This window comes from Acanthaster planci, linkage group LG02 (assembly GCF_054643075.1).
Source record: "Acanthaster planci isolate LZ-2023a linkage group LG02, COTS_SCS, whole genome shotgun sequence".
NCBI lineage: Eukaryota > Metazoa > Echinodermata > Asteroidea > Valvatida > Acanthasteridae > Acanthaster > Acanthaster planci.
Genome location: NC_141778.1, coordinates 16317496 through 16461674, shown reverse-complemented (window position 1 = coordinate 16461674; position 144179 = coordinate 16317496). Strand labels below are relative to the sequence as shown.

The following is a 144179-nucleotide window of genomic DNA, read 5'->3' as shown; positions in this document are numbered from 1 at the left end:
CACCGGCACCGGATTAGACGCGCGACGGCAATTTATTACGATCGTGGAATCTTTAATTAATTCGGACCCCGATCTCGAACAGTCGATCGACCAATTTTAAGATTCGCTACAATACGCGAAAACGCCGTTGAATTTCGTAGTTGCCCCGGGTTTGTACCTGGTGCCCTCGGACATGGACTTACGCATCGGCACGTTTGAGGGCTATAACAATAATTTACAAGTCGCGACTGAGGATATGAAGACTGGATACGTACCGAGTTTAAATAGCGAAGTGAGCGGAGCGAGCGGAGCAACGAGCGGAGCGAGTTTAAAAGTTGATTTTAATGAAGAAGCGATCAAACCAGAACCGGAAGTGTTACCGAGGTCAACTGTAAAGCCAATTGTAAAGCCAGTTTTTAGTAAGCCTTTAGACGCTCACAACGAAGAAAAACTATCATTAACCATCGGAGCCGTTGCCGTGGGTGTCGTCGGTTTTACGTTATATAAAATTTTAACTTAAACGGTTTGAATTAAGGTAAAAAAAATTCACCTCAAATTTGGGGTGAATTTTTATCTTATTTTTTATTCCCTTTTTACCCTTTTTGCACGTACGTCAAAATCAAAACACCCAAGCCTACGAACAAGGTCCACACGTGCTCTGCCACCCATCCGACCGCTTTACTCGCCACGTTAAAAATCCAACTCAAAATGCTACCTATGACCCCGGGCAAAGCGCCCAAAGCTTTCAACCCGAGTTTCTTCAACACGTTAGCCAGGTTCCACAGTTGACGTTTGATCCAATCGGTAATTCCTGGTTTGGAAGGAGGAGCTGGCGTTGGTGTCGGTTCAGGCGTTAAACTAGGAGTTCCAACAGCTCTGACGCTAGCCACGATACTACTAACGATGGTACCTACCGCTAAACTAAAAGCCGTTAAAATACTTACGATCGTGACGCCTTGTTCTCTAAATATCGTTCGAATCTTATCACCCAGGGTGTCATCCGAATGTAAAGCGTAATTAATTAAATCTTTAACTCGCGATATTTGGCTTTTTAGTTGACCGTTTAATAGGTCTCTTTGAGCTTGTAGTCCTTCGAGTTGATCTTGCAAGTCACGTAAACGATCCGAATCTTGAGAAGTCTCGAGACTACTCATTTCTTCTTGAATTTCTTTAATTTTAGCTTCGTTTAATCGTATTTGTCCTCTAATCGTTTGCAATTGTTTGTCTAATCCTAAGAGCTCTCTATAGTTTAATCCTTCTGTTCGAACGTTTGTATCTTGGGTGAGCTCTTCTAGGATGTCACTGACTTGGTCTGATATTTGGGTAGCTCTTCCATTTGAATGCTCTCGGGTTGAATGGCGTTTAATTTTGATTGTGCTTGTTTAGTCTTTTTCTGGTAATCCCAAAAACCGAGTTCTTTGCGAATAAATTTTGATCCGCTAAATCCAGCTTTTTTAGCAAGCTTTGCTATGGTATCTAGCTCTACAAATTTTCTTGGGTTACGTTCGTCTGTAAGTAATATTTTATTGGGTCCTAATACATTTTTATAATATAGACCTTCTTTGGGGTTTATTGGATCTGTCTGGCTTTTTGTAATATATTCAAAATTTTCGTAAGCGGGCTTTGGTATATCTGATCGACCTTTACCTTTGTAAAAATTGTAGAAATCGTTTACTTTGGGATTACCGATAAACATCGTTCGACCCTCTTCTAAAATTTTGCTCGTCGTTGCACCTTCAATAAAGGACGTTTCTTGTCGATCTGGAAATAAGTTATCGTTTACAAAATCTTGGTCACGCTCGCTTTGATCGCTTATTTCTTGATCTTGATTTTCTAAGAGAGGTATTTCCTCGGAATCGAATCCTCCTTCTGCCATTTCTTTTATAATTTACGTTTTGTATTTTTTAAGCCATGGGCAGGCTCGCGGGCAGAATATCCTGCGCCACCAGCCAACCCTGGGTAAACAGGGCACCGCTAGACAGCGCGGTCAATTTCAACGCATCCTCGGCAGACAACTTATTTAGGTCCGGCGGTTTGATTTTAAATAGCTTGTTCGACAGCATAGCATATCCAATAGAAATTCCCGAAACGACGGCACCGTGGTAAACCGTCTTTGCGATTCCGTTTACGTCGATTGATTTAGCGTTACTCATATTTAATATAAGGAATCTTAAATTCATTCCATATCCAAAATTGGTTCTTGGTTAGGAATTATCTCTCGCTCCGCTTCTCGTTTTGGTTGAATAACTTGTCGAGAAGTAGAACACTTATTTTTCCAAATTAAATAGAGAAGAACCCCAGTGATACCCAATCCACAAAATATCAAGCTTCTGTTTTCAAAGGCCGTTTGGGTAAAGCTAGATTTTTCGGTGTTTTCTTCACCCGCTAATTTCATCTTGGCGAGCTGTTGCTTCATCTTCTTGTTATGCTCGGCCAATTTTTTACCTTGTTCTACACTTTGGATTTTTGGCTTTAGTTACCGTCTGAATTTGGTTGTTGTTCGATTCGTTTGTTTGGTTCGATTCGTTTGTTTTGTTCACTTCGTTCGTTGACATCTTCTTTTATAATAAGAGAACTTTTGTTAAATTCTAGATGTTTTGTTGTAATCAACATAGCTGTAAGTGGGGATAGGTAAACACCGTACTTGTAACAGATCTCTGTGAGTAAGTGCCCCATCGTTTGATTTATAATCGGGTCGTCGTTTAAATCTTTAGTCAGTGCTTCTTCGGACGTTAAGTTGACGTTGAATCCGAGTAGATCGATCGGAGTAGCTATTCCTAGCAAGCGAGAATACAGGCTCAAAATCGCGTGGCCAAGAGTTTTAACGATCTCTTTCCCAAATTTAACTTCGTACAAATTAAAAAGCTTTTCTTGATCTTTGGGTGAAAGAGCTTCAATCTCTTTGATCGAGTATTCTTTGCCGAGATATTTTTTAGATTCACCTGACGCGGCTATCGAACAGAGTCTATCTTTTACGTTGAAGTTGATTCTGTTTTTGATTCGGTAATAATACTTTTGATGTCGTCCATTTAAATATATACGTTTGAAATTTGTTGACCGTTTGTTTAAAGCACATTACTCGATCGTATAGTAAGTTAAATCCATTGCTATAACTAACTGGATAAGTAGTTGAACGTATTCTAGCAGGGCTATCATTTAATTAAAACTAAAATAAAAAAAACTTATAACCAGGCTGATGTAGCCCGATTATAACAAAAGGTAACTAGTTAATAATAGTGATGTGAATATTCAATCTCGAGTTTATTAGACTTCCGCGCTAGGTTACACTTTAAGCAGCAAAGTACGCAATTTGATTTGATGTGACCAACTTTGTTATTTAATCGTTCAATAGTACAAATATCGTTTTTATGTTCTAAAAATTGCATCTGAGCTTCGCAATCTGGGTAAAAGCAGCGCGGATAATCCTCAATTAACCGCGGCAAAAGTCTGTGTCAATGAAACGATCGGGATCATATCGATCTTACTTCTTATCTGATTTTCTAGCGCCGTAAATCCATCTTCTAATCGTGACCTTGATTGGATCGCTACAAATTTTGCAATAACATTTTTCTTTTTCGTGCTCGCAAATCGATGCCCCGTTACACTCTTTACAACGAGATTTTTGTCTCCCGTGTTCGCAAATCGATGTTCCACCACACTCTTTACAACAAGATTTTTGTCTCCCGTGTTCACAAATCGATGCTCCGTTACACTCTTTACAGGTGTTCTTTCTTCTCCCGTGTGGACACTTGTTTTGTTCTTGATGGGCTCGTACTTTCTCAATGCAGCCGTACAGGTCAAATTGACTTTACCCGTTCTCTGTATAGAAAAGTTTGTCAAGTCCAGGGGCCGACGACACTTCGCGCAGTTTTTTTTACTTTCAATCATACTTTACTTTACTTTTATTAATAGATTTTAAAAATTTTTCTAATTTTTAATGAACGTGATACGATACCGGTGGCTCCGTATTTAACGTCAACTTACTAAACCGAGCGTCGCGGAGGTGTCTTTTAATTTCCTCTCGTTTTTCGTCCGGGACTACGTCGTTTTCGTCGAGACATTGATCAAAGGACGGTCGATCTTGACAGTGGAATATCGCGGTCCAAGCGGTGTTCTCTCGGAAGTCTTTTAAAACCGAGTTGTACTTTTGGGTAAGTAGCCAACACGAATGAAGATAATGTCGACCGCTAAAAGCCATTTTAGACAACGTGCAAGTATTGGTACTTTTAGATTTCTTTCGATATTTAATAAACTGATCGGCCGCGCAGTCGTCGATAATAAACAACGTATTTATCACATCAAATATTTTTTGATAAAGTTCGATTGCCTCGTTTAACTCTAGCCTTTCCCGATCTAAATCACACAGGTAAACGTTCTCGTCGCTGTATATCCACAGTCGGTCCATTTACGTTTTATTCTTAAAAAGTGTCGGACATATAATTACGATGGCTTCAAACGCAAATCGGTATTCAGTCTCTAAAAGATTTAAAATCCAGTTAGTTTTACCCGACCCAGTTTTACCCACGATAAAGCGCAGTGAGGAATTTTAAACATCTCGTTCATTTAATTTTAATAAACTAAACTCTTGAAGTTTCCGTCTTCCACCGTGAGTTGAGAATCCATCACCAGGAACACGTACATCGTCAGAGGTCCCGCAGTTTCGGCCGTTCGTTCCATCTGTATAGAAATGTCCCCTCCTCCGCCGAGAGCTCTACCCGATCCGTGGGCAGAATTGTCGTCAGAACTGCGAAAGTCGAGCCAGAGACCGTATTTGTCTTTTAAATAGTCGGCCATATCTACTCCCAACAAAGATATGTCTGAGACGACCCCTCTAGCCAATTCATTATCTGAATCACCAAAGTACTTTGTAACTTCATTCCAATGTTGATATTCAAACAGACCTTGCGAATACAATTGGTTCAGTTTCCCTTCGACTGTCACGACCGTCTTTGTGATATGCGGATTATAAAATTTTTGCGGGTTCTTGATCGTCGGGTCTCTAAACAGGATCAAAATTCCTTTTAGACTTTTAATACTCTGGTCGATGCTAATGTTCCATAGCGTGTCACTCTTGTTTACGACCTGTTTTTTCCACGAATGAATCCGGTCAAATAGGTAATACATCCTTTTTTTTGTTTTTCAGTGTTTGCGCCAAGTCTCGATTGGTAGCAACTTCGTATTCCAAGGTGAGATCTGAAATTTGATATTCTGCGGCGGTATCTGACGAGTTGACCACTTTGTCGTGTCCGTTAAAAGTTAGTTGATACGTCAGAGGTTCTTTAAACCACGAAGGATAAAACGGAGCGTGATCCGTCAACATCGACGTGTCCAGTGGAATCGCATAACGATTTTAAAAGCGTCGGCGATTGCCTTGTCCTTACCGTTGTTTGCAGCGGCATTAGCATCGTCAGCCCCTAGACGTATCTTGGCGACGTTTTCCCTTTCCAAACCAAAGTACGCCATATTTTTAGTCTGCGACGGGGGTAGCCAACTGTCCTTGAAATTGTGAAATACGTCCGCATCTCGGTAACTTACGATCTTGTTTCCCTGTAAACTCACGTTTATTTCCGAAACCAGGTTTCTCGCCACGTTGTTATGAACTGTCCGGTTGTCGTCCAAGGCGCCGTCTAGATCCAGTTTAAAAGCCAACTTTGCCGTAGGGCTGGAAATTTTACGTTTAACGTGTGACCCGCGGCTATAGTGCTCAGGTTGTGCGTAATGGTGACTTCGCGCCTTTCGCCTTTGATCGCGCGAGGAACTTTAAGTCTGCGGCTCGGGTTTAGCTTTTTGGTGTACATTACTTTTATATAATACTATTCTTATTTACGGTTCTTATTTTATTTTATTTCAAAAATTAAATAAAAAGTGACAAACGTAAAACCCGCTACAAAAAACAGGTTTTTCGTATTTTTCACTTTGGGAATTATCTAACATATGAACAATTTCAGCATGCATGTCGTCGATCTTTAGCTGAGTTTCTACCTGTTCGGCTTGAATTTCGATTAATTTGTTATTAATCCCCGACAATTGATCTTTACTTTCGGTATCCATATTTAATTTAACCTTATTTTAAAAATGGCTAGTGCTTTAATGATGGTTGGAGGAGCGATAGTAAACGCCTTGGCATTCACGGGCTCAAATTTTTTATTCAGCAGTTTATCAAAAAATAATGTTGATGAAGAACGAAAGCAACACGACCTCGCGTTAGAACAACTGGCGCAAGCAAAGGAATCCTGGGAACAAAAATGTGTACACATGCTAGACTTTTTAAACGAACGAATGTGACAAGAACGCGCGAGTCAGCAGACATTTGTAAACGCGGACGAAGCCTTACGAGCTTATTCGGAATTGACAAGTAAGAGTATTACCCCGTTACCGCCAGAGCCTAAGTTGTCCGATTTTTACGAGCCTTCCGAAGATCAAAAGATTCGCGAGTTTGTTTGGATTATAACCGGGACGGCCTTGGTGGGGTTGTTAGCTTATCGATTTGCGTAACGTATTTTAAAATGGAGAGAGAATTTAAAAAACTATTTTACAGCCCACAGGGTTACTGGCGAGGAGAAAGCGCGGTCGATCATCTACACGAACAGACCGGTGCGGACAAATCGGCCGTCAGGAACTGGCTAAAAAAGCAAGCCATTTGGCAAATATATTTACCCGCACCAAATTACGTACCCAGACCTACAATGTTGCAATCAGAATCGGTCAAACCTAATTACGCGCATCAAATGGACGTACTTTATTTACCCTGGGACCGAGTTAAAAGAAAAACGTTTAAGTACGCTTTGACCGTAGTAGACGTCGGTTCCCGGTATAAAGAAGCAGAACCGTTGACCAGTAAAACCGCCGAACATGTAACCGAAGCGACCAAGAAAATTTACGAGCGATCACCTCTGACCTGGCCCAAATTCGTAATGGTAGACTCGGGGTCTGAATTCAAAGGCGACTTCAAACGGTTAATGACAAAAAATAAAGTACAAATTCAAGTGGGTGAACCTGGGGTACACAGATCTCAAGGAATCGTGGAAAGGTTTAACCGCACTTTAGCCGAGCGTTTATTCGGCCACCAATACGCTCAATGATAAACGTGGGCGAGTGAAACGTGGAATGGGTAGAACGTTTGCCCCAGGTCGTGAAATCGTTAAACGAGGAAAAAACGCGTTTAATAGATGCCGTTCCTGCAGAAGCTATAAAATTAGCGAGCGTAGCGAGCCAAATACCGAGTGCACCTGTAAGAACTACTCAAAGAGAACTTCCTCCAGACGTGGCCGTTAGGTATCTCTATTACCCGGGCGAGCAAGAGGGCGGCACCGTCAGAAGGGCAACAGATCCGATCTGGCCCGTGGACGTCTATCAAATTGAAAAGCGCAACAGTCAATTTAAACGAGTGAAAGGCAAGAGGGTCAAAACGGGTCCCACTTTGTACTATTTATTAAACGGGCCAAATAGGAGTTTCGTCAAAGAGGAACTTCAGGTAGTACCCGAGGATACCGAATTACCGAATTAGGTAATACTCGCTCGGTAATAACTACCTGTTGATTAGGTAATTCCCGTAAGCTAACGTATCGATTCCGTTCGGCAATATGTAGCGCTTTGTGTCCAACGGTGACAGACTAAGTTTATTTTGTGAAATGGTGAACAATGTTTATCCGATCTAAATAATTGTTGTTTATTGAAATAAGAAACCCTGTCAAATAGGCAGCTTTTATACATTTCGTGGGTTAACTGTTTCTCGGTTACTACTTTGGAGACCCCTTTCGCCTTCTTTAAATTGTGATCGGTAGTTAAGATCGAATACATTTTGATGCACACGGCTTCTAAAATTGTTTTGCCACCAAATTCGTCTTTCATTTTACCGATGACTTTTTTATTTTTGGCGCTGTAAAGCGGATGATCGGGCGGGTAATTACTAAAGTGAAATAAATTGCGCTTTTCGTTTAGGTAACCAGTTAAATCGTTGGAGCTTCGCTCGATCTGAACTAATAGAGAATCAGTGTCCGTGTAAAGTAAATTTACTTTTTCACCAAAATTGGCTTTCAGTTCGTTGTAATAAAAATCTTACATTAACGTATTGGAGATATCGAGAATACTTACACCGCAATAGATTGGCTTATTTAATTTTGTTTTGGTTCGGTACATCTCCACAAACGAAAGCTCGCAATCCTCAAATGGTACCGTCGATTTGTAATTTGGTTTATAAGTTAATTTTCTGTACTTATCAGAATCCTGTACGTCCCTCAGTAAATGACCGTCAATTCGATATCTGACATTTTCCATCGTCTTGCCAAATACCGAGTTGTTCATCAATTTGAAAAAGTCTTTCTCAAAATCATTTTTTGCTTTCTTGCGCAATTTCGTGTTTTTGTCAATATAGCTTTTCATCCACGGCTTTTGACGAAATTTTAATACTCGGTGAACTTCTTTGATCCACAACCCGAGTTTGAGATATTTTTGCAATGTACGATAGTGAACCACGTATTTTTCTTTGATGTTGAGAGTAGACACGAGTTTGTCTACCGAGACGGTACTCACTTCGCCATTACCAATTAAATCCTGTTGGTAACTCGAAAACCATTCGTTCGGTACCGACATATTTTCGGGTGCAAGTGGAAAGTCATTATGTTTGTCATGGTGACGTTCCGGGTAATCTAAAGTGATTTCAAACACGTAACCATAGTCGTCAGTTAGTCGCAACTCTTGGATGTAATAGTACGTAAATTTTTCTAAGTCTGTTTCCCAGGTAAATTCCCCTACAGGCAGATATTTGCTCATCGCCCAGCCGTATAAATTATTTGCGTCTAAGTACATGATCTGTGACTCTGGCTTATTCGGGTTGTAGTCGGGTAGTTTTGGATTATTGGCCTTTGCATATCGTTTGGCTCCCACAGAAGAAATCCCGCCTCTTTTGGCCCTTTCAAAAAATATGTGTTGATCGATGTCTGTCAGTAGTTCCAATTGTATACCCGAATGCTTTAACAATGCATCCCACGACAGACCCGGTGACGTATAATAGTTGGCTGGGTCAAGGCCGTAGTGTTGTTTACATACCTTCCGGAAGTTTTCAAAAACAGCCGCTAGCAATAACACGTCCGTTTCCACGTATAGGTCGTGATAGTCACCTAGGTTTTGGCAATTAAATTTTTCCCATACTGTCTCTGCACGAGCGTATTCTTGCTCGGTTATTCCCCCCTGCTTCAGAGAGCTATAAAAAGCGTCTACTGGCGGGAGCCGTCTCTCTTGGAACCGATCAAAGGAGTCTATATACTCATAGGGGTAAATTCCCTTTTCCAAGAGTAAATTTGTGTTTTCTGGGAACCTTTCGCAAAGTAAGTTAAAATCATTGGGTGAACAGTTTTTAACCAACAGATATAAGGAGGCCGCCATGAAATGAAAGGAGTCTAAAAATCTGAGTTGGCCAAAAGAAAACGAAATGTAATTTTCGGTATTTTTAGCGATCAACTTAATTGATTTCCCGTAAAATTCGTGAGCGCCTTGCATAATCAAGTGCGCATCGTATTTCTCGAGATTATGTAAAATCACCGGAATGGGTGTTTGATCGACCACTATTCTTAACTTGAGATTACAACTAGCGTGCGCTGGGCCTCGGTACTTCCCCGTCACGTGACAATGATCTCTAACCTTTCTAAAATTGTTAATGGGCTTTTTACAATCCAAACATACCCATTCTTTGAACTCTTTATCTTTACCTTCAACTTTAACTATATGACAAAACTTGATTTTTTCTTCTTTTGTCTCTGGTGGTTTTGGAATATCACATTGACAGTGAGATTCACCCGCTCGGTGATGCTCGCTACGCTCGTCGCTCCCTCTGGTCGCTTTCGCTCGATCTATCAACTTTTCGCAGATCCAACATCTATGACAATTTTCGTAGATTTTTTGTAACTCGGGTGACCAAATCAACGGGTGTTTGTTTTTAAACGTTTCGTTTATTTTTTCTTCTTCCCGAGAAAGTGACTCTACAAAATCAACAGCCGCGTCTTGACCTCTGAATGTTTTTCGGCTAGTGCAAACTCCATCGCATCTGACGACCGCGTAGGAGTATCCACAAGGCTTTTGAATCTTTGTTTTGAGAGTATTTGATTTAGCTGGCGATAGTTTTTCCAAAACCGACTCAAAATCGGCGTAAATGACAAAAGGCGCGTCTTGTTTATTTTTGTAATTTTTAAACTTGAGTATATTTTCACCTTCGGCCGGCATTTTAACTTTACATGCGGGGAACGTTTAAGCCTTGACAATCTTCTTTGTGCCCGGTTAACTTTTCTTCCGTTTGTAAATGCGACATGCAATTGAAACACCAGTGTTTTTGGCCGTTGTGACGATCGATATCACTCGTTAACCGAGAAAAGTTTTTAATCCAACAGTAGTGACTCTTTTCACCTTTGTTAAAGTAAAGTAAATTGATCGGTTCCTCCGAGCGCTTGCTTTTGTGGAGGATGTAAAGACCGTCTTTTTTGGCGTAACCAAACACATTGATCGCCAAGCTATTTTGCGATTCGATACGTGAGATTTGTGAAATTGGCGTTGGAAAGCTTACGTTTGTAAAATTTAAACCATCCGATGCTGACCGGTAAGTCGAAGGCCGCTCCTTATTTATTTTATATTTTAGATTTGTTTCTAGCTGACTTTTGACGCCGTCTGAATATAATTTTAAAGCTGCCCGCAACGCCCATCGGATACATTCTTGATCTTTATTTTGGACGTTTATGATTGTTTTTTTGTCTAACAGTTCCTTAGGCAACAGAATGTAAGAAGAACCCACTGGATTATATTTAACCACGTTGATATGAAAAGCGACGACTTTGTCAAAGATCCAACCCGAGCCTTTTTGTGTATGAGCTTCAACATCTTCAATTTGTGCTTCGCGTTGTTTGGCGACTGCGTTTTTAACGTCGGCCTTGTTTGCGACGGCATCGTTGTCGCTAAAAAAGGGGAAAATGCCAAATTCAGTTTTTTCAGGTTTTTCCAATCTAAACTGAACTTTTAGAGCCGTTTGCAATTTGTACAAACCAATTTCTGACAGTTCTTCTAAAGCTTTTTTCTCGATGAAAGTTTTGTAAAAATCAAAAAAGCGGATGAGGTCATATTTTAAAAAAAACGAGGAATCAACTCCCAATTGCGAAAGTTACCTTGAAAACGATTGATGCTTCTGATATCTACTTCTGCAATTTCCTCGGGCTGAGTGTAAGCTTTAATCGCATCGATAAAGTCCTGTTTGACATATCTGTCTTTGTTTGCAAAAGGAATATTATATTTTTGTACCGTTTTCAACAGCTGCCGATATGACTGACGCGGGAGATACCTAAATTGTTTTTGATCCTCTTTGATAGCGTTTATTAGTTCTAATCGTGTATGATGTTTACCTTTTGGCGCAAGTAGCGGAACGTTATACTGTTTGACAAAATCTTCTAAAAACGGCTTCTTATATCGAATAAAATATTTTAACAGAGGTCTTTGTTCTTGGTTGCTCATGTCTCTATTTTTATATAGGTCTCTAAAATTTTTCCATTTTTATTCAACATGTTTTCTCTAATACTGCTATTTTTATATAAAGAGCATTTATTTAAGGTGGTTGTAAACGCTGGCGGTTCAATACACCGTAAGTTATTCTACTAAATCACCAAAATAATTCCCAGCAAGTAGATCGGATGTAGGCCAAAGGTCACCCAACACACCAGCAAAGGGGAGCCGCGTAAAATAGATTTATCCCCTAGAATGTCTCTATTTTTTAAAAATGTCCTTTTTGTCGATGTGGTACCCAGGGGTTTTTTGGGGCAAAACCCGGGATTTCGAGTCATTTATGGTTTTTCCCATTTTTTCTCGTCAAAACTATTTCTGCGATTTTTTTAATCGATGTAGTACCCAGGAGTTTTAGGCAAAAACGGGGCAAAAAGGGGTGTGTGCTCCAGAACTCTCCAATCCCTACTACTCACGTGAAGAATAAACGTTGATCTTAATAGAAGATGAGAGACATGTATCAAGCTTAGTTCCATTAAATGAATCCAACGTTTGTGTGAATGTTACAATTATCAAATGGACAACGTTAACTTTCTGTTTGTCTCCTTCAATTAAATTAATGTTTCAATTTGTCAAAATGCTGCACTATCACAAACATGACAGAACAGACTAATGGAAATAGCCTACTGCAGCAGCCTGATCGATATTAATGAATTATAGTCAAACAAGCATAGCTTCACAAGGTGAGCGGGGAAACAGCGAAAACTAATGAAACCGAAGTGTTGAACGATTGACCCCACCTCTGAGGTGTATACCACATGAATAATTCATACAGTAAATGATTTATTTACCTCCAGTGTATTGCGCAGGATATGAATTCTTGCCAAATATGAGCCCCTGCAACTTGTAATGGTTTCGCCAATGATCAGTGATTTACGACCCCTCCCTAAAAATGTGCCCCCCCCGAGAAAAAATGCTGCACATGGGTCGGAGTATATTCTCTGGATCTCACTTTGAAAAGTACATCCATTACAAATTAAATTTTAATTAAATAGCGAAGACAAGAAACACATCTGATACAGCTCAGTACACATTTTACTATGAGCCACAAAATAACAGCAGAGAATACCTCAAATTCCATAGATTAAAATGTAAAAATAAAACATATAATAATATAAGAATATAATAATATATCGTATAAGAATATATATAGAATATTAAGCTGTCAACATGGTAAAACACCACTACATTGAGAAAAGTCAACGGGCATGCACAATAACAGTTGCGAACCACTTTCACACCATGAGCAAAACAGATATTTAACGAGTAGGATAAGATCAAGAAACCGATAAGAATTAAGGTGCAAAACTCTTAAGTATACCGGTAGGCTCATGTAGAGGCAAGAGAGGCAAAATTTCAGAGCGACTTCAAATTAGTTTCCAGTTCAACAACTATTTCACGAGTTTTATAAAGTTAAACGATGGAAAAATGTGTTTGATTATATCGAACATTGGAGAAAAACGCCTTAATTTGGAAAGAACGTCACGTTTATATTTTGCGATCTAGAGACGCTATCTTGGGCAACATTCGGATTTCCAAAATAAGTCTTGCGACAATAATTTCCAAGATAACTACAAGTACATGGACATAAATAAAAATGTATTTTCCGGTAACTCACGGACGTAAGCATAAAATTACTTTAATGCTGGGAGGTTTATACTAAACATGATACATTGGATGATGACAAGATTTTTCAATGGATAACTTACAGCATCAACAAACTGGAAGTTCTGTTATTTCGTGCTTACCAGGTAAATTTAAGCAATTGTTGATTGCCTCCCTTTATTCCAACATTTGCAACAAATGCTTAACATTAACATTTAAAATGCCAATTGAAGACGTCTTACGCAATCACCTAGTTTTTCCAAATAGCACAGAATTTCCCGTTATTATTCAGTTTTAGTTTATTTTGTTTTTTAATATGTGTAGCTTAAGTCCTGGTGGAGCGTCGGTTCAGTTAAAAACGGTTTGGACGGTTCAGCCAACTTACATTTGGTGGATCAGAAAACCGGAGAACGATGAAGGATGGTAAGAACTACCGTGCATACTTATTCCAGCTACGGAAGTCTCAATCTTAACTGTATCCCCAATAACCAACTGAATTACCGCAGAATTACTTGGTTGGTGGTGATGATTGTCGTGTTCGTCATGGATCTGAAATATGTTGTCACTATTCCGTTTCAGGAACGCGTCAACACGTGGGTTTGTGTTGCTCTCCGTCATAAGTGTCACGCTGAAGAAATAGAGACCGGGAACTGAGCAGGTAAACACGCCCGACTGCGAATCGTACCCACCTCCAATGTTAGTTTCTACATAAGGAAACACAACAACATCCCCGCTATCCCGTGACACGTCACTTGTCAGGAAAGCAGTGAAAGCAACGACAGACTGCAGTGCTTGAGTCACTGTGGACGTTTCCCCAGGCTCCCCCTTTTCGCCCTTCTGCCCCATCTCACCTGCAACACCTGGAGACCCAACAACTCCCTTCAAACCAACTCCGGTCTCGCCCCGATCTCCTTTCGCACCAGGATCACCCTTTTCTCCCTTTGGCCCACGAAGGCCGATGCCCGGTTCACCCGTCGGGCCGGTTGGCCCCTGGACTCCGTTGCTCCCAGGAAGTCCAGGGACCCCAGGGACCCCTGCGACCCCTGCTGGACCCTGGTAGCATGCACCACAACAAGAGCCCGGAGTAGAAGATGTTGTGGAGCTCTCGCTACTTGGCTGAGTGTTGCAAGCAGCTATCCAGCCGCATAACAGAAACAGCGAGAGAGTTGCGGCAAGTATCATTTTTCCCTGTGGGATAAATCAAACAAAATATAATTCGTACCACAAACAACCCCCGACATTGCAATCAAATCAAAGCAAACAAAAACTCAACATTCCAAAAAACCACAAAAACGCACAATAAATTACAGCTACAAACAAAATTCAATTGGGAGCATCTGTTTCGTACGTTCATATAACTTTGGACTTCCATCAAATTCCGTCTTTATGTTTCCTCAAAATAGACTTGCTGTTAGTTGTTTTCACGCATGCTACATCAGAGCAATGCGCAACTGGCTTATGCACAGAGCCTCGAGTTACATACTGAACCAGATCAGTAATAATCGCAAACAGAAACTCATGCGATGGCACAGCAGTAGATCAGGGCAAGGTTGGTTCATTTTGCGTGAAAACAAAAGCAAACACAAGTTTTGGTGGACGGCGTACTTGGGTCATTTTATAAATTCGGGATCCAAAACACTGACATTTTTCTGACCCTGTTACACCTGACCTGTGTAATTTGACGTGGAAATATCACTGAAATTGATTTAAAACTATTTTTGTTTGTTTGACACATAATTTGCATTAATTCATCACTCGTGGAAATTACAGAATATGGGCGTTTCACAGCAGTTAGCCAGCAACAGTTTGTAACACGTTGGCCAATAACAATACACGAAATCTGTCAACCCAATGCGCGTTTGGAAAGGGTCGACGGATTTCGCGCATTCTGTTGGCCAACGCGTTGCAAACTCTTGGTGGCGCACTCTTTTGAATCGCCCGTTTTGTTCTGAAATTACAAATCATATGTCAGAATAGACAGGGACACGAAAAAATTAGATCCTTATTTTTACAATGACCCATTTTCAGAACTTGAGCATATAACTCAAACGAAATTTGCAGTAAATGTTTCGTGATGTTAAATTTGCTTGGCTTTATACGGGTAATTCAGGCTGGTTCCCTGTGGCGTTAAAGCAACCGTGGAGATGACATCACGTCACCAAATTGAAATTCAATAAATTGAAATGCTTTCAGCTCCTGTTGAGCAAATCACTGTCGTGAGCTTTAGTACCTTACAGGAACCGGTCGTACATCGCAGCAATTGATCTCCATTATAAAGATCAATGATTACAGCTAACAGTGCGCGCCTGGAAGAGTTTGCGACGCGTTGGCCAATGACAACACGCGAAATCTGTCCATCCACTGCGTGTTCGGAAAGATTTCGCGCACTGTAGAATCAACCGTATTAGAGCCGCATACACGTATAGACCACCGGGTCCCCCTGACCGGGTCCTATTCAAAACCAGAGGGGTTTTTCGTGATCTGCGCGGCTGCCCGACTAAAACCAAAACTGTGGGCAAATTCACCCTCGGTACAGGGAATTTAAGCACAGTTGAAGAATTCTAGCCATGAAATTCTACGAAACCATTTTTCGATCGTAAAAATCCTCTTCCAAGTTTAATCTGGCCCATAGAGATAACAGTGCGCAGTTGCAACATTTGCAAAGAAGAGATACCAGTACCGAAGAGCAAAAAGGTGAATGTATTTGGAAGCACATGTAAACAAAAACAAATACAGGTAATTTAAGTGTTGCGCATAATGCGCACTGAACGCGCTCCCATTCGCCCATTGTTTGACCATACTTTTGAAAATCACGGTTATACGCGCGAGACTGGCGGTTTATGCATTTGATTAGAGCAGACATATTAACGCAGAGCATACCTCTGAACTCACCTTTGGCGCGTGATCAAAACGTAGATTTCAGGCCTGACGTTGTCGGTAATATTCGGTGCTCGATACCTCAATTTTGTTCGCAGAGTGTGTTCGTCGAGACTGTCGCTGTACTGCGTTTGATTGCTTCTTGTGTGAGACACACAGGACACCGCTCTACTGAAAGACTGACGTTTGAATAAAGAATGTTTATCCTCTGTATATTTCGACCAAACGGATGGACACTGCGAAACGTCTGGGCAGAGAGTGGATCCCTCCAGGTCACGTCAGAGAATCGGGTTGGGCACAATAACAGGCACATCAAGGGGGCCGAACAAATATTGTCTGATTGATGGATGTTGTAAACACTGAAAGTTTGTCACAACAGTTCTGTATCCCCTGCCGAGATGCGATAAACAAATCCTGAAGTGTTTATGTGTCTTTCTCTACAGGGCCCATATTTACAATCAACACGAAAAAATACCTCTTTGGCTGTGCTAACTTCTTTCGTTTTGCCTGCGTGATAGTTGCCTTGCTTCACGTGGGCCGCGCCGCACTGACTACCAGCACTCTCTTGATTTAGGTGTTCTGGCTCGGCCGTATTTCAAACCACTTACAGATCCAGGGGTCGGATTAAGAAGGGGTCAGCCCCCACACCCCGCTCTGAGACAAACAATAAGCCAAAAAACCTAAAAGGAAAAAAGGGGGAAATGGGGAAAATCACAAAAATTACTAAAAGTGCACCAATATCATTGCAAACAATGCTACGGCATGTATAATGTTTAATCATTTCTGCTTATCCACTAGAATGAGACATTGACCCTACCATTTTCTTTGTGCTGAATACAATTTAATTTTTGGAAAGTCCGAAACAAGTTTCTACAAACGCACATTAGGCCTTTTTCTCCCCATCAACAGAGTAACTAGATAATCCTTGTTTTCTTAATTCTAAGTCCAACGGGAACCCGCCACGAGATAAAAAAGTTACCAATGTAGCAGCTTGATAGGGCATGACAGACTCAGTCCACATTGTATTAGAAGCATTAATTCGTTGAAACAACTCCTTTATCATATGCCCTACAAGAGTGACAAATGGAGTCAGAATGTGTCAAGTAATAGTAAAAGTATAGTAATATAGCAGTCCTTGTAATCATCATGACAATTACCATGGACGGAGCTAATTAGGCGGTGGATCACTTTGCCATACGGGCGAATATAATGGAGACAATATAGCGTAGCCCGGGCTCTTCTGAGAGGGGAGCAAGGTGGCAATCATAGGAATTCCAATTGGGGAGTCGCCCCACGTGTCCCCCGGCTTTGAGGCAAGGCTCTTCTCAGAGGGAGGCAAAAGGGGGAAAGAGTTCCAACAAGTAGGCATATTTTCCTCTCATTTCTCTCATCAAAATAATCATTTTCCATGTTCTTTTTATACATAAAGCTATGCATGCCTTGTTTGCATGTATAGGGCCTGCAAGAAAACATGCGTCAAGACCTTCGTTTTTTCCTTACTGAATGTAGCCTATCCTGGAAGGGTAAATTAAAAGTGAAAAAAACCTCATCTTTATCAATCATGTATATAAATTAGGTTTTAGCAAAGGCAATAACTAATTTGGTCATCCGAGATATTTTGTCGCCGAGAAATCTGTTTTTTTCGCTCATTTTTCTTATTGGATTATTCAGTCGAGAGAACGAGTCTATTTTGTCAAGTGAGTGAATATGAATTAAAGTTAGTGGGACGTGGATCCATTTTTAATGTTTGTTTCTCATTTTATCTTCCCAGAAGAGAGCTAGACTTGGGTTGACACTGGGTTGCCCAAGTGCAATGAATAACGGTAATCAGTGGTGGGATGGGATATGTGCCAATGATTAACATGGAAAGGGGACAGACATAAACCCAAGGGTGTGGGAGGGGTGTGGATGGGGAAAGGCCTGGGTGTTCAACTTGTGACGGTAGTTGCAGGGCGTACAAATAACAAAGAACGTCGCAGTACATGTTGGAATGAAATTAGGTGTACGGCAGCCACAGGAAGGTCTTTTCGGAGGACATCAAGACTATTTGTCTTCTCTTAAAAAAATTATTTGTTCATTATCGTGATTACAGATTTGTTTTTGAGAGACAAGGTGGACGGTGAATGGTTTATGGAGTCATGGGGTGTTCGGAAGAGGGGACAGACCACCGGAGGGTATAGGGAACATTTACTGTTGGCTAGTGATACTGTCAAAACAAGTAAATAAGCAACGGGCACATTAAATTAAGCAATTTTAATTATTATGTAAGGATATCGATGTTAAATAGTGACAAACCGAGGAACCTCATAATGCATGAAGTAAAAATTCATTTCCTCGTTACTGTTTTAAGCAATTTATTTAAATGAACTGGGAATGACTATTAGAAGAATGCCAAACATCAGGACTCACCCTTTCAATAATATATCTTGCGTAGCACGTCTTGGCCACCGTAGATTTCAAAAACCGCTGGAGTTTTTTAACTCGTACTTTTAAACTTGATTCATAAGATTTTGTTTGTGGTTCAATTTATTTTCCTCCGGTCTACGATAGCTGAGGCGGAAAATCTGTGTATGCAAGCGGAGGTGGAGTCTCTATTATCACGGTATCGAGAAATGGTTTCTACGATGGCCTTTAAAGCACTTTAGTTTGAATAAATGAGGATAAACAGAATGATTTAGTTTTCAAAGAAAACAAAATAACCTTATTTTGTGCTGAAGTTCCATTTTACCCGTAATTTACTCCATTTTTAATTTTTTCCAGTCTTCTCCTATGCCCTTCATTGAAATATTGAGATGGGAACTTTACTGCGGTACGTCACCTTTATGTTCGTTTATCTGGCATGGGATAACTTCAGTTTTTCACCAGAACTTTTTACCCCAATGTTAATTGCAGACAGTTTTCGAAATCAATTTCATTTTCTTGGCGGACTCGTTCGTTTATCGATGTCTGAAACAATCGTTACAAGTGTCTGCTTTCTGAGTTCTAATTCCCCCGTGAGTTCTAAGCATATCATTGGACCCGAACTATTTAATTCAAAATTAATGTTAAAAATTCTAAATGTCCACTGAAAAAATAAGCTGTGTTAAAAGGGCAAAAAAAGAGGAGACAATAATGCCGACGTACAATTGCCCCGGAGGGTAAAAGTACGATTGGTACAAGTCTATTGTAACGGAGATTGGGGGCGCGCTTTGCACACGCAAAACTTTTTCAGCGCAGATCTTCGAAGACCTTCCAGGTATGGACTCCGAAAAAATGGGCACTTTCGCAGTTAAAATGTGCCTTTAGATACATTTGACCGTTTCAAAACTGACATATGGGAACTTGGTAACGGATATCCAGGGGCGGGGTGGCGTTAGATATCAGTTGTTTTATTTTAGACGATAAGTAATGACAGACACGGTGAAGGAAAATTTACAAATTTCGGAAACTAGATCAGTAGATGACAATTTCCCATCTGTATTTACATGTACTTTAGGCCTAAGCCTAAAATGAGGGAGGACACAGAAGGAGTTACAACTCTGGCACATCAAAGTGCTCGATGATCATCGCCGCCCGGTCAGACGAACAATAGTAAAACATTCCAAAACTTCCGAATTACTGCCTGCAGCTTATAGCCAGACAGATAGGGCCAGTATCGTACTACATGATGTAGTACATGTACATGTAGGGCCTATTGATTTCTTTGCAATTACATGTACATGTAGGCCTAGGCCCCCTAACTAAAACTTATTGCAGTGACCAGGAAATAGAAAGAATAAATATCTAACAGCAGATTTACTTCTGCCGCCATGAATAATTATTTGAAATGATGTTGATGCACTTTTCCATTATCCATGCAATGTTTGTAATTTCGTTGTGTCCCTCCACAACATCAGTTTTCAAAGTCCTTGTAGGCCTACAAATTTGACTAAGACTGGCCAACGACATGTTGACCACCACAGGACAGTGAAGTCCCAGCATGGATTCAAACTCACACACCAGTGGTTCCAAACCTTCCACCTTGACCACTCGGCCACAAGCGTTCAGCGATCCAGGTAATTTTAAAATATATAAAGCGTCGTGATGATCAGCTACATCATCGCACTTGGGCAGTTTAGTGCCGTAACGATAGAAAATGAGAAATGCGTTATGACTGCCGTAACGATAGCCACTTTGTATTATAAGCAAATTGACTATTTATTACCATTTAAGTCCAGAAGAAAGCATTCGATAAGGGCAACAGCTGCACATGAACACTTCGGGTACACAGCCTAAAAAAAGCAACTGCGCAAGCATTAAATTTGATGTTGTCAGATCATGCCAAGCACCATCGATGGCATAAATATTCAACTTCCTATACTGCAGTACACAACGTCTTAAGGATACAGATTACCAGCGACAAATTGCGGTGATGATCATGGGGTACAAAGCGGGCTTATGGTCGTGAAACAGGTGGTGCGTAGCGAGCCTTCGCTGCACTCTGGCTATGGACATACATGCCACAAAGTGGTAATTGGCCAGGTGTTATAGCCCGGGCAGTTCAAACTCCAGTGTCCTTCCTCCATGATATTATCAAAACCTATGGAAATATGCAGAATTTTTCTCTCTGTTTAGATAAAACTTATCCTCTGGCCATAATTAATTGATTACCTGGCTGAATATTGCCGATTGGAATCTCACTGACAATGCAAAATTCAAAATTTCTGATAGTCCGATAATAGTGTGTTTTAAAAAAAAGGTAACCAGGGCGGGCTAGGCCCTAACCAAGATAAGACCTATAAGGCTATATTGTCTTTATTTCTTGGAAATACATGTATTGGGCCCATTGTTTTAGGGTAGTCTGCTATTACTCCACAGTTTATTTCAGCTTGGCAGATGAGTTTCATCAAGGCAATGATTTGCTTAGTCCCTGTAACATTACTCACATGTAAGTTTCCTACATGTACATGTAAGTGCTCCATCTGTCCATGTACATGTACCTGTACAGTTGGTCTGCAATAAAGAAATCAGATGTGATCACTCGTTCACAATCTGAAACAAGATATGTACGCATGTACACTGTAGTGTACATGTACATGTACAACCCTTACAATGTGCGTACAATTATAGCAATAGTACATGTATAACCAGCTCATTGGCGCAGCTAGGATTTTACTAGGGGGGGGGGAGCACAAAGGGGGCACCAGCAGCTTATGGGGAAGGGGGAACCAGCTCTCAGTGGTATGGTTTTTTGGGAGCAAGTTTTTGTTAGCTTTGTTCAATATCCATTCATAGGTTTTTTCAGTGGGTGGGAACCAGGAATTTGTGGGGCACATGCCCCACCACAAATTCCCAGTGTCCCACAAATCATCCGTGGCAGATTCCCTAGACAGACAAATGACGAGCAAACAGTTTCAGACAGACTGAGATGTAACTCGGTCCAGACAGCTTGCTAGAAATCAGAATTAGTTTTCTTGTTTATTCAAACCCCAAATCATCCTCCGGTAGTAATCAAACACTTTGTTAGATGAGGTGGATTCAGTTTGCATACGATTCCCCACGAGTTATTGCTGCTGCACTTAAAACATAATTGGACTGTCACTATTGTCAGCTAGTCCAACATCTAACTATGACCATCACTATTTGTTCTATAGTACATACATGTACTCCTACATGTAGCTCTACGGTACACATATAGTGTACATGTACATTGTACATCAGACGTCACTTGATCAGTACAGTAATCTAGCTTTAGTTATTCACACCGGAATGGCCTTTGTGTCTCTTGCTCTGCTTACTACTTTCCTAAACCCTCGAGTACTCCTTTTTCTCTCCTGTTACCGTCTCTTTTTCGTGTTCTTGCTTCTTCCTGGTTCCAGATTGCTTCTTTCAAGAAGGCCTGTCCTGGAGGCGAGCGGAACTTCTTGAGTGCTGTAACAGCTCGCCTTTTATAGGTTTTCGGCAGGGCTGAATGTACCTCTAGTACGCGTATTCTAGGCTAAAGGTGCGCATACAACTGTAGCGTGTATGCAAATGAAGTACATGTAACCCTACCGATGACGAAATTACTGTATGTATACATAAGTTAACCCCTTCTCGGTGGGAATTTTTCTCCGAAAGCCGACTCCAAGAATTCCTGCCTTGCTTGGCCACGAAGGCCACCTGCCAAACCACAAATTCTCGGTTTGTGGCCCAGCCTGCTCTGCACGCTTTGAATTACATGTACACAGTAAAAAGGCTGATTGTTCGGTGGCATGCGGCTCTACTCACACTTCCACATTCCCGTTGCCTCTTTTCAAAGTGGGGACTATTGTGAAGCTGGTGATTATGATGCAAATTCTGTCTTTTCATTTCTGGGCTACACACGAAGACCAATTACCATATACACAAGAGCCAGGGTGGGCCTTCTTTCACCGTGTTTGCTCGAGCATAGGCCGAGAATAATAGCTGAAAAGCGGGCTTAGGATCTCAATTTTTACGGCGTGTCTTAATGCATCCCGGCGTGAAGGGGTTAAGTACCAGTACATTATTCACTTGTGTGTAGAATGTCAAAACACACAACTACATGTAGCATGACTAATGGCACATATTCAATAACACTGTGTTCATGTAACATTATGTCATGTACATGTATACGTACTACATGTACATGTACACGTATGTGTAAGAGCCTGCAAGAAACTACAATTTCTGCAGTATAGCATTAACAATAAAATTGAAGGCTTCTGAGCATTATAACGAACATACATTTTGTAAAACTATTTTGTCGGCATTCTTGGCAATTTTATGCAGGGAGAAATATCTGACTTGTCCAATGTAAAACTGCCCAAATACAGTACAAAAGATCCACCTTCCATGCTCTCATTTAAGGAAATGATTACTATTCACTGGGAAGAATGAGACAAAGTTTACTTTTGTCACACTTTCGTGGATAGGAAATGAAGTGATTACATACATGTAATGAGTAAAGTGGCCATTGTGATATGTTCTATTCGTTTTCCTTCTACATGTTATTAAAACAATTTTTGAACTGAGCTAGTTCAGTTACCAAAAGTGAATCGATTTCCGTATTTCAGATGCTGACTGCTGAGCAATGGCCACGAGTACATTTACTAAGAACAAGGTCTTTCAGATCCTGGTCTTCACGCACTCAGTCATATTCATGGTGTTCATCATATGTAAGTGACAACATTTAAGAATGCAACAAGCTACAGGTCACTTTGTAATGGATGGCGATAAGTGCTCATTACCCGCAAACCTGTATTTTGGAGCTTTTTTGTGCTTAGAAGCACAAATCAATGCATGAGCATGATTGTGTATCAATGTATGAGCATGATTATGTATCAATGTATGAGCATGATTGTGTATCGATGTATAAGCATGATTGTGTATCAGTGTATGAGCATGATTGTGCATCAATGTATGAGCATGATTGTGTATCAATGTATGAGCATGATTGTGTATCGATGTATGAGCATGATTGTGTATCAATGTATGAGCATGATTGTGTATCAATGTATGAGCATGATTGTGTATCAATGTATGAGCATGATTGTGTATCAATGTATGAGCATGATTGTGTATCAATGTATGAGCATGATTGTGTATCAATGTATGAGCATGATTGTGTATCAATGTATGAGCATGATTGTGTAACGATGTATGAGCATGATTGTGTATCAATACACAATCATGCTCCCGCATCGATTTTTGCTCAAAAATCGCTGGATTTATTTTATACATTGTACATCTTTTTGCTGTTTTAAATGTTCATTTCTGTGGTGCTTTAGCATCAGATTGTGGTGTGAGTTCATGTGCATGTATATTGCAAAAGCCAGTGTACAATACTTTCTCAAAAATATTTTCCAAAGTTGGGGCTCAAAATTTGAACATGAAAACATCTAAACTGAACAGTGACTTCCCTGTTTATGTCACAATAGCAGCGCCCTCACTTGCTAGGAAAAGCTGGGACAATTTTGAACGTTTAAAAAGTGTAGTTTGAAGGAATTTTACGAAAGGATTTAAGAATTGTTTCCTCACATTGAAGAAAGTATAAAGATGCGCAAAAAGTGAGTCTAAGAAAGTGTGTTGCTCTGTAGAGCAAGCTTTTTAAACCCTGAGTCCTGAGGTTTACTTCAGAAGAGGTACATTGTAGATTCTAAATGGTATGTCTCATATCAAGCTTGAAACTGTTTAATGAACTCACCTGAATGGCGAATGTGCATGCACACCGTATTGTGTCTGTTTTGGTTTTTTTGGCAGATTTCATTCAGAACTATGATGCTATCCGTACACCTTTGAAGATTCTTTACGATTGCAGCAGTGCAGTAAACAGATTAAGTAGACCCCAGAATGCTCATTGCGATTCCAACAGGCTGGGACCCTTATCCAACTGTAGCCTAGCGGACGTCAAGATGAGGCCAGGTGTCGTCATGCTGACAACAACAAACTTTGGCTTCAAAGACATGACGCTCAATATGCTGGAGAGCATCAAAAGAACAGGTGTCTGTGTGAACACCACCATCATTGCAGAGGACCAGAAATGCTATCGATATCTGAGCCAGAGAGCAGAGGGTGACCCTGCAGTGCACGTGGTGTTGACAAACTCAGGAGAAACGACAAGCAAGGAGATACCTCGCCGCCAACGCAAGCAGTACTACGCATTGTTCAATAAACGGCAAGAATACTTTCTAGGCTTACTGGAACAGGGCTACGAGGTTCTTTTCACCGACTCGGACACATTTTGGTTCAGTGATCCATTTCCGTACTTTAAAGGAGACTTTGACATGTCCATGATCGACCCGAGATCCCCTTACCCAACTCGAACCAACAGGTCCCACTACTGTGCTGGCTTTGCTTACTTCAAGCCAACTAACGTGACAGTGCGATTCGTGAAGGCGTGGATTAAAACTATGAGAGACAATGACAAGATAGGGCGGCTGTTGGCAGATCAGGATGTGATGAACATGCTTCTACGGGGTGATAGACCCATGCACGTTAATGTGCAGCCGCTGGACACCAACATTTTCACATGGGGGCCCAAGTTCTACGAGCTCCTGGCTAAGAAGGCAAATTACTCGACTGTCGTAATGCATGCTGCAAGCATCCGTGGCTACGCAGCGAAGGTCACAAAATTCAAAAGTTCGAATATGTGGCTAGTCAAGACGGAATCCTCAGACTTTTTTCAACTGTATTTGAATGGGCTTACCTTACTGATTACTGTTTTTATATCATCTCTTGGCATTGGATGCTGTTGTTGCTACTGCTGTTTTTATCGCTGCTTCATGTATAATGAAGATGGACCAACAGCAAAAGAGGGTCATGGCAAGCCTTGATTGACAGTGTTCTTATCAATTAGGTACCTTTTAAAATCACAAGCAAGGTTGAGATTTTAAAGTGTGCCTGATACATGTAGGAAGACCCTGATGTTACACTCACACCCACATGAACCAATGAATACTGTCCATCCACTCACCCTACCCCCCAGCCTATGACTTGGGGTATAGAACTCAATTGGACAAAATACTATGCAAGTGGTAATCCGAGGTTGAAGGGTTTAAACTATAAAATGTTACTCCTGGTCCAGAGGGACATGAATTGTTCACAGAGTGCAATGAGGTCATGTACATATAGTTCTTATTCTGACATCGTACATGTATGTACTGTACACGTACATGTACATGCACAGTAGGTGGGTTTTGTAGATTTTGGTGAGGTTATTGGCTATTGAAATACTACAAATTGGGGAACTTTGGTAAGGTTTACTTCATTGTTGATATTACATGGACAGTTGTACTTGTTACTTGCCGGGGCCAAACTCACAACCTAGAATCAACAAAGTTCTGATTTCTTTTTGCATGTTAATTAATGCAGGGGGGTTTCAGTGCTTTGATATAGTGACATTTGCCAATGTTTTGGCAGGTTATCGAAATTTAGCGAAATTATTGATGAGAGTACTGAGCGCAGTTTTTACACTGGAAAATTGGGCATGTCCGGTAAACTGATTTCGCCCGCTGAATCACATGACCTATAGTGGGTATCAAACATTAACAAACATGGTATCCTCCCATAGCAAAGTGTGTTGTAAGTGGTGTTTACCAAAAATAAAGCCGATTTTCGGTATAGAACTCATCACATCAGCAGTTTGAGTACAGAACCGACTGTTTGCTTTATTTGGGGGAAATGAGACTTATGACACACTTTACTTTGAGAGGACGTCATTTTTTGCCAATGTTTGATGCCCACTGCAGGTCACTTGACCTAGCGGGCGTGTTTGGTCCAAGAAATTGGCATGGCCTATACAGTGTCAAAAGGCCATACCTAATTAGCTTTGTGATAGAGTGATGCAGATTAAGAAGCCACTCATGATGGAGCTACAATGTATCAGTTTACTGTACACATGATTGTACTAGTCAGTGAAGAAATGTTTAAACAGAACTAAAAGATTTGAGAATCAGAGCCTGTGTGAGTGTCAAGTTCTGTGTCAGTGACCCCCTTAAATTAATTCTGCACTCTGCCTATGAGGGCCCAAAGAAAGCCAACATGCTGAGGAAGCAGGAAAAAAGGATATTTCTCCCTCAAAAAGCTGTGGGGATATGATGGGTTGAGAGACACACACGAGTGCCTCCTTCCTCAAGACCTCAAGATGTCCCTCAACTCAACTCCAACTGTTCCATTTAGAATCCTGTGAAGTCTGATCCCTTTACCTGGACTCTGGGTTTTATACTGCACTACATACTTGTTGGAATTTGAAAGATTCAGGCAGCTTTCTTGCAAATTAAAGTACATGCACGTATAGGGAGTATAATAGCAGTGTGACCAGATTTCAGCTTCCTGCCACTGAATCCAATCTGATCCAGTCCAATCCCATCCAATTCAGCAGTGCTGTCAAACCCATCCGATCCTTATTTTGTGATCCTGAATCCAAGCCAGTGTAGCCCAAGCCAATGCAGTCCAGTCTAATCCAGTTGTAGCCAGTCTAACACTTGCATATATACAATGTACCCGGTACAATCAGCTGATGAGTAGGGGGCTTCAACATATAATTATACTTGTGTACATACTGGACGGTGGAAAGCACCTGTACAGCTCAAATTTACATGCTGTACATGTGGAAATGTACCTTAATTACACACCATAAAAGGCTTGTGTAAAGATGCGACAGCTAGTGTCACAGCCAGGTTCTTTTTGGCACAGTTGATCCATGTGGTAAGTCAAATATAAATATTTTTTTAAAAAAAGGCAGGACATGCCAATACATTACCTATCAGCATAATGTTCCATGACACTGCAGGTTGCAGCGAGTTGGAATAGACCCACAGTTTCATGTACTTGTACTAGTACATGTACTATAAATGAATGTGTAAAATTTACTCCTAGATTTCACATATTCCTCCAGGTAAACTTATTCAAGTAAAGAGGACCATTTGGTGGTAAATTTATTGGAGAGAAACTTCTCAAAAGAAGAAAGAAAAGAAACAAAAAATCAGTCGGGTCTGAAAATCTGACTGGGAGTGTAGCCCCCCCCCATGGTCATCAGTACCGTTGAATTTTTAATGCCTGATGAGCCCATCCCAGTGCAGCCGTAATACAATTTCGTTGACCTCCAAACCAAGGGTCATTGTTCAAATTAAATTGGTAATGCATTTTTAGCTTTGAAAGACATTTTATTTGCTGGAGTTCAAACGATTAAGTGTATCTGCTTTCTGTCCCTGCACAGTCAGAGATAGATTGCTCATGTTTTAACTTTTTTGTTGTCCCAAGAGCCATAGCAAGACAGAAAAGGTGGGTTCTGGTTGATTTCTTTTTTTTTTCCTGTCCCTGCCTGTGGGAGAGTCAAGTTTTTTTGAGTAGTTTTATATGCAGCTGATTAAAGGCTGTAACCATACATTCATTTACATGTTTGCGTTTGCCTATCGACTAGTTTTGCATGCACAGATAGATATCTCTTGTCCCTGCCCAGAACTTTGACTTGTGGAATGTGACTTTCGTATTCTCTAATTTAGAGGGTAGCACAACTTTGATTGCATCACGGACCATTTACCCAGGGATGTGCAACCGCGAGCGGCCCCAGTGCAAACACATGTGCGACCTTTGTTCTATACATGTTACGGATTGTTATTACCCCCGCAGGTGCACTCGACTTTCTCGAAAAAACTCGCGACCACATGACACGTGTTGCAGCATGTAAAGTGCAGCCATGGTTATGCTGAGACGACATGCCAACGCATCAATAAATTTTGTGGTACACTTTTCTCAGAATGTATAGGATGAAATATCTTGAGCAACATTTTTAGAAAGGGTGTACCCTGACTTAAAATATTACAAGAAAACAAAGTGGTAGACAGGAATATATGTTTTATTATTAGAGATAATCCAATTTAATTTCTTCTTTGATACTGTGCCAGCCGTGACACGCATTGAACCAGCTCTGAGCTTAAGTTGCACATCCCTGGGTAAATGGTCCGTGATTGCATAGACCAAGCTAATTAGTAAATTTGGATTAAACCCTGTATTTTCTTTCTTTTCATCTTTTGACCTGTGAATGCCCTTTCCCAATGGCAATCCAGGAAAAACACCACAAGCTTGGGCTACAAAACGACTGCTCTGAATCTGGTTGAAGAGAAAAGGTAGGCCTACATGTACACGTACGTTGGTTTGAGATGGACATCCTTCATCAGCTTAGCTTGTCACTCCTAGACAGTCTGTTTAAATTTCACTGTATTTTAACTGATCACTCGTTAAAAAAAAATTACCGGTATCTTCTCAGAGATTTTTTGCTTCATTGTTAGAATGTTTACTGGAGCTGATTTCGCACAATATGGATTCACTAAATGTATCGGTTAAAATGTGTCTTCCCCCCAAAATTGAACACGTTACCTGTCAGACATTTTTTCGGGGGTGGGGTTTGATTGAAGCCAATTGCCACACCTCAGTTGGAGCTGCAATGCCTTGTTACTAATTAGTTAAGTAAATGAGACAGAGCCTCATAAGTCTCTAGCCAATCAGTGGCAACTGGTTTGGCCAGTGAGCGATTTTGGGCTAGACAGTACAGGCTCAAGTATGTACAACATGAATTGTATGTCATTTGAGAGCTTCGATATGTGAGGTCAGCCCTATCAAGGCAGCCATAAGCCAACTGTTTGAACTGAAGCCATTTATTCTTGAATGAATTTGTGTTTTTAAATACCAAACTAACTGGCTTGATTCAGTCACACAATAAGCCTCTCAATCCTTCTGTAGTGAAATGGATATTGCCGATCCAGAGCAGTTGAAAACTGTTAGTTTTTTGGTGGCATTCTTTTAGCCGCCTCAGCAGCAGGGATACCAGTGGAGAGAGACCCAGAGCATCATGATCATGATGATGTTTATCATCAGGGGCAGGATGATAATCAGCCTGGCCACCCTCTGGAATTTCCTCACCTGGCACCTGGGGGCCTCCGCCCACTTCTGGGGCGAGTAGTGGCTGAGAATCCACATGCTGATTGGCGAGAATACGTTCCTGCTTGGTGTTGTGTAAGCCGCATATTTTTTTTGTTTTGGAGGGGGTACAGATATTCAGTTAGTCAACATTGGCAGATGAATATTGTCAAAAGCCTAGAATATGCAGTGCAGAGTTACAACAAATTGCAATCCAAAGTCTGTCTTGACCAAAAGTACTCCAGTACAGTCATCAGAGTAGTGTTGTCAGTACAATACAATATAACATGTATAAGATCCCTAAGTGTGGTTGGAAAAGCATTCGAATGATTTTTGAACAAATGGGGAGGGGCACATTCTCCCCACCCACCTCCCATCTCCTGTGAATACTGGATAACATACTGAATTTACTGTGCCTCTAACAAGACAATGTAGCAATGTCAATTTCCTAACTGCCATGACTGATAGAGGAGACTTCATTCAAGGTTAAAAAGCATTTAACAAAGAAGTTGATATTGGCTGTTCAGAGGTGTAGAAATTATCTGTAGATATGTACTACCAGCCGGTGCATTATCCAGCCTAGCCCTGTCCACTCTAAATCCTCAAGACTGAACATGCTGAGTAGAGAAATCTGTTTGTTCATCTGCACAGGTACCCAGCTGATTACCTTTTTATGGTAAATATTTTGTTTGTTTATGTGGACGCTACTGGCAAGCCAGCCTTTATCGTCAAGTACAAAATTCAACAAGATCAGAATGTCCTGGTAAGTGAATATATATTTCTTCCTTTTTTTTCAAAGGTTACTTGGCCAAATGATCCTACACACCATATTTTGGTTTCATGCTTCACTGTGACCCCTTAATTAGCGCTGGCGCTATCCCATCCCACCCATCAAACCGACCCAAAAGTGTTGGATTTTAGTGGATTTTGAAGGATTGAGGATAGTGCATAGCAAGTGTTGATAAAGCCCTTTGAAAGATAAATTTACAATTGTATCCGTAGGTATCCTCTGCAGTGTAAAGGGTTATTCAGGGAATTTCTCTTTTAGCCCCCCCCAAAAAAAAAATACAAAGGGAACTGCGGTCAACTGACAGATGTTTCAGGCAAGTTTATTAAACACGGACATCAATCAGGTGCTTCACATTGTACAGGCGAGGTTGAATTCAAGATGGAATTTAAACCCAGTGTTTCATGACAGCCTTTGTTAACTAATTCCAGTTACCAAGTTTATTTGAATTTCCTTACGTTGACAGACCAACATCAAACTTTGAAATTGTACATGTGGATGACATGTAGATCTGAAACGAGTTAAATAGTGATCGATGAAGGGCAGAGGCAAGTTACTCCGATATTTTCTCAGTATCTTTCAGCTTAAGCACTTGAAATGAAAATGTACAATAAGGCCCAGTAACTGCCAACTTACCTCGACCCCCTGTAATGTATGGTGCATAACTGGAACTACATGTACGTGTATTTACACACCAGAACATACACACATTGTATGCGCATTGAATTGATAATGTGCTCGTAAATAACGTCATGCCATGTGACCATAATAAATTACTCTCTACAATATGGCAGCTCCCAGTGTCACAGTGACCATACATGAAAATATCCTCAGAAAGTAACCCTGCAAATATATCTCCCCCCCCCCCCGCTTTTTTTATTCTTAAATTTTTTTGCATCCAGACTTGCTGGATGATTCCTGGCTATTTCTGAACATTTCTTTTCTCTCCATTCAACACAAAACCATTTTCCCCCTTTCATCTCACTGATGCAGATTGTGCTAAAGTGTATTCAAAGTCAATGAATGCTTAAGGTTGCTAAATTGAATTAGTTAATTACATGTATAACCTACATGTACAGTACGTCTGTCTAATCCATAGCTTACTTAATAATCAATTATCACATAATTAATAAGAAAAGTACACAGTTTTGACAAATGTGACCCATCATTCCAAAACCATGCTGAACTCGACTGAAGGCTTCTTTCACTCAGAAAATAAGACCAGTTATACACATGAACAATGCCAATTCCACAACTTCACTACCCGTAACAACATCAAATCTTTAGGCGGACAGAATGTGCACCATGGATCACTTTTAAGTATAATAGTAAGGAAAAGGAATTGTCAAACATCATGGTGGATCAAAAATAAAGGGAATGTCCATGATTTGTGTACACAGATTTAATATTGTTGAAAAAACAGTTGTATCAAGTTGTATCAATTTAACCATTTCTCAAATTCTCTGATATTTACAACTCACAAAACCATGTAAGGTGTTAAAATTCCATATCTCTGCTTCATCCACATGTATGTCTTTGTCTCAAGTTTCACCTAGCCAATTTTAGACAAGTTAACTGTTCAAACCAACTGAATATATGCTGTACTCCAGCAAAGGAGATGTTTCTACAGCAGAATTGGGGCTGCATTGAGCTGGAGGCTTCCATGATGAGCTAGCTTGGGGGAAGACTCATGAAGCTAGAGTCTTATTCCAAAGCTGCAAATGAAATCATAGATTAGGAAGACATCTGACCTTCATCAGGCTATGCACTGCTAAATGCGCAAACTTGCAAATGTTCCGATCGTCCATCATTCAAACCCTCATTCAATTAAAATGTTTTCTACATTGTTATTATTTTTCTTGCTACCTACATGCATGTAAACTTAATATTTTGGTCACTAATTCCCTGAGAACATGTATGTTCAATGTTTTGGGTCTAAAGTCACAACAAGACTTTTTAGATCCCCAATATAAAGATATCCACATGTACTTGTGTATAGGTATCTTTTCTTCTTCTTTTGAGAAAATAAGAAAAAAGTGCAGCTAGGCCATTTATTTGGCAGAAATTTGGGTCTTTCCATTTCATCATATCTTGAGACCTCAAGACATTTGTTTTAAAAGCAGTCTGTCAGTTATTAGTCAGGTGAATACATTATCTTCAGTTTTATAAGTTGGGCTTTTTTATCTGGCTTGCAACTGAACTACATGGACATGGACATATACCGGGACTAAATTGTGACTTTACCTTAACTGCATCTTATCGGTGATTGTGAACCTACATGTACACTTTATCAACATAAGCATTCAGTGATAAAAAAATAATAAACTAATTGCACTCATATTCTGATCATCTTTTTCCATCTGAATGAAATGTATTGCATTCCAGGAACTAGTGTATCATACATAGTGCACAATCTTTTTCAGAGTTTACAAAGATGGTGACACACCTCTTCACAAATGTTAACGGTATCTGTCTTAACAATAACGAATTAAATCACGCTCAGACATGTATGTGCACATTGCATTGAAATGATATGTGAGTTTTTGCGTATATTTACAATTATTTTGTCCACAGTCATGTAACGTGACAACTTCGTATAAATAATGATTTACATGCAGTCATATACATGTACATGTACTTTATTGGCATGCAGTATACGTTCATTATTTCAAAGGTTTACAATTTAAAAATGTAGTCTATGATATTTTCCTATGCGATGCTTTCTTCACTGATCTTCAGATATTTCAGATCATCAGACTTTTAACAGTCAAGCAAGACATGTGGGTGTCAGGTTAGAGTGTTCCTCAGCGTCCTGGTTATCAGAGATATTGAAACCATAACCCTACATTAAGTTAAAAATAACAATAATAACCCTATAGATAAAACTAATAAAATCAAGAATCTTGAAGTGCAATATCATTGTGCAAATGCAACATTAAAAAGGTAACTTTACATTTGAAAACGACAAAGCTCTACTCACACCGTATGTGCCATGGCAAGGCATTCCATAATTTAGGAGCAGCCATTGCAGATGCCGTGTCACCAAGTGTGCGTAACATTTTACCCTGAGGACAACTTTACAAAGGGCCGTTGCTTGCTGACCCGAGATGATATCTAGACTCCTTCTTAATGATGACAAGATTCATTAAGTACGTGTATCTAAGAGCAAGACCGTGGATGGCTTTATATGTTGATTAACAGGATGATTTTGAAGTTAAACCTGTACAAAACAGGTAACCAGTGAAGGTAATACCAGCATTGGTGAATAGCAAATGTGAATGCGCATGCACCAGCAGTGGTCCATCTGCACAGCCCTTTTCCCTGAGCTCAGATCTTGTTATTTCTTTTTTTGAGGGCCGCCCTTTTCTGTTTGGCTGCTCTGTGGTACATGTACATGTACAATCCAAGGGGATTGCCTCATTATTCCTGCATACAGTGAACGTGATATAGTCTAGTTTTTGTATAGCCATCCATTGTCTGGAAGAACCAATACAAATCATATTATTATATTTAATAGAGATATACATGTAACATTGTAACATGTACTGTACCTAGAAAAGCCTTTTGTCATGTTTGTGAGCAAAAACATGTAGAGAATACAACGAACATAAACCAAACAGAATTTGCAGTGCACCTGATACAAAAGACATACTTGTACATGTGCATGTAGTTTGGGTGTACTCACCATTATTACTCACTATTTAATACTGTGGTTAGCTTTGCAGAACTTGTCAGAAGAAAGTTGGTAAGCTTTACATGTACATGTATGTGTCTCTCCTTCTGGACCACACTGTATAAATGTACAGTGTATGTCCATGCATTTTCAATGGGAAAGTGCACTACAGTATGATCACAAGAACTGAATGAGTTTGCCAATTTGGTCAAGTGTCCAAGACAGCTAGCTTTTAGGCATCATGCCTTTTTGACTTGTATGCATTCATGAGTAGATTGTCAAGCAACTTCTGTTCCTTGAGTTGAACTTCCAGCCTTATTAGTATGGATGGTCTTAGAAGGACCCCCAGATACCATGGGAACTGTTGATGCCTGTACACCTGTGCGATTCTCCAACACATTGATGCGGCGGACACTCCAGTAACGGCAGCACAACATCTCAAGCAGTTTCTTTCGAAAGCGCTCGTACGCAAAAGCATAGATGAACGGATTGATGCACAAATTCAAGACAACAAAGACAGAGGTCACTTCATACACGGGGTCATTGATGAAGTTGGGTTGAAGGCTGAGATTGTACAGCAAGTAGTAGACTTCATTAGGCAGCCAGCAGACGACAAAGAACACAGCAACAACGATGAGAGTGATCGTCACGTTGCGGTTTGCCTTGGAGAACATTTCGCGGGCGGCTGCATTGTTCTCCCCCTGCCGCACACGGGAACGCTGCTGGAGGGACCAGATGATGCGAGAGTAGGTGAACACCATGATGGTGAGGGGTATGACCATCTCCTGCAGGAAAATGAGGACACCCCCTGCTGCCTGGGCCTCCAAGCTTGGCCAGGCGATGCCGCAGTCTAGCGTTTCACTGTCGTAGAAGCTCAGGACCACAACGTGGGCTGCGGGGAGCCACCCGGCCAGCCAGGGCACCAACAAGAGGAGCTTCAGGCGGCAGGGTGAGAACATGTTCCGGTGCCGCACTGGATGGCAGGTGGCCAGGTACCGCTCTGCGGAGATGGCTGCCAGGTTGTAGGTTGATGTGACAAACATGCTGTACTGGACCCACTCTGACCACCAGATGCGGCAGTAAAGCCTCGTCAGAAAGCCAGCTGGAACAGGTGGCGTGATGAGGGCAAAACGTCGGGTAAGGAAGATGATCGAGCCGAAGGAGTCAATGGTCGATTGGTGAATAATAAGTTTGTTGGTGGTTGAATTAAAGACTTTCCTGTTGCGTAGCATGACCAAGCACACCACAGCGTTGCCAACCATACCCAGAGAACTGAGCACAACAAAGAAGAACAATGCAAAGCTGAAATTGCCTCTCTCTGGAAGTGTCATGGTTGGAGTCATCACTTGCTCAGAGTTGGCAGGAACTGTTACCATGACTTCACCATTTAAATATGCAGCTGTGGATGCCTCCATTATTATAAGATTAAATACATGTATTTCACAGTCCCCTAAATTGGCTCACTGGCCAAAGTGTTTCACAGTTGCCTGAATTGGCTACAAAAATTGTTCTAGATGGAGCTTACATGTAAATTTGGTGATTTCAGTTATAGTTTGCAGTTTCTTCATATTCTGGTTAAAAATCATTCTACGGGTGTGCATGCTTTGAAGCTACCAGCATGATACTGCTGGAGCATATATGGTACACAGTCTTTTATATGGTACAAGGGTTTATTGCTTCTTTGGGTATTCTAAGTGGTATATATGCCCTATCACTTCTGGAGACTTACAGTGACGTTTCCTCTTGCAGAACTTCCTTTGAGGTCATGCGCATTGCCACAAGGGAGTAATAATCCCACCTCCTTGGCCAAGGCATTCTCTTTCAGAGCCATCAAGGCAGGATCTTCCAGGTTGTTTGTGTTGGGTATCTGGTACATGTACCATGTATTTTAGTTCCAATGGCCTTTCTGGTCTGACACATGGGAATTTTTGCAGTTCCCAAAACACCATTAATGGAAGAAGCCATGCTTCCCCATCCCTTATCTTTTTTAATCTGTCTTTTTAAAGAGGGCGAGGCATCCTGTCTTGTGTTTCTTACAAGATAATGGGTGCAAAGCTTGAAGATCAATATCTGTTTATGGATTTCTCAATCTTTTCAGAAGAGCAATAAGACATGGGCTAAGGGGCTTTCATTCAAAATACTTTTCCCTGGGCATTTTCTTAACCCTGATATGCGGCTACCTTTAAAAGTAAGTGAAAGCGTGATCTTTTGTTCGTGATAAGATTCTCTGATGCTGTATATTCATACCAGAAGCCTCAAGGGAGCATCTTAATTGGTTTATTTGCAAAATCTTAACCTTTACTTTTTTTTAGTTTACTTTTTTTTTTCCTTTAAACAGTTACGAAACAATTTTCTGTTTATATTTTCTTTATTCTAATTTTTATTTTCAACTTCAAATTTAGAAAATTATGTGTAAATTTACTTTAAATACGTAAAAGACAACCCTTTGGCTACATTTCAGTTGAAGCCTGCATGGCAGTGCATGCTGATTTGAAAAGATCTTAGACAAATACACATGTACATGGATAGGGGCAGGGACGTTCAAGTATTTCCTCAGTTAGCCTTTGTACTTTCAGTGTCAATTCACTCAAATAACAGGGGATACTCTTGTTGAGGGATCACCTTTTACATCTCTATAAGTACAGTACATGTAACAAAAATTTTGAACCACCAGGGCATATACTGGCATTATACAGGGTTATACTGCCATTACTTGTATAACTTGGGGCGTTAGGTATGCTGTGTGATATCATTTCTGATATTGAATGAGATATACATGTAGCAGCTTTGAAAGAAGCCTAAGACCTAAAATGTAAATAAGTTGTATTATATGGCACACTACATACTCAAAAAACCAACAAAATTTAAGTCCAGAATATTTTGCTTGTTTACGACTCTCTCATTAACTGCTTCATTTCAGGTGGGCTGGGAGCGATTGAAGAAGACTTCTGTTCAGTACTGCTCAACATCACCATGGTCAAATTTGCATTTCTGATGTGCGTGTACCCTCTGGGTTTATGATGTGACATCAGTGTGGACCCCGCCTTGCCCTCCTTCCACCGTGTCTTTGTAGAGTTTGTCGTCTTCCTCATCTTTGAGGAGATGAGTTTCTCAACTTCTTTCACAGGTGCAGTTGTAATGTGTTGATTTTTCAGTACATGTGTTAAATTTTTTCATCTGTTGGTATTGCAATTTTTATTTCACTTTTGCAAGAAATGACAGATGCACATTATTTTCAGTCTAGGAATATTTTGCACAACTGCACCATTCTCATTTTCCGAAACATTGAATATTCTTCCCCACATAGTTCCTATTCATCTTACTAGACTTGTGTGAAAATGTAATGGTTATTTTTTTAAAATGTTTTCCCTTAATAGGCATTGCTTACTTAGCTCCAACTTCTAGAAAGATTAACAGCTGTTCAAAACTATGAAAATTATCTGAATTAAAAACCAACCACCTGAACATTGTTTAAGGTTTTACTCAAGAAAGTGCTAGTCCATCAGTACGTGGCTTTGATTTCAAATTTAATTTAAATTTAATGAACAAGCTTTTGAAAATTGGCTGAATTTACAGTTAAAATAAATAACCCTGGCCCATTTAGCCTTATTTTTCATTTTATAGTTTTTGGCCGGGAACTGGTGCCGACATTCATAAAATGCAAAAACTTCTTAAGTCTTAATGATACTGCACCTCTGACAATGTACTTAATCCTATCATCAGTCCATTTGAGAGCCCACAAAACATATAGTTTTTAACATACATGTAAGATAAGCGTATCAGCTACTTTTAAACACTTCCCAAATCTCATGGGAAATTTTGAGTCCTATTTTATGGACCCTAAACCTCATAATTGACAATCAACATCATCATGTACAGTGTAGGCACGTGCAATTCAACTATCGAGACCACTTTCAGTCAGAATTGCACCATAACTGTTTATAGATACGGCGAGATGGGTGTTTTACAAACCATAAGATACAACTTAATGAAATTGTTAGAAAAATATGGAAACTTCACCAGATTATGTATGAATGGGAATTCAGCTTAGCTCAGCCAAAATTGTCAATACCAGGCCCCTATCTGGTTTTAAATGTACAAATCGAAAATGAATGTGTGATACTTTTTCCCCCCAGCCCGAATAGTGCTTGTTGATACCTGTAGTACGTGTATGTCATTGCCCAGGTTACTTGCCACCTCCGCCTCTAGCACTTCAGCAAGCAACACCATGAGTGGACTGCACCCGTCGGTATCCTGGCCCTCTATGCCCACCCAGTGGGGCACGTCCTTGCCAACCTCAGCCAGCCCACCCTCATCGGACCGCTGCTCATGTCCTCCCACATCGCCGTGGTCTGGGTGACCATGGCCCTGACCTCAGCAGTCATCTCCCACTGCCGGCTACCCCCTGCCGCACGACTTCCACCACTTGAAGTGAGTTGGCTAGGATTCAAGACATTTATATGCTGTGTGTAATAGAATAGAATGGTGGGAATGATTTGCCTGGTGTTATTGTATGTTGATGGTAGGGTGTGTTATAAAATCTAGGGATCTAGGGAGGAGTCTGGCTCAGCGGGTATAAGGTGTGTGACTCAGGACCAGAGGGCCATGAGTTTGAATTCAGCTGCTCACCATAGGCTGTGACTATGTGAACAAGCCAATTCACTTCTTGCCTGGGCTCTCCCTCTTAGGCAGAATATAGAGTACCCAAATGAATGTGTGGGTTTACGCGCTGCATGGTTCTCACACTAATGCCTTTCACGCACATGCGCAATTATGTGCGTGAAAGGCATTAGTGTGAGAACCATGCAGCGCGTAAACCCACACATGTGTACTTCATTTTGTTTGCACTGCACTTAATTAATGGTTCAAAATGACGTCACGCTTCGGTACTCTATGTGTGTTAATAGATACCTACATTGAAGAGCAGCCACCTGCCACGGCCTGCACGTGACATTCCATTACGGAGGAAAAGAAATATTCTCATTCACTTCGCATACTATGTCATACCAAGGCGACTGGAGATAAGGAGCCAATTGGCTGCATAACTTAGTTGTAGTAATTGGAAAGATCATTATAGCTCCTGTGATGTTACTGTATGGACAGGGTCAATAGACCATGCAATGATTGCATGTTTTTGCAAAAGGAAATCAAACTCTCAGAAACAGCAATTATCTGAACGCACATCTCTAACCTTTGTGTATAGAGCTTAGTTGAACTGAGCCAATTTGCCACCTGTACATGTATTCGTTTTTCTCAACTACGCATGTATCTATAGCTGTGTCAACTTTCCAACACTATTAGACGTACATACATGTACAGCTCCATTGGTTTTACATTGTATTGTTGGATACCAAACAGTTGTTGTAATAGTGCTGAATTAAAAGTGATTCATTAAAACCTTTTCTCATTTCGTGTGCCCAGCTAAAGAGTTGACTTTTGTTGCTTTCCGAAAACAGGAAAACAAGAGACAAGCTTTTGTCATACATGAGTGTTCATTTACAATTACATGTAATAGGAAAGTAAACAACATTTTGCTTGAAACTGAGCTAATGTGTTCTTTGAATCAAATAACTGAAATGGTAGGAAAAACTCTGGATTGAAAAATTATTGATCTTCCAGGTTCTGGTCACTTTGTGAGAACACCGACAATATCTTTGTATGTACTTACTCTGATCCATAGAATTATTAATCAGAGAAATTGTACTTCATGTTTATTTCATAGTTTATGCAGAAGAAATGCAAAATGTTTGCAGGATTGTTGTTTTAATGTAAAAAGCAAACCTTGTGGGTACGTTCATATTATTAAAAGATCAGAGGAGGAACGAGGAGCATCATGTTTGCTAACATTCAAAATGGCAGCGTTCATGAATGTCATTCGAAAGGAAAAATTGTATGCCTTTAGGAGGGAATCTCAAAAAACCTGATGCAGGCAGTTGTACCGATTTGAGAGTGGCAGAGCAATTTTCTTCAAGGTTTTTGCTTTCAAAATTACTGCTATCGTGCAGTAACTGCCATGCTGAGGTCTCTAGATACAGCACCCGCACATGTTGCACTGTGTGCATCTATACATGTGTACATGCAAAAACTATTTGGAAGTGCAGTCAGCATAAAGTATTTGCTACTCTTTATACTAGTAGACGCTGAATAGTAAAAGAAACATTTATTCATACAAATTCATGCATTTGCTTATTCTTAATGGTTTTACTTCTCAGTAAAATGCTTTTGCTATTCGTTTGAACTTCGTAGCATTTGCTAGGTTTTATTCATATGACCCACTCGTGTTTTTAGCAGTGAAATATTGTATTAAGATTTGCAATGAAATAAATATATATAAACTACTACAATACATGCAGCTGCCTTGCAATGAAAGAATAGTTTGTATTTTCAAATGCAAATGATTGTTCATTTTGTAGAAACTTATGTGCCAGCATTTTCTTCAAAGGGGAGATGTGATACATTTAAATCAGAAGTTTCTTGTTTCTAACTGATTTCTTTTTACTGTACGCGTTACATCTAACTAATTCTGACTTTTTAAAAGTCAGAATAAGTATGTTAGGTTTGCAGAAATCCAGTCGAAAAAAGTGCAATGAAAAATATTTAAAAGTATGAAGGGCAGATGGATTGTTTAAATGTGTCGATTAAAAATGTGCGTTAAAATATGTTTATTTTTGGAGTGCCTTGTTTTATTTTCTTGGAATTTTTTGCAAAATCAGGGGTTTTTTTTCAATTGTGTCTTGTATTTTGATAAAGTACGCCACAAGAAGCCAATGAAGCTATTGGGGAATTTAGTTTTAAAAATACAATAAACCTGTTTTGTCACTTTGTTTTAATCTGCAGTAGGAGGGTAAATTGTATGATCGTCAAACTACGCCAGATATTTCATATGTGCGAAATAATGAGGGTTGGTAATCTTTACACTGAAAAAGTGTATCAATATGAATTCATATGGAGATAACTGAACCTCATAACTTTATCGTGATTGCACTGAATGCAATTGAGTTTGGCCGCACTGGCAAGCATTCTGATTGGCTGGCGTAGATCCGTCTCAAGCTGCGTCCCCAAAACCAATCCCCGATTGTGGGCATGAAGCGTTTAAATTACATTGGATTACTGTAATTTTTAGCTCTCTTCCATCTTGTTTGATGTTTTGTGGCACTATTGGACTAAATTACTGCGCTTACAGCTTCAATGTCAGTTAGTTAAAAAAAAAAAAAAAAACAGTTGAAGCCCGAGACGGAGCCGAAGTTGAGTATTAGAAAACGGCCCGCCCTGGAGGTGTAAGAAAGTTGAACAAGTCAGTAGGGGAGACGTTGTGATTGGCCGAAAGTCAAACACACCTATGGAAGGGCAGTGAGTTGAGTAAATCGAGTGAATGCAGAAATTGCAGACGCAAAATCACCGCAGTACAAGTTATGAAGTCAGTCGCCACTCGCTACAAAAACACAGTGGCGTGTACATGTAATATCCAGAGGAAGGCAAGTTGCCCAGCCTTGGAGACAAGTTGCCGATTTGATAAATGGTGTAGAAAAGGTACCATCGCCTGACATTGGAAGCGGAGCTGATTTTGATTCATTCTTTTACCGGTGGGAAAAAATGGACGGTCACTTTTGAAAAAAAATACCATGTTGCCCCTACCTGGCGCGGTTCCCATGGTTACACCACTTTTAATTATGACTGGCCGTGGAAAATTGACAAAGCATTCTTGTTGTGTCCTTGAGGTCCCGGGGTGAACATGACGTTAATTATCCGTTTTTCTGCGTACAAATGAAAATTTTTAAGTAGATTTTATAGTTAAGTTTACGAGAAACAACAGAAAACGGGGCTTTGTGCTTTTAAATTTGAAAGTGGAAAGAGACACGAAAGGTTTTTCTCGTTTTTCTATTTGAAAACAAAGAAGAAAAATAAGTTCGTTTTGCGTTTTTTTTACAAACGAACACGACCGTCGGTTTTTTTTGAGTTTTAAATTTTAAAACGAATAAATTCTGATCTATATTTTGAAGAACAAAAAATTCTACGTTTCATTTGATAAAAATAAGAAGAAACGTCTGAACTTATGGCTTGTCAGATAACAAAGTAAAGAAAGAAGTAGCCAGAAATTTGTAACATTCTTAAAAGAACGTTCCGTCTCAATTGGGTGGTGTCGATAATATCTACAAAACTGAGCGTGTATAAATTGCTTCTCTTTGCCTATTGCCCTACATGCACCAGAAGTCTCAAAATCCTTTGTTTTTTGGCTTTGTTTACTTTATAGTTTTTCGGTTCTTCCGTTCTTTTTAAAACGAAAAAAAGATATTTGAATGACTTGTTTTCCATTTTTTGTTTTCAAAATTAGTGAAAAACAAAATAATCGGAACAAAACGTACAAGGACCGTCAAATCTTTATAAATACTCAGTTTTAAATTTAAAAAACAAGATACACTAAAGTTTAATGACTGACTAGAATTTCTTAGACAAAGTTTTGAGCATAGTATGAAGGTTAAGTTGACTTTCACGGTCTTCGCTTATGCAACATGGGATGCCTTATTGCTTACATTTTGGGACACTGTAATTGGTATTCACTGAGCCGGCCCTCCGTTATACGTATAATTACGGTTACCAGCTATGGGTCACACGCACTGATCACATGTCGTTTGACGTAATGTCAACAAAACAGTTACAGGCTAGTAATTTGTATTCGGGGAAAGGGACTGAAACTGTCTGACCGCTTCTTATGGAGAAGCGTTTTATGGTGTAAACCGACGTTTATTGCTGATATTATCCCACGTTTTGAAAGGTGAGTACTTAGTGAATGTAAATTCAGCACAAGGAAGCTTGAACAAGGGTGCTTTTCACAAATTTATTAGAGGATAGGCCTATGTGGATTTTGCGAGGACATCATTACAGTATCTCATAGGCCTACATGTGTGCACATCCTACATGTATACATGTACGTACATGTGATGTACAGAAGGTGCATGCAGTTTACAAATGTAGCCAGCTTACAACTACGGGCAGGACAGGTAGACCTACATGTAGGTTACCGGACATGATGTGCCGGTATGTAATTGCTGTTGCGGTGCACTGACTAGGACACGGAACTTGATTGTTAAACTAAGGCAAATAAGGGGTGAGTAAGGCCATGAGAATGAAAGTTCTAGATTTTCGTCCAGAAGGTCATGCAAAGTCGCATCTGCAAATACCCAGAGCAGTGCGTATGTACATCGTGACTACATGCATATGTATGTGTCAAAAAATTTAATCGTTGGGTAGCTTGCACCGTGGGTACATGTACATGTAGGTATGCGGAGATACATGTACATGTAGGTATGTACATTTTTTAACCCTTTTATTGCTGTTTTATGATTTGGGATTTAAATTTTTTTGATGGGGGGTTAGGCCTAGTATTTTTGTGAAAATTGATGACTTTTTTTATAGGCCTAAATAACGAATTTTTTTCGGTGGGATGTTTTGGAGCATGCAGGCAGTGGACCCAAATCTAAAACTTTCATTCTCATGGCCTAATAAGTTCAGGTCATGCATGTAATCAAGTCCAAACCATCACAAAATAGATGAGGACCTTTCTAGCTGTGGGGTTCATCATCTGCCACTCTCATGAATGCCCAGAAAAGTCTGTAAACGGATTTGAAACTTTTTTCATTTAAACATGTAAACGTCCCACCCTCAGGTATCACTGTGTTGCATGATTAAACCATTAAACCAAAACATGTACTGCAGTTATGAAATAAGGTGGAATTAACGTAAAGCTTAAGTAATACATATGTCCTGAGGGGAAAGAAGGTTTTAGTCTACATGTACATATGACACCTGTGTTTCTGGAAATAATTCCCAGACCCGGATACATGGACATGTATTATGTTGTTTCTTCCACGAAAAACTGTCATCAATATACAAGCCTAAAATTTCACACAATCAGTTTTTAAATCCATACTGTCAATAACTACATGTACATGTATTTCAGGTTAATAGTTTGCGACATTGTTTTTTACTAAACAACAGTTGAAGTTGTATAACTGCATGTACATGTACACATACATGTACCTGTGAACTCTTTGATGGTGAATTGGTGAAGAAAAGTTTGCACATGGATCATACATGTACATGTGCAGTGTCGTCATTATTGCTGATTAACACTGTTTGACATTCTGTATATTCCAGGTTGATTCTTGGCACTGGTTCAGAAAGATCACACAATAGATTTCTAAGCTGGCATTTTTTGGCACCGATTCAACATGTTCAGCATGCTCCTTCAATTGCCATCTTCCCTGAGTCATTCACCTTGGGCATGTAGGGGGTATTAAGTTTTTGCGAAATCTTGGCATGAGCCCAAGAATGTTACAAAATGTGTTTGTTAAATGAAATACGGGTATGTACACTGTACATGTACGTGTATGTTACATGTATGTACAGTGAACATGTACATGCAAGTACGTACCGGTGCTTAACATGCTTAATATATGTTATTCATTAATCATAATGCATACTGTACATGTAGAAATTAATGCATGTTGCACTAGTAGAGATGTACATGTACATGTTCAATACATACATTGTACATACACGTACACATAATCGACCTATAAATTGGCATTCACTTCAGGTACATGTATGTTTGGCACAGCCACATGACTACCCTGCACTTGTAGACATTGTAGATGCAGTCCCCTGCCTCTTTTGCTTGTCTTTGATGGTACACTTCCTGTTTTTTAATATCAGCGTTGTTCCCTATCATAGGCTTACATGTATACATGTACATGTACCTACAGTGCACTAAGATCAGCTATAATGTACACGTACAGTACACTGCATGGATACATACTGTGTACATTGTACATGTGACATGGTGACATCCATATACAGATACACATGCACATGTACGTACTGTACATGTATACCTGTACTGTGTACAGTACATGTAAGAACCGGTACAGTTTGCATGGCACTTGCTAATGACGTCAGACTGGATGATTGATGCTTCCCCAGTAATGGAGGAATGGCAAAACTATGAAGTTTGCATTTTCTTGTGCAGCTTGGAAAGCATTGTAAATACCCTTGCCTAAAAGAAATCCATGGGACAGCACACATGTTACTGCTGAGATTGTCGTCACAACAACCAGATCAGAAAGATTTGGATGTCATCGTTGCGTTGTGCATTATCACCATGCCCGTCACAGTGGGACACTTCCTATTGCTCCTCCAGAATTTTTGTTTATACCAAACAATGTTACGGAGAATGCAGACCCACATACGTGTACGTGTACATGTATTCACTGCGGTAACATACCAGAGAGGTCAGATGTGCAATTTGATGACGTTTTAGAACACTGACCGTACATTGGCGTATGGTATATGTACATGTGATGGAACTTCAGCAAGTTGGAAGATCAACTCTTGTCATCAAAGCCACTTCATCTGTTTCATTGTACCACGGCCTCTTAAATGCTACATGTAAATTTCAAAGTGGATTTGTGACATGAAGAGAGAATATTTGTGCTGTATGGTCCTAGAAATTGCATGTGAAAAACACCAGAGCCAAAAGTACATGTACATACTCATACATGGAGGCTGCACTGCCCACTTTTTATAATCAAAATCATCCTGCTGTAGATATTGTACGGTACAAGTTACAAATTCATCTTTGATGTATGTTTACTTTTAAATGATGCATTCATACATGTACGTGTATGTACACATGTACAGTATCACGTTGATAGTAATTCCAAGCAGGTGTCCACAAATGTGCATGATCGTAAGAAAAAAACTTGTAAAGTACATGTACATGTACATTGTACAGGTACTAGTACATGTACATGTATATGTGGCAGGTTCCTCAAAATATGGACCATCAGATAGTGTTCAGCTTTGGGGGGTCATTTTTCCTGAAGTGAACAGCAGTGAATTAATTCCCAGTGTCTGATGTAATGAAGGAAGTCATGGCTGATATTTGAAACAATGATGACCGTGTCCATCTTTCAACTTAATTGGAATTAATTAACGAAAGTCTCAAACGTCAGCATTTTTGACGGACGTGAACAACCTGTTGAAATCCTAGCCAATAAAATTTACCGAGGAGTGATAATCCCCATGTTTATTTTACTCAGATTTATACGTGATGAAAGGTGATAATAATGTACATATTAGAACCATAATCACGAAATCAAAAAATACCTCTCACAATTAATTGGATCTCGAAGTCAACAGTCACGAACGTCATTCAATTCTGTCGTTAGTGTCATAAAAACAGCAAGTAAAATCCATATCGATGTACAACACAAGCTTTAAAAAAAGCACAAAAAAGCACCGCCAAACCATCATCCTTGTATGACTGAACCGATCACATTTTCTTCAAGTACGTTTCTGAAAACAGCAGTCCAAAATACTGATCTTGATACATGTCAACAAGAGTCAGACTTGTTTGAACAGCATGTTGAAAAAATAGAAATTCTCAACTTGATGCCTTTTATTCTCTTGAACGTGTTGAATGTCTTGGCAGATGGAGTGTGCCACTGTGAGGGAAGAAAGCTGCTGTGCTGGGCCAAGCAGGGCACCGGCTAAAATTGATACAAAGCCACAGGAAGCAAAGGTACGTGTACATGTACGTAGAGATTACTCAGTTCACCGACTGAATGAATCATTTCAGAACAGGTCATGCTCTTGCTGCAGTTTAAAGCAAGCATGCATGCATAATATCAAAATTGTGTAAACTTTTTAAATCAACGCAGCTTTTTAAAAACACGTTTTTATTATGAAACTTTCATTCAGTTACTGAAAGGCTCAATGTAGACTTTTTCCACTTTATGTTGAAGAGCTTCATGTATAGAGTATTTAAAGATTTTCAACATCTGTTAATTGGAAGAACATGAGATAAATACAAGTAAAGTGAGGGATTTCAAAACTGAAAATCAGGAACTTCCCTTGGGCCCACATACCGTAAATGTACGTTCGTTGATTATGTTGATCAACATCATCGCACTTTCAACACATTCAATTATGTGTCACTCTTTTTTCCTGATAACCTTTCACTTTGGTCATACTACTGTACTGCAAAAAGAGAAAAATTCCAATCGATAGCTTTCTTGACAACACTGTTATGTGGTGTGTACACCTCTCTTGTGTGCACCACAACCTGAGAGGAATAGACATTTATAAATAACATCAAAGTTTGTGACCGTTTCCTGCGGTACTGTACATGTACATGTACTGTATGGGCTCGGTCGATTGTGCCCTACATGTCCATGTACATGTGCCTTAATACCTAAGTACATACATGTGCAAGCCTGTACCATGTCACATTGTATAATGAACAAGTACAATGTACCGGCTAATATGAAATCACTGACAAACTGATCACAATCCTTTATCCAGACTCCCCAAGCTGAACTGATGAGCCAATGGGCAGACACCATCAAGAAGGTGATCTTCATTGTGGGAGGGGCTGTCATCGTCTTTGCAGCCGCCTGCAATTCCCTGACCTGGCATCTGCAGTCGTTCTGGGGTGCTTCGGGTGACTTCTGGAACCGACAGTGGATGAAGGTGTACCACCTGTTTGGAGGAAACTTGTTCATGCTTGAAGTAGTAGGTGAGAAACCATTGGCGTGTCTCTTGCAGCGTGGCTTGTGTGCAACACTTTCCCCCTTTGTCGACGTATACTATTTTGCTGTCTTGATTATAAAGTATTATGCATCAGTCTCCCAATTATTCGGTTATATTTTCTGTTCAGTTAATCGATAATCGTTAGTATTTTCATTCAGATGAAATCAGTAAACAATGACAAAATGGCTCATTAGAGAATCCATGTAACCAAAACAAAAAGGTACATGTAGGGTGGTTGATGTCGCCAGAGATAACCCATAGAGTTGAATCCATTGGCTCCCAAACCTGATGTACCTGTAATTACCTGTGCATATGTACATGTACATGTACACTGTACATGTATGTAGCTACATACATGCATGTGCATGTACACATGTACATGTAGTCACAAGTGGATTACTTAAGATATTCACCTTTTCTTTTCTTTTGCATTAGATGTGCGGTAGATCAAATTTGGAATCTTTTTTTTTTTTTTCAAACAATTATACAGATTTGTAAAGCTGGCACTTGTCATATCTTGTTTGTGTAGAAGTATTTTCATACTACAAACTACATGTATACCTGCATGTACTGGTACCCTAGAAGTTGATAGTAGTTTAAAGTTGTGTCTAATGCTGTTTGAGTCCAGAAACGGCCATTTTTGAATACTTTTATTATATTGATGGCAGGCACTCAGATGGTCACCTTTGTGTTCTACTGGCTCTTCAACGCATTCTTCCTCTTTGTTGATATTACTGGCAAACCAGCTTTCATTCTCAAGTACAAGATACAGGATGATCAGAACACACCGGTAAGTTTGCCCTGACCATCTGAGTTTCCGCAGCTCAAAACTGATAGGACGCAGCATGTGAAGTACATGTAAAACGTTTGCGGTAGCACCATGAGAGGGTGTGTGTCTCTCTTGTGAGTATGTGTTATCTCGTTTGTGAGTGGGTGTGGTTGTGGCATGGAAAGAACCACACTCGGCATGCAACCTGCCAAATATCCCAAATCTGAACGGGTTTAAGACTTCATTAACATTTGTTTGAATAGTGCGTTCTTTGAAAAAAAGAGTACACTTTTAAAAAAAAGCACTTTTTACTTTATCTATGTAACCATTTATTTTTTAAGCCATCCAAAATTTGGCTTTGGCATTGCGCATGCATACATGTACAAGTTTTGTCAGTAGAAGATTCCTGTACATGTAGGTAAATGCATACATACATGTATATGTGCACTGTTTGATTGGTCTTTTTTTTCTGTGGAATCCACTGTGTCATGGTCTCTGGGAAAAAGCTGAATTTTCTTTTTGCATGTTGTGGAAAGTAAAGCTTTAGGTACGTGTACATGTACAGGTGGGAGTCGGTCATGTACGTGTGCATGTATACATACTGTATTTTTTAAGATGTATTTTTTTGCGTTGGGGAGATGTTAATTATATAACGGGTTTGCCCTTTACCCAACGTATATTAATAAGCACTGTATGCTCAGTGCTTGTCCGAGAGCTTGCGAAGCAAGCTCGGTGGTCGAGTGGTTAAGACATCTGCACTAGTAAGCAGGAGGTCGTGGGTTCGAGTCCCACCCGAGTAAGCTTGTGAGGTTTTTTTCGCAAGCTTTCGGACAAGCACTGAGCATACAGTGCTTATTAATATACGTTGGGTAAAGGGCAAACCCGTTATATAGTTTACATACTGTATGTTGCGTTGTGGGGGTTTTTTGTTGGCAGTTTACAAATCAGTGCATATTAACAGTGACAGCTCTTGGATAGTACCATCGCAGTTGTACTGTACATGTGCATTGTATGTTTAAAAGAGTCTATATTTTGCAGTGTAGTCTGCTGTAGGTGCTGTGTCGGGGGTTCCATTGGCAAAGAGATTTGATGGCCTGGTTGGGCACCTCAGGCAGCACTTGATTCACCTGTTGTTGGATTATGTATGTCCCCAGGTGCCCTGGCCCAAGCTGAGGAAGGCCCTACAGACGGTCCTCTTCAACCAGTTCTTTGTCAACATCCCCTTTGCCGTATTTCTGTACGTCATGATGCAGTTGCGTGGTTGTAACATCAGCGCTGATCTGCCCACCTTCAAGTGGGTCCTGGTTGAGCTAGGGGTTTTCCTCATCTTTGAGGAGATTGGATTCTACTACTTTCACAGGTGGGAATTTTCTTGACAATTGATCTGCAAACAGTATCACGCAAACACTCTTTCTTTCAATAGCTGCTGAATGGTTGGAGAAAAGTGTACAATGTACTTGGGCTCTTTGCTCTCAAGGTTGTGCGTATGGTGAATATTGTGTCCCGTATGGTCTCCGTTGTTGAAATATTTGAAAGTCAGGACTTCATCCATCAGGGATTGAAGTTGTTGTAGTCATGGGGTCCTTACAAGTGGATCAAAGGTCAACAATAAGCCAGTCTTTGTAAAGTCACAAGGTACCGGGTACACTGACTTGCATTTGGTTGTACTGACACCATTCATTCTGTTTGACCAGACTTGTTTGTGTCCTTTTGATCATTTCTGGACTTCATCACACTGTAGATATGGAGGTTTTGATTTTGTAGTGAGCTGGCCATTGACCAAGTCACTGATTGTATTTCTCTTCACTCTGAGTTGAATTCAAATGGGTCTGTTTTCTGAACAGAGAGTGAAAGTAAACATACAGGCTGTAGAAGTTTGGAGTGTATTGTTCATTTTCAACCAGTTACAAACAGCGTATGGGTTGACAAGGTATTTAGCGTTCATGTACATGTAACCTGTGAGATGGTGTACCCGTTGCAGCAGTTTCTACATCGAATTTAGGTCACACCTAGCACCTGCAGCACCTCCTTGCAGTGAGATGTACATGCAGAACTTTAAATGTGGATTATTGTCTTGCTTCCAGACTTCTGCATCACCCCCGCATGTACAAGCACTTTCACAAGAAGCACCATGAGTGGACCGCCCCCATCGGTGTGACTGCCATCTACGCACACCCGTTGGAGCACGTGCTGGCCAATATGTTGCCCCCCGTCATCGGTCCCCTCCTGATGGGCTCCCACGTAGCTGTGCTGTGGGTCTGGTTCCTGATTGTGGAGGCCTCAGCTATTGTGGCCCACTGTGGCTACCATCTGCCTCTGTTACCCTCACCAGAGGCCCACGATTTTCATCACCTCAAGTGAGATCTTGGTTTGAATTAAGTCCAAAAAAGTAAAACTAAAAGTTTTCTAGCTACGAAAGGGACCTTGTCATTTCTCAGAAGTCCCAATTTCCCCGAGCGGAGAATCTTGCCCGGTAAATTCATATCTAGACAGAAAATAGCCGAGCGACCTTTTGGGTTGTAACCTACAGTACATGTGTGTTTTTGCGTCGCAGATTTATCTCCGTGTTAGCAGATACAGTACAGGTCAGAATTCTAGCTGACACGCAAGCATTTATAGCGTGTCGGCGTGTATCGAGTCAAACAGACACGAGAGGTGTTAACCGCAAACACGAAACACGCTGACCCCTGCATAACAGAGAATGCCAACACCGCAATCCGATCTGCCGAGTATAAACATGCACATGTTACACGCAAACCCCAGAACAGCCAGGCCTTTGTTGACCCTTGGTTGACTGGAGCAGTCATTTTCTTAGTTTCACACAACAGAAAGTATTCAGTTTGACTGCAGCTCAAGTTATCTTCAAATTCCACGGAAATGTTGTCAGTAGTTTACCTTGTATGTAGGAGGCATCACAAAATCATTTTCAAAGATAAAGCGTATTGTTTGGCCATATAGGATCGATGAAAGTGCCATGCAGGCAACACTTTTTGGTTTATGTCTGAATTGCTCCCAAAACTTCTGAATCAGGCACAGAAAATATTCAAGTGTGAAATCAATTTTTCAATCGAGACAATTATAACTAGCATTTTTTATGCCAAAACATTTCTTAAATTAGAGAAAACTATTTTGTAAGAAATCCACCAAATATGAACAGGGTTTGACCTTGCTGCACTGGTCCGCTAGCCAAATTTAAGTCAAGATGGCCCGGCTCCACGGCAGCGATCCTAGCATACACATACACTGTAGATACATATACATGTAGTAGTTACTGTACTCAAGCTCAGTGTGTTCAAAATCGCGTGAATATAAATTCAATGTGAGGTGGGGATTTTTTCTATCAGTTTTCGACCTTTGAGCTAGAAAATGGAGCACGAAGCATGGTGCGAAGCGAATTTGTCCGTGTAACACTAGAAGACCTGTTACGTGTCTATTGTCTACATCACAAAATTCCCTCGCTTTTGCTCTTCCAAAAGAACTAGGCGTCATGTACAGTTAATGTGCATGCACATGTGAGTGCGTGTGTGTCCAGCTGGCCTCCCGTACTGCGCAGTCACTTACAGCGTTGTGCTTGGATCATTCAATACTTTTTGTAGCAAGTGTTAAAGGTAACTTAACCACTACCAGCCGGGGACTCCGGAATCAGAGCCGTATGGTTTATATGTGTGGCCGGGGTCTCCGAACTCGGACAAAGGAAACAGGGCCCTGTAACAAAAGACCGTACTCCGAACAAAAGGCTGCTGGGCATGACCGGCATTTTTCACTCTCAAAAGTGGTGATAATCCAGCGTTATTTTGAAACCGTATACCAGGGTTTGGGGTATTTAGAGCAAGCGGATTACCACCGGGGACAAAAGCTCTCCACCACCGCAGCGATGAGCCACACAGCACCGCTGCATGCTAATCTGGCCCCTATTGAAAAGAGGTCAGCAGTGCACTGAGCCAGGTTCGTGAAAAAAAAAAAACTGTATAACACCGCACAATCTGGGCTCTGTTTACAAGGCTGCAGGCCTTGCTGAAATATTCGGGTGTCAATGAAGGTCACCTGTCAACTTAGAGTAGTGCCTGAAGATTACTCCGTGCGGCTATAAACGACTGTTAAATGGAATGATGAATTGTTGAAGGATTTTGAATGATTTTTTGAACGGAAAAAATGATAGTCATGCCGGCCCAGCATCCTCAACGTTGAAAAATGCCCCGGTCCGAAGTGGTTAATGGCAACATTTTAAGCGTAGCATTCAATTTTAAAGCATACTGGGTAAAAAAAAGCCTAGCGGCCAATCTAATAGTGTTCGGTAAAGCGTAGCGGTGCCACTATGCTTAACGCTTTGGGGGAAACTTTGCATTTGCAGCACCGCGTCAGGGACGCATCTCTTTTGTGCCGTAAAGGGTTGTGATTGGACAGTCACCATGTGAGTAGCGCGCCTCTGTTGAAGTTGAGCGGGCGACGGCACCAAGGCTAAAGCCGCAGCACACCCAAAGCGTCCTCCATCGAGAGTGGTTGCTACATCACTACCACAAAGAATCCGCGATTCTTTTGTCGGTAATGAAGAATGTATTTGAGATAAGCGGAGTTTCGAGTTAGCCAACTTCGAGTTATTGAGAGTTCCTTTGATCTGACCGGATGCTGAAGTGTTTCAAAATGTAAAGGCACTTTCGCAGCATCGTTTGAAATTAAAAATCAATCTAGATTGCGTCAATTAAACTTTGTGAAATCTCCAACAAGTAGTTCCGTTTTTCCGTTTAAACGTTAAGAAAAATCTCTAAATGGATATATATATTTTTCGGTTAAACGTTTAAACATCCGACCCTTAAGAAATACTTCACTGTAAAATCAGCTTGTTATAATAGTCGTTGCTGAGGAATGAATTTCTTTTGTGGTTACCGTTTACTTGTGAAAAAGTTTCTTGCACAATCAGGAATTGCTTAAAAGCGATACAGCATTAGAACCAGCAAGAAAAAGCATTGCGTTGCTCCAGTCGATCCCATGAGTTTAAAATTCAAAGCTTACATTTTATAGGGAAAGGTTTGTAGTACATGTACATGTAGCTAAAACACACGGTGGACTACAGGCCAGTTTCACTGAAATTTTACATTTTTCAGATATAATCCGACTGAACTACTACCGCAATCCAGAACTAAAAGAAAACGGCTGTGATACATATATTGATACTTCAAGACGGTCATCAGTTCTTGCCGGCCTGGTGCTACATGTACGTGATTTCACAGTACATGTACATGTACATTACATGCATACATGAAGCTGGAGCAACGGCCCTGCGTGTGCAGTGGTTCACTATACGTTTTCGGTCACCTTTATGGTCTGCGGTCACAAGCCCTGCCGAGTTAATGAGGTCCAGGGTCAGGCTTATCGTGTATTGGACCAGCAATGCAGGGTAAAAATCGCAAACGTGCCTTGAACAGCGTGTCAGGTTCATTGATCGTGTTAGCGTGTCGGCTAAAATTCTGACCTGTACTGTATCAGCAGGGTAAGTCTAAAAAAATGTAAACAACACACAGCATTTTGGCTGTTAATTTTTTTTTCTAAGCAAACAATTTCTTTGCTTAGCAAATTTCTCCACAAAATTAACCCTGAGATTAATTTCATTGTACCAAGAAAAATAAGAACATGTTAGTCAGTTTTATGTGTCATTTTATTGTAGAATCGTTGTTTCTTTCTTGTGCTGTAATTTATGGTTTTGCAGAACAACAGGAACTTTTCCCAGATACATGTACTGCAAAATCCACTTTGGTTTTTTTTTGGGGGGGGATGAACCTGCCTACAAAGTGGCCCTCTTGAAACCTTTGAATACATGTACATGTAACTGACTCGATCGCCTCATGCAGAATCAAAGCTTCCTGGTGGAGGGTTTGGCAGCCCTAAATCACACCCAAACAGCATATATACTGTACATGTATACTGTACACCCCCAACATTGAAAGGTTTCAATAGAACTGACGATGACTCTTCCAAGTTTTAGTGTGAAAGAATATTTAGTTGGTTTGTGAGGGTCTAGATGTACATGTACCATCAATACTTGTAATTGTCAAGGAGGGGTTAACCCTAACACCCTTGTGTGTATGTACAATAATATTGAAATCAGAGGATTTGGAACTGTTAGGGTTAATGGAATGACACACATGTACATGTATTATGTACTTAGTACCAGTATGTGTAGTGAGTACTATTATGAAGTACAGGTAAGTACATGAAATCATTAAAAGTACATGTATTTGTGAAGTACCTGCGGCGGTGAGTACTTACATGTATGTCATGTATGTGAACTTATGAAGTACTTGTGAGTATTCATAAAGTACATGTACCATTTGTACCAGTGAGTACTCCGTCATGTACCCGGCAGAAGGGCGTAAGCGCTTAGGCCCTTTTGCCAGTGAGCGTGATTACTGTAAAAAAATTTTCCCTGCAAAAGGACGAAAGTATGCAGCTATTGTATTTTAATGAAATAACATTTCTTGGCAAAAAGTAAAAAAAAAGCCCAAGTCATTTAATAAGTTGTTCAAAGGTTGCTTTTTGTACAGCCCAGGTTGATTTTGTAGTATATAATATCCGTTTTTACTAAATAAAGAGTGTGTGTTTCCTGCACCCTTTTGCCGGGAACATTTTTTCTGCTGTGATCATGCTTCCTGGCAAAAGGGTGTAAGTGCATTTACACCCTTCTGCTGGGCACCCGACAAATGTACCAATACCTGTGAAGTGCTTGTGAAGTGCCACGTGTCTGTGTTTGTGAAGTGTGCATATTTTTGCCTTCAACACTTGATGCGAGGGTTCTATTACTCCCATTTACTGATTTCATTTGCCAGGTTCACCAACTGTTACGGCACTTTGGGCATCCTGGATCGTCTGCATGGAACTGACAACCTGTTCCGTGAGAGCAAGAACTACCCGCGCCACATCCTGTTGCTTGGACTGGTCCCACTGTCTCAGACCTTCCCAGATGATCCCAAGCAGAAACGCAAGGACTTGGAGGGCAAGAAGGCAGACTAACTCGGGTAGTATGGAGTTAAAATTTGTCTCATGAGGGCACTAGACATTGTTAAAATACCTGGCTATCTGCCTCAATCTTGGGGCGAGTTCAAGCCACGACTAGTTATTTGACCAAAGCTTCCCCAAAACGCTGTATGGTTTGGGCCATCTAGTCCACATATGGAACCGGGCCGTAGGGCATGGTCGCACTACTGGTTATCAGCAGCCAATTTCATTTAATAGTAATGAGGGAACCATTCACCACTGACCATCGTGAATGCCTCAATAATTGAAAGAATTTGACCAGCAGTCAAACTTTAGCGTGTGTTCATGTCTTTCCAGGAAATATGTTCTGGCACATCTCATATTTGTTATTTTGAATTTGTCTTTGTTTCCAGGAAGTGCTCCTATAGCAAATGTGATTTGCTTATTAAAATGTCCATTTTGCATCACTCGAAGGAAAATGGCAGATATTTGTATTTCAAACATGAAGAATCAATGTTTGAAATTGCAGATTTGTCGTAAGACTGAAGCTGTCATTTGAACCTTTTATTTGTTGATAAAAAAGTAAATGAAAGATTACAAACAAATGAAAATTGCTGTGTTTGTCACTCCATAATGCCCGGAACTACATGTAATACCTAAATTTGAAACACCAAGGTCATAGCCCTACTAGCCTTTTTATGCAAGTTTAACAAAGAATGTGACTGTAACAGAGATTCAAACCATGTTTCAACGTCTAGCGCCCTCATGAAGTTTTCCAAACAAAATACATAGCGCCCTCATGAAATATACCCCCCCCCAAAAAAAGAAAGAAAATTTATGGCATTTTTGGTTTGCGGTTGTCAAGTGCGAATTGCACAGTTGTGATCTTGTTTTCGTAGAGAGTTGCAGAACAATGCAAATTCTAATGAGTAAGTAGGTGTAAAATGTTCCCTTCTGTGACCGGAGGAGAAAAGTACGTACAGGAGGTACATATACGTACATGTATGTACATGTATGTACATGCACGTTACCTTCTTCACCTTGATCAGGTGGGTGGTTTGGGGTTTTTTTTTCACATTTCCCAGCTGGATTGTTTGGTTGTACCGGTAGGGGGAAACCTTCATAAGTTGCATCTTTTAAACAGGACAAAGAAGGAGTTCTTGCAGTAGTTTTTAGGGCCAAGCTGATAAATGTAAATGTGTACGCATTATTTTATTCAACTGGGATAGATGGAAAACAGTTGTATCAATTAATACAATATGTGTGCTTGCTAAACTGTATAAATTTCTCACTTATAACCTCTGTGTTTATTGTAATACTCTACCATATGGCTCAACTAAATATTTGCCTGTACCTCCGCTTGTCTGTTTTAATTTGTTTGAAAAATTCTTATCTTGTAACTTCTACATCTGGCCCATTTTCATGGGCATTCTGCCAAATGTCAGGTGCGCTCCAGACTATTTTTGCATTGAAAGTAGTTCTTGACCCTGTGCAAGAAATAAGACACTGAAATTATTGCTCCAAGCATCTCCACTAACTTCCCAAAGCAACTGCATACATGGTGTCACATGTAGAGTTTGTTTTTGTTCATGCTGTTTTCTAAAGATTGTTTTGGCTGTTGTTTTGGACTCTCTTTTATTAACCTTATTTTAAATTTGTTGAGCCTTTCTGTATAAGCTTTGGGCATGCCGTTTTATGTGGCACATTGCATTGGTGTTTCGCACAACTTGGAATGTTTTTCAGGTGCGTGCCATCTAAGCATGTATTAAAATGGCAACGTCTTACATCATTCAGATTTTTTAGCACTTGAAGTGGAGTTTGATACAATGCCCCTGTACATAAGATTGTTAAATCATATGTAACGTAAAATCTTCTAAAATCATTCTGCCATACTATTTCTTTCATGCTGAGACAGGCACATTGGATATTTGTCCTTTCATTAATCTTGATAGAGCAGGAATGATTTTCTGTCCGTTGAAGATTCGGAGGTGTGTCAGTTGTAAGGTTGGCATTTTATTTATAAAAACGTGTATGAGCACAACAATGCAAATGGATGCACCAGCAGGTTTGCTGTGTATAGCTTTAATACCGTGTGATGTGATAGTGGCTGTTTAGAAGCATGAAATACTGGATTTAAGCAGAAAATAGCAATAGCATGAAATAAATCGATATTTGACTTTATTATTGGTGAGGTATTTAACCATGATTTGCATTTCACAAAGATTTTGTTGTAAAAGAAGGAACATTGCTAAAGCATCAATTTTTTCCACCTTGATGCTGAACCAGGGACTACCGGTACATGTTTCTGGAACGCATGTACATCATTTACTTTCAAAGTTTACTTGTATGGTGTATAACGAGGTGAAAAATAAATTAATCTTGATATTTAAGGTTATTATGGGTTACACTGGTCATCGTTAGCTTGACCAGTTGAGGTTCGCAAATGCGGCCCTAAAATACCAAGCTTTTACCAACTTTGACAGTGTCTGTATAGAGGTATTAATTTCTGCAGCTGAAAATATTTATTGCGGCAGTCAAATGTTCATGGCAAACTGGAAACAAATATATGTAGTTGGCATATTAATTTGATGCATGACGTACATGATCACTTACATGTACATGATTTATTGTACCGTCATTTCAGTGTTGTAGTAACTGGTCTGTATGAAATAAATGTACATGTGCACACATGTACAAAAGTAACTAGAATTTCTCCACCTATGTACATGTAGAATCTGGTATATCGAGGTCCTTTACTGTTACTTTTCAGAGATAAGAGGATATCTGACAATATCTGATGTGCACAATAAAGTCAGCCTGTAGATAGAGATCTGTGAGATTGGTGAATATGTATTTTGTAGTGAAAATGCAGTTGGATTTATACATGTAGACGGAATACCTAATGACGGAGGTCTCCTAGGTTGGAGTCCCGGATAATTTAGAGATATCCAGGAAGAGGGAAACTTGTGGTTAGTAGGATCGAGTTACATGGTGGTCATCATGCCAAGAAGATGAAATAAAATTGAAGAATTTTACTTTGATTTTTAAAAAAAAAAAAGAGCAAAAGTCACTCTGCCAGATCTGAAGCCTCAAAAATAAGCGTGAGTGTGATACACTTTCTACGTAAAAATGTTTGAAGTATGAGCACCAATCAAATGTCAGCTAAACACATACAAACGTATGCATGCTCTTCTGTTCCAACCATGGGAAATTGAAACATACATGTGTCAAAACAAAAAGAGGCCCATTGATAGATTCAGCAATGAACAAACCAAAAAAATACATGAGATAAATTTAGGGATTCATGAACTAGAAAAAAATTTTTGTTTTATGTTTATTCATTCAAATACCGCAGTCGCGGTCACATCTAAACCCAGGATGACGTTTTCCTCATGAAGATAGAGGCCCATTAGCATAAATCCTCAAAGGCACTTTCAGTATGGTAAATAGTGTCTGAAGAAAAGATTAACAGCGCCAAAACGTTTATCGCAAGAATTTTTTCAATAAATTTTTGTCAATGAATTTTTTTTAAGGTTAAGAACCTGAAAATTCCATCCTCAGCAAATCTGTTCTCCAAGGGCAGGACTTCCTGAAGCATGGTCTATAATGCACTGCCATGAAAAAAGATGTCAATGCAGAAGTATTGCCCATGAACACACATACATGTAGCACATCAAGCAAGGGGTCAGACTCAATATTATAAGGGCGATGCCTGGTGGAGGGGGACCCCCAAAATGGGGGGGGGAGATAATGAAAAAGAGGCCATGTTGATTTCATTTCTCTTGCCAAAGTGTCTAAAAAGCCTTGAAACGTAGCCTTATCCCTCAGACAAGCCACACAAGTATAAGGATAGATAGAAAATTTCCCAATATTTTGGCTGCCAGTAAATATTGCCCCCCCCAAAAAAAATTTGGTATTTGACCTAGGTAAGGGTTCACATTTTGTCTGGACGAATATTTCACTTTGTTCAAGACCTTCACTTTCGGCACAACGAATTGGAGTCTGGATTTTCTCTGACATATCCAAGAGGTGTATAAGAATCCAAATGGGAGTACTATGAGTCATACACACTTCTATCATGTCTATGACACAGCTGGTTGATGTCAGTAACACAGTGCAATAAGATTTACTGTAATGCTCTGTGCACAGAACATGTACACAACAAATATGTCAAAATTTCATTATAAACAAATCGGTCATTCACCCCTTTGCATTAACTTGGCGTATGGTACATGCCACTAGAAGTGCGTAACTCTTATAACAAGCACTCTCTTTTTGGTCTCTAAGTACATGTATATATACATGTACTTGCACTTGAAGACCAGAAATGAACCCTTGACTTGCACCGAGGAAACAAGGACTTTGACTTTACATGTAAATAAAGCCCGGAACACTTGAACATCCACGTATGCCATGCAATCAATGCCACCCTAGATAACGCAGGACTATCAAGAAGAAAAAGAAGGCAAACTACACTGGAGAAAAACACTGGAATTGGCGTTTCTGTGTCATCTTTACATTTAGGGCCACAAGATGAACACATGGTAATCTCAAAGGCAGATCCGTAGTCTTGGTTCTGAGACCTTCATGCTCAGTTTTTGTCCCTTTACACCCCTCAATAAAAGTGTTGTTTTGACCTGAATGTTTCTCTGAACATTACTTTTGAAGCTATTTGGATGAACATGAAATAAAATGGAGTGGGGCGTTGAGATATTGTGTGCTTTTATAGTGATGTTCTAGGTTTACGATGTGAGGTTCCAAGCTAGTAATGTGAGGTTCTATAAGCTGATGATGTGACATTCCAGGCTTATGACACAAGGTTATAGGCTTAAGATATGAGTTTCTATAGAGCAAAGCTTCACATGTGAGGTACCGTACTAGCTTGTATAGCGAGAGGCTCCAGGCTGATGATGTGAGGTTCTAGGCACACGATATGAGGTCCCAAGGTTGGGACGTCAGGTTCTATCGCACGTCGGCATCAGCCAGGGTCGGTGCCACACACAGCCCCTTGCCTTCCACTTTAAAGGGTGAACCCTTGTAGCAGGCAACCTTATTGGCATCTGTCTTGAGGTGGGGCTTGATCTGCTCAAAGATCTTCTTCTTGGGATTCATCTGTGGGGGGAAGTCATCACCCACTAGAAAGAAAGAGCAAAGAGACAAAGTAATTGTACAGTACAATAAGCTCTCATCCGACCTCTCTTATATATACACACTTGAAAACCCTTTTATACAAAAATACATGTACATTGTGATTCAAAGCTGTATTTCTACCGGTATGTTTATCAAGCAATCTTTTTGAGCCTGTTGTTGAATATGTTCTGCTCAGAACCACGCAATTGAAACATGAGATTTCAATTTCAACTTATTGCCCACACTAAAAAGCATAGAAATTCAACTTCCACTGGCAGTTCTGAAAAGGGCTATGAAACCATTCAAATACAGATTGGCGTTACTGTTAACCTTTTGTATTTCATGTCTACCGTGCAAAGCTATACAAGTCTTATCTATTAAACTCTTCCTTCTCCTCAACGGAAAACTACAAAAAATTTCTTACTCGGTGAAAAACCTGGAACTAGTCATCTATGAGAAACATAAATGTACATGTATGTTCCATGACAATGACAATGACATGGCAAAAGCCTGTACGTGCTTCATAAAATGTAGTCAAGGTTATTCATATACCACAGAGGTTAAAACACTGTTAAGTAATCTCCCAAAAAGAAAACATTAAAACTAAAATAACAAACAAGAAAGAATCTCCCCCTATACGTCCATTGACAATTGTTCATATTATCAATCTACGAGAGACTAGAGGTTTCATAACAATATCTGCCTCTTCAATTTTCAGGGTTGTGTTGGGGAAAAAATGAGACTGTACATGTACATACTGTACATGTAGTTCTGACCTGTGCATGTATGTGCATCCCTCTTAAATTTATTAACCACTACCAGCCGGGGACTCCGAAATCGGAGCCGTATGGTTTATATGTGTGGCCGGGTCTCCGAACTCGGACAAAGGAAACAGGGCCCTGTAACAAAAGATCGTACTTCGAACAAAAGACCAGGCTGCTGGGCATGACCGGCATTTTTCACTCTCAAAAGTGGTGATAATCCAGCGTTATTTTGAAACAGTATACCAGGGTTTGGGGTATTTAGAGCAAGCGGATTACCACCGGGGACAAAAGCTCTCCACCACCGCAGGGATGAGCCACACAGCACCGCTGCATGCTAATCTGGCCCCTATTGAAAAGAGGTCAGCAGTGCACTGAGCCAGGTTCGTGAACAAAAGACAGTTGTATAACACAGCACAATCTGGGCTCTGTTTACAAGGCTGCAGGCCTGGCTGAAATATTCGGGAGTCCATGAAGGTCACCTGTCAACTTAGAGTAGTGCCTGAAGATTACTCTGTGTGGCTATAAACGACCGTTAAATGGAATGATGAATTGTTGAAGGATTTTGAAAACGGAAAAAATGATAGTCATGCCGGCCCAGCATCCTCAACGTTGAAAAATGCCCCGGTCCGAAGTGGTTAATGCCAGATGGTTTGGTCTGCTTTTTGACCACTCAGCTTCAGAATAGGTTCTAATGAGTTGGTTTGCAGAAAACCTCTAGTTGCAAATTAGCAAACGGAAGTCCGATTCATCTTGTGAATTATGCATGTACCAGGAGGTAACAAAAGTTCCTGTGAGCAAATATTTTCTAACCCCACGTAAAAGGTCAAAACAAAGTAAGGCCACAGTTGAATTCTGCCTATTGATTTCTCTCAATTTCAATGGCCAGTTATTACTTGGAAATGCATGCATGGACATTCAAGCCAAGTTTCATGAAGCTGGTCACAGGTGGTTATGTCATTACTGGCTCACTCTATCTCAGAGGATGAATGATGACACCTGCGATGATTGGAAATTTACAAAAATATCTGGCAGTGCCAATCTTCTGCTTGTGCAAAAGACCATGCAACCACCAAATCTGCAGCTCTTTTCCATATGTTTGTGAATGAAGGAGTTGGCACAATTCAGTTCCAAACCACAGGTGCAAACAGTGCATGAATTGGACATCAGATTGCATGACGTGGCTGTGGTACAAAACCCCTGTGACTCCCACTAAATTTTCTCTTTGATTACCACCTGTGCTCCCTCAACAAATATCACCTGTGTTTCGGGCATTTCAAAGCATAATCTGTTTATTCCAAGGGCAAGATTTTGAATTATCAATGCACACAGGCATTAAACTACAGAATGCAGGAGTCCTCTATATGGGGATGGTAATTGGCTTTGCACTGAAGATGCACGTACCATGACAATAATTTCACATCGCCATAATTACCATTAATGCCACTGCCAATTATGACTCCATATGTCACTAAAAATACTGTCAACCATAATTTACCAGCCGGTAATCTTGGAAATGTGAAAGGCTTTTTTTTTCTGTATGATTTACCCGATAAAATTGTACTTTCCCGTTCAGAGAGCTTGTGCTCGAATGTACAATGGTCTGAAGTACTAATCTTTTCTTGCACTTCACAACTTTTTTTATTCCATTCCTGCAAGGCTGTAATGGATTCTACGAAGGTTAGCAGAAACAAAGCTGCCATTACCAAATAAAAACGGAAGAGACGAAAGTACGCTATGACGCATTTTGGTACCTTTGATGCAGCCCTATCATAGTACATGTATCGGCTCTGACGGACCAGGCCAAAATGAGACAGACAGGACGTACAACTTTGAACCTGGTACACGTCACACAGACGAGGACTTCATATTTTCAAAAGATATCAGTCACACACGCTCATGTTCATGCATGCACGTTCCCAAGTTTAAAAAAAAACCTTAAAAGCACGCTGTCCTTGTTCCTGCATGGAGCAGAATACTTACATGCATACCCATCGCAGCTGACCCTATCGCCTGGGACCACCCCCTCTGGTGGGAGGAGAATCTCTACTTTGTCGTCCGTAGCGGCACACATGACCATGGCCTGGCTCAGCACCCCCCGCATCTTGGCCGGCTTGAGATTACAGCACATTATTACCAGACGATCTTGCATCTGAAGGAGACAGAGGACAGTGAAGCAAAAATCACCCAAATTGAACGTGCAAACAAATGCCGACTACAGCTCGACTCAAACCAGTGAAGGCCAGACTAACATGGGTAGAGAGGGGATTCTGATAAGGCCAGTGCTTTCTGTCATACCCACAACGCATATATACATGTACATGTATTCATGAGTTGGCTATCTTGAATTGAAAATGAGGTTAACTTTTCATTTTTGGAACCGGACAGGAAATATTACAGCAACGAAATAAAAGTTTGTTACAAATAAATGCCAGTTTTACAATTCAAATTGTGATAAATTATGCATGTATTAGTTAAAATCCATGATTAAAAAAACAAACTAAAAGTGAAGTTTGAAACCCAAAATACATGTACCATAGTCAGACATCACACCATACAATGTATGTTGAACATGACAGCTTCAGGAAACATGATACAAAATGGCTTCCCTATGAGGAAGGTCTAGCTGAAAGGAACTTCCAGTAATGTGAAATTTAAAAACTGCTGCAAACTGCTTAGTTGATGAGGCTTGGTGACCTAAAAGGTTACAGAACAAGTTACAAAGTTTGTCTTTTAACAGAAATTTACAGCAATTGTGAAATTAAGTAGCACCTTCATGGTCCAAAGGTGACTAAGGGATGGCTGGACCAGACTGAAACGGTTGGCCCAAGCCCGGCTTGCCACAGCTGGCCCAACTCTAGCCAGCCTTGGGCCCACTGCAGCCAGGACTGGGCCGGGTCATAGTTATTGCTCACCCTGGCCAGATTTTGGCCATGTGGTATGTCAGTGGTGGCCCAGAGCTGGCAGTTGGTTGGCCCAAACCTGGTTTGTATCAGTTCAGCTTGGCTAGATATGCTACTTTTTGTTGATTTCACATTTGTTACTTATGAGTGCCGATGATATCTATGACGAGGCAAGGAATTTTATCAATGTTTGGCCCTCTAACATTTCTTGCAGAACTCTGTGTCCACCCAATTCAAACACTATTTCAGTTGCCATTGAGTGCCTTTACATGTAAGTAACTTTGGTTTGTAAGGACACTAATCCCAAATAGTGAAAGGAAGACAATTTGAGACCTGAAATAATGTTTACTCGGTGAAATGACAACATAAATGTGGTACAGTTTTAGGTGGAGATTTCTATATTTTATGGTTATATACCGGTACATGTAGCTCCATTTTGTAAAAGGATGAGGTGATTCCATCCCCTTCCATCTCTTTCTTACCGTCAACTATGCCTGGATTGGCCCAACCCTGCTGGGACTAGCTTTTATGGTATATGAAACGGTGCTAGCAGTGGGCCATCAATGGTCCAGGGCTGACACAGCTGAGCCAACCCTTACAAATCATCCAACCCTGGGATAGGCCTGGACCAACAGTGTGGTGTTTGCTGTACACAGTAATATCAAATTACAAACAAGTACCATATGCATTTGTGATCACAGACACAGATGTTGAAGCTTTCACCCGCTTAAATACATGTACATGCATGTACTGGTACCAAAACGTACTGTACATGTACGTACATGTAGTCTGAGTTGGCGGCAGATATTAAAGTAAACGTATACAAGACCCAAACGGTTAATTAGTAAAAAATGGAGATGGCAGATAATGAAAATAAAATACATGTATTTCAGAAACGAAGGATATTGGCCCCATCAGCTCCTGCATGGGACAACACTTTAGCACTGCCACACTTTCAGCTGAGTCTGGAAGCCATAGTGAACATGGTGGAAGAAGAAAATCTTGAAAAAAAAAATGTGAAACAAGCTGACAAGGGTAAGTTATGGTGTAGTTTGAAGCATTTGGTGTGTATTTCATTCTTGAAGAGAAACCTTTTACATAGGGGTCTTCAATCATTCAAGAAAAAACCTCTTGCTTCCCTGAGGACTGTTTATCATAGAAGTAAGGTAGAATGTGAAACAAGCTGAAAATGGACAAAATTAGACTGGGTATCCTGACGCCATGCCAAATACTCCGCGACCACTCCTGGGGGCTAATTTGAACCCTAATATAGTGTTACCGGTATATGTACCGGTACAAACAGTGAATGCAGTTGCTTCATTAGGACAGATACATATGTTGCAGAGTACAATTTTCAGACTGGCAGCATCTCTTTGGTGACAGTCGTGGATACTTTGATTGAAGGCTACATTTGGAGGTATTTATCGTACATGTACATGTATGTGTAATGTTACGTACACTACTATACCTGTCTGTACTGTATAAAGACAAACTCAGTAGTGCCTACATGTATTTGCCCAACATCACTAGTAAATTTTGAAGAGCTCCTTTAATACCAAAAGATACTTGTACACTGTGTATCAAGCAAGCTACAGTACATGTACATGTAGTCTAGCTGAGACTGATGCATTTGTGCCATGCACTGTACCAGTACATGTACGTGCACCGTACTTATTACAAACACCACCAGGAATTTGAATGTACAACGTACATTATACATGTACATCATGTGCGTGCGTGTAAATGTGGGAGCTACATGTGGGGGTGTTCTGCAGAACCAACTCGGAGACAACCATCATCACTGAAAATGGGCTCAGAAACTTTTGGCCAGTTTGTGGAATTTTCAGAAATTATTTTGTACGGTAACATGACTGTAGTACATGGCTACCGCCTTGCAAAGACCTCTCAAAAAAGTATCTTTTGGTCTGAGACTATTAACACATGGTGAAAGTACGGCCAGGTCATCATGTGTTTAGTGTACAGTACACATGGCAAATGAAATGAGCCTGTAACATTGAAAGTGCATGCAAACAACTTTTGTACGCAGGCAAAAAAAGGCATGAACAGCCAATTAACGCTCCACATCTGACTCAATTTCACCCTTTTGCATGAACTTGTACAATATGGCAGCCACTGGGGAAAAGGCAAGAGGGTGATGTAAGAACGGTGGTTTATAGTACTGAACAATGATATAGTTGACTCTAAGAAATGCAGGTCGATCTTGGGACTTATTTATCTCATAATCCGGATCCTGATCGCCTTCAGCCATGTTAGCCCAAACTACAGTTCTTCCCACTCATGTGAGCTATTTATCGATCATACATATACCATTTATATAGCCAATTCATACACATGTGTTCTTGTTCACATGGTAATGAATTTCTGCTTTCCAAACAGCTAAAAAATGTTCTTTATGAACTTGGAATGTGCATGTATTACAAATACATGTAAACTGAAATCTCATATCACCCAAGCCCACATTAAATACTCATTTCTACCGGTGCATAGCACAAACTTTTGCTGGGACTGGTGAAATATGCTCAACTGGACCAGAATCGCATCCTATCTGCGCTCATGTACAATACATCTAAGAGTTGACTGTATATATACATGTACCGCTACATGTATAGCAACAATTTGGAAACTGACTTTGACACTCAATGTACATGGACATGTACCGATACTCAGCAACCAACTTGAACTGCTGCGAGGCCAGAAACATCACTACAGTGTCTATGTACATGTACCGGTATGCTATGTGCCCACATATACCGGTTTGTGTTAGAGTAACAAAATGTGAAGATAACACCAACATGTACACTAGAATGCAAGGCAAGCGTAGGTGTACATGTACATGTACACGTATACTGCAAACTTATGAGCTCTGTACAGCAAAGGAACGAGTACCAGTGAGACATCTACATGTAAATTGCTAACATGCACACTGTACCTGTAACAATTAAGGTAATTACGGCATTCACCACAAGCAGCACTAAACACAATATACAAGTAAATGGTATCATTGTGAGTAAACTAATTTCCATTGCACATCACATACCGGTAGTTATCTATTACATGTAGCTCATCATTATATCTCCTTTTTTTAGCAGCCTTCAAACTGCCAGTTTCTTCCTAACTTAAACAAGCACCAGCCACAATTCAAGAAAAAAAAAGTTCCCCATAACTATCTAAGAGATTTATTGACACATTGTACAGAAGTGGGAAAATTGCATTAAACATCATCAATCATTTGTAATTGAAATACTTACCCAAAACGGAGAAGAAAAACCTGTTCATTCATGGTACTGTATGGTGAAATATTACTGTCATTATCAATCTGCCCATAGGGTACATCATACGGGGACATGAGCGGTACATACATGTACATGTACCGGTATACCTTTGTGCTCAAAATAATTCATACCCTTTGGAAAATAACATGTTTTTCTAAATTTTTCATTTGTAAAAGCCATTACATGCATATTGGTACTTCCAATATATCTTTCGTCTGTTTGTTGCAATACACAAACCGACATGTATGTTGGCTAAACTTCATTTGCATAATAATAGATATGGCCCAGGTTTCTGTTTAGCTCCGGGTCAAAATTACTCATACCGCAGGTTCACATACATTAGTCCGAAGTCTCTTCTTAATAGTCAATAGCATGATGACTGATGTCTTGATGACTGCCTGAAGACGGTTCCTATAAGTGATCACAAGCTTTCTCTGTGTCTCATGTGGGATGTTGGCCCACTCTTCCTTGGCGAAACTTTAAACCTCCAGCTGGGTCAGGTTGGATGGTCTCCTGGCCATCAATCTGGTCTTCAGCTCCCTCCACAGATTCTCTGTTGGATTTAGGTCAGGACTTTGACTTATCTAAGTTATTTAAGTTATGAATAATTTTGAGCACAACTGTACATGTACATTGTACATGTGGACGGAATGCACATAATGTACAATTCACAAGCACTACAGTGGTAAGGACCTACATGTACCGGTACATGTAATTTCCCTCTGACCTACATGTACGTGCAGATGAGGGATGATGGATGTAATGCCTGGCGGAAATTGACAAAAGCAGGTTATGGTAACAACAAAATAAATTACAGGCCACTATTAAACTCACAGCAGCAAACCTGTGGAAATTAATGATCTTATTAGATTCAGTATAAAAAAGAGGCGGCAAAAGATGAAAACTCAAATTCTCACCAGTACACTTTAATAAATCTCACATCTTTAAACATTTTTTTGAACATGTAAATCCATTAATCAGGGAGTTTCAAAAGCTCACTGTGGACAAAAAAAGACACTCCAGCACCAACAGGTTTTTTTGGACATTTTATCCAAAACGTTAACAAACTTCCCCATGAGTGGATGCCTTGTACATGAGTCAGGGTTTAACCCCTTCTCGGCAGGAATTTCTTTCCAAAAGTCGACTCCAAGAATTCCATGCTCGCTTGGCCACGAAGGCCACCTGCCAAACTGCAAATTCTCGGTTTATGGCCCAGCGTGCTCTGCACGCTTTGAATTACACGGTGAAAAGACTGACTGTTCGGTGGCAAGCGGCTCTACTCAAGCTTCCACATTCCAGTTGCCTCTTTTCAAAGTGGGGACTGCTGTGAAGCTGGTGATTATGATGCAAATTCAGTCTTTTCACTTCTGGGCTACACACAATGACCAATTACCATATACACAAGAGCCAGGGTCTGCCTTCTTTCACCGTGTTTGCTCGAGCATGGACCGAGAATAATAGCTGAAAAGCGGGCTGAGGATCTCAATTTTTAAGGCGTGTCTTAACGCGTCCCAGTGTGAAGGGGTTAAAACATCGGTCTGGAAGCACTGAAATCAGATCAGCACAAGACCGGCAGTCTAATGCTTTTTCTAACATATTTATCTGCGACTTATTCCAAAATTTTCATAGAAAGAAATTGAGCAAGCTTGTATTTTCTTTCAGATAAACAAAGGTACCGGTATGTACATGTATATGTATAGACAAGCATGGACATTTACACAGGTGGAATTACAATTTTGCAATTCCAAGAAAGAATCAAAACCAATTCCTAAAATGCTTGATCACCCACAACACTTAATTACATGTCAATACATACATGTAGCAAACAAGCACAAGGTCTCATCATGCATGATGGATCAACAACTACCGTACATGTATTAAGCACTGTTGCATGAGTGACATGCGGAAGGAAGGGAGTGGCACAAGAGGTGTGGGGGGGGGGAAGGGCTAGCTTGCCTAACCTCCTCCATGGGGACATGCTTGACAAGTCCTGAAACCACGGTCCTAGAACTCCCCTCCCCGATGTCTATCTGCTCCAAGTACAGCGTGTCAGCATCAGGATGTTTCTTGACGTCCACGATGCGGCCAATGCGCAGATCCACCTGGGTGATGCTGGGCTCTTCAGTGGGCATACTTGGACCACCCACTTTCTTCTCTTTCTGATCGGCTGGAAAGCAGACAGAAATTACACGATGACAAAAATCTGTCACGTATTGGAGCAACTTCCATCTCTTCTTTCCTCCCCTCCCAGGAATCAAAGATTTTTGTTTTTTAATCCCTCTTTAAAACTCAACTGTCTACTTGATCCTTACATTCTTTCTCTTGGGTTTCTTCAGGCTTGCTTGGTTTTAATTAATAATTTTATGAATAATAACAACATGTGGCATTATGGCTTTATATTTCAGTAATGACTACAATAATAATGATAAAAATCATGATGATGATAAGGAATAATAACAAACCATTAACAGTGGAAGGGGTCCATTTTGAGTCGTCTTCAGGCAAGATGGTGGCTTTTCATCCTCCTTCCTCCTTTTTGAATCGTTTTTTATTCCCCTTTTTCAATATTTTCATTTTTTTTTCCAGGAGAAGGAAGCCCTTTCCATGGAAGAGGCTTCATGAAATACTCAACATTACCTTTCTTCTCAATCTTGGCTTTCTTTGGGGCTGGCTTGGCCTTCTCTGCGGCCTCAGTTGTATCTGGGGCTACTGGGTCAGGCTTCTGAACACTGACCTCTGACCCCTGTTGATTACCTGCTTGGCTTGTAAGGGGCCTCGGATACGGGATCTGGATAACTACAAAGGCCAATGAAATCACAAAATAAAGTCTCCAATACATCTAGTTGCTCACGTTTTAATCTCAAATGCCAGTTTTAGTAATCAAAAATAGTGTAACGGAACAGTCAAGGTGTGCGCAGCTCGCCATAGCCTGGTACAGATTGGTGCACAGGCCTGCGCATTGATCTCCCCTCGTGCTCTTTCCCTCGCGCTTGCTCTTGCATTGCGCTATCCAACTTGTGCGCTTGGACAAGTGCTGTTCTGTGGGTGTTCTGTTGTGTCGTTGACGCCAGAAAGTTCCCACTCAGAGATTCGTGAGACAGCTTGGTCGGTCGATCTCTGTTGGGAGGAGCCCGGAATCAGATTCCGGTGAGTAGAAATTGGACTGGACAACTGTAAATTATAGTGGGAAAATGGATTGCGACTGGTTGGGAAGTTAGTTTACGCTTCACAGTGTTTTCTTCCTGTAAAGTGGCTGGAGTAAATTAAGGATATAAACTTGAGTGTACTTTAATTATCATTGTGACTGGCCTATTGTAAATTTGTTCTATGCAGGAGTCATGTTAAGTACATGTAATAATAACAGACCGACGCTTCCCCAACCAGGCTTTTATAAGGTTATGTCAAAACTCTCTGAAGTTTGCAAATACACGTAGGATGTCAAGGTACATGTATAGAGCACCCCAGAGTGTGATGTCATTTTGAACCACACAGTGTAGTGCAAATGAATGAAGTACCGTACCGGTACATGTATGTGCATATTTTGTTCATGTACTGGTTCTTGCACCAACGCCATGTGCTTGACGTACATGTATTCACTTTTACTCTACTAAAGACGTTAAGAAGGTACGGTACATGTACATGTAAGTCCTTTGTATCTGTACACATGGTTGTCATCCACCCTAAATCACTGTTGGAAGAAGAGGCTGGATAAAAAATATAACCGACATTGGTCCTTGCTCTCCATGGTAGTATGGTAGCAGACTGACATCATGTGCAGCATGCATCCATAAACCTACATGTACATGTGCTCTTTGTCAAGTTTTATTTCTTAAACCCTTTGGTGTTTTACAGCCTTCGCTTGCTGCAGATGTGAAATTACAGATGTGAATTTTCTTTGTCATATTTGTTCACTGACTGATGACAACAGAAAATGCAAAAAGTAAATTGAATCTACCGGTACATGTACATATATGAAAATGGCATAAATTTTTTTTCTACATGTACCTGTACAGTGTATTTCGGTGACAGACTGGCACATACATATAAGCTCAGCGAAATGAAAGCTGCGCGGGCAGGATGTTGAGATGAAGGCTGAAATTTTTCGATTTTGGAAAACGGCACATTTTTAAGAAAAGCCTTTTGTTCCAGAATTACATTATACATACAAGAAGATTTATCAAAAATAGCGGATCACTGCACTGGCAATTTTGCAGTTTTACCTGCAAGTGCAGTTTTTAAGCATTTTCTGGTCATGCAGCTAAACGCATGTAATTTTTGTAATCTGTAGCCAATCAGTGCAGCTTCCGGTAAACAACGTGAACATTTAAAATGACCAAATAATTTGATCGTCATACCGACATTTTCATGGAATTGTCCAGTATTTCATAAATCTCACTCAAACACTTCATTCAGCCTTTTTCTAGAGATCAAACCTCAAGCACTCCTGCAAAAAAGTGCCCCAGTAAAATGAAACCTTAGAAGATACAAATTTACATGCAGATGAAACACTTGTAGACTCAAGCTCAAACAACAACAAATGGACTGATGAAAGTGGATGTCTGCCAGAATCAACTGGGAACACAAAGTTGCCATTTCCACGCCCTTAGTATGCTTGTATTACATGTACCAGTACATTTATGACTGCTCTGATTGGAGCATGCACTCAGCACAGATAATCCAGAGCAAACATGTCAGCTGTCTCAATGTCCCAAGATACTGTACATCTACATGTACATGTATGTACCAAGGCTAAATGTACCAGTACATGCACAGTGGTTCCCCTTTGCTGTATCTTTTGCCCTACTTCTACCATTCCTCGTGGGATAAAAAAAAACGGAACGGCATTATGACACAATCTTCCCAAAATACCCAAGGTAAACCATACCCTACTGGTACCAATGCCCTGCAAACACTTGGAAACTTTGCTGAGAGTGAGTCTATACACTTACCGCCATGGCTGGTCTCCAAGGCAACCAGTCTTTTTAGCGCTCTTTCGACCTCAGCTTGCAGCTGTGCGTTTTCAGCTTGCAGACGACTAACTTCCCTACCACCATTGTTGGACACTAACATGGAAAAAATTAAAAACCAACTTTAAAATAAAGCTCCATTAAACTTCAGCTCAACAAGATACTTTTCAATACAATCATTTTTCAGTCATGAATCTCTGAAAACCCAGTCCATTGTGATAATTAATACATGTACCTTTACTGTACTTAATCTCTCCAGTGCCATCAAGTCCCAACAACATTGTACAATGACCAGGCTTTTCCTTCCATGAACTTGCTAATAAATCTAATCCCACCGACCTAACTACACAGAGAAACTCCCAGCATACTTGTAGAGTACTTAGAAGGATCTGGTAGGAAATGCATTAGGGTGGATTTATGTCAAAGCCGGAGATTCAGTGCTCCTTCTTACATTAAAGGACCGCATTCCTTACCTCTGAACAGCAACCAAAACAGCTGTTTTTATTCAAGGGGGCAGTGGATCTCTGAAGTATGTGGGGGTGATTGCCTAAAGAAAGAACGGTGATGTCTCAGCTTTTCAGCATCAAACAAAATCTTCTGACAGAACACAGCTGTTGCAAGTAAGGGACCAGGGGAGGTTCTATGTGAAATGTTAATTTGTGTTGCTTTCCTTGTTTTCAAAATTACATATATAAATTGAAACTCAATTGGGTAGCTCCTTTTCACGAGAGTTTAAGTCAGGGTTTGAAACCTTTTGTTACTGTTTACTGTATTGCCTTTATACGTACCGGTATTACATAGGTCTCACCTACCGTACATGTACATCGATTTAGATGTTTATTTCCTTATTTGATGATTAAAGTGGGAAGGTCCAGGGCTGGTCTTGAAAGGGCAAGGTAATTTGTCATTCATGTCATTTGCAAAGGCCACTTGTATTAGAAAATCAACTTGTCTACACACAGTGCATGGGGACATTTTAATGGCCATTGAGGCAAAGACCAGGGGCATCAAGGCAATTAATCTGATGCCTCTGTGAAGTTCCAGCCCTGAATTAGGTCTAGCTGCACAAGAAGGATTACATGTACATGTGTATGTCCATGTTATTTACTTCATGTTCAAACTGAAATGCATTTTCTTCTAAAGTGTCCTTTTAATTAAATGTAAGCCGTGAAAGAATCTTTTTGAGATATGCCAAATGGATATCTGTTTCAATGATCTGACTATGATCAGGTTACTTAATGTCATACACACGGATAAAAGTTAAAGATAAGCCAATTATAATGTAACATTAGGAAACCACCTGTCGTACCATCAATACTGCATTAGTGTCGTAGCCTTCCCTAGGGTTATGGGGTTTGTTCCTGTTGTGGAATACACTTACACAGCAACATATATCCCAATATAAGCCTGAGCGAACTCCTCTGTGTTGTCCCATGACTTATATTAGACATGACAATTACTTGTGGTCTCACATGTACCCTGTACATGTACAAATTTTTTTACACGTAAATGAGCAGACAACAGAAACTTCCTGACACCTTTCTTCCTACAGTGACATGATCAAGATTCATCTATCCTCTTACGGCATTTACAGGGTACGAAGAAGGGTCAATGGCTTTCAAAAACTTTTGTCAATGAAACATGTCACACCTACAGATGCATGAGGCACTGTAGTACACTTGCCCTCCTGTTTCATGCATGTACATTGAACATGCTCATTCAATGCACACATGTACACTGTCATGCACAAGTGGAAGCACTGGTCGGTCTGATAATCCAATGAATGCTCTTACAGCAAACTGTACATGTGCTTCATGAGTCTTATTACTGTAGAGTTGCCTTTACCAGGCCCTATAAAGGTAGAGAGGACGTGGTTTGCGAGCATGACCACAATGTTTAAGACAGAGAAGCTTATTAAATGGCTAAGTACAGATACGCTGTACCCAAAGCCCTAACATTCCTCGTCACCTCCCCTTCCTCGCCTCCATCAATCGTCCCCCTATATGTACATGTACCAGAATGTCGCTTTCACTCAACATGATCTAATCAGTTCTCTGTGTACGGACATTACTAGGGCACAGCAATGACAACATTCTATGCAAGTAATGTTATCCTTGTTATATCTGTAGCAAAGAACTAGATTCATAAGCTGAATGTTCCATTTCCCATACATGCACCTGATGATGTACAGCACGTGTAAATTACCAACTTGTTAAAAAATCAGCTGTCATTATTTTAACGAGAATGTACAAATATAGGCGCATGTAAGCCTGCTTTGAAGTAAAAACTTGCTTGGAACAACTACAGGTGAATAACAAAAAATGACATGGTAACATAGTCAACATCAAGTGACATCAAAATGTAAGGGTAGTTACCCCCGCAACGTGAGTTGCTCCAAGTTAATAGTTTTTATCTGGTTGCCAAGATTTAATTTCTTCAATTTATACTGTCTTTGTTGATCCTCTCTCCAATCAGGTATGATGTGGCTAAAGTTATGCACTGATAGAGCAGAAGTAGTTACATGGTAGATAACAGAACTATAGATGCATACTTACAGAGCCATTTCAAATGGTTTCTCATTTCTATGAATCTTAAACCTCACAAACGAGATTGTAAGCAATAAATGCAACATTAGGAAGTCAGTGGCAAACAACTTTTGAGGAATGACAAAGTCAATTCTGATAAAACCACTGATGCGCTGAATTTACATGTATAATAACATAAATGTACATGTAACGTGTCACAATGCCAGGACGACTCAATATACTGTACATCTAATTGACAGTGGCTTATAGTCTTGAGTTGATATATGGGGATATGAGCTCTTTATAGAGTATTGTTTGTACAATGTACATGTAATTTATGGAATTGCAAAATACACTGTAAACATTTGACAACTAATACCAATAATGGAACTCATACCTTCTGAACCCAAGACTTCACAATTTGTCTGAACTATCATTCAATCTGCCTGTTCACATAGCAACAGTTGCATATTATGGAGGCAATTATGGTTTGACGTATTCTAAACAAAAGATATGGCTTCCTTTTATCTACAAATTATATGCAGATCCAGTAATCAGTTGTTAAAATGTACATGCTGGAAGTAATATGAAGAAAGTTGATCTGCTTAATCAAGGAACTTTCACTAATAAATAGTTTTCATAACAGATTAAAAAGTATCTTGAGATTCTCTTAAGATTCAGTTAGCACCAAACCAGACTGAACAAGATTCCTGTAAGCATCAAATTATTTCAAGTGGGTACCTCAAGATTGAACTTTGTACCGGTATCTTTTAAATCTGTTATAAGAAGTAGAGCTTTCCACGTGACTTCAACGATCCTGACGAATGTCGTGTGTTTACAGTGTTAGTACTGGTACCCACTTCCAAAGTAATTTAAATTCCCTCTTAAGAACAACTTATAACTAAAGTAGAAATGTTATTACATGTACATGTATTATTCAAATTCTGGAGTGCCAATATCACTTATTAAAAATCAGAGAGTGGCTTTTCTTCATTTGATTTTACATTTAACTGCTTTTGAAATTGTGATGTGAAGCCAACTCAGTCTAGTCTGCAGTCAACATTCTCATGTTATCCATTGTGTGCTATGCCGGTATATGGAGATCCCTCAGTCACAAACTATGAAAATTGTGAATCACATTCATTATTTAAGATGACACATACATGTACATACATGTACATGTATGCGCACTGCAGTTCCAATAGGAAGAACACATGTGTACATGTATGCACAAGTTTACAGGCTGCATGCATGTACAGGTAGGTCCAGTACACACGTACAATTACATGTACAGGTAACTGCAGTTAGACAAAGAGAGTACCGGTGATTTATTTGAACATGTTAAATGAGAAAGATATGTACCCGGTACATGTCCAAGTACATGTACATGTGGGGTTACATGTATTTTCACCGTCCTGATGAGTAGGACGATGAGCGAGTAGGAAAAGACAATTGACGAGGACAGGATGAGTAGGATTTGTGCTACCTGCAAATCAAAACCAGCTGTGGACCAGCTGTCACAAGAGCATGTCGTATGTTATACATGTACACGCATCATGTGACATGTTGGTTGGTAACCTGTTGGCTAATAATCCTTGTGCTTAGCAACAAATCTACAATGTACATGTATGTGCTTAGCAGGTTAGAAGAGGGGGAAAAAGTAGTTTAAAGTTTTTGAAGTGCAGGTGGATCCTCCACTTGCATAAATTCAAAGTACTACTAGCTCTGTGAATATTTATTACGCACAGAAGGTAAATTTAATCCACACTGGAGTGAGAACTTTTTGATGCTGCAGACAAGCCATCCCATAGTCTATCAAGTTTCTGCCTTTTGGAACTGAAAAGTCAACTCTGGACTGAAATCTTAGAATTTCAAATGGTGTTCATTTGATTTTGCTGGTGGAAATCACCGGTACTTGTGCACCAATTCCGGTTCCCCTGCAACAATACTGAATTAATAATGAGAAAGAGAGAACGAATTGTCACACATGCTGCATCCAATGAGTGCTTGAATCAATCAATGCAAAATGACGGCCTTTTGCCCCCTCCCTCGGTAGTTGAAATTGTGACCAATTATCTATTCAATATCATTACCAGTGGCATTCTTCAGGTCCTTGAGCTGGCTTCTGAGGTGTGAAATGATGCGATCGGCCTCTTGTGCCCGCTGCTCCAGGCGTGCCACTATTGCCGAATTCCTAGACATGACTGAGCGAATGTATCGGCCGCAGTGACTCACATGCAGAAACCTGTGAATTGATGCAGGTAATAGAAGCAAATTAAAGTTGAGAATCTGAAAGGGTACAAGTGCATATGTGGCTCATTTAACTTAGCTTTAACCCCAACCTTCTAGGGTGCATGTACACGTAAAATCATAATGAAATTGGAGGATTTGGGACTGTTAGGACTACCTGTACATGTACATATATAGAACAAGAGTTGACTGTATTTACATGTACATATACAAGTGTGCTGGGGAAAGTTTTGAACAGTGTTCCTTGAGTGACAGTTTAAAATCCCAAGAGGCACTCTGAGTCTCATGTACATAGGTCATAGAGCAGTACAGAATGTGGTACATTTACATGAATCGATGAAAGTGCACTATGACACCCAACATGTTATGCTGCAGTGTATTAAGATGAGCTCCAGAAATAAACAGCTGTGAAATGGGCCCCATGAAGGCCGACAAGGAAGCAATTATTCCTGAACATGAACACAGGATCATCATAAAGTATCATTATTATTATCAATTATTCATGCCTTTTCATATACACAACCACAAACAAGATGGGCACAGGACTAGCAAAAGCGATGACAATCACTATAGTCACCATAGCCCTGCCACTCCTTATCTTGTTTCTAATATGCATAAATGTACATTAAAAATATATCTACATTTAATAAATAAGAACAAGATAAAAATATGATAAAAAACCAAGTAAAATAATAAAATAGAAACCTAAATAGCCCTGTAAGTAATGTTAATTTGGATACCATTACAACTTATATCAAGACTATTACATAAACGAAACAAATTAATTAAAATTGAAATTACTACCTGAGAAACTAGATGTATATCCCCATTAAAACACAAAAGCATCCCCCCAAAAAGACAAACAGGGAAGAGATGAATTAAAATCAATAACAAAAATGCAGTGAAATGACATTTACAAATTCCTAAGAAAAGAAAACAATAGGCATACTATTGCGAATATTTCAGACAGACATAACTAAATACAGTTGAACACATGAACACAAGATGTAGAGATTGGGTCCTAGGCTTGCAGGTGGTTAAACATACAGTAACATCATTAAACATAGTGAGAATGGACAGTAACTTTACGGATACATGTACATTAAATGTAGCTCACACTTGGCAATAGGTGAGTGTACTGAAAAATCACGCCTACATGTACAGATCAGACCATCCCAGTATTTCTAATCCGTCTGTGTAACTCATCACACCAAGCCTCTGACCAAGGATAAAGCCAGTGGCACATTTTCAGACCCTCTCTAAATTGTCTACTTGTTTTGAGTTTGAGGAAGCCAAGCAGTTTAATACACCATACTGCAATATAGGAAGGACGAGAGCCTTGTAAAAAGAAAGTTGAGCTCAATGGTCTTAATGAGGGCCAGTGTCCCATTACATTTTTAACATGATCATTTCTGAGAGAGCTAAGCATTTACAGTGACTCCAAGATATTTGCCCAAAGGAGCAGCTACCGGTAATAGTGGGATGCCTGAAAGGAGACACGTAGGGAGAAATTGGTTCATACTTTTGGATTTACTTGTAACAGGTTATACCAAAGGAATCACTCTAAACCCTCAGCTTATTGAGGTCTTTCAACAGAATAGTGATATCAGAGTCTGCATGTAGTTATGAAATGAACGATACAAGAGTACATGTACATGTATGTCATCAATGAATAAACCAGAGTTGAATCAATACTATGGGTTATGTCATTAACAAAAACATACATTAAATAGATTTGATTCAAGAACACTGGCACCTGTTGACCACCGCACTTCACCATATACATGTACATGTACACTGTACCATTCTGAGATTTGTCCAATGAAGGTTACTCTCTAGAGACGGTCCACCAAGAAATTTGTGATGTACATGTACCTTCAGAGAGAACCCCTTAGGTTACACCCAATTTAAAGCAAGTTTGTGAAGAAGAATTTGATGAGGCAGACTACTAAATGCCTTGCTCATACATGTATCAAGAAACACAGCATCTACCGGATCTCTGGGTGGACTCCATTGATCCAGAGCATCTGAGTAACTGTGAGAAATGGGTTTGCGGGTACACCATGGAATCAATCTCTTTTGGGCGAGGTGTGGTCCTTAAAAGAACTGGTGAGTCTTAGCTCGACGTTTCGGCCAGTGTGCTTTAGCCGTCCTCAGGAGAGTACACACTGGAGAGCACACTGGCCGAAACATCGAGTTAAGACTCACCGGTTCTTTTAAGGACCACACCTCGCCCAAAAGAGATTGATTCCAAGGTGTACCCGCAAACCCATTTTTCATGTCTCTTCCACCATGCAAAGCTTCAAATCTTCTGAGTAACTGTGCTACAGATGACCTACAGGGAATGAATCTATGATGATTAGCAGACACTAAACAATTATCCAAGTGGGCTAAAACGTCATCTAAGATCATTCTTTTCATGTACACCCAGCAAGAAATGAGACCGAGGGGTACCCCCCAAACATGTCCAATCCCTATACACATTCCAGACTATTGTTACTTAACACATCTCCCCCAAGATGTCTGAAAGGAATTCCCCAGATTCCTGCGAGACAATGACCAACACAAAGCAGGGGGGTTTCTCTCCGTCTCATACCTTGCTGCATATGTTTTCATGATTTTACAGACAATGTATGTGATCGAGGGCAACAGGCCTACGATTAGTTAATTTACATCAGTCACCTGACTTAAACACATGCTTGGGGAAGAGTTCGCCGCAGAAGATGGAACTGGTGAGGATTCTGCATAAAATTGGTGAAAGGGAGTCAGTGGTACAAATGCCTTTCACCAATCACTCTTTGTTGGATTCCCCTGCATCTGATATGCCCTACCTCCTGAAACCACAGACGGTATCCTCCGAGGTCTCAGCTCTTGCTTAAACAATCTCTCAAATCACAATTTTTCAACTGATACATTTGTCTTATCTGAAATTGATTTTCCTGTGACTGCTCCATATCTGAATGCAACTTCATGACTGGGTGTTCACAGTAATTCTTTATAATAATCTTGTCTAAATTATTGTTAATACATGTACAGGTTTTGTCTCTATATTTACTAGTACCACCGGTTGGTGTATGTTTTGTATGTATGCAGTTCTACCACAAGAGCCACTTGGTTTTCTTTTGGTAATCCTTCAGCGGTGGTCCTGTATTTGTAACTATCTTTGTATTTTCTGTTTGTCCACTATGGTTTGGTTGTCCTGAGAAATATTAAGAACATGAAATGAAAAAGTGGTGCTAGGCAACAATCTCACACCAATTTCATGAGGCCCAGGCACCTTCCCCAATGGCAAGCTAGAAATAATCTGGCACATTCTACCAGCTGAAAAGCTAGCAGAGGAAAGACGACCGATTGAAAAGACACAGTAACCTAAACATGTACATGTACATGTGCAGGTGGGTCGTCAGAGAGAAAACATGGTTCTGAAAACACGGATGAAAATACATGCAAACAGCATTAGCTACATGTACATGTACATACATGTACGGTAGATGTACATATATGTTCTGTGAATAGAAAGGAGGTTTTATCACCATGTCTAAACATCAGAGGAGTGGAAGATCATTTCCTACTTCTCATTATCCACAGAAAGAAACAATACATGTAAGTCTTACATGTACATTCATATGCTTTGCGGGTTTGTTATTTCAACCGGTTGTGAACAATGCTGTGTGATTGTCAATCTCTCAGTAGACCAGAGCTCTTGGCTGTTTTGAAGAGACACGTTTTTTTTTTCCACTCAAGTGCTTTATATCGGAAGTAACCCCGGGACATACAGTTCTTCTTTCTTGATTTAGCCAGCTTCATGGGTAGCACATCTTTCATGGCTGCATCAGTGGTATCGAGAAACCCTTCCCACGGCTGAGTAATCATAATGTCAGTTGGATCGAGGAACAGATTCCAAGGTGCATACAAGTACATGTATGTCATCAAGGAGTTGAGTTGTTCCATTGATGCTGGGTCACACATGTACATGTACATGTAAGTAATGAACTTTCTGATGGTTGACAGAAGAGATGGAGAAAGGCGACAAAGGCGGGTAACATGAACTGCGCTGTGATCACTACAAACAGGATTTGGTTCAGTTTCCACATGTACATATATGAGTGATATGAAAAGGGGGATTCTGCAGATTATGGAGCCAGCCTGGGGAGAGTTTGAAGTGCTTGGATGAGTTAACGTCACTGACCAGTTTCAGACTCAGTGAATCTATAAAATCACTAAGTGAAGAGCGACTGGAAGTGTCGGGTAACTCAGGGGTCCAGTCAATATTAAAGGACAATTCCGTGGGGAGGTGGACAATGATGTTTTACCCATGTTGAAGTTAAAGAAACAAAAAGAAGTCTATCCATCGGTTGCATATTTTGCAAAATACAGTTTTAATGCTGAAGAGATTTGTTTCGTCATCCAAACTGCTAAAATATATACTTAATTGAATTTGTATTTCTGATATAGAAAAAAATGCCAGCACTTCTATTAATTCAATTTAGAAAAGCAAATTGGGTGTACTCCGGACTCCTAAGTGGAAATTTCCACACCACCTTCCAAAATATTTCATCACAAAGAATTTAGCATTTTGGTCATATAACGCGAGTTACCAAAACAAACCATTTTTTTTATTCTGAAGAAATTCTGAGAGGTACCGGTAATTTGTTGGCTTTGATAATTTTTAAAACTTATCACACTTGATTCTGTAAGCAAGATACTTGCCAAAATAAACAGTGTCATTAGTTTTAAAAATGTCTTCAAAAAGTGTAACGCAAGTTACCACCATGTAATGCAAGTTACCAAATAAAATGCAAGATTCCACTAGTATTAGCAATGTTAACTGGGCTGGGGTGTACTGAACACAATGAGCACTGCGAGGTGCTGAAACAAGAGAGCAGCCTAAATGAACTCTGCCTATTGGGCAGTATCAACCTGAGCACATGCCACATTCTCTAGGCTTTCACGTTAAGTTTTTGTCCATCAATAAAACCCAAAGTTTATCATCTGAATACTGTCCCAGCATCAAGATAAAAAAGAGTACGTGTATTTTATTAATTTGTATTTTTTTTGTAATTTTAATTTGTAATCAATGAAAAGAAAGAAAAGACTAGAATATTTGTAGTAGTCCTACACGTAGGCCTACATGTATGTCAACTACATGTCCATGGTACAAGTATACATTTCCTCTTGTTGTACTTCAGACCATAATATTTATAATGACTTACATGTAGCTGCACACTGCAAGCAATGATTTTTCAATCCTACCGGTACCATGTACATGCTACATGTACATGTAATTACATGTACATGTATGCTCACACACTCATGTAAATAAACTGCAGGGTATAACTGTGTGCTAAGATGGAGCTATACACGTAAATGTACCAGCTCCATGGTGCTACATGTACCGGTACATGTACATGTACATGTAGGATGCCACTTGTAGTCCCTGGCTCCCACCTCCCCCCCCATACAAAAGACATGAGGTCTATTCAAATTATGACTTGCAACGTTCAATACAATGCTGGAGTTGTACTTAGGACTTACATCTTATTCTGTTACAACTGTGAATGAATGTCCAAAGTCAAATAATGATTTTAAAAATTTAATGAAATTATTATGGTTTTTGTATCAGATTTTTAAGTTTAACTTGCTTCGATTTTCCCAAACATTAACTGAACCTTGGGTGGAATTTAAAAATATAACTGAAATTTACTGTGAAGATATTTTGTTTTATTTTCCACAGAAAGACAACATACCTCTAACATCTGCTGAGAAGCGAAAACAATACAGACAATGCCTAAAAGTTACTGGCCAAAAGATGAGTTCAAAGCACGCCAAGCAGTAGCTTCCAAGAAATGTTGTGACTTTTGACAATACACATGCAGGTGTATCAATAACATCATTGTTCCAAATACATTCATTTTACTACATGTATTTACAAAAGTGTGCGTCTGTAAAAATACTTAAGACAAGATATAGAGCTATCCAAAGAGGTACATGTAAATGCCATCGATTTGTGCCAGGCTGTTAGAATGGACATAATGTAACACGAGTTACAAATGTACTGATATTCACATGTACCGGTATTTGCTCCGTATTTTACCTGCTGATTGTTTCTCAACTTTAATATTGTTAACTTGCAAGTCATAACCCATTGTCAATTCAAAGTAGGAAAAGTTTTTTTTTCCAGGTTGCCTTTGCGAAAAGGAGGCTTTCACAGAAGTGACCATGTCCTTTTTAAGCAACACAATTTACCAAAATTAAACAATTCAAGAATTTTAAAATGTTTGTCCTTTGTTTTTCTTTTTTAATTCATTCAGTTGGTTTATGTCTACTCTACCCACAGTGAAAAAAGAAACTTGTAATTCCTAACAATTACCATGGAATTGCCCTAACATCACACCTGAGGAGGAGGTTGTCATTTCCCCTGTGTTTGTTTACAACCTGGTCCATATTAGTTACCATCTCGGTAATCTTGTCCCAAAATGATGCATTTGCAGGGGGGGACAGTACAACACACCGATGAGCCACTTGAACTTACTGAGTGTGACAGAGATCCAACCAAGTTCTTGTATACGGTATATGTACATGTACCTGTACATGTGCATGTGTATTTGGGCTTTCAAGTTCCTCTGGGCAAACGGAATGTCACCTTTCTTTGACTACCATGAGAACCCTAGCTTCTCATCCCTGATGGTCTTTCCTGAAGCTTGCATAGTCCTGTGGAAGGCCCAGTATTGAGTCGCTGTCCTGTGGGCCCAGCCACATTTCAGTGACGCAAAGAATGTACCTACTTCATGGTTAACAGACCAGTGCACCAGATTTCATTCAACTTTAACTCGCAAATGGCTTATTGAATAAACCAAAATAATAATAATAATAATAAAAAAACATGTACACTGTACATTATGTACATGTACATGTGCTCGGCCATGCAGTGACTCACGCAGGCAAAATGGAATGGTTCTGCAACTTTAAGTAGAAAGTGCTGAGATTTCAAAGAGAAATTATCCACAGTTCTAATCAGGATCGCGCCACTCATAGAAACTGGTCCAAATTGGTCACAAAACAATCTCTCATCTTGGGTTGCATAACTTACATATATACGTACCGGTACATGTACATGTACATGTACATGTAACAGTATGTACAGTACAGGCAACACTGCACACTGGAAACAGCATAAATGAGCAGAAAATCTGACCCAACACAAGGTGTGCACCACAGTCATCATTCTCCTTCTCTTCATACATGTACATGTACAATGTATGATAAGAAAACCACAATATTATCAAGTAATAACCATGGTAACAGTGACATTGGCTTTTCAACTGGCCTTTTCAAAAGGGGTACTATGATACATGTACATGTACATGTATGCACAACTAAGGTGTACATGTACATGTACGTACATGCTAGGGGTGGTACCAAAGTAATAAATCACAGAGTTACTGGGTCTGGAGTAACTCGATGTACAGTTTATGTGTGCACGGTGCCAGGTACAAGGCACTGCAGGGTACTAAGTCCTACATGGGTACCAGGTACTGCAGGGTACTAAGTCCTACATGGGTACCAGGTACTGCCGGGTACTAACTCCTACATGTACATGAGTACCAGGTACACGTGCCAGGTACTGCCAGGTACCGGTAGTGAGTACTACATGTACATGTAGTACAATGAGTGCCATGCAGCATGCACAAACAACCTTAAGGGAACAACATCATTCATCATTCATTAAGTTGTTTTTGACAGCTGCGGGCTCTGATTCCTCATGATGATGCTGGCTACGAGTAATAACAAAGACATGCAAGCGACCGTTCTTAGGAATGTCTGAATGTAGAGGTGCTCAGCTGTGTGTTGGGTGCTATCCATCAATTTGTACGATTTCTCAATCTCTGGCTGTTCTGTTGATCTTTTTACTGCAAAATTAGCGGACAATTCTGCCACAAAAATCACATTTAATTGCTAATGGATGGATGTGCAAGACTGTTTCCAACAAGGTGCATGTACAGTGTACATGTAGATGTACAGTCTGAGATTTCATGAAGTTTTACCTGACGTGACTGATATAGTGTTACAAACTTCCCTGGACATTAGTGCGCACAAGCATGCTGGTCTAATTATTGAGTGGCTAGAGGGTGCACTCCGACATAATCCATTATCAAGCACTAGTCTTGCTGTCTTGGGGGCCTGCTGCAAGCTAAGACTACCGGTATGCTCAAGAATCCAGCCATGGGAACAAGTTTTGGGCAAACAAGTTTCCTTTTTACATTTCATGAATACATGTATACACAGTAATTGATGCAAATGAGTTATATTCATGCTGTACATGTACATGCATGGTTAAGAAAATTCAATGGTGAGGGATCACAGAATACCACATAACTTAAAATTATCCCCCCCCCCCAAAAAAATGAATAGCTACACAAAGAAGGTACACTGTACTTATGTACAATTCATTCCAAGCATTCAAGTATGAATCCAGGCTGGGGTGGGAGGTCAACTCCCTCCCTCCCACACTGAAAAAATTAATAACAATACCATACATGTAGTAATAGAGAAAAAATGACATCCTGTAATTTGTGTAAGAGTTTTTTTGTACGACGGTCACAATGTAATGCATTTACCAAACCTACATGTACATGCACACATGTGTCCAAATGTCTGTAACATTTGGAAATGTTGCAGACCAGTGTTCTAGTCAAGGTGGGAGACGCCGGCAGCACCACCCGTTACAGTAAATTTCTGTCCGGCTCTTGAGTTCAAATTGGCCGTGCTGCCCAGCACAGATTTTCCAAAAAATGAACTGAAATATTGCTGAGAATGGACCAATTTGATCATATTTCAAGCATACAAAGTCGCAATTTTGCACTATTTTGCAATTTTAAACAAGTAAAGACACAAGAAATACATGTACATGTATATTTCTCATTTTCTTCGTATCAAAAAACATACCTTCACGATGACGTGGGGGAAATCCCTTCTGGGATTCCCCTAAAAACCTAGCTATGAGCTGCTCGAGCTCCGCTCACTGCGCTTGCTACGCTTGGTAATCCAAAAATTTACCCAGCACTAAAATAAGCCTATATGTAGTTAGAACACTGGATCTGCACCTGGCAGTGGCTACGCAGACAAAATTCAATATGTTCAAGGATATCAAAAAAAAAGGATGTTGTTTTTGACAGCTGCGGGCTCTGATTCCTCATGATGACGCTGGCTACAAGTGATAACAAAGTCATGCAAGCGACCGTTCTTAGGAATGTCTGAATGTAGAGGTGCTCAGCTGTGTGTTGGGTGCTATCCATCAATTTGTACGATTTCTCAATCTCTGGCTGTTCTGTTGATCTTTTTACTTCAAAATTAGCGGACAATTCTGCCACAAAAATCACATTTAATTGTTAATGGATGGATGTGCAAGACTGTTTCCAACAAGGTGCATGTACATTGTATAGTCGGTGAGATTTCATAAAGGATCACCTGACATGTCCAATAATGCTGCCGATACAAACTTCCCAGGACATTAGTGCGCACAAGCATGCTGGTCTAATTATTGAGTGGCTAGAGGGTGCACTCTGACATGATTCATTATCAAGCACTAGTCTTGCTGTCTTGGGGGACAGCAAGCCAAGACTATGCATACAAAGTTTCAGGCAAACTACATGTAAGTTCATTTTTATATTTCCTGAATATACAACGTAATTGATGCATTCCAAGCACTCAAGTATGAATCCAAGATGGGATGGGAGGTCAACTCCCCCCCCCCCGATAAAAGTTAATAACAATACCGTACATGTACACTGTAATAATAAAAAACGATGACATCCTGTAATTTGTGTAAGAGTTCTTTGTACAACGGTCACAATGTAATGCATTTACCGTACCTACATGTACAGTTGTACACGTGTCCAAATGTCTGCAACATTTGGAAATGTTGCAGACATTTTAGAAAACTATTGGATCTGCCCGACATTGGCTACACAGACAGAGTAATACGGATGTTGGAAAAGAAGTCTGGGTCCAAGTTTCCAATTGGTAGATACATGTAGACCTAAGCAGATAACAGGATACAAATTTGGAGCCAGACTGGGCAGATCAACAGAAGGCAACTTACATGTACATGTTAGTACTACTCTTAGAGACCTGAAGTTTTTACATGTACCAACGTCCAAGATGATGTACGGTAGTCGCCAGGTCCCTATTTCACAACTTACTATGAAACCAATGTGACTTGACAATACCTGTAGGTGATGACATTAGGGGCCTAGCAACTACACCATCATGGACGTTAGTGCTACCGGGTAGTTTGAATTGCCACATGAAGAACATTGCAATCTTGAGCTCAGCGAACAGGAGGGTTTCTCATTTAAATGGAAAATTTTCTTTTCTTAAAACTGGAAGACGCAAGTCAACATCCGGGAGCTTTGCGACCTTTTTGCAGTGAAAACAAACCACTCCATTCTGACATTAAAAGTCAGCGGTGTTTTCATCTCGCTGTGACCTCAGGTTGCAAAAGCGCCAGGATGAACACGCGCAGTCGCGTCCATCCATACATGTACAGTACATGTATGTGAGCAAACCTTACCACCATCATCCTCTGATTCACACTGAACATGCTGACTCCGGGCTAAGGTTTGGAAGATAAATGCTGCTGAGGGGTACATGTACGTACATCTTTGGGATACAATGAAAAGATATTTTGAATGAAATCAATAAGTGGAAGCAAACACCTGCTAGGCCTATGTACATGTACTGTACATGGATGACGGGTAGGGCCTACTCTATAAAGATGGACAAAGTGATGGACTGGAGCTACACCAACTGAGCTATCCAGCCTTATGTTGGCTCTTCCCATTTGTCAATATCTTTGTTCAGAGGGTGCAAGTCAGAAGCCAATAAACCTGAAACACCACGTACCAGTAGCCAGGGATCACACCCCAATAGGGCCTAAAGTAACATTAACACGATACAACCTGGGAAGTGGTGAACAAGGATCACTTGAAGAGGATAGGCCTACAGCTTTTTGAACATACATGTAAATCATGATACATTTAAAACTATTTAAGGGAAACTGACTAGGTGTTTACAAATGATTACAAAGATATAAATTATAAGATATTGACAAATGGAAAGAGCTACCAACACACGGCTACATGTAGATACACCTGTAGCTCAGTTGGTAGAGCACCGGTACGGTGTTCCAGAGATCGCAGGTTCAAATCCCGCTCCACTCAATTTCTTTGTTCATCATTACAGTATTTTTTTTTAAACTGAGATTAATTTGTTTAATATCTTGGGCACGGTTAAATTTTTTCAAATTGGCTACCACCATTTATTAACTAATGATGTCCTCTCTCTTATGAAATCGAGAAATCCAATTTACTGACACAGATGACTGAGCACAAAACAGTTCAATCAACCATGTCAGAACTGGTCTTGCACCAGATAGATGTTTTGGTAAAGAACCTTGTCAGCCCAGTGCAGGGCTTTTGTTGGGACTCTAAATTATGCAATCCTCAGCATGTTATTTCATTGCACACTCCTTAAAGTTGAAAAGAATGTTCATTTTCTCACACCAGCAAAATTCAGCTTACAACTGAGCAGCGTGTGTTTGTGGTTACAGAGTGGTTGAGGACCGGAAGCCTCCAGCAAGTAACAGATACATTTGGTCGGCACTTTCCTGACTGTGCCATTCCCACCAGGTCAACAATTTTGAAAAACATCTAAAAGTACCAATGGGAGGGGACAAGCTTGAATCTCAACAAGGGTCGCTCAGGCCAACGAAGAACAGCAATATCAGATGTGAACATCAGGGCTGTCTGTGAGTTGCTACCCTGGTACAAAGAGACCGTCATGTGTCTGCCAGGAGAAATGGGCTAGAAATTTCACCCTCCTCTTTCCATAAGATTATTCGATTGGACATCCAATGGTACCCTTACAAGATGCACAGGCAACACGAACTCCTTGATGCAGATCTACCCAGATGATTAAGAGTATGCCAGAGGTTCCTTGACCGGCATCCCGGATTCTTTTTCATGAATGGCCAAGTCAATAACCAGAATGTCCGCCAATACGCTCTGATGCATACCCCATCCAACTTCAGTTTTGACGTAAAAATGAGCCGAGAGAAGATTTCTCTTTGGATAGGTCTGTGTGGAGATGGCACTGTCATTGGACCCTATTTCTTTGATGGCAATCTCAATGGTGAACGTTACCTTGAGATTATCAACAACGAAATTGTACTGCAGTTACAGTAACACTTTGAACAGTACGGTGGAATGTTTCGCTGCTATGTTGAGCCTAGGATGGAGCTCCAGCGCATCGTTGGATCATCATGGGGGAAAGGCTATGAGAGCTGCTCAACACGAGAGTAATTGAGATCAACCATGAGACTGAGTGGCCACCAAGGTGCCCTGACCTAACCCCTTGTGAGTTATTTTCGTGAGAAAATCTTAAGAACCAAGTTTACAAGTTACCACCCCAACATGCCCAAGATATCAATGACCTACACGGTACATGGTCTTTCTTTTCTTTTAGGTGTGAAAATCCTTGGCAAGTTGGAGTTAGGCTGCAGTGAATCTGGTGCAAGACCAGTTCTGACATGGTTGATTACACTGCTTCACGCTTAGTCATCTTGACAGTAAATTGGATTTCTTGGTGTCATAAGAAAGAGGAGCCGAGATCATGGTGGTGGCTAATTTCCAAAATATTTAACCATGTCGAAGTCACCAAGAAATTAATCTCGGTTTCCTTTTTTAACCCCCCCCCCTTACATGCCTTATAATCAGTTATCAGCAACTACGACGTAGCAAGCCTAGTCAGTTTCCCTAAATAGTTTGTTTCACAAAAAATGTTAATAACAGCTCACATAAGCCAGGAATTAGAGTAAGTTATGATGAAGACGAAGCCTCACATCACACCGGGCACGTACAAGTGTACATCATGTACAGTACATGTGCATGAACACGAAAGGACAAAGTGCTGAGGAAGACAAGATAGTCTGGTCCCGCTAATTGTGCGAGGTACGCGGTAATAACGCAGAGAAGATCTACAGGAACAAGGTGTAGGAAAAAGTAACAAATGAAAACGCTTGGTGGCGCCATTCATTTTGATCCGCAGACGTGCAGGTTACAGATCAGTAAATAAGCTGCCCCATACACAGTGATAAATATCCCCACATCAAAAAGCAGGAAAAATGCTTATAAGTTTCTCAGGTGTTCAAGACACATATCAAATTAAACTCACTTCCCCATCTTTCACCTCCTTTCAATTTTCAGTGGCTTAACCGATGACTTTTGTAGATATTTCTCTCCAAAAAAAATCACCCCTCAAAACAGTCATGATGTCCATCGCCACTTTGAAAATTGACGCCTACACTCTATTGGAAAACGGCACGATTTAGAGGGATCAGTTTCGCCTGGTACTTTCGAAATACAAGCTGGCAGTCCTGCTGGTAGATTCCATCCTCCATCTTAAAAAACACCCAATCCACGCGCCACGAAATGCTCTAATAGCAGAGAATTTGACAGTCGCTGTCGCGGAGGCTGGGACTTGTTTATTGAATCTGCACACAGACATTTGTTTTATTGCCCACGTGTCAGAATAATTGCACCGCTGCAATTAACACTTTAACCCAACACTTGTTTCAGTGTTCTGTGTCCTTGCTCTATGTTAAGACACATAAAATCAAAGCTTATTTCGTAATCTTTCATTGGGTGTAATCTTGGATGACTTTGGAAATCTCCATCCAAATTTCGATCACCCCTAGTGCATCCACTTTGTTGCTATGGTTCTCAATACTTTCATGTGTCCACCGTTCTGAAACACAACTCCTTCCCACGGCGTGAAAAAGCCTTACAATTTAGCCTTACCCCTCCCAAAAAGCCTGAAGAGGATACAGAAAGTCCCCATTTTTTCCAGGCAATGTGCGTACCCCCCATTAATAATTAAACCCAATTAGCTGAGTCTATCTCGTGCTATTTATCCTCAGCTCGATCATCATCCCTTCTTTTTTCAATATTCCGATTGGACATTGAAAGCCAACTGTAGCCTTGTATAGATTTGTCTGTACATGATACTTATTTGCCACCGCATCAATGCAAAATGCATCAGTAGACTAGTGCAATGTTGATCAATAGGCATTTCATTTTATTTCACTACATGTAGTATTATTATTTAACACGCATATAGCAGCAGAATGGACTGCGCACGTGCATATATCTTGCAAACTTATTATGGGCTCATGTCTTTGAACCATGACAGACGGCAGCGGTTTTCATTGAGCACTAGACAAAAACGTTACCCTCTCGCGAGACTCAGGTCACATTATCCGTCGCCTGGTAACAAGTCAGTAAAACGAACATATGACGGCATTGTGTGCGTTGCATTGTATGAAAGTAGCAACAGGTAGACGAACAGCATTTTTATCCTTTTCCTTTTTCATTGCCAGTGGGCGGGAACGAAAACTAGATTCTGCATACGAAAAAGTTTTCCATGGAACAGACGATTCCTTCGTGGATTTTATGCGCATGGGCAATCATCCGGTATATTCAGCTGGTACAACACAGCAAATGGGTTGGCTGGCGGGCCGACTGTAAAAAGGCACCAACGGTTGTGAGTACACCCAAACACTATCGGGTGGTCCGTTGACTGCGCAGCTTGACATTGTGAATTAAATACTCTCGCCTGCCTTTATAAGACACCAGAGAAAACGGCGACAAACTTGGCCAAGGGGAAGAAGAAACACCTTCTGGTAAGTTGGTAATTCCTTACTTTCTTCTCCATTCGTGAAGTTTTAGACAACTGACAAAATACACAAGCCGAATTAAGGCTTGCAGCTCTACACATCGTTTTCAGGAGCTTGAACGAAGGAAGGGTCATGACATTGTAAACTGATATGCATCATACATTCCTTCAAGTGAAACTCTCCACGGTGAGAAAGTTGTTGAGATCATCACCTTTAATCCTGAAAGAAAGGAGCTGTTTTTGGACCATCTCACAGATAGACATCTCACTGGGATTCTCCAAGGATAAACTAAGAACTTGGCTGTCCCATGGTTGGTCTTTCAGAAGATTTGCAGGCATGTTAAAACAATAATGATCATACAACTGTGAAGTTTGAATTTAATCCATTAACACATTGATTTGTTGTTATAAGGTAGTTAGTTGGCAACACGCAAATAGCCTGAGCCGTGTATTAAGCACTTAAAATGGAAAAACTGCACAATATTTTGGCCTTGTCCAAGCTAAATGGGCTTTGCGTGAAAACAGCATGCCCAGTTTTCACAAAATTGGTGTCAAAATAACGTCAATACAAGTGCATGCCCCCTACAGCTCATATACGGCGACCTGTTTGAATTCAGCGCATGTGATCTGTCTTGGCCCTACAAGCTAGCATTTCGCCAGAACAGTGTGCCCGAGTTTACAAATGTATGAATTAAAATGCATTACAACTCAAGTATGGGTGAAAATTGACTGGAAGGCCGTATAGAAGGGTTACCGTTGGCTACATGGAACACTCTTGAACAGTTTCGCTCACACAGGTGAAATTTCTGGGCAGGCACCTGTTTTCTCAAGGGGGCACAGAAAGAAACGTACTAGGCGCATAAGTGGTGCACGTTTTAAAATGTCAATTTGGGGGAGTACTTTAGCCGGCAGACACGAACCCCCCCCTGCCTCCGTATTACACCCGTTAGTACCGCACTATATATATTGGGCACACGGTCTAAATTTTTGAAAGTAAACGCGATATTTGTTCAAAACTGCAGCAAGGGCTGTGATAACATGTCACAAAAGGTGCGGCAGCTCTTGGTGATGGGATTGATGTACCGAAAAATTGACATGCCCTCTGGGGTGAAAACGTAATCAGTGCTCTGGAAGGCTATTTGGAAGGTGATACATAATACTGCACTCCGGAGTGTAGTTTTCGTATAAGTACCGAACACTCCGGAGTGTAGTTTTCGTGTAAGTACCGAACACTCCGGAGTGTAGTTTTTGTGTAAGTACCGAACACTCCGGAGTGTGGTTTTCTTGCAAATACAGTTTCGTCTGGTCCCTGGAAGAAGGCATTTGAAGACATCGATCCGTTACAATGTGTGTTGGGTTTAAGACAAAAGACCTGAGAATACCAGTCTGCTGAGCAAACGACACTTTATTTCTTAACCTTATTGTTGCTGCACATACGCGACGTATCAATGATATCTCCAAGTTTAATTAACAGCATGAGCGCTTTGTTCACCATTTATTACAAATCAAATTTAAGGCGATTATAGCGCAGCTGCGCGTGCGGTGCCGAATAGCAGAAAATGTCAAGGCCTTAGGCCATTCATATTTAAATCCGCACACAACTGCTGTCGTTTCATCAGACCACCCTTCTCCCTGTGCGTTTACAGCATACGCAGACGTTCTGACGCTCCCCCCCGTACGCAGACGAGCTTCACTTGTTTCGCCAATCTAAAAGCTGTGTTCAGCAATTGAACACAACCTTGCTCTCATTCTGCAAACATCTTTAGATGCAAAACATTTGGTGTTCGATTCTTGCAACCATCAGTTTTCGATAGCTATCCGTTCAAAGTCTAACCTGTGTAACATTTAAATATGTTTAGGCCTTTGTACAAACTTTAAAAAGTGAAGCAACGTTAGACACGGCTAAACACAGGTTTTTTTTCGCAGTGTTGAGTAGATAATTTGCACCGGTAACTTGATAAATATCTCAATGGTGATGAAAGGGACTGTTTTATAAAGATTTTCGACGACACAAAAACTAGTGGCGCTAGTGACATATTAATGGCATCATCATTGTATTAAATACAGAATTTGTGAGCGTCGTGCTTCGATATCAGTATCGACATTCCTCCACTCTCCCACCCCTGCAAACATACTTTATGAACAGCTCCTATAGGGCAAACTCGGGACGTTGGTAGATGCCAATGAGCTAGAAATGCAGACTCAAGGACGCTGAAAATAGATCACAAAACAAAGCCCGAATGGAGAAAATAGATGATAAAAGAACGGATTTTTGTGTTACGAAATTATTTTCAATTATTTTTGTCATCAATATCTTAAAAGCACCGTTTCACAATTAAACCTTAAAGGCGGAACTTAAATTTTAAAATACAACAGGGCACCGAACCCTTGGCTGTCACAGGTTTAAATCGTTCTTGTACAGAATCCTGCTATAACATGCACCAATGACATTATTCTGGAGTAGTTCTGACCAATCTCTAAATTGCCATAATATGGCCTATGCGGTTCGTAAGTGTGACGTCACTTCAGTTTAAACCAAACCCACTGCACGTGTACTGCACATAGAGTTTCATGCATTGATCGCCGTTTACATGGGCCGTTTTCCAATACTTGACTTGGGCTCCGTCTCAGGCTTCAACTGTTTTTTTTTACGTCCGGAGGTTATAAGTGCAATAGTAAGTCTGATAGTGCCACAAAACATCAAGTAAGATGTGAAAGAGCCAAACATTACAGTATTTCAATTCAAGTTAAACGCTACAGGCCCACAATCGAGGATTGGTTTCCTACAGTCGAGTATTGGAAACCATGGAACCGGAAGGTTTTGACGAAGTCACTTACGAACCGGATATGGAGCAAGGGCACCAAAATACCTATATGTATTAGCTGTTACCATTCGCTTCGATTGAGTTTTTATCCTCCCGATTAAGCGACAAAAGTTGGATTTAGTAATCGACGCCAATACAGTACCGATCACCGAGTTTACTTTGAAACTCCTCAACCACGTGGAATCCATGAATCCGTGGAATCCAAATACAGATGTAAATACAAATTTAATCAGCAAGCTAGCATCTGTAAAGGTCCTTCAAGAATCTGTTACTTGTGCCATGGAGGTAGAATCACATGCTTGTGCTAAACTGAACCAATCACAGGTTATAACCTCAATAATTGTCAAACAAAGCCTGGCTCTCGACTAGAAAGAGTTTACGGTGCGTTTACTCTGAGTGAGTACAGCTGTCTTCCTGAAGGAAAAAATAATGATACAGACAGTGCACAGGACGTGACTTGTCTTTCGCTGTGGCACACGCTCGTTTCACGCATCGTTTCTGACAGATGTTTTCAGTGCGGACGACAGCTGAAGTCTATGATATGTGACGCAGCTTCAAACACTAGCCAAAGACATTTCCTATCCACCGCTAAGCACTCGTGTACCACAGACTGTAACGGATAGCGTCAGAACAATCCCTGCCACCGCCCGGTGGAGTTCCACCAGCACGGCGAGGTCCAGATGAAACTATGCAGTGAGGGCACCTTAAGAGCCGGGGGGCAAAATCCACCCCCTCCCCTCGACCTTTTTTTTTTATTATCGCCGCAGCGCGGTTCTGTTTTTTTCAAGAGTTGAGCCTTTGGGAGTTTTTAGAGTAACTCTTTGCGGTCACTTCTGCAAAAATCGAGCATACCGTTCTCGCGGAGCGCAGTGCGCATTGCGGTTCTCAATGCACGCATACTGGCAGACACGTACCCTTGAACTTTAGATGACCGTAACAACAAAATCATACGTCTGATTGAACTTAAACTTCACAGTTGTAATGATATGCAGTGTTTGTACACGCATGCTAAGTTTTTAAAAATCAGGCCCGGCACAGCCGAGTTCTTGGGGCGGATGCGCCCCCTCCCCCAGCTGTGAGATGGGCCAAAATAAACCGGCTCTTTTAGGGTTAAATCCTCCAAAATGTTGATGCTCAAAAACTTGAATATGTCGACCATTTCCGCGACTAAAGTAGTACTATGGAAGCGCTCTTCCCTCTATAACAGCAACTCCCTCTCGTTTATAAAAAAAAATGAATAAAAAAGTAATAAAAAAATAGAGAAAAAACACCGCGGGCTCTGCTGCGCAGAGGGGCTTTTCTCTGAAGCCTTTGCTGTTATATTTTCACCATGCCTTTGGGTGTAATGTATTCGTAATAAAGGATGTAGTATCGGCATTTTTAAAGGTTTTACTACACTGTGAATTCCAAAATGATGGCTTCTGTTTGCAGAGTAATTTGCTTACTGACAGCCCCCTGCTCCATTTTGCCACTAACAGTCGACATAATTACTCCTTGTATTTTTTAAGTTTTCGACCGCTCTTCTAAATTTAGATGATACATTGTCAGGTTATCATGACGTGGGCATAACATGAAGAAAACAATCAAATCATCACATAAGCTAATAAAATAATATAACTCCTCAAGCTAAAAGAAAGAAGAAACTGACTGGACACATTCTTGAGTTAGACCATCTTAAGCTGACACCTCAATGAATTGTACACTGTTAGTCCATCCACCAGTGCAAGACATACATAGTATTGCAACACCTCTAAACTTCATGATTATCATTACGGAGAGCAATACTTCATCATATAATGTTTTGCATGTTCTTCAGTAAAGTTTTTAACTTGTTTCACTCCAAAAACCGGCCCCCATTGATGCTTAAAACCCCTGACACAAACCTGTCGTGTTACAAGCAGATGGCCGCGGCCCTGACGTTATTTTTCTAACATTTACATTGTGTCCGGACACATGTTCATAGCCCCCTTGACGAGAACAGGATTATTGTTCGCGTGGCAATATTTCGCAATAACGTTACTTTTAGCTCTTTAAAAAAAGTTCACCTCAGCAATTTGGCCGTTGTAAAGTAAGTTTCCAACTTAAAAGGAATTCTGAAAAATCACAAGGTAGATGGAAGTCAACTTCGTGTCAACACCTTAAAAAAAAAACAAGCCAGAGAGAACATAACAATACTTCGCAAAAGAGTTCGTACGCCGGCAGTCAAGCACACTACAAACAAGCTTAGAATTAAAAAAAATGAACAGAGGCGACTCTTTTTCTGTTAGGTACCATTTTTGCAGAAAGTGAGATTATACGGAGAAGAAGCAGTTTCATGTTTCAACAGACAATACGATCCTTTTCTTAGGCAGCGTCTTTTTCTCTTAACCGCATCTTTTGGGAATATCTTTTGGAGTATTTTGCATCATCTGCCAATAAAGTTGCTTTCTTAACTTTTCTGCGTTCGGTTACTGCGTGTTTGGGCAAGGTTTTAGGTTTCTTTATCCAACTGTCCCTTAAGCAGAGTTACTATTCTCACCTTGTCCTGGAAAGTCCCAAAACGCAGGAAGAATGATGTCCAAATAGCTTAGAAATTTGTATGCACTTGTCAAAGTCAAATTATTGACTCGTACGTAGTAGTTCATTCGCAAGGTGACACGCTATCGATTATGAAACTCACAAATGAGTGGCCATGCATTAGCAAGTTTATTAGCCACCGTAGGCAATATAGAATCAGAGTAATCTCCTTTGATAGTTAATTACAAATGAAGGATTTTGGGTTGAACGGACAGACGGATGTTTCTACGTAGCGACCCCGCAGTACGTATACTTAGTGTGTTAACAACACAGTGGTGTGAATATATTGCCATGTTCTGACAAAATACAGTGCTTGTGGATATTGCAGAAATGTGATTTCTCCACTAAACCTCGGAATAAACCCAACAGATTACTCACATTCACAATAACTGGAATTTTGTTGGTCTTATTACGCACCACCTCTCTCTCTCTCTATATATATATATTACAATATATATTTTTACATGGGTCTGACTTTAATACAGCAATATAACTTAGTAACAACCCACTTCATTCTTAAGTGTGTCACTCCCAACTGTCGAGAATTATACAAGAATTTTTTTTTAACTCGTGGGCATATACATGTACCATTATTAACTTACATGTTTTGCTGTTTGGTTAACAGTGACAAAATTTAGGTGTTCTACTTCATCATCTGAATACACATTTCCTTTCTGCTGTGAACATTATATTGGACCAGTCGCGATAGTTGCCGGCTTTTGAAACTCGAAACCCCGGGGAAAATTGATATCGTAGACTTATGGTGGCCCAGAAGTGACATAAAATTCACGACTATAGTAGTCGTGAATATTTGTCCGACGTCGTGAATTTATTCACGACTTGTTGCGAATATATTTGAGACGTCATGAAATTATTTACAACTATTTTTGAAAATATTTTCGAGACTTCGTGAATTTACTGACAACTAGTCGTTATTATTTGTGCGACGTTGAGAATACTTTTCACGACTAGAAGGCCCGGTGAATTTTTTTGCGACGCGCTGAATCTATTTCACGACCAGTCGTAAATATTTTTGCGACGTCCTGAATATGTTTCACGACATGTCATGAATAAATTTGTTAGTTGCAAACTTCGTCTCGAATATTTTTCCAATAACTTGAAGGGTTCGATATAATTTGCCCGACCGTCACGCAAAGGCTTTCTAAGGCTGTACGAAACAGGCTTTCAGAGCTGGGTCTGTTGCCTGTGCCTGTCCGCGTATTTCCAATGTGGTGAAGACCTAGACCTAGCTCTAGGAAACAACGTCAGAAGCAGCCTAGGTCATTATAGTCAGGTCTTCTGCAACAAGCCATGTGGAAAGCAAATCTTTTTCTGAGCCGTGTCGTTTCCCAGTGCCCCTGTTTCTTTCTCAATGCACGGCTTCACTTGGCATCGCATGTAGACAACCATTCAATCGTAGCCTACACACACGTGCATGGTCACTGTACCGCTCTACATGTACTGTGCAGAATGCTCACGGCTCGGCTAGGCAGGCGCTTGTCATCATGTATTTGTCATTTGTCATTAGCGCACGTACCCTCCAAGTTAATCGGAAAATATTCGCAACTGGTAGTAAAAAAAGTTTGCGACATGGCGAAAATATTTACGACTAGTCCGAAAATATTCGCGACTAGTCGTAAATAAATTCACAACGTCGCAAAAATATTCACGACGACTAGTGAATAATTTCATGACGTCTCAAACATACTCACGACGTCGCTCAAATTTTCGCGACAAGGCGTGATATTTTATGTCCCTTTAGGGCCACCATATAGATTAGCCACGTGCATGCCTACGAGGCTACCTGGTGATTGGAATGTTAAAGGACCTCAATGGAGGTTAACACAATGTTTAATATCAGCATTCGCCACTTAATGATATTGTCATTTACGAAATAAAATGGACGTGCCACACCCTGAATACCCTATTATGCTAATATGCTAGTTCTCAACCGCATAATCATTGTTACAATTTATTCAGTCGACACACTAGAATTCTTACACTTGTACGAATAAGCTAAAATGTTCCGAACATTTCAATGCTGTCCATGGTACAAGAAGGTCGGAGGAGGGCCAATATAAGGCTCTGAAACTGTAACAACTTCACCGTAAAAAGGGCGATTAGAGCTTTAACAACCTCAATTATCACTTCATTAAAAAGAGAAAATGTTTGCCATATTGGGATCTTCGTGGCTCTATCAAAGCATTTGACACTATTGACCATGACAATATTCTCTCCAAACTTGAGCATAATGGCATCCAAGATATTTCCTTTCGGTGGTTTATTTATTATCTGCATAAATATGGTGGTATTCTTGTTGGAAATGTGTTTGGTAAACCTGATTTCAGAACGGAATGTCTGGTGCGAAAACAAGCGAACTATTGAGGGCGCCTTACTGAGTACTGTGTGGTTATCCGAAAGTGAGGGACTTTCTCATCACAGCTGCCTCGGCATGTACATTTGGGTACTAAATGTAAAAACAAGAAAGTCTTAGTTGAGTATTCAGTTTTTGGGTGGTCCTCAGAGGGGCAGACGGATCAGGCGGGCGCAACTGGTCTGGTGTACACGTTGTCACGGACTTGGACCTTGGCTGCTCTCACACGTCCTTCAGTTCCAGGATGTGTCTCAGATACCTTCCCCACTGGCCACTGAGGTCTAATCAGCTGGGGTTCGACGACCATGACAACATCTCCACAGGCCAGGTCTCTGGATTGAGTCTGCTACTTTTGCCGACTCTGTAGGCTGGGAAAGTAGGATTTGATGAAGATTGTCGTCGTAGCATGGATTCTTCGGAGGTGTAGACGACCTTTGGAAGGATAGGATCTCGCTGCCCCATCAGAAGCATGTTTGGTGTCATCGAATCAACGCCAGCGGCATCTGAAGAGACGTAGCCTAATGGTTTTGAGTAGAGAATCCTCTCGACTTCAGCTGGGACGGTTTGAAGTAGTGACTGCTACTGGTACCGACTGGTCTCCCAAAGCGGCTCTTATTCCAGCCTTGACCGACTTCACACCTCTCTCTTCCAGGAGCCGCCGAAGTGGGAGCATTAGGCAGGCTGAACTGGAATCGTACCTTTTGGTTGGAAAGCTGTTGGCTTTGATCTGAAACCATGGAAGCAAAGGCACTACGCGGTTCTGCTTGTGCACCCTTGAAGTTGGTCCCACAGTCAGACAGGATTTTATAAAGTTTACCCCTTAGGGAGGTGAAACGGTGAAAGGCCATCAGGAATGCATCTGTGCCTAAGCTCTCCACCAAATCTAAGTGTACAGCACGTGTGGTCATGCACTTGAATATGACTCTCCATCTCTATTCTGTGCGTCGACCAATCTTAATCGTCACTGGCCCAAAGCAACCAACGCCCCATTGAGAAAAAGGCTGTCTTGAAGAGACGGAGAATGGAAAGGGGCAGGTCTGTCATCTTGGGAATTACTGGTTTACGGCGCCACTTGCCGCAATCGTTGCACTGGCGCTGGTGCTGGCGAACTGCCTCTTGGCCTCGAGGGATCCGGAATTTCTGTCGCATTCCGGTGAGAACAATTCTGACCCATAGCGTCGGATGAGAAGCTTGGTGATATAATGCTCCGGGTTAAGAATTATTGGGTGCTTAACTTCGTCCGGGAGATCCTCTGCCTGTCACAATCGCCCTCCCACTCTAATCAGTCTGGTAATTTCATCATACTCAGGGCTGAGCTGCGCTAACCTGCTCCCAGAAGGCAACTGCTTCTTCTGCATCAGAGTATAGAAGAGTATAGTATAGCTGAAGACAAACTATCCAGGAAGTTGTCTATGTAAACGGAATGCTGGACTGCACGTGCAACCTCTTCGTTGCCCTTCTGGTGGTCAAGTACATGCCTTTGCAGGGCAAAGGAGGCACAGCAGTGGCTTCAGGTTGTGCCAAACAGAAGAACCTTCCACTTGTAGACATCAGGCTTATTTTCTCGGTCCATGTTCCGCCAGATGAATCTCAAGATAGGTTTGTCAGCTGGTAGGAAACGTACCTGGTGAATCATTACTTAGATATTCCCAGATTTTGCCATTGGTTGCTGCCTTAATCAGAGGAGGACTCAAAGGAGGGAGGCTCCAGATTTGGGTCGGGGTAGAAGATGGTTGTTCAGCACCTTTCCAACATGTTCAAATGAAAAGTTGAACACCAAACGTGGCTCAGTACTGGTTCCAACGATGCGATGTGGAAAGTACCACGACTCCTCAATCTGTTGGGCTTCTGCATTACTGAGGACTGTAGCTTCTGGATCTCCTCTTTGTGACTCCTAGCGAGGTCAGGCTGTTTCTGAAGTCGTCTCTTCGTGCATTAAAGGTTCGGGAGAACTGCTCCTTTGCCAGCATGGAACTGGGATCCATCATTGCAGTGCAAGAGGGGTATGACATAGCGCGGAATTCCTCCTTCTTCGATACGAACTGTTTTGGCTTCAGGCAGTTCCACTGCATACTGGTCCTGCTTGGAACGCGATACAATCTTCTCACTAGTGTAAGGGATTACATCGGCTTTCCACAACCTCTCAAGTTTCTGCATAAGATAGTGATTCTCCAGGCAAATGGTACTCTTAAGGCACTTCTGCTCACTGAACTTCAGTATTCCGGCAGATTCCTGAAGTGTCCAACCTAGTTTGGTGCATAGGCCTACAGCCACTGGCGCTCCACTGGGACCAAATCAAGGAAGTTGCGTCGTTGATCAGAGGCGGTGCAAATCCACGTAAGTGGGGCCAATGCTTCTGAAGAGCTGTAACTGGATAGGTATGTTCTGACGGGCGTAAACTGTCAGCGGTGAAAGCTCCTTTATTGGTGTACGTGGTGTCAGAATGTTCCCTCGTGGACAATTGACCGATTGCCCTTCACATTGGAAAGGCAGTTGTTGAACTGTTGATTGGAGAATTCAGTCTTTCTTCCCGATGAGGTGAGTTGCTGGACTGCATGGTTGAGTACCATTGTTTTCATGGAGCCATCGTCCCGACAGTATTTATATCAATTTTGCCAGCAGGACCGTGGAGTGTGACTGGAACGACCGTTAATATGACATTATGGGCGGGTCAGGATAAGTCATCTGGGTGGTCACTCCGACGGTATAGATTTTGCTTGCTCCCTGGTGAACGGCGTCATGCAGTACAGTCAAGTGGATCTCCTAGCAGATGTTACATGATATTCTCAATGTACACTGGTCATGTTTATGGGTGCGCCCACATTTCCAACATCTGGACTGTCCCTTTAGCCAGTCGATTATTTGCTGATTATTGAGTGCCTCGAATTCAGTGTTACCATTCAAGTAGTGGTCATGGTTGTTGCAGTGTGGGCAGAAGGCTTTACGTTTTCCTTTGATGGTGACTGTTTTGAAGATGATTTCCCCGTTGTCTGTTTTCTGTCATCAGCCATGAAAACAGCGGTAGGCTGATTCCTTTTTTGGCAGGGAAACCTGTCTTTCTTGTCTTGTCTGGGGTTGTCTTCTTTGAAGACTGTTGCTGCGTGACCAGCGACTGTACTTGCAACCAGTCAGCAGGATGGTTTAGGGTACAGGTTTGGGCATTTTGCCCAACGTTTGGTACCAGGTGAATCGCCTAACTGTTAGGTAAATACATTATCCAACCGCGTTGATTCTCTCCAGAAATGGGCAAACATGTCTCACTTTACCCAACTGTTGTATAAAGTGTTCTTTGCACCACCACTTTTTTAACCCAGCGTTAAAAAACTTCCCAGCGTTTTTACAGCGTACATTGTCTGCAGAAATCACTCAGTATTGCAACTAGAGCTTTTTATTTGTTTTAGTTACAAATACGGGTGATTGGGTGATTTACATTTGCAGAGTTTTGATATATACAACAGCCTACCATTTGTTTAAATAACACCTGTTCTGTGAACTGAATGTCATCTGTATCGTGTATTTCTTCAGATGTATTCGACGATAAAGAATGCACCTTTCAGCCATGGTCAGGCCACGCGTGAAAACCTAAACACAACGCATACCCGTTGGCACAGCCTTACCAATGAACATAACTTTAAATTTCATTCTGTAGGCATTGGCCAGTAAGAGTACTCTGTAGTTAATGAACACTTGATTTTAAATTTACAAGTGACCCAGCTGGGTGTCTTCATCAACAAACGTCGTTAGATCTGATCTGCACCCCCAACGTACTGAGAAGTTCCCTCTGCTAACTAATCTATAAATTATTTAAACCTCTCATTTGCAATAGTTTGCCCTTTGGATCTTACCGCTTAAATTCGTTGCATAGGTAATGCGCTACATACAATATGAATAACTTGCAGGAAAGTATTTGAACGTAATTTTTTTCGTAGTGGGTTCGGCTAGACTTTGGTTTCACTGCTTTCAAATACATGTTCAAGCCAGTGAAACCAAAGTCTAAGCCGAATCCACTCGTTTCAAAAACGCCCATAGTTCCTTTCGTAGATTTTACAATCAAAAGTGTGAAGTTCAACCCACAATTTAGTTACTGAAAACATTTCTGAGAAAGAGATGGATGCTTGTCTATTGCCATATACATAACAAAAATTAATCATCAAAGGGGAGAAAAGTTAGTCCAGCAAAATCTTTAGAATGCAGGACTGATTTGCGTACAAATTTTTCACATTAAAGGTTTCTTTCTGGAATTGCTCATGAATATGAAAGTACTAATGCACGTTTGACCAAAAATGCAAATTTCAAATACTCTTTGAAATAGTGGAGCAATCAAAGATAAGGTTAAGACACAAAGGTGCATTTTGAAAGTTTGTATTAAAATATATTTATTGAAGCTACACTGAAGGTTTACGGAAGAAATACAGCTATCTAACAACTTGTTATCATAAAGTTACGGAATATTTTTACAATGTTCCACTATAAAATCAACAGGCATTTCCACCAAAGGCGTTTTTGTCACTGATCCTGGAAAAATGGACTTTGGCCAATGTCTAAAACGCCGTCCATGACTAATTCGCAAGACAGCAAGCAGAAATGGTAGATACTGAAAGCAAACAAAGTGAGAGAAAAATGGTTTCAACTGTGTTGTCTGGCTTTTAGTCTGGGGAACGACCGATAGTGTTGATAAGCTAGGTTCTTGCAGTTGGTCGTGTGTCAACGACACGTGCACGAATGCCTGGTTCTCAATCGTTGTAATCATAGACACAAAAAGTGGAAAATCCATAAACAGCTTTGCTCTCCATTTCCGTCATCAGTGAAGAAATCGGAGTTTATTGCAGTGATGACAGGTTCGTAGCCAGCAAATTAATTTCCCTGTAAATGAAAGGTTAGCTGCGATGTAATGGTTTTCTTTGTAATAAAAACCTTCCAAATGCACCATTAACCTCAGTCACCTCAGTTATAAACCTCATGTTCAAATTGAGTTTTACTATTTCCAATGATATTTTACTACTTTTTTGGTTTTATGCTAATGAGACTTCCACATAGTCAAGAGCAAAACTGTGATGTTATTCCAGGAAGCAAGCCTTGAGGTAACATTGGTTTGTATGCAAAAGAACATGCTTTTTGAATACTTTGCGAGACTAATACTTTTTCCTGTTTGGCGATTCAATGGTTTTTAGGTAAATAGTAAAGCGAGAATCAACCTTTTCTTTGAAACGTTTTCAGTGAGTAAATTCTGGTTTCACAATTTGATAAGAAAAACCTGTGCAATGAAGTATATCTTCCCTGGATGACATCACAACAACGCCCTCAGTTGTCCAGGAAAGCATGGATAATTTTAGACATATTTTTGAAAGTGTATTTTTCGATGCATTTCACCAAAAAGGGGTGAAAATCGGTTTCAAACATTAAATAGGAGTAGTCCTGTACACTGTATAATAGTTGCACAAAATGTCCCTGAGAAAAATTAAAATGCAGCTACACTTTAAACTTTTTTTTAAAGTTTTAAAGTTTTTAAAACCATTTCAAATTTTCCACGCTTTTCATGACACCTCTTTTATTCGTTTACTGTGATGCCGTTTTCTGTATACAAAATACCCATTTTAGGGTTTTTCTGCTCACATGGGAACCCCAAAATATTGCTCACTGAAACTTTTTGTGAGAAGACCTTTCCCACTAGCTTGGTTATTGTCATATACCGAAGCAACGTCGAATAACTATAAGAAATGAAAACATGAGAAAACAAAATTCCCAAATTATAATAAAATTTAGTGCTGCAAATTCCGTAGCACAACGTTTCTCTTCGGAATGAAATCAGACGTTTGCTTCCAAATAATTATGAAAATTCGTAAATTGTTCGCAAATATGCAATTTTTTTGGAAATATAACGAAAGTGTTGTTTGTGGCGAGAAAAAACTTGGAAACAATAAATAATAAATGTGACTCAAAGGCACCTTGACAAGGACGATGCACGGACCCTCAGACGCTAGTGATATAATAGTCTATTTGGGATAATTTTTGCAAAGATTATTTTCCCCATCTTGCTTTTGCATTTGTGATCTATTTACCGCTCATGCTTTTGCATTTGTAAAACCCGTTTTGCTATTATCGAAGCGAGTCTATTTGGGCCAAACTCTTCAAATGATCACTTATCCATACTGTTGCATTCTGCCATTTCGCATACCCTTGGTGAGGCAACTGCAACGCGATAATGGCGCGTAAAGCAATCTGATCTAGTAATTGTCATCTGGAGGTGTGATTTGCTGGTCATCAACAACCGAGACTGGGTTTGGTTGTTTGTTGTTGGTTAGCTGAAAACTGATGTCATGTAATTGCCTGTGGCTGATTAGCACATCATACAAATATAGGGACGCTGTTTATGGTACAGATAACAGAATCAGATGTACAACATCGTGCTTGATGTGAGCGTGCTCACTAACGTGGCTTAAAGGTAACATCAAAACATCAAAACCACCAGAGATTGGATGTGATCAGACGGTCCATCCTAAACCTCGGTCAAAGTGTGAGGGGCCATCCTTTCGCCCAGAATTCGTCGGTAAAGAGAAATTCAAACCTCGTTCTCAGAAAATAAAAATTGCTGGCTATCATGTTGCCCCTTCAAACCCAGTACCTAGATATCATTGTAGGTACATCTGGGCTGAATCTTTGGAGGAATCGTCCCAGTATTTTAATGTTTCCCACAAAGCTCAGGTAAGCTAAACAGATGTGGCTACGTTGTCGATGCGTTGACAAACGAACCTATCGCACAAGAAGACCAGGGAAACATGCCCGCGGGAGGACATTTTTCTTAGGGGTGCTGGGTTTGTAAAAATCACAAATATGTAGGGTTTTTCTGTGCATCTCTAACATTGGTGAGTTTGATTGTGTTTGTAGCTTAACGTGGTCAAAGTTGGGAGTGCTATTTTGTACACCAGCGCTCAGTTCAGAAAAGTTAGGGGTGCTTCATCAGCACCCACAGCACCCCCCGTTTCCGCGGGCTTGCAGGGCAAGCTGATTACGTTAAAATTAATTAGCCTTCATGTGAGTACCACAGCACCCGTCTATGTAGTGCCTCTTCAATTCAGGAAACATACTCTCTAGGCCATTATTTTCATTGCATATGCCCTCGCTAGAGTGTGCCTGTAACCTGTGTGACAACCACGCTTCGTGATGTCAAATCAGAGCATGATTACATACACTTCCAGATTTACATATTTATCACATCAAATATGATATCGCTGAAGTCTTACTGAAAACAAGACATCATCCAAACCACCTATAGGCCTAATTCGTCAAACACACAAACTCAATTTCGAAGAGAACCGAGCCCGTTTAAGGAACCACTATTATACTTCTGTGTAATTGTTCATTTCCTCATATCCAACAAGAACTATCCTGGTTTGGAATGCATTACCTCCCAGCAACTAACAAGCAAAATATGTGGCTTCACTTGGGACTCTGATAACAAACTAGAAGAGAAAGAGAATTTTAAGCGTTGCCACCCGATGTCCACCTGGAACGATTTGAGGCGCAGTGCCAAATCAGATCAGAAAAGACAACAAGATCATCAGACTAGGCACAATAAAGCAACGCGCAGCTGAGGACAGACAGTTGGCCTGGTGACCCGCTGCGCGTGGCCGACAGTATTACCCTGAAGCAGTAACGCCGATAAACTCTTAACACAAATGTCTCTAACCATTGATAGCGATGACTTTCGAGCATCTGATTCAGAAGGGGCAAGCAGGATCCCCTCTAACAAGTGTGAGTCTGAATGTGTTTTTGTGGGTTCTGTATATAGGCCCCAATATACAAATACAGCATGGTTTCAAGTTGAGGGGAAGTAGTGGGAATTACTGTTCCTCGGTATAGCATACTTGACTACCTCCGTCTGCGTTGGAAATTAACCATACTTCACTTGTGTACAACTTCTCATGTAACTATTCAACTTATAAAATGGTGGGTATATTTTGACGTATGTGTAGTCGTAGACGCCATTGTTGTTTCTAATCTGCATGCAGAATTCCGTGTATCATGCACATGGCAACAGGGTTAGAATATGGTTCTGGTGCCAACACTCTTTAATGCGTCTTTAATGAAACACATACAAGGCTTATAACAACAGACTGGTTCCTTAAAGATTGCTTACCACACACTACATGTCTACGAGGCGAGTTCCTGAGGGAATGTTTGAAGCTACCAGAAAAAAAAAACCCTGCACAGCAGCGAGGTGGGGCCCGTATCATTTCTACTTCTCGGACGCGCGGCAGAATCGGCAAATGACGCTCTCCAATTTGTTTATGAATATTTATGAGAGAGACCGATTGTATGGAGTATGCCAACAAAGATTGCTTTCAGTTATCCAAATGGCATTGAGCCCTTCAAACTGTGCGGGGTCTGCAGTACACACATATTTCGCTCGCTGAAATCGGAAGGTAGTGTACGCTCTGCGTACAGACAAATCCGTAAGGAACGCAATTCCTGCGGGGCCATTGCACTCACGCACTTCTGAACTTGAGCGCGCGCGTGCATTTTTGCCAATCACGACACCCTATTGGTCGGAGAGAAATGTTACCCGCGCGTACTACCTGCGTGCGAATAGGATGGTCCTGCAGCAAGGACTTCTTATTCTTTTCGCCGGAATTGTCCATCTGGTTCGTAAGTGTGACGTCACTTCAGCTTAAACCACGCCCATTGCACGTAAATTTGCATATAATCACCGAACCGTGGAACCGGAAATTAACGTGCAACTATAGTGCTCATCCAATGGGAGCCTGCATTCAGCAGTGAATTCGCGTGTATGACGAAGTCACTTACAAACTGCATAGTATGATACCCGCAATCAGCCATTTAGTTGTTGGACATCAGTTTACAAAGGGTTTGGCATGGGCGGGGGCTAAAACGAGCATTTAAAAGACTGACTTGCAGACAGAGTCGTACAAAGAATCCACTTGAAACCACTTGGGAAAGACCAGATGTGATGCAGCCCTTTTAAATCCATGCGTAGGTTTGTGGCGGTTGTCATGCATATGGTTCTTCGGTTGCTACGGATAGAGTTCTTTTGACCGTTAAAAGCAACAAAGCAAACATAGGGCCTACTTTAGCGAATGTCATGTGACTGGCTTTTGGCTAAACAAGATACAGAATCTATGGATGAGGTGATATAAAACCCTCTTGGTGATAATTCCATTTCCCCTCGGATTCCCCTAGGAAAATAGAATTTCTCAATGGATCACCGCGGGAGGCTAGGTTTGCTACACCACTCGAAGCAGTCAATATTTGTATACTGGAATTAAGCAATTAAAAAAATATTAGATCGGCAGTCTGTGTCCATTCAATGTGCGATTACTGTGCGCCACTCTGTGATACCTAATGGACGCGTAAGAAATGAACGGAAAGTATGCAATTACATGCAACTATCCTCCAGGGCGAAACCTACCTCAACACTGAGATGAGCTTCTTCAACATGCGGCGCACACGAGTTGGAGTGCTAGTGCCATCACTTTCTACATACATCTATGTATTTTTTGTTTCGGTTGCTTCTCGCTCTGACTTCTTCCCCCCCCCCAAAAAAAAATGATAAGACTGACGAGCCTTCGGACACTTAAAAATAAACATGTTTGGTATGTCGGTGTTAGATAATATACAAGCGTGTAGCACCATCTAGGTGATATAATATGTCAAGTTGTTTCGTGCGCTGCGATCCTATATCAGCAAATCCCTGTCTGTCTTGCTGTCATGGTTAGAGCTGCTATATGTTACTGTCTACTTGGACGCATTCTCGATTAATTGCCTCGGGCCCACGAAGTGAAGAGCAAACCAATCGAACTTGATATCCCGCCAGAGGTGTAATGATGAATATTTCCTACTCCTGTGAGCCAGTAGGTACCGTACCTTCAGCCAGTGAAATTTAAAATTCTAGCTTGTTCTTCATCGAGGATTTTTCCGACCAGGGATTAAGAAGCTATGGTTTGGCATTCGAAAAGCAACAGAATTGTTAACCACGGCGAATATTAACAATCGTTCGGTTATCAAAATACAAAAATGTAAATGGAGATATCCCTCTCAGAAAAAAAATGGTGTAAAAAAATCCAGTTTTGGGGCAAAAGCAGTTTCCACAAGATAATTAATGGCTCAATTCATTCAAGCTGTAAAGTATCACAGTTTGCTTGTTGCTGCTGCTGTTCTACGACTTTATGAATCCATGTTATTGTCACTAAAGATTAAAAGCAACTCAATCAACAGATTATAACTCAGTTCATTGCCTTGCAGTATTTTACTGCCGTTATCTAAAGTATACAACCACTAGGGATCGCAACCTACAGTTTTCATAAAGCCCCCTTTGGCGACAATTTTTTTCTGTAGTTTCTTCAAAAATAGATTTCGAAGATCCCAACTCCCTACAGATGAAATATGCATAATATCTTATTAGCGATATTCCTGAAGGGGCTTTCATTCCTGGTGTTTAGGCGTACTTTTCGATATGTTTTGAACAGTTTATGTACCCCATACGCAGGACAATAATAGAGACATTTCAACTTCCATTTTTGTCTACTCCCCGTTCTAATGCGGGTCCTGCCTGATGAAATGTTCACCAGTCGCTGTACTGCACGTTCTGAGGTACGTCAGTGAACAGAATCTGTAGAATCCACAAATAGAGACTGGCTCGCCATTTCAGTTTCCCACAACTCAGCGCGCACGAGAACAATCCGAAATGCACGAGAAATGAAAGTTGAGGTGAGGGGAGTTCGGCAGGATAGTTTGAGATTGGGACTGGCTGCGAGGACTGTATGGGCGCTCACAATTTCTCGTGAGTGCCAAGCTAATCTCAGACCTCTCAAAGTAATCTGCCGAAGCTCAGGCAATTGTCGCAGATTAAAAACTGTACACGCTGCAGGTGTCACGTCACACAAAATCTCTATAGCACAGGAGGCGAGCAAAGATAGACAACAATTTGACGTGACTGTTGATGTGACGTGTACAGTTGATACCCGTGGCGCATCTAGGTAGATGGAAGGTGGGTAAGTTGTGCCCGTCCCCCCTCCGCTCGAGACTTTGTTCGTTTTGAGAGAATCGGAAGAACCAACACTTTTAGCAGTTTTGTTGCATTTGGGGGAAAAGGGATGGGGATTGTTTCACGGAGGCGAAGAAGAATGGATATTATTTTTTTTTTTAGAAAACTTCACACTGTGCGCCGCCGACCGAAAACCTTGATACGTCACTGATGCTTACGAGGCAGTCACTTCGGTAGAGGATTAGTCTAAAAGAAAATCTTGTCCGTAGAAATTTACCGTTTGTACATTCTTGGTTTCTGTGGCTGTCAGTAGTATTTTGCATCTGCAGGAAGATCCGCTGGTTGGCAACAGAAATGAAAAGACAACTAAGAGAGACAATGTTGGACAAGGCAATGCAAGTATATTGGTTACAAAAAATCATGCTTTTTGCTTTGGTAATACTGCAGCAATTTGGGTCTATGCTGCATTTTTTTCGGACGTCGTAATTTGCTCAGAATGCAGATATAGCATGCTTGCATTGTTCTTCGAGAGAGGTAATGGTGGACGCGGCCCTTTATAACTATCAGTAAAGTCACGGCAGTCACACCAAAGATTGTGTTGGGGCTTATACCTGTGCCTAAAATTGGATATTATTTTCTCTACGTTTTTGAAATTCATTAATGATTAATCATTTTGGCTGGTGTGCGCTCGGTTACGCCTGATAAAACGGATAAAACATCACATACACGGGCGTCGCTAGAGGGGGGGTCAAGGGTGTCACCCCTCCCCCCATGGCTCAGTTTTGTCGGCAAAATCATGGTCTGTCGGCAAAATAAAAAGTGAAGAACGGAGAATGGAAAAGGAGATACAGTCAGTACACTCGTTTTGCGTGATGGTCCGTTGGCAAATTTCACGTGGCACCCCCTCGTTCAAAATGGTCTAGCTACGCCCGTGATCACATACCGATGATTTATCGCATATGGACCAATAAGTGTAATAAACTTTTAGTTGATACTGCATGACCTTTCAAGAAAGAAATTTATTGGCATCATTCTGGTCATTCGTACATTAGCTTATGTTTAAAGTCACCCAGTGGGAGGAAATGGGTACCCGCCCCAGTTGTCGGCCACGGGCTCTTAAAGTGTGGACAAATAAGACCATTTGTGGGTTCAGTCAAGCGTGCTTTTACAAAATGTTGATTTTCTTTTGCGCACAAACTTTGAAGAAATATGATGTCCTGAAACAAACAAATTTGCTTGTTTTCATTTGCTGGCCTTAATGTGCCACAAGGTGGCTTTTAACACTGCACTAATGGCGCGCAAGATTTCGAACGTTTTGAATAAATGTTCATCAATCTAGTGATATTGCACTTAGTACATTGATTGTAGCTGATAACTATGCGATGCTGCGGGCAAACAATCGCACCCTGAGATATCTTCCAACACTACATGTTGCGTGCCATTTTTCTTTACAGGCCTATCTTCATGATCAGCTCGATGGTTGTTCTTGGGTTAGTCGCTCGAACGCAGGGAACGTACAATCGATTATCGTTTGCAAATAGTGACGTGCAACATTGTGTGTCTTTGTATTGCCAGGCTGGATTCCTTCTAAGTTAAAAGGGGATATTCTTTTCTGTTCCCTTGAAAATTATTTACAAAGCACTTTCATCATCTCCGGCTTTGTCGATCAACTCGCATATTTTTCCAGCTGCTAAAAAATCAAAATCTGGCGCATGTTTTTCCGTGTGTTCATGCAAATCCCTGACGAGCAGGCGGTGTCTGATCCTGTTCCGGTTCCCACCGGTCGAAAGCGAGAACTCGACCTGGCGCATGGTCGTTACAATGCATGCGAACAATACATGCACGTCCCTCTTGCTTTGGAGCTGAATTAGTATCAGGATCCGAGTAATCACAAAAAAATGGAAATGAAAATTATCGTGGGCTAGTGTTTTTAAGCGGTGTCTCATTGGAGAGCTAGAATAAGTCACATGATCCTGTCTTAAAATCTGTTTTCGTGATACCACATTCCCCAAATCGCGAGCATTACAGCTCTATCTCAGTAGGCAGATGACAAAACAAAGAAAGATCCTTTCTGCTTGTTCACGTGAACTTCGATTAACAAAAAACGGTAATAAGGATTTTACCCCTCTCGTCAATCAAACTCAGAATGGGATACACACAGCAATCATAAGTCAAACGACACTCGGACTGACATTTTTATTTGTTGCAAACATTGGTTAAAGAGTAGTTGCAATGAATCTTTTTAGGAACAATTTTTCAACAAATTTGTACCATTCAATGTGTGAAAAATCATTTCAGTTCCTATTTGGTTAAAGGCATCGAAAAGTGCACTTTTTAGACACTGAAATGTATCCATGCTTTCAAGGACAACTGAGGTGCTGTTTCGGTAATGTCATCAGGAAAGACATAGTTCAGTGCATAGGGTTTTCTGTACAAATTGTGAACCCATTAATATACCAACTGAAAACATTTCTAAGAAAGGGACTGATGATTGCTTATTTGCTATGGCACATGACCGACAACGAAGAGAACAGCAAAGAAGAGAAAATTTAGTCAAGTAAAATCTACAAAAGTGCTGGACTATTTTGTGTACAAACCAATGTTCCACCGAGGCTTTCTTTCTAGGACATCATAGTTTTGCTCATGAGTATGAAAACATTAGCATAAACCACAAAAGGCAGTAAAACACCCTTTGATGTGGTGAAAAAACATAAGTTTAAAATAAGGTTATCTGAGACACAAAGATACATTTCGAAGGTTTGTGTTAAAACAAATTGATTACTGCTGCCCTTTAAATATTTTAACCACGCATCTCTTGTGAAAGCTGAAATTACACGATCGTTTCCTCCCCTATAGGACACAGAACACGCCCTCTGCGTCCCTATTCGGTCTCGAAAGGAGGTGCCAGGCAGCACTTTTCGTGTAGTTGCAACTGTATCTATAACTCGACCGAAAATGCAACACGGCGAGACCGATATGTAAGAGCCTTTTCCATTTTGTTACCCGATCACTATGTTGCCGTTAGATATGCGTGAAACCAATTTAAAATCCATGGCCTACCTTCATTTCTATAATTGTCCACATCTGTCAGGAAAATAACAAACATACAATATTGGTTGGAATAGTGTTGTAACTATAAACCATATCTTATCAACCCCTAGATGCATCTATTAATTTTTATACAATGCATATACCTGCATAAATCCTCAGCATCTGAATGGTGTATTGTTGATCATATGTCATTGAATTATTCGTTAAAGAGCAAAATAATGTGGGGATGGAAACAAGTCCTAAATTGTACGGTACTACCGGTGGGCATCTCTTCAGACGCGAGAATATTAACCCTTATAGGCCTACTCTATTAATTTTTAGACAATACCTGCATAAATCCTGATTGGGGTATTGTTGATCACGCCATTGAAATTTCTTTAAGAGGAAAATAATGTAGGGATGGAATGAAGTCTAAAATTGCGAGGTACTATCAGCGGACATTGCTTCGGACACGAATCTATTACGAGTTTAATACGCGAATGGGACCTATTTGTTTCCCTAATGGACTGGATTAATGCAGGTATTTTATAAGAAAATAATTAATCTTTCACATTCGCGCATGTGTTAAGAATAATTTCTTTCGGTAAAATGTTCCATTCCACTCAGCTTCCCTTTGTCGACTTAAACATTGGCCTATGTGACCTCATGAGGTTAGTCTTACCATTGCACTCATAAACATTATTTGTATACTAATCAAGTTTTTCCTTTTCTGGTCAGTAACTATAAGGGTGTTGCTTATTGGAACATGGTCTAACATAAGGTATATCAGACTTTGATTAATCTGTAACATTTACAGCCTTTTCCCATACTGATGTGTTATCGGTCGATTTTTGATATGTTGACGGTTGATATAGATGATACATTCCAGTAAGTTCACTGTCACATTAATATGTGATACAATATATATGTTAGCAATACGGTCGGTCTGTTTGTGGTGTATGGTCATACGTTATCCGTCGATTATCAGTTAAACAAGCTTCAGATGGCGGTAGCAAGCCTATATGGGAGCCAAATAGGTCCAAAATGGGCCAACATACATGGGTCCCAAGGATTCTGCACCCAAGATTCATATGGAGCCAACGTGGGCCAGCCCAGATAACCTATAAGGGGCCCCTATGCTACCCATATGGGTTATCTGGGCTGGCCCACGTGAGCCCCATATGAAGCTTGGGTGCAGCCTACTTGTGGTTCCGTATGGGACCAATAAGGACTGGACCATATGGGACCCATATTATTTTTAAATGCAGAATCCACGGGGTCCCCACGTGGGACCATGTGGGACCCATTATGTTGGCCCTTTTGGGCCCCCTATGATATTCATATGGGCCATAATGGGCAGATTATGGGCAAACTCGCAATGCCCATATTATGGGCATATTTCATGGGATTTATATGGGACCCATGTGGGTCAGTGGCATGTGGGTACAATATGGGCAAATTCATATGAGCATTACGTGGGGCCCAGGTGGAACAGCAGCATATGGGCAAATCCATATTGGCATTACGTGGAGCCCAGGTGGAATAGCAGTATATGGGGCAAATCCATATGGGCATTAGAAACGCAGGGCCCAGGTAGGTCAATAGTATGGGCCTTACATGGGATTAACCAGGGGCCCAGGTGGGTAGGCACTTCATGGGCAGAATATGGGCAAACGCATGTGAGCATTACATGGGACTTACACGGGGCCCAGGTAGAACAGCAGTATGTGGGCAGAATATCGACAAATTCACGTGGACATTTTGTAATTGAGATTTACATGTAATGAACACCGCACAGGGTGCTGATGGAAACCAGAAAAGAACAATAGAATAAATCTCTTTTACGATTTTCAGTTGTATATGTAGACTCATCCAGTCATCTCGGTTGTCTTAGAACCTGAGTGTGTACATTGCACAAGATGAGCTGGCTTTGTGGAGAGCTTGGGGCAGAATTTGATCCCAGTGATAAAATAAGGAGATCTGAAAACCAAAGAAAAGAACATCTGCATTTATAGGCCTATAGGAACTATTTGTTGAAATAGAGCTTTGAGATTTCCAAGGTCAGGAGTGTGCGTGAATAAAAGTATAATGAGCACTTAGGAATACCAGTACGATGCATTGGTAAGAAGGAATGCATAACACTAGAGCCTAGATGCGAAATCAGATTTCTTTTATTCAACAAATGTGCAGATATGTCTGTATCGGATGTTTTCGAAAATGTATGCAAATTTATATCCGAATTAACATCTAAAGTAATACATGTGCGATAGTAACACCACAAAAAGTCACCACTGAAAACACAACCTTCCTGTCATGCCAAAAAATGGGAAAAGCGGAAAGATCTTGGATCGTAAGACACTCACATGAGCAGGAAACTTGACCATCTAAACTCAACGTCTTACAAATAAGTCAACGTCACAGCTCATCAGTGTCTTTAATTTATGCGTATAAAATACATCTCTCACTGTTGTACTAATCATCCTTCACTAATGTACAGAATCAAGCTGAATAACTTGTTTCCAGTGTCCTAGTTTATCTTAAACCAATGCACATTTTATCACAAATAATTTTGTGCTTTTGAATTTTGTGACAAAAGGCTGAATGTAAACCCAATGCATGTACGAGGCCTACATGTGAAATTTAGCCTGGCTAGCCCGTGCATCATCTGTACAATGTGACAAGGGGGTAGCCGATACAGATTTCATGACAGTTTTGCTCTGCACTCTGTTGGCTTTTTGTATTTAGAGCCATCAAAAAAAACTTAACTAAATCGAAATACTGGCACTGGCTAACCAATATTTTATTACCCTGATCAAGAAGTATGCTTTAAACCAAGTCATGATATTTGAATACAAAACAGTTAATAAGCCTGATGGAGGTGCTTTAACTGAAACTTACACGTTTCTGATCATGCAGCATTTTTTGTCAATGACGTGGCCGGCAACTTGCTTGGACATGTCTATGATGGCGGAACATGCAGGCCAGTTCAAACTAGTAGCACAACATCATGAACAGATGCATGTATCGACACTTGCTAGATCTCTGTACTATGGTGTTCTAAAACGGACAGGCAAACGTCGTGTGTGTGAGTAGGGACGTCGTGTTTGTGAGTTCAAACTTCGTGTGTGTGAGTTGGAACGTCGAGTTTGTGAGTTAGAACGTCGTGTTTGTGAGTTGGAACGTCATGTTTGTGAGTGGTCAGGGATTTCATGGATCGTTTAGCATGATTTTACCTAACCAAAATGTTCATGAGTTGTTTATTGCTTGTGACTGGTGTTTAGCTGATGTTTGCTTATCATAAAAATTACAAGGTTTATTGGCTGGTCACCTGGGGTTTTTTTGGAAGACGATAGTACTGTGCTAAGCAAACGTTTCTGCTTAGCAGCTTCATGAAATTGGCTACCAAGCGCTGGGCCAATTTCATGAAGTTGCTAGGCACAAAAATTTGCTTGGCACAGTATTGTCTTGGCAGCATGTGCCGTCCGCTTCACACGCATCGACAAAGGCGCGGCAAAATACACGATGGTAGCTGCTAAGTGACGCTGTGCCTGCTGCTCACGATTCGTAGTCGTATTATAAGACTATTGAAAGTAAGGCGTCAAGATACAAAATACATAAAGCTATGTTAATTTCTAAATGGGATAAATTCTAATCAGTCATTATTTCATCCGCTTACTCAGCATCTTAGACTTGTGCCTACCAAAAATTGGCCTGATTCCCCACCCCCATTGGGACCCATTTTACAACAGTTCATTTCAAAAGGCCACTTGTACGTGTCGTTCTTTTGGAAAATATAGGAAAGTTGGCATTTCATTTTAACTTTGCAGGGGGTACAAAAAACGTAGTAGTTCCCATGTGGGTGTGCCCAGGTTTCTCCCATAAATTATGATACCCAAATGGGCTGGCCCACATATAGTTCCCATGTAGGCTTGCTATGTTTTACAACATGATACCCATATGGGTAGGCCCATTTGGAATCTCATATGGGGTTTCCCAGGATTTTCCAATATGAGACCCAAATGGGTCAGCCCATGTAGATCTCGATATGGGAAAGCCCATAAAGGCCTCATAAGGGATAAACCTGAGTTATCCCCATGCTCAGATGGCCCACGAAGCCCAGGTTTTTCCCATATGGGCCCCATGTAGGCTTGCTACCTGGGGCGATGATGGCAATGGCGTTTTTACAGCACATTAAAATACACAGAACCGATCTTTCCTAAAAACACTGACCCACAAAGTGACACCCACTTGGACTACTAGATAGGGCTGATGTCTTATGTTGAGGCTTTTGAGCATGGGTCTGTAATTACCTTATGATTTGTCATAGATTCAAGAAGTGATGAACTGCATGTGCTTCTTCACATCAGCCGATGCGGCTCGCCGCTTTCTAACAGCGACGATTCATTTTTGACACTGCAAAGACTTTTGCCTGATTTCCTTTGGAGACCATGACACAAACAGTCAATTATTTCAATAGACGCTCGTTTGCAGACGAGCGTCCAGTAAATGCTGCATATAGCATGATTTAGTATTATGCAAAACAGCCTGGTACCGACCCCCAGATTTTGACCTGTCAACAGGCGTTGATTGTCGTACTTTGGGTTGAAAAACATGGCACATGACAAGTTGTCGGGTAGAGGTCCGGTAAAATGGTTATATATATATAAATATATATATATATAAATATATATATATAACTTCCCTCAACCTTTTGAGCAATTTTTAAAGATTAAATATTTATTATATTTTGATAGAGGCATGTAAGCCTAATTCTTGTCTTGTCTGGCCTAATCCACTTGATTATCATATCTCAGCATTCGGTTAACCTTCGGTTAAACGTTGAAATTCTGGGCATGCCATAACATCTAAGCACACGCTTGATTGACACCGGATGTGTGCCCAGACATGCCACTTGACAATGTTTGACCGTTCGACATCCTCTGTCACCACCCGGACTAAAACGTTCGGCCTTATTTTGTCTCACGCAAGGTTTGATTTTGGTGTGTGCTCGTGAGGCGGTCACACGCGTAGGTCGAACACAGTCCACTGAACTGACCTTTACTCGCGGGTCTATTCCATTATAAATAATTGGTAAATAAACAATTACACACTATCAGACGGACGAAAAGTGTTACAAGAAACCCCTCTTTAATATCAACGAATACTTCGATATATGGGAAATTTCTGAAAGTCTCTAATCACTCCGGAAATGTCTCTATACGCAGCGCTCCGCATTACGGAATTACTAAGGGCATGGATCATGCCCTCGGACTTGAACAATGATGTATTGTGCGCTTCGCTCGTCACACCCAGAAAGCATTTAATATTGGTATTCATAATTGATGTCTGCTTGATCCCCATTGGACACACTTTCCGCTATCCACATTTCACTTGTCTTCAGTCAAAGTAATAACGAAAATGACGGCAAAAATCACCACGTATACTGTATATAATAGAGCTATCTCTGGACTATTCCCAATATAGATATTAGTATACGCGGATTAAATGTTTGTAAACTTTGCATGCCATATACTGCGCTGGGACCAAGACAAAGCTGAAAATGAAACTATTTATCAGTTATGAATCACTAGGTTGACACACTGACTAAGAGATGTTTGAATATTTTTGCCATAGACAAACTCATGCCATGGGCGATTGACTACCTATTGGATATTTGGACACGATCAGAAAATGATTCCCAGTATCCCCAAGTTTAAGTTTCTTGGGGAATTCGTGTTTGCACGGACCACTCGAAGATCTAGGGTGTTCTCGTTTTGCCCCATTTTCTTGAAATCATCGGTTAGCTATTGGCATTGCGAAATCTTTATAAAGTGACATTAAGGTCAGCATTATCGGCCGAATTCGGAAGTGACGGTCTGAACTGAAGCAGATTTGATGGCCATAGGGGAGATGCGTTCCAGTTTTTCAGTGACACTGACAGTCCACACAATGATCGAATCAACACGGAAGTTGAAAATAATAGACTGTTTTTCACCGTCACCACCACCACGAGGAAGGACGGGGCCTTCTGAATTGTGCCCTCGACCTTATTGCCAAGTGATCGTAATGTGAATAGCAGAAAAAACGATTGAGGGGCCGGCTTCCTCGGAAATCCTGTGCTAATTAATACACATCTGCCAAACAGACTTGTGCCTCATAGAAACTGGTTTTGCCACTCGAGTAACAGAGTCGTTTTCCGTCGGCCGGGTGCAGAAACACGTCATAAGTAGATCTATTTGGAGACAAGAACAGGTCGTTACATACACCAGATGCTAAACCTGACGCCACGGACTGGGAAACGTGAGACGAAATCCATTCCTTTCCTTGCCAATTTTGTGCTTCCGTGATTCCATATGTCGGGAGGAGGCCAACAATTTTGCAAGTGCGCACTTATTAACAGGGGCTTGGTAAGGGTATTTTTCTTGGAGGGTTTGCCAGAGTCAATTTCCCGATTTGTAACTTGTTCGCCAACCTCGAGTCAAATTCACAAAGTGCGGAAAATGCAAAGCCGTGGTACGCAACATTTTCATGCTTCAGGGGAAATGCCGACGGCCAACCTGTCGTTGATGTACCAATCTTGGATCATTTGCCGACTGTAATTATTTATTAAAGGGGTGCCACACCTCCATACTGCCGGTCGCTACGCCCCTGCTTTTAAAGTGCATGGCTTGAAGAAAGCTGTTATCCCCTCCCCTCCCCCTCCCCGATTGATAGCCATTGAGATGGAGTCCATCTGATTTGAGTCCGGGATCGAAGGGGTCACTCTTCAAAAACATTTTTAAGTTCATTTACCAGTGAACAGAAAGTGTTATTTGAGTTGTCAAATGACGAGTATAAAAAAATTGGTGCTTTTCACACGACTCACAACTTAAAACTAGGACAAGAAAAGAAACGACGGAGGGGGGTGAGCGACCTCGCCAACAGTAGTAACAGCAGCAATGGTCGTAACAGCAGCAGCTTACACAGTAAATTGCAGCAATCAGGCGAGCACTGCGCTATATCATTGCGAATCCCGATCTGCTAGTCCTTTTTCACACTCACCGTTGTACAATACTGCATCGAAATGAAGACATCTTAAATTTGAGGGTTTCCTAAAGAATCGACCGACTGCACATCACGATCCAGCATGGTGCGAGTCGACCTATCACGCCCAACAGCTGGAGCCTAAGCAATACAGGGTATAACCCTCCAAAGTCCTTGCTAATAAGATGACATGCACGTGTGTCTTAGTAGCTGATCCGTTGCGTAATTATAGCGTGATCGTTTTCTTTAAATGTCAGTTAACTTACCATCTGGAAGCACTCGCAGAGCTGAAGTAGACTGTGCCGATCATCAACATTACAGTTATAGACCAGTTGATTGTCGTGTAGCTTTATAAACTAAATTTTGAAGGTCGCCCGTCGCGCGTCGCCCGTCGTGCGTCGCCCGTCGTGCGTCGCCCGTCGTGCGTCGCCCGTGTTTTTTTTTTTTTGTCACGATTGCGCAGTGGTTTGACCCTTGATCGTTTCACATGTACATGTCCTTGTTCGATCGATCCACCATGCCTTACTCTCATTTTAGCAAGAGAACTAGAGGATGTACTTGTATTCGTTTTTGCAGTTGCGCCCCTCCAATTGAAAGAAGAAATAATATCCTGACATCGGCTAAGTAACGTGTATATGAAATAACACCATTTTGGTTACATAAATAAATCAGCAAAATAGACTTTTGTTACGGTAGATTGTTTTTATCGATAACTTAGTTACTCTAGACGTAACTTTACTCGTTAACAGCCAGACTTTAGGCCTATAGCCTATGTGATATTTCTGTCTGTCCCTGCACGATATCCCACAGAACGGAATGTAAATAATAGATTATTTACAATGTTTGATTACCAATAGTTTTCATAAGAGACGAACTGATTCAACATTATTTTGAGGGCGGGTATACCTATGATGAAATCTGCTGTATACTCCAAATTAGACATAACTTTAGTTGCACGTTGGCTCACAGAAGTCTTTTAAACAGTAACGTTACTTGTTAGCTCCATAAATAATGCTGATGTGCTGGACAACCTGTTCTCATTGGTCAATCCACCATGGCATACCACCCACAAAAACCAACACATCATATTTTCTGAAACTTAAACCAAGTGGTAATTGCCCCTTAACAATACATTTAATAAACAGTTTGTTATCCACAGCACGTCTAGTATTTCTGGATTTCAAGGTGAAATTGAGAGGACAAGATAGAATATCTGTATCGGTTGGCAGATTTCTTCCTGGAATTTGAAGAAAACAAGTCGGCACATTTTTACAGTATGCGAATTAGAATAACACTGTGGATAAGTTGGCCGGAACATTTTTGCTGAAAATGTTTTCCCCCCAAAAACACTTGGTTGAATTCTCAGAGAGGCGATATTTCATGTCAAGGGGCAGGGGTAGTCTAGCATTATTGGAATTAATTATGTGACTAGTATATGCTTTTCAGGTGGGATTTGTACTTGCCTTATTCGGGAAAGATCTTTAGAAGTGAATGGAATCATCACATTGTCATTTGTTAAACAACGGCTTTGCATGTCCTATGCAACCCATTTGATGGGCGACGCACGACGGACGACGCACGACGGAAGACGCACGACGCACGACGAACGACGCACGACGGGCGTCGCACGACGGGCGACGCACGACGGAAAATGGCATGTTTGGAACTGGTAAATGGCAGAATTCGGACACAACAAAAAGCAAAATGCGACGGACGACGGGCGACGACAGATATGGAATTCCATAGGATAGGCCTATGGTATCGACTTTAATCGCCGGCCGCAGTCTGCGGCTGCAATATTCACCCGTCTGAGTAGTCTTCCTGAGTTCACGTTACAGTGTAGGTACAAACGCTTTCGGCTGTCGTCAGTTACATCAGTAAGTTATCACTTACATCACAGTATGTTTGCCCAAGGTGTCAAATTATCTTGCTTTAAAAGAATTAACGATAATGTTACACTATACTCCTGAAGTCCCAGTGGTACCAACAGTATGATCGATGCCAACAAAACGCTTCACGCCAACAAAGCAACTATGGCCAACTATCGCCAACCGGATGACGGTAAACACAAGCGTCTAAAAATAGTTCCCTCGATTATAATCAGCGTTTTCATTTATCTTTTCGTTGAAGACGTGATTTATCGTCACAAACCTCCGAAAGAGAAACATTTACTTAAAAAAAGAAGTTTTTCATTGCTGGAGGATAATTTTCCGCTAGATATAAAGTGTCGTTTAAGACGACCGTTTGTCATATTGTCAGGCATACTGGTAGATTGTTCTTCATCCAGGCGGTATGATATACCTCGAAGCTCATATTTTTTTTTCATTAGCTTACATCGTATGAATGTTGAAAATTGTCTGTGGCGGGCCATGTATGAGTTGCTAGTCAAGGGTGATAATTTTGAGGTTTTTTGTTTTGTTACTGTTATTATTCTTTGTGTGTGATCGAGTCGGAACTGTTGGTCGTCATTCGCCTCCTTCAGGACTAATAAAGAAAGCCAAAATGCACTCATAGTCCATTAGCAACACTTACAATTACATGTGTACTCAAAGCGCGGATTGTGGGTATAGGCCACGTGGAAATCATGCAGCAAACGAACCGTTCATTTCTATGGAGACATGCTGGTAAATGACTGATTGGTGGTTTCCCTTCACGACCGAATATGAGCGCCTGCGGTATACTCTGAACTGATTGTGCTTGATTGGGCGCAAGAGCGCATCCAGAACCAAGTTTATTTGGTGGCGGCAAATTATTTTGGGGGCCAAAAGATTTGGAGATTTTCTTTGGGTGAGAAACAACTTTCATGGCCCTCTCTGGGGAGCTAGGCTACATTGGGGAATTTGCAACCATTAGAAAAACGGTAAATTAAATGATTCCAGAATGTTTTCTCACATTATTGAGCGTCGAAATTAAAATTACTTTTTTGCCTGTTTAGCAGAGAGGCATGCATCCCTCTGCGCACCCCAAGATTGGTTGATGAAGGCTAACGAAACTGTTAATGAGAATAAGGAGTGAATGTGAAGTCCTTTTTGCCTAGGCTTGTTCAAATACCGTCAGTCAAAGAGATCCGTGTACCTCACCGTCTAAGGTGCGCACTTACACTGTCCTTTAAAACAAATAACTGGCGGTATTTACAGTCTGCATGTTTTTAAGAGAGGACATTCTTGGCTTGCTAGTGCCGTTTTTCGTTTCATCTTATTTGCTCTCGATGATCCAGAGGTATGCCCTTAGTAATTCCAAGCACTCACACTGGAGCAGGTCCAATCTTTTGTTAAGAAAGGTTACTCCTTAGGCATGTTTTAATTAAATGCGTAGCGTTGCTAGCATCCCCTTTGAAATCAAACTGCACAGTAGAATCAATGCATCACGTTTTGTTATTTCAGTAAGGTCTAGTAATCATACTCTCTAAAAAGTGGCACATACTCAATTTCGATTTCCTTTGTTTTTATACTGGGGCATATATCTCTGGATCGCCTAAAACAAGTATGATTTTAACAAATTAATTTGCATCTCAAGTTAAGAAAATCCCCTTTAAAACCCCACAGGAACTTATAAATACCGGTGGCAAGTGTGCAAAATGGCCAGCATTAAGTTCATCATTATGGGAGGACACACGCTATATCAAGTACCATTAAAGGTTCTTCCTCAACTGTATCATTGTAACAGGTAGAGAGAAACTATACAATCTTTCATCGATTGAAATATTCTTGGGCACTGACTATTTCAGAGGGTTTAAAAAACTCAAAGGACATCTAACCAAAATATGTAGAGAACCAATTTCTGACTATCCCACTAATTTCGGAATAAGCCTCTTTCGAGTTATATTTGAATAAAATCTGGTACACTCTGTTATCTGATTACACAGAAACGTTACAATTTGAATTCCCCAGGCTAAAGACACTGTTGCTATACCTCGTGGTTCGGGGCAGGCTTTTGCTAGCGACCACCATCTCTGGAATGGACTGGTTCCTTTGTGCCGTTCCTCTACATTGAGAGCAGTGTTTTGTAACTAAGCAAATGCTTGCCCATCACGAGGTATAGCAACAATGGTTTTAGTATGGAAAATTCAAGTAGTTATGTTCACGTGAATTCAAAGAACTCAGTCTACCAGATGTTATTTAAATTTAACTCGCAAATGGTTTATAACTCTGACATACAGAAGCCCAAATGAAATATATCATTCTGCAAAATAGCTGAAGGATCGTTCTCGTTTGAAAATTATATTCTTTGCAGTACATACAACTGAAAACACTCAGGCTAAATAATGCATAACTGATTGAAGTGGCTAACATTTAAAGTTCCTAACTTGAAGTCTCAATTTTGAGGCACAGCCTATTTACAAAAGGCTTTTTGTGCGTAGTTCGGTAGTTATAACTAAATCAAATTGTGGGTTTTGAGTGGCATGGTTCATGGCTTGAGTGGTTAAATTTAAAATAATTTGGAGCACGTGCATTTGGGTTCTAATATATATGAGCTTTTTGAAGGTGCCACCCATCCTTATTCTGTTAACGCCGTTTTGTAGGAGCGGCATACTAAACCTTTAAAAAATAACCGCGGTCGACAAGGGTTACGTGTGTTACGTAACGCCCGCTGTCCTCAAAAGGTCGAACGTTGTTTGTATGTTATTTTGTTAACGACTTTTGCGTGGTCTGTGCTTCTAAGATTTGAAATTACACCATAACTTATTCCACGTTGAAAATTTCTGTGGGTGATTTCTTTATTTAGACATGGCGCTCCTACGTAGTGTAGCAACCAGTGGTTGATGAAAGTGTGGCTTGAAGTTTAATGAGCCTCGAGCTGGATCAAAAGGGGGCGCAGTTTTCTTAGCAACGGAGGCTAGTTTGGTCGGAACTGAACTTCGCTGGTTCACAAATGGCTATGAAGTTCATCGCTACCGACAAAATGAGCACTCCCGACAAAAATGGCTCTTTTTGACCTATAAAGGATGCTTCTACTGAGTGAGCCCGAATACTGTGTGTAAAGGGAGGTAGGACGCACGCGGGAAATTGCCGCCAGTGCACGGTGTTCGCTCTTTGCACGCTGCCGCCATAGGCATGCACAGCCTGGATCTGGTAGCTCTATGCAATCAATATAGCCGGTTCAGCGATTTCCGCATATATTGCTTATGTAATTTTGCGCATGCTGCGTTAGTTCTAAATACCATGCGATTGGACAAAACAATTCTAACGCGATTGTACAAGCTGCCAGTTCGCGTCTAGGCTCTGCATGGCTATGGCGGCAGCGTGCAAAGAACGAATAGCCCAAGTGTATACAGCAATACTTGTTTTACATACAAAGTGTGGACATTCCTGTGTTCTCCTGTGATTAAAGAAAACCCGAGGAAAATGCTTCTTTTTCTCCCACTAGGATAACTCATTCCAGCTGGATTTTTTATCCTGGACTGCCCCTCTTCATTTTGTCACAGATAACCTAGTGACCCCAAAATGCCTCTGAAACTGTTTTTCAGAGAGGGGAAAACATTGTGTGGACGTGTGTGAGTCCACACAACGCCCGGGTCCACACTATGTATGCCACGCCTGCACATTTTAGCCGGCAGGATACGGCCTTAGGTTATGTACGGAAAAAATTCCCTGTTGACCATAGTTAAGCTATCAGACGCTGTTCGATCGATAAGGAGCCTCTGTATTGGGCTAGCTATTATATAAACTGCAGCCAAAGGCTTGTTTCAAAACGATATAAAACAGTCTACAACCAAACACTATATCTCAAACGCCCTTGAGTAGGTAGGTCTACTTATGAGTATCAGTGGAACAAAAGTCACCCACATTATAGATTGTTTGCACAACACATTTTTAAATTACTAGTTGAAAAAGAGGCATCTCTGAGCAGGCTGGGGACTATTTCCTGAAAATATTAAATGTCAGTGATCCGGCCTAAAAGTTTGCCACCTGAAAATATCATTCAGAGATTTAATTAGTTGTTGGCCCGATGACAATATCCATATGAAAGTGTTATTGCAAGAAATTAGATCCCTCCTTACACAGTGACCCGACAAATCTGTCGGAAACCCGATGCGCTTGTGAAATCCTATGAAAGCCGTTATTGAATAAAATGGTTAGGAATTGCTTAATTTTTATCCCTGTGACGTCATGGACATCTCCGCTGAATTTACCCTTTGATTTTAATGTATTCACGGTGCGGCCTTGAATGGACGGTCAGAACGGTTGGTAATACAGGTCCCAATATGGCTTGAACCGCTTCCCGAGTTTTTCTAAATCTTTTTTTTTTCTTTCAAATTTTCCTGAAACTTCTTCAGAGGAGGTTTCAAAACGGGTTCCAGGAAGCAGCGGGTCTCGTTCTTTTGAGCAAAGGAGACAATTTTATAAGCAAAACGGGCCGAATACTAAAAGCTAGACTTTCCCCAAAAGTTTAAAGGTTTCAAACTGCCAGATATCAGTTTTGTGCAGTAGCATTTTTAACAGACTTACATCGATACAGCGGAGTATTTACAGGCTCTTTAAACGATCCTCTGCAGCACTCGTCACCAGACATTTGAGGGCCTGCTTTGAGTTCTTTGCATTCGGTTTACACAGGTTTACTCTATGGAATATTCTCTCCCTTTCTAACGCCCTATGACGGTCGTGTTTGTAGGAAACTGACATTTTAATCGAGTTTATTCAAAGTGTGCCAAAGCAAACAGACACGAGGATGATACAGTTGTGTAAGCATGAAGGTTGTCCAAAAGGGCGCGAAAAAACACATAGCATACTCCTGACGCCTTTACATCATTGACGCTACTACTTCAGCGCTGAAGTGAAATTAACGGCTATCAGTCCGTGACCAATTGAAAACGGCAAGCGGAGCGTAGGTTCTGGGGAGCACGGGGGAGTTTAGATCGTCCTCCATGGATCACCTACGCAGTCCCCGTTCTGGAACGATGCGCCCCGCAACCCGCTTTTCGAGTAGTACATGTATTTTCTTCAAAAAGCACGCTAACGACGTGCAGATGCCAATTTGCGACAACAGGTCAGGCCTCATATTGCTTTCCTTTTAATAGAGTCGTACATGTTGTAATTGAATTTTGGAATCTTTAGGTGTCATTTAAAAAGCTATTTCCTGGCTTGTGGCGGAGCAGGAGCCTGCCGATTTCCCAGGAGGGCTGTGCGGGCATGCTAGATCCCTGCCATCAGTCACGGCACGGCCGCGGCTCGGGCCTCGAGGTGGTCGGGCGAATGACACTTTGACACCAAGCCCAGGCCTCGGGGAGGTGGGCTTTCGGCGGCGCTGGCGAATGAGGGGAACCTGTCACGCCGTGGTATAACGATTTCGTGACAAATGAATTGAAGTGAGAAAGAGGTCGTACAGTGTTGAAGTCCGCCCCTTTTCCATGTTTGCCTCCGGTAACATCAATCATTCTTTTCAATCACTTCTTACCTATGTCACTTTTTAATCCGTAGCAAATTTTGACTTAGTGAGGAAGTACAAGAGGTAAGGCATAACGGTATAACAATTGTCTAACATCGTTTATTTAAAAAAGGTAACATCTGAAGCCCATTTGTTCCCTCAAATCCGTGGAATTTTTTCTCCATTTGACCTCTTCGGGGAAAAGTACTATCGTGCAGCTGCACTTCATGGCTTCACGCTTCAGCTGATTTGATAAGCTTTCATAAATGATTGATCAAGCAAACTGCATTGTTAAAAGGAAAAGCTAGTCAGCATATATTGAAAAGTGCAGTGTTATTTTCATAATCACCCCAAATATTCACCATGTTGAGTTTGACACCAGTTTGGTTTCTCCCGCAAATCAATTTGGGTTGGGGGTTTTGTAACATCTGACTCGCCGCGCATAATGATAATAACGGTTAATAATTTTGTACAGATAAAAATTACTCTGTAAGTTCATTTTTATAAACGATAAAGTCTTCATTTGGTTGTATAGAAATGATCGCTTTTAAGTTGCTAGTGTTCCCTGTACATTGAGAATTCCAATATAGATGTAGATTTCGGCAAAAGAGCTGCCAATTTAGTTTTCGAGCCGTTCCACTCAAGTTTTTGCTGTGGTTCAACTTCGGAATTCAGGCATTCCAATTTCGATTTGATTTCCTTATTTTAAATTTCATAAAGAGGCATAAATTTCGCAAAACGAAAATTCAAATTAAAGTATTGAAGAAATGTTAAAAAATATAGCAAAACAACCACAGCAACAAATTAACTGAAATGGACATTTTCTGTCAGTCAACTCTTTTTTTTTATTCCTGTCTGTGTCTTGTAGATTGTGGACCTATTAATCGTTGTTTTGTTTTGTTTTGTTTTGTTTTGTTTATTTTTGGAGGTCTTATATTGTAAACTGACGAACTCCTGTTTTGTTTCTGTGATTGTGATTATGAAACATTCTGTTTAAGTTAAATTGGCCACTCATTTGCAAAATTTGACCTGCAAAACCTATAATCTGAAATATCCCCTAGACAGCCCATGGCGTTCTTTCGTCCATTTTATATAAACCCGAACAAAAAGCATGTTTGGTCCAGCGGCATTAAAAGGCCCATACCTTTATACAAAGTGGCGAAACTAATATACTTTCATTCCGTCCATATTTCATATCAGTTGAATTCTTTTTTTCCATCGTGTCGACATCAAGCTTTGTAAAGTAACTTCGTCCATAATTCATCACAAACGCAAAGGGAATATAACAACGACAGACATCATACGGTTTCCATGGAAATGCAGTATTACCACGCAGAAGCAATTTGTTTTGCTCCCAAATGACCACGGGTGATGATGCCACCACTAAAACCAAGGCGGCAAAATCCACAGCTTCGAGTTTGTTTCGGCTACGAACACGAGGTTTGATGACATCATAGGTTTTTAATTGCTGTCAATTGAGTTATCTAGCTGGTATCTTTATTTGCGCAAGATAACATCTCTTTTAAGTACTAAATAATGGATTCATGGTTGGAAGGCATCTGATCGTCTCGATAATATCCTCACGAAACTTCTGAGATGATGAATTTATTATGAAACTAATTTTTAAAAAAGTTTGTTCCGACTCAACTGTTCTCGTCCCCTAGATCTCATGGAGATAACAAACAAATTTAAATATTAACGATTGCTTATTTTTATATAAACATTTTGATAATTAGTTCAGTACTACAGACACCAACCCATAGGCCTATAGCTTACATAATATATTTTCCCTGCGGATAAAGCATGCAGCTTGACACATCCTCCATGTTTCACGGATTGTGCATTAAGGTAGAGTATGGATTTGTCTCACGGATTTCCTCCTATACAGTGGGCTCCATAGAAAATGTAATGTGTTCGGTGCACCTGCCCTTCATTCCTTTCCTAAGCCAGTGCCCTAGGGTCTCTCTGTTACCAGAAAGTAAAGTGTAGACTGAAGTTTCAATTTTTATAGACATCTCAATTCAACCCGGATGTTTATCCTTTACTGTTGGGGGGTTCTTCTTCTCTGCACAGGTGACAGCTCTTTCCAACAATATATTGCCCTCATGTACTTTCTTTGCCAGGTTATTTGGCCATTACCTACATGTATGTCTGTTGTTTAGACTGTCTGGTTACATGTTTTTGGTTTATTATTCTAATTTGTCTCTTACTTTCATCAATTAGTATTCTGTACATATATGTATATATCAATTCTATTTATCTAAAATTATCCCCATTCCTGTGACTGGCGTCTTTATGCTGTTGGATTGGTTAATAATTAAATAAATATCAGGGGGCACATGGGGGTGCACTCATTTTTTTTTTCAAGGGAGCACCACAAGAAAATAAGCTGTAGCTGCATATCAACGGAGATTCAGAGATTTCAAATGCGCTGGGGGGGGCATGCCCCCTTGCCCCCCGGTCAATTACGCCACTGGTTATAGTAAATGTAAAAAAATCCTTCCCATTTTAAGTTACATTCACATACTCTTGCACTTCCGGCAACCCGGGAAGTTAACATTAAAAATGTTTCTTAAGATCAGGTCAACCAGATCACAATATATTTATATTTCATTCAGTTTGAGGGTTGGAGTCGCAAACATTTCCTTTTATTTCGACCTAAACTGCTTGTAATTTCACATACCGTTATTTTGCAGTGATGTCACAAAAATTCGTATTTCGGCATCGAGAGATCCACTGAGACATGACATGATACTAGAAAAGGTAGTGAAGCAATCGCACCGTCCTGGAATGTCGCTTGGGACAGGAAATCTTGATGAATTGACCATGTGAACATTTCTTCTGCAGGTCCTAGTTTACCGCCCACAGAGGAAAGCCGCGCTGCTGTTGGATGTTCCTACACCAGCTGCCCTCATCAATTTCTCGAACATTTCTGGAATCCAGTATTTCTCCTGCACTGGAAGTGGGTTAGTGTTTCAAGCGTGATTTTTTTCCCAGACTATAATCAAACAACGGTTCCAGGCAATTTTTTTCCTTAAAGGAACCGGAAAATACAATTTTTTTAAAAATTTTACAAAAAACCCTTGAAATCGCATGTTTGGGTTTCAAGTAACGTTATTTTAAATTTTGATTTTGGAATGTAACCTTTATTTTCCTGGTTTTTTTTGTTTTATGCTAATGCATATTTGCATATTTATGAGCAGAACTATGATGTTATCCAAGGCACTGAATCTCAATGTTGCTCTGATTTGTGCAAAGAAGATTTCTAGATTTTTTTAATCACTGCTATGGCAGATTTTATTTTTTTTGGGCAATTTATTGCATACAAAAACGATCCAGCAAAAATCTTTTGCACAGAAATGTTCCCAGATAGCAAATTTGAACATGAAAACATGCAACTTGAACCACGTCTTCCTGGGTTTACATCAAGGCAAAAGCGCCCTCACTTGTACAGAAACTCCAGGTCAATTTTTAATGTTAGAAAAAGTGCACCGTTCAGTTCACGTAACTCAAAAAAGATGTCAAACAGTTTTCATATATGGAAGAAGAGTACAGAGATACACAAAAAGTGATTCTAAGAAAAATTCATTTCCTGGTTTCTTTAAATGCCAAGTGTTGGGCTTATGGTCGTTTGTGATGAAGTTAGCGTAATACTTTGAGTTTGTATATGAAATATTTGTATAATATAATCCCTTAAATTCAAGTTGTAACGTTCATAGAAATGTTTTGCATAAAATTACAAAAACAAGTGCATTTCATACCGTACAAATTCGACCATCTCCTCATCTACTCATATCTTTAACACAGCTCTGTTTGGCTTGCTAGAAAAACAGTTCTCTTACGGAGATGTCTTCTGAACAAAAGATGCGTTGCTTAACAACCTAAAATACTGTGCGATTTGAACAGCTAAACACTCCAAGTGAAGTAGCTGTTAGGGAGAAAATAATGCTTTGCATTCTTTAATATTAGACCTGTGCATGTAAATCACCAACTGTCAGCAAATCATAGTGCTACTAGCCAATGTAAGCCAAATACACCACTGTGGCGTAGAAAAGCAGACCCATACAATAAATAGAGCTATATATATAATATATATTTATCCAGCCACCTGAATTAGAAGCCATTACGCGGTGCGGTGGTACCACGCGTGCTCATGGGGGTGGTACGCGCACGTGTTAATTGCCTCTGGGGCCAATGAGCAACTCGTTTTTACAAGAGATGTTTTTCCAAAGTTCGTTTGTTCGAGATATATGTACTCCAGTACTCCAGTACTCATGAGATTGTTTTCTCAGTATGCGTACCACGTGCGTACCAGAGTAAACTAACGAATCTCTTGTACCCATGTAGTATGCATACTGAGAAATGAACCTGAAATAGTATCTCCAAAACAACAAGAACAACTTCAAAACGACAACAACAACTTGGGGTTAGTCTTAGCCTTATCATTTTCAGAAATAAATGTGCATGTTTCCACAGCCATCAGCACTGATTCACGTTTTGGTATTCTAGCATGGTAGCTATCACTCAAACGTCTTTCAGCATTTTCAATTTTGTAACCATACAACATCGAAACCATCAACTTCTTGAAAAATATCAACCGATTAAGTTGTGATGAATAACTTTGCCTAATCTTCACAATAGATTTACTCAGCAAGTGTGCTAAATGCCAACAACTTCAAGAATTGGCATTTGGACAAATTACGTTACAGTCACTCAATGTTGAGTAAATAAAAATTATGGCCCAGCCCATACCAGTATACCCAGCAAAAGAACTTTGGGTCTCCACTTATCCTAACTTTATTTGAATAACATTGGCGTCTCCTCAGATTAGTCTATTGCAACAGTTACGCAAGTCTTTCCCAACCTGCGTGTTTCTGTCACAGATGTCAGGTACTCATTGGAAAGCTGCGATGCCCTGAGTGCCTACAGCTAACATACCTACGCTCCTAGCAACGAATCCCCTCTCTACCCTAAGAAAGTCCGCTCATCGCTGAGGTTTGAAGCGTCGAACCGGGTAAAACGTGGGCGTCCAAGGACCTGTCTATTGCCTCCTAAGGCTGGCCATTCCGAAGCGAGCACGCTACTGCATAGTGAGAATTACTAACTGAACGGTCCGGGTGCTGCTTTAGTCAGACTCGTACGGTGAGGGAGGATTAGGTATATATTTGCCTGGATTTTTGTCAAAAGAAGAGAGTAAAAGTAATTTATAAATTAGAATTACTGTCATATGTCGTCTCAAGTATGAATAATAGTAGCTTTACCCCAGAATATTCTCTTGATCCCAAATGGGATCTCGTTGCCCGAGATGTTTTGTTTTTAATTATTGGTGTTACTGGGAATATTTGCCTTATTTTTATTACACTCCGACACAAGAGCTTGCGCACCGTACCGAATTATCTCATCGTGAACTTGGCAGTTGTGGATTTGGGGTACATATGCTTGTTTTTACCTGCAGAAATTTCAATCTCGCTTGACTTGAGATCTGAGAAGTTTGAATTCTTTAAATCGGAGGAACTCTGTGAGCTCAACAGATACCTCCAACTGGTGTTTTTGGGCGTGTCCACATTCACCCTCACAGCGCTGAGCGTTGATCGATATCTAGCCGTTTCCAAACCGCTGGCCTGTCGTGTCCTGCGGAGCGGTCGGCGTCGATTATGCGCAGTACTGTTGGGTATAGCTCTTATTTGGTCTGCTGCATTTGCTGCAGGCTACCCGGGCATCCAATTGGCCATTTTGGGGGACGATGGCAAGTGCCTCTTTAAAAGATATAGGTACCCAGCTGAGGAGTACACGTATGCCTGTATTGTAATCTTTCTGCTGGTGCCCAGCGTGATAATATCGGTCAGCTACTGTTGCACTGCCAAAAATCTTCTCAAGTCCAACCACCTCTTGCAAGGTGGTCAAAGTACTGTGGTGTCACCGCGACAGCGCCGCCAAAGGCTACGTCTGGCAATTGCCATCGTCATTATCGTTGTCGTATTTGTGACCACTTGGACTCTTTATTACGCTCTAGATGTTGTATTTTTTCTAAACGGTGGTGTCCACTACTTGGACGACTTCCTGCAGCCGTATCCTGCAGTAAACGTTTTGAATCAGATTTCAGAAGTCTTGGTTCGGATTAATGCGCTTATAAATCCAATTATACTGTTTGTGGTCAGCTCGGCCCACAGGAGATGCTTAGCGATGACATTTTGCTGCTGTCTCCAAAGTCGATCGAATGGAGACCGAAAACGTTGGATGCGACTGCGCAAAAATACCTCCATGTCCATGCAGACAACAATGGAATCACAAACACGAAGATCACATCCCGATAACGGTCAGCTGATCTCTGATAATCAAGTGTAGAACAAAAGGGCAGCTAATGGTGGATTAAAAGAGGGAATTTTTTTCAATTCAGGCACTTTAATGTTCTTAAGAAAAAGGTTACCCAATTGTGAAGAAAGTTACATTGCGTAGAAACCTGATTGGAGGAATTTTACGGTTGATTCATGGAAGCATTTAAGCATCAAGCAAGTGTAAGTTGTAAAAAGTGTAAATGAGGTCATTTTCCGAATCCCATTCAAATACACGTAATGGTATTTTGTAGCAACGGGAATGGAGAGGGAGGCCATTGGCCATGACATGACCAAGCTCAATAGATTTGAACCAAACTTTACATATTAAATAGTCAATGATATATCAGCGCATACGGACCTGACTACGATATGCGCTAACGAGTATTGTATTAGGATTGTTATGGGGATGAACTCGACCTCCTTCATGATGCATCCTCGGCAAACATGGAGAGCAACAGTAGTAGGAACAGAGTAATTCAAATTTTTCATCTTTTGGGGGCACCTTAATTTCTTAGCATTGTTGTCTGCAAAAATCCTTACTGTTTAACTTAAACGTTTGATCGGAATATTTCAGATTTTGACTTTAAAAATAAGAATGAAGACCGAGACGTTTAAAGTTTAGGTAAGGTAAACTAAGTTTGAAGGTCACAAGAATGATGTCCAGGAAAATGGACACATAAACAGGGGTCTGATATCCTTTTAATTTAACTAATGGCAGTAAATTTCAAATCGTTCGTTTGCGCGTTGCCCTTTATAATAAAAAGGACAGCTAATTATTTTCTGCATTCACATTCCCATATTTCTACGCACCATTACAGGGCAACTAAGACCCGATTTTGTGCGCAGTTTTTGAGCAGCATTTATGCGATTTTCAAGCTTAATATTAACATAAAGCATCTTGGATTTTTTAATCATTTAAAGGTAATAGTCCAGAATATTCCAAGTAATCAGTTTTTAGATTAATGGTAAAAGATTTTGGGTGGCAAATTAGCTTGACAAAATAATTCAGTGTACATCCTGAAAGGAAGTTATTTATTTTCTCAAAAGCCATACGGACACAGTCCCGAGAAAAAAGTTTTTCAAAGACCTGGTAATCCATTCCAAATTTTCACGATAGAAGTCGTCCCTTCAACGACAGGGACGATGATAAGACTGACGTCTCAGACCTGTTGACCTCGGTGGATTACACCCAACGGCTTCGCTTATAAAATCGTGTAGCACGTGCATTCTAAAAGAGAGTACGTATATTCTGGTATGTTGGTTGTATCCACTCGCTCAGACTGGTACAGATGAGGTGTGGTAACCTTATCAATGCCACGCATGACGGCACAACTTTGGGCGTATAATGATATCTTTTGACATCAAACACATGCCATAAAGGCATGCACATATCCCTGTAAATAACTTTTTTAAAGAGATGTTTGTAAAAGGGTGATATAAAGGTCGAATTAACCTATATACACTGCACTTTAATTAATACAATAAATGCATTACACTTTGCACCACTGTTTTTCTGCGACTACGATTAGATGTTGTAACTTAGTTTCGAGTGTTTGATTTCGGAGTGTAACTTTCCCAAAAGAAATATAAATTATACTAGCTAGTTTTACAAATCAGTATGTTATGTTATTGTAATTGTATGTTTAGATAAGATCACGGGTTACATTTAATTCTCATTCGAAGAGCCGGTTCATCGAAATGAAGGATGATCATGTTATCATATCGCTGAAAATGCTCTTGAAGGATAGGCAGTTGAATTACTTAGAAATGCCTGATTTTGTTGAAGTGCTACATCTTATCACTTAAAATAAAAAAATAGAAGGAAATGATGCGCTAGTACTATTGGGTCACGTGGCTTTTTTGGAATTATATCTTATTTCTCAATAAGATTAAAACTAGCTCGTGTATACCCAAAAAATCTAAAAATGAACAGAATATAAATTTGTATTAAAGATTCCTATTTGAACTACTTTTTACTATATCCTTCATCGCAAGGTACAATTTTTTTTGCATGTAAATACGATATGATCAACTGTATACACGTTGTTACATACTTATGAAAGCCGCTGTTCGAAAAATCTACATTGTAATTAGTGTTTCCACGGGCTTTGTCGTCCGTCATTATTTGTTTGTTGGTTTTTTTTGGGAAGGGTATTTTTTCATGCATAACGGGTCCATTACAGCGAACTTTTAACATGTCGTTATCTCTTTTATAAGTAAAATTCTAAACGCGTTTTTGCGTCACATGTTGTAGTTGCAGGAGTTATGAGACGGTTTAATATTTCAAAAAAGATACACGGTCATTCCAGAAAAAAAACACGCGTGAGGGTCGGCATAAGAAAGACTAGATCGGCGGGGCGTACACGCTCAGTCTTGCCGGGAGGGTCACGTGCTGGGGGAAAGATACACCAAGAAGGAAAACGGCGCGCCAAACATGCATGACGAACGCGAGCCGCAACGCAGTTTTCTCGTACAATGTGTTGTGCATGTCCTGGCACCAACTTTGAATTCTGTGTCGTTCTGAGGAATCTACATGAAGGAAATGAGATAAATATGGAAAATCTGTGCAGACCTAGGCTTTATGTGTAACAGAATGGATAGTCCTGAGCACATAATAGCAAGGAATTGAAACCTGTTTTAAATGGAAAAAAGTAATTGGTTCATTGTGAGGTTTCTTTTAGCTTTGGAATCTACTGTAGGCCTATTTGGTTGCCTCCAGTTTGCTTGGGAAATTACCTCGCGTGACTTGGTCCCTAAAGACCTCTATGTGGTAAAGCAGGGCTCTCTAGATTCTCATTGTATTAGCATTCTACTCAATCACGTGCTGGAGTACAGATATACATGTAAATAATCTTAGCTGTATACTTCTTGTGTTTTTTGCTTCCGTTGGTGTTCCTGAGTGGCCACAGTGAATGGGCGCGAATGCAAACGATGCCGGTTTTGACTTTTCATTCTGTAAGTAGTCTAAATCTAAATCTGTTGTCTAGAGCTATGTCTAGGTTTTTCACTCTACTGGAAATACACAGAGGCGCGCAAACAGTAGACCTAGCAGTAGCTCTAGAAGCTCGTTTCGGATACGGCCATCCATATCTGGCCCACGGCCACGCTTACTGGGCAAACTGTGCGCGTGCGTATTGCTGTCTCGGATGACCTCGGACGCGATTCATCCTGTGTTTGAACAATGAACTAGCTAATTACTATAATGCCTAGAAAATTGGTCGGGATCAGCACACAAAACATGCGCACAGGAGTAGAGTAGCTCCTTCATGTTATGAGGTCGTGTGTAGATACACTAAATACGCTGTGCTTCATAGCCTGAAGAGTGGTATAATAGTCACGGATAGACTCGGATCGGTCGGGGTAAATGCAAATACAAGTGCGTAGCTCCGCAGGAAGCCAAGTTCTCTTGTGATTGGCCCATGTTCTATCATAAATATTAGCGGTTAAAAAATATAGACCTTGTAACGTTTGTTTGTTTGTTTAATGCTATTTCTCTCGGGTTCTCTTTGGGAAAAGACAAGTTGAAACTGTAATCACAATTACTGAAATTGGAACAGTATTACGAATGGTCTGTGAATTAGACTGATTGCACACCACTGCCACAGAAAGTCATAATGGTCATTTATTCAACGAATCGTTTCTTAAGTAGATCATCGGATGCTAAGGAAAATAACACGACAGAGAAATTTCTGAAAAACGTTTCAACCTTTTGCAAACTCCAATAAAAATACTCACCCCTTTCCTGTGATTGAATAAGATCCGTTAAACTAAGATACTAAACTGAGATACTGTCATTCATTTCGATGGGAATAAAGTAATATGAATCCCAATACACTGTGTTCTTGTATTGCACTCAATGCTCTCTTTGTACTTACTTTTTCTTCACATTTGTCCTTGTCCTTTACTTTCAAAATGTTGACATTTAAGCTAGAAAAACACAACTGTTTTAAAGGTAAAATTGGACTCTTGACCTTTGTGGTTGCATAATGACTCCACACAGTATGACGTCATTGATGCCCGTGATCAAAAATACACGTCATTTCCCAACCGGTCCGGCTGCCCTCCTGATCATTGAACTCTAGTTGAATAAAGGTTGAACAGGATTATATGTATAGCATTGATGGTGTGTTGTAAGGTGTTGTTGAATATACTTCACATTTTTTTCGAAAAGTAGAGTTGTGGAACTGCCATTCATATTCTTTCTGGATTACATAAATGCCATATGATGGCTGCCGTTGTCGTGCTTGGCGTAGCTTACTTTTATTATGTTCTTCAAAATCTGGCTTTCGGTGTCTCTATCATATAAATCCCAATTCCTTTTCATGGCTCTTTTCCTTTTGATACGGATGGTGCGCTGTATAGGCGACACCACTAAAAGTACTTCCAAATCGGCTGTTATCATGCTAGTGCCTAACCTGTAGCTTTGTAATAGCTAATGACGCACTGGGCATTCTATTTTGCGTCATAAAATATGGGCGTCATATTTCTCACCATTGTGCCAATTAGAGCCTGTTCCAAAACCATTTGGCAGCTACCGAATTCCTGACAGGTCGTTAGTGGAGAAAAAAAATGTACCGGTAGTGAGAAGGAGTCTTTCCCATGGAAACACAAGCAGCACGATCGAACAGTGATCAGTCCCGAACCCATCCTTTTAAGGGTGCTGCGATAAAGTTTTCTTAGAGAATAAAGCCCCCCCCCATACGGATACGGAAATCTACATCACCGTAAAACCAAAATGGCGCCAACATACCTTTTAAAAGAGCAAATCAAATACTAATATAAGGTTAATCAATACGCAAAGGACACACGGACCCTTTTACGCGTTGAGCTGCTGCATATATAGCACAAGACCGTTGTAATGTACTTCAGGCATGGGAACAATAGTTTTTCCCTTCCACCACTTTAAAGAGCTTCCCAAACTCTGACCAGACAAATTGTTACAATATGAACGAGAATAATTTTCATAATAATACTGCAGCGTTTGCACAGATAAATTCAAGAAAAACCATTCATTTTGTTGTTGTTGTTTTGTTGTGGTATTTTTAATTTGTGGTCGAGGTCATTCAGTGCCAGCGCTGCTTTAATTGATCAAGGCAGGCCGATTCCTTAATTAACGGTCTAGTCTGCATTTTTCTCCCCGTTTGGCTTTATGGGATCAGCCCCGAGGCTTGGGTCGTTTCCCGTATTCTCAGTTGCGGCGGAAAGTTCCTGTGGAAGGCTTACGTAAACACACCACGGACCGGGAGTGCCCTTGGAATGGTTAAGCCGATGTTCTCTCCCCTGCTAAATGCGCAGCGTTCAATTCCCAGCCCTGCCGAAGTCAGTTGGGAGCTTGGATGCCAGCGGGCAAAGATAAACACTGTCAACGGCTAGACAGGTTAGATCACAGTTTACCCTCATCAGGGAATCGAGTAATCTGGAGGGCGTCTCCTGGGCAGCGATGGTAGGTGGCACGAAAGGTAGTGGCTTGTGAGGAATTCAAAAACTTAAGCTGTTCTCGATTGACTCGCGAGCAATGTTGTCCAACTGCCGATATAACGAAAGCGTAACTACAATTTGAGTGCAGCTAGTAAAAAAAAGTTCAAGATGGCAGTCACCAGATAAAAAGTTAGGAGAGTATTGCTCTTACGATAATTTAAAACACGAATCAGCTACATGTAAAACTTCTGCAAAGGCAAGTTTTATCTTTGATCAGGTTGGCCCATAGCCATATTTGTTATGATTGCTGCTCCAGCATCATAGTGCATAGTATAAATGAGTGCTTTCAGTGAAATTTCACAATAGGGTTAAGGAAAGTTGCGGCATATGCAATAGTCAGCCTCTGACGTTCGCCAGACTCACTCTAGTAAGTAGGGTATGAAAATCTAATCCGATCGCAGCTTTAATCGCATCTTGGTTGTTGGCATTTGAAACACCGTTCTCGCGTTCACAAAACGCAATATTATTTTAAATATTATTTAAAATTATTTTATTATTTTAATAATTAAATTATTTAATTGAGATTTTTTTCAGAAGAATTTCCGTTAAATGTCCCACATTCCGTCCTCAAAGCTTGGTCAAATGCCGTATAGAGTACGTTTGACTGTAAATCTGTTTGGTTCTCAACTCCTGGATATGAGGTTAAACTTGGGCTGTTGGCGTCCGAATCGAATCCTTGGGAAATAAATCAAAAATGAAAGTAATGAACGAGTACTGATGGTTTCACCATGCCACCATCTGGAATACGATGCCAAAGGCCAGTCCCGGAACTGTTTTGATCAATGTCATCATCTGACAGCTGAACACCCTGCATTGCACAATTGCACAATTCTTTGGCGGCCCCAACTCAAAACATCCCTTCCCGGTATCCTCGAGGAAATGAACAAATTAAACAATTGAGGCTGCCCAGCTGACGTCATCTGCAAGGAAATATCATTAGCAATTAAATGAAAGAACTTGCCACATTCAATAACACTTTCCCCCCTAAATATGATGTCTTTAGTACATGTCAATGGTCAGCGAAGTGACAGAATCACCTGACAACGAGAAAGTCATAAGATACTTATTTTTCCAAAGAACGAAAGTATTCCGAGCTTCATTTGGATAGTCAGGTATAAAACTACAGTGGAAGATGCTGTAAGTGGTTCTCTCTGATTCTACACATTCAATTAATTAACATGCACGCAGGCAGCTTGATAATTTGGGGGAAATCTCAGGGAATGAAGTTTACAGAATCACTAGACTAGATGTATTAACCTAGCCGGCATCTCAGGGAACGCAACGTTACATGACGCCCACATTCAAGAATTACGAGGAGAGAAGATTTCAATTAGCCTTTGACCGATATTTCCGATGTGACAGTTATATCGCTGCTCCGAAACGACCGGCCTTTACGCGTCGCTAATTTACCCAAACAGCCTTTCTCCCAAAGGGAGATATGCAGTATATAATAGCTCCTATAGCGGCCCAGGGTCCAGGGCCAGGTACGTGATGTATATCCAATTACGGTTTTTAAAAAAAATGAAAACTAGAGGATAACCACGGAGCTGCTTATGCCTGTGAGGTTTTGACAAAATCATTTAACTAAATTATTTTAATGGCCCCATCTGAAGATACGATCATGAGATAATTTCAATTTTCATCTCCAACCCTTCCCTTTGTAGTTATCGGCAAAGTTTCAACCCTACAGGATATGCACTTAAGGAAGTATAGGGCTTTTTGAAAAAAATGCATTCTTGATGTAACGTGACTTGTCACCTGATGACGTCATCGTCCCGTCAGGTCTATATTCGTTTGTAATACATGTACTTCCCTTTCTAGCCTACTGCCAGGTTTCAACTCAATCGGACTTGTCCTTCAGAAGGTATAATGTTTAAAAAGTGCACCTTTAATGTCACGTGATTTGCCACCTGATGACGTCATCATTCCATGATGTCAATTTTTGTCTGAGGCACTTCCCTTTCAAGCCATCTTCCAAGTTTCAACCCAATCGGACTCGTACTTCACGGGATACAGTGCTGTGAAGATTGTACCTTTCATGTCACGTGACCAGTCACCTGATGACGTTATCATCACATCCGGTCAGAGTCTAAAACCCTTCGCTTTCCAGCTACACACAAAGTTTCAGCCCAATCAAACACATCAAGAGATAATTAAGGTGTTGTAAAGAGTGCACCTTTAATGTCACGTGACTTGTCGAATGATGACGTCATCATCACGTTATGTCATTTTTTGTCTACAACATTTTCCTTTCTAGATATCTGAAAAAATTCAACCCATTGTGGGATAGGTGTTTCAGAAGATATAGGTCTTTGAAGTTCGTACCTGAAATGCAATGTCGCCATTATGACGATATTGGTCTGGGACCCTCTCTACCTGGTGTACTAAAAAAAGAGCACTAATATGATGTCAACAGTCAGATTGGTAACGGTGCCAAAGTCTGGCTGTTGAAAAACCTGTGGGGGAAGTTTAAGTATTCAAAATTAAAAATAAATCGTGTGATGACATTATCAGGACATGACATCATGATAGTGTAGGAGCGTCCTTTAGACAATTATGACAACTGTCACCATAATGACAATTGTATTTGTAAAGCTTTCTGCTGTCCCGTCTGCCAGGATCAACCTACGCTTTCACAGAGGCTGGGTCATTGACACTTCCCACATTGTCACCTTGTGGAATGTAACTAGGTTTAATCTGGAATTAACCAAATCAAAGCAAAACATGTGGTATCAGGTTGTGAAATTACACGTCACATGAAAAGGTGGTAATTGATCAGGCTCTAATAAGATAAATCACAATACATGTACATGTACATTAAAAACACGTAGTTACATAATACTATACTGGAGGACATACATGTATCAATCTGAGTACATATAGTTTGCAATAGATAGAAAACCGAGGGCTCAATGTTTTTGTGAAATGTACAAGTATACAGCCAAAACTTACGACTTTGCTGAGCACAGGCTTACAAACACAATGTACTAGCAGAACTGGCAGTAATACGTCAAAACAGGGTTTTCCAATATCTATTCATCCAATAAATCTTCAAACTTTGTAACTTCAGTAGTTTTCTTCAACGTGAGATTACCCGCCAACAATACACGCGTAAGTATGGTCCCCAAATCTTTGTTATCTGAGCCCTATCACATTAAACAGTAATTATATGTACATGTAACCAGGTATCCGACTGAAACAACGTCGGTGTAGCGATAACTACTGCCCTACACACAAATATCACCGGTGAGCCAGAGTAAAATGCGCTGCCTGAATATACCTAAAGAAAAGCCTGTGTTACAGTATTTCTGGACACTCTCTAGCTGGTTGGTGAAGACTGTGAACCTAATATCATTTCAGTCAGGCCGAGCACAGTGCCAAAGTCTATCTGTTGAAAACCTCTACAAAGCCTATGGGAAAAACTGTAATTTTAAAAATTCAAAAGTAAATCACATGATGATGTGATCATGACGATTTTCTTCCAGGACCATCCTTACATGATTATCTAAAGTCTGAAATCAATCAAATGTATAAAACTACCAAAGTCCCCATAGACAAATAAACATGTACAACCCTGTGGAGAAAATTCTGAAAAAGACGGGAAGGAAAACAAAAAGCAGAGCATAAGGCTTTTCCACATTTGAATTTTTTTATGAAAAACAGAACAAGGCTTAAAAAATGGACGCTAAATGTGACATTATTTTCGCCCATAAGTTTCAATTCCATCGCACATGGACTCCCTGAGATGTCGGGCTTTATACATTTCACCTTTAAGGCCACGTATCTTGGCGCCTGATGATGTCATCATCACATGCTGGCAATTTTCATCTATAGCCCTGCTCTTTCTAGTTATCTGCAAAGTTTCAACCCAGTGGGACATGTACTTTAGGAGATATAGGGCTTTTAAGAGTGTACCTTTAAGGTCACGTGACTGGTACCTGATGAGGTCATCATCACATGTGGTCTGTTTTCTTCTTTGGTACATCCCTTTCGAAATATATGCAAAGTTTCAACCCAATCGGACATGCACTTCAGGAGATAAAGGCCTCTAAAATTTGCACCTTAAATGCCATGTCACGTGACACTTGGGGACGTCATGATGACGATTTTTTCTTGGACCCTGTTCACGCTGAGGACTGAGTGTGGACCTAATGTATTGAGTCAGATCAAAAAAGGGCTTAGTTTGCTGTTGAAAAAGTGTACAAAAATATGGGAAAATATTAAATAGTTTAAATTCCACAATAAATCAGCTGATGACGTCATTACGACGTCATGTTTTGTCACAGACCCTTGCTAAAAGTTTCTTAAATGTGTAAACTTTCTTTGTTTGATGCCCAATGAGGTGAGGAGAAAAAGTGCGGGAAGGCCAAGAAGAAGTTAAAAAAAAAAACAAGAAAAATATGTAGAGAGACAAAGCCTTTTCGGCACTGGGCGGAAAAGCCAAAAACTTTTACGAAAGCAATAGCTT

At 40.6% G+C, this 144179-nt stretch overlaps 5 protein-coding genes and 1 long non-coding RNA gene across 17 annotated transcripts; 3 read left to right on the top strand and 3 right to left on the bottom strand.

Moving 5' to 3' along the window:
• Positions 1-12526: 12526 nt before the first annotated feature.
• LOC110973230 (uncharacterized) lies at positions 12527-16671 on the bottom strand. The gene is made up of 2 exons (XR_015424538.1): positions 16012-16671; positions 12527-14307 (listed from the first exon to the last, which is right to left on the bottom strand). It is a non-coding gene; the product is annotated as an uncharacterized LOC110973230 (long non-coding RNA).
• Positions 16672-19172: 2501 nt separating this feature from the next.
• On the top strand, positions 19173-26412 carry LOC110973207 (uncharacterized). 6 transcript variants are annotated; one of them, XM_087133456.1, is made up of 5 exons: positions 19200-19231; positions 19872-20030; positions 21834-21958; positions 23031-23132; positions 24217-26412. In XM_087133456.1, the coding sequence occupies exons 4-5, from the start codon at positions 23048-23050 to the stop codon at positions 25287-25289; spliced, it is 1158 nt and encodes a 385-aa protein (XP_086989582.1). In that variant the 5' UTR covers positions 19200-19231; positions 19872-20030; positions 21834-21958; positions 23031-23047; the 3' UTR covers positions 25290-26412. The 6 variants fall into 6 exon arrangements, with proteins under 6 accessions (XP_022079546.2, XP_086989584.1, XP_086989581.1 ...); XM_087133458.1 differs by lacking the exon at positions 19872-20030 and having other exon boundaries at positions 19192-19231; positions 24329-26412; XM_087133455.1 differs by lacking the exon at positions 19872-20030 and having other exon boundaries at positions 19192-19231.
• A 7181-nt stretch (positions 26413-33593) lies between these two features.
• On the bottom strand, positions 33594-36860 carry LOC110973208 (galanin receptor 2b-like). The gene has a single exon (XM_022223858.2). The coding sequence runs from the start codon at positions 35246-35248 to the stop codon at positions 34112-34114; it is 1137 nt and encodes a 378-aa protein (XP_022079550.2). The 5' UTR covers positions 35249-36860; the 3' UTR covers positions 33594-34111.
• Positions 36861-42449: 5589 nt separating this feature from the next.
• LOC110973275 (fatty acid hydroxylase domain-containing protein 2-like) lies at positions 42450-57989 on the top strand. The gene is made up of 7 exons (XM_022223965.2): positions 42450-42606; positions 46324-46413; positions 47196-47409; positions 48092-48213; positions 49347-49552; positions 50277-50549; positions 55014-57989. Exons 2-7 carry the CDS (start codon positions 46324-46326, stop codon positions 55195-55197), a joined length of 1089 nt encoding a protein of 362 aa, XP_022079657.1. The 5' UTR covers positions 42450-42606; the 3' UTR covers positions 55198-57989.
• On the bottom strand, positions 56224-120864 carry LOC110973166 (aminoacyl tRNA synthase complex-interacting multifunctional protein 1-like). 5 transcript variants are annotated; one of them, XM_087133464.1, is made up of 8 exons: positions 89847-89963; positions 87564-87652; positions 76834-76985; positions 72198-72311; positions 69886-70044; positions 69210-69415; positions 63036-63204; positions 56224-60296 (listed from the first exon to the last, which is right to left on the bottom strand). In XM_087133464.1, exons 3-8 carry the CDS (start codon positions 76940-76942, stop codon positions 60124-60126), a joined length of 930 nt encoding a protein of 309 aa, XP_086989590.1. In that variant the 5' UTR covers positions 76943-76985; positions 87564-87652; positions 89847-89963; the 3' UTR covers positions 56224-60123. The 5 variants fall into 5 exon arrangements, with proteins under 5 accessions (XP_086989590.1, XP_086989589.1, XP_022079450.2 ...); XM_087133463.1 differs by lacking the exons at positions 87564-87652; positions 89847-89963 and adding an exon at positions 120800-120864; XM_022223758.2 differs by lacking the exon at positions 87564-87652 and having other exon boundaries at positions 89847-90003.
• LOC110973165 (gastrin-releasing peptide receptor-like) lies at positions 63200-138063 on the top strand. 3 transcript variants are annotated; one of them, XM_087133461.1, is made up of 4 exons: positions 63200-64990; positions 91428-91730; positions 130746-130864; positions 132782-138063. In XM_087133461.1, the coding sequence occupies exon 4, from the start codon at positions 133140-133142 to the stop codon at positions 134241-134243; it is 1104 nt and encodes a 367-aa protein (XP_086989587.1). In that variant the 5' UTR covers positions 63200-64990; positions 91428-91730; positions 130746-130864; positions 132782-133139; the 3' UTR covers positions 134244-138063. The 3 variants fall into 3 exon arrangements, with proteins under 3 accessions (XP_086989587.1, XP_086989585.1, XP_086989588.1); XM_087133459.1 differs by lacking the exon at positions 63200-64990 and adding an exon at positions 113337-113458 and having other exon boundaries at positions 91219-91730; XM_087133462.1 differs by lacking the exons at positions 63200-64990; positions 91428-91730 and adding an exon at positions 114029-114051.
• Positions 138064-144179: the final 6116 nt, after the last annotated feature.

Coding starts and splice junctions, on each gene's coding strand:
- LOC110973275 (XM_022223965.2), top strand. CDS start 46,324: ATGGAGTGTGCCACTGTGAGGGAAGAAAGCTGCTGTGCTGGGCCAAGC. Junction 46,414..47,195: donor CAAAGCCACAGGAAGCAAAG/GTACGTGTACAT, acceptor TCCTTTATCCAG/ACTCCCCAAGCTGAACTGAT. Junction 49,553..50,276: donor GGATTCTACTACTTTCACAG/GTGGGAATTTTC, acceptor TCTTGCTTCCAG/ACTTCTGCATCACCCCCGCA.
- LOC110973208 (XM_022223858.2), bottom strand. CDS start 35,248: ATGGAGGCATCCACAGCTGCATATTTAAATGGTGAAGTCATGGTAACA.
- LOC110973165 (XM_087133461.1), top strand. CDS start 133,140: ATGAATAATAGTAGCTTTACCCCAGAATATTCTCTTGATCCCAAATGG.
- LOC110973207 (XM_022223854.2), top strand. CDS start 23,048: ATGGCCACGAGTACATTTACTAAGAACAAGGTCTTTCAGATCCTGGTC. Junction 23,133..24,216: donor ATTCATGGTGTTCATCATAT/GTAAGTGACAAC, acceptor TTTTTTTGGCAG/ATTTCATTCAGAACTATGAT.
- LOC110973166 (XM_087133463.1), bottom strand. CDS start 120,849: ATGTTGATGATCGGCACAGTCTACTTCAGCTCTGCGAGTGCTTCCAGA. Junction 76,986..120,799: donor TCTGCGAGTGCTTCCAGATG/GTAAGTTAACTG, acceptor ATCAATTCACAG/GTTTCTGCATGTGAGTCACT. Junction 69,416..69,885: donor AGCCAAGATTGAGAAGAAAG/GTAATGTTGAGT, acceptor TCTGCTTTCCAG/CCGATCAGAAAGAGAAGAAA.